Source organism: Desmodus rotundus, chromosome 5 (genome assembly GCF_022682495.2).
Source record: "Desmodus rotundus isolate HL8 chromosome 5, HLdesRot8A.1, whole genome shotgun sequence".
Lineage (NCBI taxonomy): Eukaryota > Metazoa > Chordata > Mammalia > Chiroptera > Phyllostomidae > Desmodus > Desmodus rotundus.
Window position 1 is genome coordinate 64,845,675 of NC_071391.1, and position 122,854 is coordinate 64,968,528.

Genomic DNA, 122,854 nt, shown 5'->3' on the forward strand with positions numbered 1-122,854 from the left:
AAGGTTATTCCCCATAGACAAGGTTACATAGTTCTTACCAGCAGACTGGCTCTGGCAGGGATGCTCTAAAACCTCTAGTCTCTGCCACGTCAGTATAAGCTCAGGACCAGAAGCACTGCCAGCTGATGGCAGGTGCTTGAAGGTACAGACGAAGTGTGCTCAAGGGAAGATGAAGACCTTAAAGATGTGTGTGAAGTTGTCGAATCTCAGATGGACCCCAGAGTGAAGTATGGAGTTTGTCTCCAGACATCTTAAGGAAAGGAGCTGGCTTATTGCAGGAAGTGGAGGAAGTGTTCCTATGAGCTCTAACCCCTCCTGGCTGGCCCTAAAAAGTCTTTCCAAAAGCTCTTTCTTTATCTCGTTGAGTCTTAAGGATTGAGATAAAAAGAGGACTAACAAGATAGGTAATATAAACAAATGGAAAATCTTTTTCTGAGTAACTAATTCTTTATGACTCTCAAGTGAGACTCTTACTATATGACACATGCATAAGATTGATTTCCACAAGCCATTTGAGAAAATATCAATTTTTAGAACATTTAAAACACAGTCACATACACAGCAAATACATACATGAGATTAATGCTTTCCCATTTAGGATATGATCCTAGGGAAGTCATTTAACCTCTTTGAGCCTCATTTATTAATGTTATATACTACCTGATTGATAGGACAGATGAGAGAATTTTAAAAGTACTTTATTTAAATAGTGAAGTATTATACAAGTGTAAGTATAGCACCATTTTAAAAGTTAATGCATCATATGATTCATTAGATAGACATTATTTTGATTTTGTAGTATGTGTACACGCATGCATGTATAATCACCAACCGACATATTTTTTTTGTTAATTTTTAAGAATTGTGAACTACACTCCAGATATGGCACGAGCTGATGTGGATGAGGCTATCCAAAAAGGCTTAGAAATGTGGAGCAAAGTTACTCCACTCACATTCACCAAGATTTCCAAGGGGATTGCCGACATTATGATTGCATTTAGGACCCGAGGTAAGGTTTACAATAGAGAAAAAAATGAGGTTACTTTCACCTCAAGGGCTTTGAAGAAGTTGACCTTTTCCCCCCTATGACTTGTGTCTCAGTCCATGGCCGGTGTCCTCGTTATTTTGATGGCCCACTGGGAGTCCTCGGCCATGCTTTTCCTCCTGGTCTGGGTCTGGGTGGAGATACTCACTTCGATGAGGATGAAAATTGGACCAAGGATGGAGCAGGTGAGCCCAATATTCTCTATGAACAAAATTACAATAGTCTAAAGAGTCCTTGAAAAAGATATCTTTGCCATTAGTTGCCTTTTACTGCCCAATTTTCTCATAATTTTCCATAATCTAAGATGACTGATGAAAGCGTTCAATATCTGTTCAGACAATTGCTTGTACAATTCAGAGTCTTATCCACACAACACCATCATAAAGTTGCTAATCTTGTTATGATCAGAACATTCTTCACTTCCTCATATTTGTTCATACATCCACAATGCCTGAAGGTGCACTATGTGCCTGGAATTATGCAAGGTGTTGTAGGAACCGTTGGGTTGTACTAGAGAAGTTCCAGTCCTTCAGAGGTTCGTGATCTTGTGTGTTATATAAGGCCTAGATGCATATACCACCATACAAGGCAGAACATGGTGTGTGCTATACCAATGGTAGAAGTCATCTGTGGGTGAGGATTGTAAGAGGCCTCTAGGTAGGTGGTAATTTTGAGTCAGTGATTGAATACAGAGAAACTGAAACTAAAGGTTATTCCCCATAGTCAAGGTTACACAGTTCTTTACAAGGTTACATAGTTACATAGGTTACTCACACCATTGTGTGTGAGTTCATGGCCTGTAGAAGCTCTATTTACAAGCATGAACTTCCTCTTCTAACTCTTACCCATATGCTAAGGAATTGAACCCTAATCTTTACATTTGATCCATTTCTTCAGACCAAGTGGTTCATTTTATTTCTCTTAAAGTGCCTCCTGGCACTAAAATAAGAGATATTTTATTGTTGTAATTTTTCAATAAAAAACAGAACCTTAATACATGAAAAGTATGTGCATCAAACAAAGGAGCTCAGTAGACGCTCAGGTTCTCCCCACTTCTTTTTTTTCTAACATTGACAACAGTCATCTTAGGTCTGGTATCTGGTGTCCAGAGTCCCAGGAAAGCAGAGGCTGTGGCTTTGCTGATGGCTGGTATTAAGGCCACCGTTCAGTCCTGAGCAAGTTTGTATGCCCATTTCACAGTTTCTGCAAAACTGAAAGCCAGTGACTCAATGTGGTTCATGGCCTCTCACTGTTAAGTCTGAACACGTGATGCAGTTGTTCTTCCAAGTGTTAGTGAACAAGGTGGGTACATAAGTCAGTACTTGGCTGAACTTCAGGAACCAGGGGAAGTCTGGAGTTGGTTGCTGCTGTCACCACATAGGTTAGCATCACAGACAAGAGGAAGAAGGAAGTAGGGTGTCACCATCAACCAAATGATGGAGGAGTTGAATAGATCATGTTTGTTATGTATCTTCTGCTGAGACGTGCCCCCATATTTCTTTGGATTTGGCTCAAAAGCAGTGTGGATATGTTCAATCGGGAAGTTATAGGAAATATTCTAGTACTTGCCAAAATCAAGATGCTTCCCTTTGCTTGGCCAGGATTTACTTTTTTATAACTAGAGGTAGAGATTAGTCAAAGATTTCACTATCCTTTCATCTCTATTAAATTTCATATTCAGTAGTAATTACATTACTGACACTGCTATAAGCCCTCTGCCAAGAGGGATGTGTGGGGTGGATTATTAAAAAGTCCAAAGAGTTCTGAGCACCAAGTTGGCAAAATTTGCTTGAGCAGGGGGATAAATAGAGCCCTTCACCAAGTTCTGGAGTATCACCAAGCAACAGTGCTCAAATGGGTTCTCTTCTGCTTTGTTACTTTCCTCAAGGTGTAAATTGTAGGCCCCAACAACACCCAATTGCATGACTTTTAGTTCACTGACATAAAAGGGAAAATGTCTTCCATTCTCTAATAAAAACAAACGGGCAAAATACCTCAAGCAAATGTGATCTCCAATCACACTGGGGTTTTTTTAATAGAAAATTTGACAATAATATATGATACATGATTACCTCCTTTATTGGAATACCCAGGTTCTCTCTCTCTGGAAAGGGCACAAAAGTCTTAGCGTAACTTACTTAAGAGCAGTAGATGATGGTCGTCGGCCAATCCCATTGCTTCCTAAAAAAGGTGCCAGTCATTGCATGGTGATGGCAGAAGGGTTTGAGCTCGTATAGAGATTTTCCCCAGATGTTCCCAAAGCGAGGCCCATATGTGAATGTATATGTGCTCTACACACACACACTCACACACACACGCACTGAACAACTGAAACAGTCCTTTGAGATGATACCAGTGCGCAGTGTTTGTGATGTGGAAAGAGCAACAGTCTGTTCTGGACAGTATAATCCAACCAACTGAAGTATTAGAACTGCAGTGAAAGAGAAGGCTAAAAGGTGAATAGGATTCAGATTATGGAGGATCTTGAAGGAAAGGATAAAGGTTTGGACTTCATTTAGATGACCTGAGTTTTAATTATTTTTTTCAGGGTCATTTGTCTCATCCCTTGTCCAAAAGCACATCCACTGATATTACCAGCCAGACAAAGGAAAGTCAAGAGCAGAAAAGTGTATAAGACCATGCAATAATCCTTTGCCATTCCGTGTTTGTTTTGTGCAAACATACTGGACAAGTCTCCATCATGAAAGGCTCAGCCTTCTCCCTGGGATCCATAGGCTCAGCTGCAAGTCCAAGAACAGTATCTAATATTTAGAACCTTAAGGACTAATGAGAGACAGAGAAATAAAAAGACAATTCCACCATGCATAGTGAGACTTCTGGTATGGGGAAGTACAGGGTACTACGGTCTTATATAAGAGGTGCATCTAACCATTCTGTCATCCAAACAAATACCTGGATATCTAGCAACCATTATTAAATGCCCACTATTGATAAGTCTAGCAGTCACTAAGAATAAAAGATGGTTAACACCTACTCACTTTACTGAAAGGTGCATAGCTTGGTAAAAGAAATAGACAATAGCAGTCCCTTAATGTTCTATGATACAACTAGGCAATGAGTCTATGGAAGTCAGAGAGGAGCATTTTACTCAAGCTGGATAGGAACTAGTCAAATAAGGGAAGTCTCATGAAGGAGATGACTCCAGAGGGAATTCTTGAAGAATAAGTAGGATAACTAGGAAAAAAGGGGGTATAAGAGGTGACATTCTAGGCAGAAGGGATGGAGATATTAAGACATTGAGATCAGAAAAAACATGGCATAAATGAGAAATGCAACTGATTGAGTATGGCTAGCTCATTGAATATGAAAATAAAATATGGGCCTAGAAAAAATGCAGGAACTAGGTCATGAAAGGCTATCTGAAGGTATTTGGACTTTATCCCACAGCCAGTGGAGAACCTGTGAAGAATATAAGTAGAAGAAACATCACATACTGCATAGCCTAGCAACAACCAAAGCTGGCAACTTCAACTTTTATTAATAGTATCCATTTCTGAGACTCTTGTTTTCCACCCTTTGCTTACTCTGGGTTATAGTTCTCCATGATATGACTAATGCCACTGATTAGTGTTGAAATATTTCCCATATAAATGATGATGCATATGTTACAACAGTTATCTGCTGCATGGCAAGCCTTTTCTTCTTTCCCTTTAGTTAATTCATAATCTCAGATGCAACCATTCTCCTGTTGAGTAACTCACGTGCACCTGTTCTCCCTGTTTTTGTTAAGGATTCAGCTTATTCCTTGTGGCTGCTCATGAATTTGGTCATGCACTGGGGCTCTCTCACTCCAATGATCAAACAGCTTTGATGTTCCCAAATTATGTCTCCCTGGATCCTAGCAAATTCTCACTTTCTCAGGATGATATCAATGGAATCCAGTCCATCTATGGTGAGCAACATCATAAATCTGAACATAGGTGAACTAAATAGGAAAGTTTCTAGACAGAAGTTGAGAAAATCACTTCTTGAAATATTAGCATGAAGAAAATATTCACTCAGGTAGGATCCTTCTGCAGGTATCTCCACAAGCCTTCTTAATTCACTGTGGTATTTCTTTTCTCACCAAAGGAGGTCTACCAAAGGCACCTGCTAAGCCAAAGGGACCCACCATACCCCATGCCTGTGACCCTGATTTGACTTTTGATGCTATCACCACTTTCCGCAGAGAAGTTATGTTCTTTAAAGGCAGGTAAACCCATTCCCTTAAATACCTTAACTTCCTTTGAAGACTTTTCCTTTCAAGAGCTTTAGGGATAAAGAGGGAGTCATGAGGATGGTGGGAATGTGTGCCTTTCACTTTTTATTGTATAACTACCCATGCTGTTCGAATGTTTTGCTGTGTGCATATCTCTTACTTATTCGATAAATTCATTTTTAAATGTCTTTAAGCAAATTTTTAAATTTCCACTGAAAGTCAACTTTCGGTGACTTTTTGGCCAAAATAATACACTAAACCAGTGGTGCGTTGGAGCTGACTTATACCATTTCAGGATCCAATTGTTAAATTTTGGGGAATTTTGTAAACCAGTTCACATCAATTTGGTAGCTTGAAAGCGGCCACAGTCAGAGTACACCCCGCAAATCATAAAATTATAAAAATTAGGCCTTTCTCCTACTGAGAGATCCTGATGTTAAACATGCATCAGAAGACTATTCCTTAATGTCACATCAGTAAAGTGTTAACTGGAGCAGGAAAGCTCTTCTTCCCCATGTATAATTTATTGGACTTAATTTGCAGCATGCTATGTCAGTTAAATATACCATGACCATGTTTTTATAACAAAGTATCAGGATGTACTCCATCTAACAAGTCATAGGGGCAAAAGGAAAGAATATTTGAAATCAGACTCCTTCCACCCATGAATACATAGCACTGTAATGGCATGGTCCCGAGAGCACAGGTGCGGGGCCGCTTGTCAGGGGAGGCTTGCCAGCATAGGAAAGGGAATAAAAAAGAAGGATTTTTCAAGTTTCATTCATAGACTCAGAATTTTGCAAAAGGGAAAATCTGTGGAAATATTTTGCCATGCTCATAATAATAGTTCTTTGCTCTAGCCAATATCGGCCCCAAAGAGTTCTTAGAGTGCTTGGTGTTGGCATAGAATGTTGGGTATTTCTGCTTTGGCAAAAATCAGGCCATTGAGCACTCCAAGTTAGGTAGTAGCTGAATTAAGATCCCCAAAATGTTGAGTACTATTTATGATATTTCCATGGATAGTTTGATACTCTAAGTACCCGAGAGAATGGAAACAAAGCATATCCTAATGTTGGTAGTCCAAAGGATGAAATTGAAGAATTGAATTCACAGTCACTTAAATTTACTGAGGGAAATTATGCTAATGCTCTAAATTATTTGAGGAAAATTACCCACTAGATAAATACAAGCCTCAGTTGACAATGTTTCCATTGACATTTATATATATTAACTGTCCAGAAAAAGTCCAACCATTGTTAATGTAATGAGAATGGATTGTGCAACATCAATGTAACCTGGCAGCCAAGGAGAGTGATCTGCAATGTGCATGTGTGAACAATGATGACATCACTGTACTAGTCGGCGGAGGTGGTACATACTGTTGAGTGAGCATGTGTACTGTGTGGCTGTCGCATTCAAACTGATTGAGCGAGTAGAGCAACAAATCTGCAACAAATTTTGCATCAAGCTTGAACATTCCTCCACGGAAACTATTGGATGATTCAGAAGGCCAAACCTATGGGAACTGGTGATTGGCAGCTTCATCCTGACAATGCACCCACTCATGCATCGCATCTCTTGCAGAGTTTTTTGGCAAAATATCAAATCACCCAGGTGACTCAGTTCCCCTATAGCCCAGATACGGTGCCCTGTGACTTCTGGCTTTTCTCAAAACTAACATCACCTTTGAAAGGGAAGAGATTTCAGACCATCGATGAGATTCAGGAAAATACAACAGGGCAGCTGATGGTGATTGGGAGAACTGTGTGAGACCCTAAGATGCCCACTTTGAAGGGGACTGAGACATCATTGTCTTATGTACAGTATTTCTTGTATCTTGTATCTTCTTCCATAGTCCATGGCTGGATGCTTTCTGGGAAGACCTCATATATATTCTGTTTATATTAAGTGTTTTTTTATTTAACACAGGCACATATGGAGGATCTATTGTGATATCAGTGATATTGAATTTGAATTAATCTCATCATTCTGGCCATCTCTGCCAGCTGACATTCAAGCTGCATATGAGAACCATAAAGATAAGATTCTGGTTTTTAAAGGTAACTTTTCCCATAGTGACTCCACCACCCCTTATGAATGCCTGAACTTAGGTTCCTGTCACAAAGAATAACTATCCAGGATTCTCTGTTGCTGTGGAGGTAAACACTATTGCAACTGCACAGGCGCTTTAAAAAAACCTGCATAAATCAGTATGACAGAAATTAAAATACAGTCTTTTTTCTGCCAAGTAAAGGTAATCCATGTCTTTTCTACATTCAATTTTTTCTAGGGTTGCCAAATTTGGCACACACACACAAAAAAACATAGGATACTTTGAATTTCAAATAAATAACAAATAATTTTAGTATAAGTATGTTTTGCAATATTTTTGGATATACTTATATCCCAAAGTTCATCATTGTTTATTTGAAATTCAAATTTAACTAGTGCCTTGAATTTAATCTAGCAACCTTATTTTTTACAAGGATTTCATCAGATTACTTGCCATTGAGAACACTTGAGTGCCGAGGTTTAAGAGATCATGTCCAAACACCCCGACTGTTTTGTTAGAGTTAGAAAGGCAACCAATAGAGTGAAACCAATTAACATGGGTATGCATTCCATTAACTGTGGGTATATTATTGGTGTAATATGAATGGTAAAAGCAGCTAAAGAAAGTGGTTAAAATAAATAGAGATGTAAGATGACTAAATTCTAAGCACTGAACGTGAAAGGAACTAGGCATCATAAGGTATCACCCTCTCTCCTCCTAGATGACAATTTCTGGATGATCAGAGGGTATGCTGTTTTAGCAGATTACCCCAAATCCATCTATACGCTTGGCTTTCCAAGATATGTGAAGAAAATTGATGCAGCTGTCTGTGACCACAGCACAAGAAAAACCTACTTCTTTGTGGGCATTTGGTGCTGGAGGTAAGGTTACAGACAATTGACCCCTTTGTTTTATTCTGGAGAAAAATATTCACAGAGCATCACTTTAGCACAGGCAAAAACAAAACTAACCAACAGTTTTCTTAAAGTGAATTATGTTGAAGGCAATTTCAGGTGGATGACATTCATCAAACAAAAGAATGTTTTGGTGAGTCCAAAGATCTTTCTCCCACTTAAAAAATAAAAATAACATAAAATCATAAAGCTGGTGGTGTCAACCAACTTGCTGGCAACACAAAAATATTGAATGAAAATCTATGAAAGCTCCAAGCTGAGACCTTATTTTAACATTTCCTCAAAATGCCATCACTCTGACAAATGATGTGGCATTTCTTCCCATTAATTCTTGTTTCAAGACTCTGTAAATGATTCAACCAACCATAATCTTTGCCACATGTTTTATTATTAATGCAATTTGTTTTTTCCACTAGGCTTCTTTTCTCCACACAGCTGCCTGACTTCAAGTTGGGCAGTAGATGAATTAAACCCCCCAAAACAAAGAACCTCCACAAATTTTCATATCCATGTGTCCAGGTATGATGAAGTGACTCAAACCATGGACAAAGGGTACCCTCGGAGGCTGGTAAAACACTTCCCAGGAATTAGTCTCCGAGTCGATGCTGCTTTCCAGCATAAAGGTAAGCATCAAGGCCTAAACTCTTAGGATACTCAGAAAACTGTATTGGCAGTTAAAGACAGCATGAAAGCTTAAAGGTTGCAATTTTAAAATAATTTTACTACTCTTGAGTACATATAATAATAAACTTTAATAAACTTTAACCCTGTAGGTATCATCACTCACTGAATCAATAAGTTCTGAATTATGTTTTCTGTTATACCATTTCAAGCCTATGTGAAAAGTACCAAAATTAATTTTACTTGTCATTGATCCAAGACACCCCCCAAAAGTTTTAAGCATGAAAAATGACTAAGCTCATAAACTGAACAGTGATTCTCAAACTATAAGATACATAGTTTAATATATGCAGCTTAGGGTTTGTGTGTGAAACTACAAGTTCTTCAGACTTTCTGAGGCAGTGGTACTGTGGCTGATATCCAGGAATCTACAGTCTTATTTAAGATATTAGCCCAATTTAACATATTAGCCCAGCTAATATTATCTTCAAAGACAATGACCTAGACCATGGAGTAAACAGAAGTCCAAAAATGTTTTTGAGTGACACAATCTTTTATTCCAATGATGTCTAACACAGAACCACAATCCCCCCCCCCCGAAAAAAGTAAAACAGATCTAAGGAAATGAGGATAAAAGCCCCAAGTCCATACCTACACAGGCCTTCTTCCTCCCTGAGACATTCTGTTAACACATAGTTTGAAAACCTCTAGCATAATCACAGTCTGGCTAGAAAGGCAGGTAGTAAGCCCTTTGAAATTCATGTTTCATACCTTAGCTTATTCCTCAAGGAAACAAAAATAATAATATTTCTTATGTGATAGTGATAAAGTAAAATATATGCAATTATATATTTCTTTTCTCTTTATAATGTTCAATTATTTTATTCTGCATTCATAAAATTAAAAAGGAACCACTGTATAGTTGTGCAAGATAACTGATCACGATTCTCTCTCTCTAGGATTCTTCTACTTCTTCCGTAGATCAAAGCAATTTGAATTTGATCCGAAGGCGAAGAACATTACCCGAGTCATGAAAATCAATACTTGGTTTCGATGTAAACAACCATTAAATTCATCATCTGATATTAATGCCAGGGAGGAAAAAGCATATTCAAGAGGAGTGGAGAAGTTTTATCACAAGAATTTAAAGTTGGTTATTTTCAGTATTGTTCATGTGCTGAAAGAAATCTATGGCTATTAATAAATTCATAGACCTAAAATAAAGCTCAAGAGGTTCTTTTAATCTAAACTCTGTTTCAAAGTAGATTAAAACAATTTTTTAACATCAGGTTGCCTGTCCTAGTAGTAAATATCTATTGGATAAAGATTTAATAGCCATTTTGAGTTGCCTGATGCTTTTTACAGGAAGTTACTATATGTAAACAAAATTTTCACTGTACTTTAAGCCTATTTTATACTTGTGGACTTGGAGAAATATGCCATATGTCTTACAATAATTAAACACTGAAGACCTTTATTAAACCGATCTTAAGTGTGTGCCCAGTTTCTACTCCCTAATTCACCAATCAAATAAATAATTCCACCTCCCAAAGCCAGAAGTGAAAGCCTACAGAGAGGCAGGAAGTGTTACACTAGAGGTGATCCCCCAACAATTAAGGAACTAGTAGGAGTAAGAAGGTAGCGTTCCCTCTAACCGCCCAAGCACAGACCAATGCCTTTAACCATTCCTTAGAGAGTTTGAAATCAGATTTTTGCCCACTTTTCTAATATACAATACAAGAAATGTAGAGATTTCCTCCCTGTGTTTGAGATATATGGGTCACCTAAACCTAAACTTATAGATAAAATTTCTTGCCCTCTTTGTAATACCATGTATTTGCTGAGTTTCTAAATTTTATGGTTAGGTTTTACCTTTACCCACTCAAAGCTACATGCTTAGCAAAGCTCTTCACAAATGTTCTGACCCAGAAGATGGGAGGTTGTCTGTTGAACCTGATTCTACACATAAAATTAGTGAATATTATTTTATGTTAATGCTACTTCAATATTGTTGATTTAAAAAGGTAGTGTGGCTTGGTGCTTAACATGCAGTAGGTTCTCAAATGTTGGTCAAACTTGTTTTGTTTCTTGTTCCTGTTTTCAGTTCTTTGGCATGAATACCTATGACGGTATAATTTGGAGAGCATCTGAAATTGCATTCAGATTTGCTTATAGGTGATTACTTTCTCCTTTATTTTCAACAAAAAAAATGATCCATAGGAGAAGGCAAGATACAACTATAAAACTAATCCCATTTTAAACCCAGTGTAATATCTAAACATAGTTTTCCATGGCATATGTGTTGAATATTAGAGATATGTTAAAGACTGGTAAGTATAACCCAGGGGTCAGGTGATATCACTCACCATTTGAATTTAAAAAGCTTGACTTCCAAAATCCTATGGGGATCCTGAGGCCCTCCACCAAGCAACTGGGGGAAAACATTCTTATTCTTAATATCCTTTTACCAACTCACCTCCCGAGTCACCTCCCCAGTCACTCATTAGACTCCAGCCTCCTGCTCCTCCATCTGACCCCCTCCCTGCTTTGCTCTCTATGAGAAACCCAATTTCTTATTTATGTTATTATTTGACATTATTTATTATGGCTGTTATGCAGTAACTTCGCTTTGTTGTCTCTTAAATATGTCATCAGGACCTCCCCTTTCTTGGAAAAGCAGCTTCAGAAGGTATTTTTTTCTCCCGGAGAAGAGCACCAAAATACACTTTCACCTTTCTTCATAAAGGAGACATTTTAATTCCTTTAGCTAGCTTGGAGGCTGGGTAAGAATATGGATTCTGGAGCCAGATGGCTTAGGCTTATGGCCAAGTTCCTCCACTGATTAGTTGTGAAAACTTGGGCAAGTTGCTGATTGCTTTGTGCCTGAGATTCTCCATATGTGAAATGAGGACAGTACAGTACAAGATCCAGGCTCAAAGAGTTCTTCAGAATCTGAACAACTGTGGTCACGTACAGCATGTAGGATCAGTACTTAAGACATAGTCAGTCCTCTCCATAAGTGCAAGCCATCATTATTGTAATTAGGTAAGTTAAGCAATTTATCCAAAAGTAAAACAACTGGAAAAACAGAATCTGATCTCAGATTTTCTAAAAATTATAATAAAATATGAACCAATTCTTCCCCTGGCATACCATACAATTACTAGGAACAAATTAACTAAAACAATAAACTTTGTTCCAGTTTGCTATGTCCTTCCTGGCTTTCTAAAGGGCCTGTGATTAAGTCTTGAAAGAAAGAAACAGGTTTAAAGACAAGAATGAACATGACTATGTTGACAAGAATTATTCATTTTAGAGATATGAGCAGCTGAGATGAAACAGAAATGAATTCACAGACAGAATGTATTTGAATGTCTTCTTGCCTGGGGACAAAGAGAAACTCATCACAACCTTTCTATTGTTCATCATGGGTAGACTTTCCTAAGACTCTCACCTGAATGAATCATTTGTCCCAGAGGAAATGGTATGATTTTTCTTGGGGGTGGGGGTCTTGAAGTTATTTTAAACACATGACATATCTTTGCCCAAAATTCAGTCCTACGTTTCTCTTCAAGGATAGAGAATCTTAAAAAGGAAGATCAGTAGCTAAAAATATCTTTAATGTGCTTAAACTGGTCACGGAATCATAAATGTTCAAGTGTGTATTTACTCACTATCCAGAAACCACTACTTATCCAGAGTTTCCACCAGAAAATAAAATTTTAGCTCTTCCTGATAGAAATCATTTAGAATTTGATTTCTAGGAGAAATCAATAAAATATGAACAAGATAATCAACACTGATTTTAAAACTTCCTTAAAGTGGAAAGTTTCCAGAACAGAGAAATGCTTCTCTCTGACCACTATCTATAATTTAATTCAGTGTCTATTGCTCAATTGACCTGTAGAAACAGATTTGGTTTTAATCATAAAGTTTAATTAATGATTTTCATCCATTTTTTCTGAAGTACAGTGTTCAATTGATTGAGTAATACATAGTACATGCATTTATTTTCCAGGCTTGTTTGTTAGTTTAACAAACTGAGTTCAGAGTTTTAGGTTTCCTGAACTAATGGTGTAGGGATTGCCTGATGGAGTGGCAGAGGGGGGCTAGGTGGAAGGGCAAAGAGAATGCAATTGGGACAACTGTAATAGCATAAACAATAAAATATTTTAAAAACAAAAAATGAAAAAATAAAATTAAAAAGAATTTTTAAAACTTTAGAAGCAAAAAGAATCAAATAGGGAGCATTTTAACTAGACAAATTTCATGAAGATGAAACAGAAATTAAATGAGTCAAAACCCCTCAGGCCCTGGCCAGTGTAGCTCAGTTGGTTGGAGTGTCATGCTGTAACCAAAAGGTTGCACATTCAATTGCCGGTCAAGGCATGTATTTAGGTTGCAAGTTCGATTCCCCCATCTGGGCGCATATGGGAAGCAACCAATCTATGCTTCTCTCTTACATCGATGCATCTTTTTCTCCTTTCCTCTGTCTCTAAAAGTAATGAAAAAATATGCCTGAATGAGGTTAAAAAAAAATCCCTCAGGAAACGTGATACCAGAGATTTTAAGGAAAGAATCACACTTGAAAATGCATCAGAAATTATACAACTTAAGACTTCTGATCAAGATGGCATTGTAGGTAAACACTGCTTGCCTCCTTGCACAACCACATCAAAATTACAACTAAACTATGAACTACCATCATGTAGAACCATCAGAAATTGAACTGAATGGAAGTCTTACAACTACAGAATTAAAGAAGAAACCACAGTGAGACTGGTAGGAGGGGTGGAGATGCATAAAAAGGTTAGTCCCATATCTATGTGTGGCAGATAAAAATCCGTAGAGATATCTCAGGAGCAAAGTATCCCAGCCCCATAGCAGGCCCCCCAACCCAGGGTTACAGTACCAGGAAGATAAGTCTCCATAACTTCTGGCTGTAAAAACCAGTGCAAATTGATTCTGTAGAAGACAGAAGCTGTTACAGTCCCAGGCAGTTCCTCTTAAAGGGCCCACACACCGACTTACTTGGACTTACTCCCTCTGAGCTCCAGCACAGGAGTAGCAATTGAAAGGCATCAGAAACAAATGGGGAGGAAGTGAATTTATGGCAACAGGACAAGAGCTAGGAGGAAGATTTCTCTCATAAAGAATTGCTGGCAGAGGCCACTGTTCTTTTTCTGAGCCCTCCCCCCACAGAGCCACAGAGCCAGCAGACAGGTACCATATGAAACTCCATTAACCTGGCTCACACCATTTGCCTAGTGATTTGCCTAGCACCAGGAACCCTGGCGATTCCCTGAGGCCTTGCCCAACAAAACTTTTGGGCCCACCTAAGCTGTTTCCCGGGCCTTTTCCATATGAATGGCTTGTCTTAACCCATGCTTCAGATTTTTCTAAATTCTTTCAAACAAGCAGCACCTGGAGTCGGTGAGCCATGTAACTCTTGTTAAGTTGTCTCAGGCACAACACTAGCAGCAGCTGGCCTAGCTTTACAACTTGGCCTGGCCTGGGAACCTCCAAGCCCAGCACAAGTACCAGCTATCTTCAGCTTGCTTTGTAGCTTATGCTTTGTGACCCCAAACAGAACACAGATGGTGGCTGATCTTGGATGTGCCAAAGCAATCAAGGCCCAACTACAACAGAAGAGTATACAGAGCCCGCGCAGTGGGTGCCTTGAGTACCTAGCTTTGGTGAGAGGGGAGGCTGTGCCACTGGACCCCACAGGACACCTACTATGTTAGGCCACTCTACCAAGCCTGGGAGATGTAGCAGCTCTGCCTAATACATAGAAACAAACACAGGGAGGCTGCCAAAATGAGGTGACAAAGAAACATGGCCCAAATGAAAGAACACAGCAAAACTCCAGGAAAAAAACCTACACAAAATGCAGAGAATCTGCAAGATACAGAGTTCAAAACACTGGTGGTTATAAGGATGCTCAAGGAACTTAGTGAGAACCTCAACAGCATAAAAGAAGATCTAGTCAGAAACAAAGGATACACTAATTAAAATAAAGAATGATTTATAGGGAATCCACAGTAGAGTGGATGAAGGTGTGAATCAAATCAATGAATTGGAATATAAAGAAGCAAAAAACAACCAATCAGAAGAAGAAGAAGAAAGAAGAGTGAGGGTAGCGTAAGGCGCCTCTGGGACAACTTCAAGCATACCAACATTTGTATCATGGGGATGCCAGAAGGAAAAGAGAGAGAACAAAAAATTGGGAGCCTGTTTGAAAAAATAATGAAAGAAAGTTTCCCTAATTTGGTGAAGGAAATAGACATACAAGTTCAGGAAGCACAAAGAATCCCAAACAAGATTAACTCAAAGAGGACCACACCAAGATACATCATAATTAAAATGCCAAAGTTTAAATTCAAAGAGAAAATCTTAAAAGAAGCAACAGAAAATCAGTTAGTTATCTACAAGGAAGCTCCCATAGCTGATTTCTCAAAAGAAACTTTGCAGGTTAGAAGGGATTGGCCAGAAATATTCAAAGTGATGAAAAGCAATTACCTACAACCAAGATTATTCTACTCAGCAAAGCTATCATTTAGAATTGAAGGACAGATAAAGAGCTTCCCACACAAGAAAAAGCTAAAGGAGCTCACCCCCACCAAACCAGTACTATGTGAAATGTTAAAGGGTCTTCTTTAAGAAAAAGAAGCTGTTCAAAAATATGAATAGTAAAATGGCAATAAATACAAACCTATCAGCAATTGAATCTAAAAAAACAAAATAAACAAAGAAGCAGAACAGAAACAGAATCACAGATACAGAGAAGGTTTCATGGTTGCCAGAAGGGAGGGGGGGGTCAAGGTTTCTAAGCAAGAAAGGGGAGGGAATTAAGAAGTACAAGTAGGTAGTTGCAGAATAGTCATGGGGATATAGAGTACAGCATAGGAAATAGAGTAGTCAAAGTACATGTATGAATGACCCATGAACATGAACAGTAGTATGCAGATTGCCTGAGGAAAGGGGATGGGCTTAGTGGAGGGGGCAAAGGGGGAAAATTAGAACAACTGTAATAGCATAAACAATAAAATATAATTTAAAAATTAGAAAACTCTTCAAATAAATGTAATTTATTCAGTAGTCTTGCGTTAAAAAATCTGTTAAGATGGGTTTCAACTAAGATGTCACCTTATTCTTTTTCACGTCACCCTTACCTTGGTATTGTAATTAATAATCAGTCTCATTTATTCAATATATATTTGTTCAGTGCCTGCTATAAGTCAGATGCACTGTCAGCTGAGGCATATTCTTTCATTTGAAAATTATTTATTGAGTACCTGCGTGTGTCAGGCCCTGTTTTAGGAGCCAGGGATATAGTAGTGAACAAAACACCAAAGTCCCTGCCTTCATGCACCCTGTATTCCAGTCAAGATAGAGAACCCACAAATAAAAGATTGTAAATATGTCAAGGATGATAAATGGTCTGAGGAAAAACAGAGCAGCTTGTGCCTGTGCTGGGCCCATCAAGCATCTGCTGAGAACAAGGTGGTCGGTGCTGCCCCCTGCAGGCTAAGCACTGGCCTCAGTGTTAGCTCATGACTGAGTTCATCCAATGAGAAACACTGAGGGAGACAGTGCAGGAGGAAGGGAGAAACCAGGATCTCTTTCCCTCTCCCTCCTGTAACAGCATCTGCAATGGGGGCTGTATCTTCACTGCTCCAGCTTCTGCCACAGCCACTGTGGTTCCTGCTTTGGCCAGGTGATGTGGGTGCCCTTCTCCTGCCTTCCTGCGAGGAGGGAGGCTAGTGGTTTCCTACTGTTTCTAACTTCTCGGTTGCTTCACTGTCCCCTCTGGCTTCTCAGCCTCTTCCATCACTCAGAACTAATTTCCTGCATGAAATCTCTCCTGTTTCAAATACTCAGAATGATTTCTGTTTTCCTGTTGATGCTTGACTAATACTTTTGGTAAGAAGGTAGAAAGTGACAGATGTGGGGTTTTGGGGAATGAATTACATAGAGCTATTAGCAAAGACCTGAGACCTAAATCTGAAGGAAGGAAGCAAGCAAACCGTATGGAGGAAAAAAGTTCCAGGAGAACAGTTCGGTGCAAAGGCCCTGAGGCTTAGTTGAAGAACAGTAAAGAGGCTCCTGTGACCAAGGAGAAACTGGGGCAGGGGGTAGAGTGAGGGGGAAGAAGACAAAGTCGGAGAAGTGGCAGGAAGACAGGTTTTGGAAGGTCTTATATATAGGTCATTACACAGAGTTTAGATGCAAGAGATAGTTCAGAAGAGAAACAACATTATTATTTGACTTATGTTTTAAAAGAATCACTCTGGCTATTTTGAGGACAATAAACTCTAAGAGAAAAAGAGCAGAAACAGTGGGAAGCTGCTGCAACAGCGCACAGTGGTGGTAGTGGTAAGAAATACTCTGAGGATGTATTTTGAAGGGAGGATGACAGAATTTGTGGATTGGTCGAATGTGTGCTGTGATATAAAGAGAGGACTCGGGTACCACCCAACTTTTTTTTTTCATTCACTGAGGTGACCAAGCCTGGGGGGAAAGCAACTTTGAGGAGAAACTCAACATGTCCAGTCAGCAGCTGGATACATGGATCTGAAGTTTAGAGGAGAGCTTGTGCATGTGGGTATAAACCAGGGAATTGTCACTGTGCAGAGGCACAAGATTGGGTTAGGTCACCTACGCAGCAATCCAGATAGAGGCAGAAAGAACTTGAGACTGGATCCCTCCCTAGTCATGAGTAGATTAAAGATAAACTTTGTTGTACATTTTATTTGATCCCCACAGCAATTCTTTTCATGCATACAGGCACATTCTCCACAGTGTATGCACTGAACTTGTTAATTTACCCTGCTCGACCCACCTCAGCTCTTAAGCTCTTCTAGGAGATTCTCCGAGCCAGAGTGTAGGCACATCTCACAGAATGGAGATGGAGGGGCAGGAGCGCACTAGCCCCTAACTTCCAGATTTAAACAAAGAAGAACTCTCAACATACATGAAATGAATCTATACCAACAATGTACATCATGGTTTTATACAATAAATATTTAAAAAGATAATACATTTTTTATTATTGGGGGGAATTTATAAAATGAGGAAACTTCCATCATGCCCTCTTGAGGAGAGACCTATTGTCTGTGATGCAGGAGAACTCGACCTCACCTCCTTGCTAAATGGTCTGCAAGCTGAGTTTCTGGTGTGGTGGGCTGTTGAGACTTTACTTTAACAAGCATTCCAAGTTTATTGACATTTTTTCTTTTTCTATAAAAGTGAACCTTATTTTAAGAAACGAAAAAAAGAATAAATCTTGAAGTGTTAGATTAGAGGCAACAGCCCTGGCTGATGTGGCTCAGTGGATTGAGCGCCGGGACTGTGAAGCAAAGGGTTGCTCGTTCAATTCCCAGTCGAGGCACACACCTGGGTTGCAGGTAAGGTCCCCAGTAGGGGGCGCGCAAGAGGTAACCACACACTGACGTTTCTCTCCCTCTCCTCCCTCCCTTCTCCTCTCTCTAAAAATAATAAATAAATAAAAATCTTTAAAATATTTTTTTTTAATTAGAGGCAACATTTCTTTTTAAAAAGTTATCTGTTGATCATTTTCTACCATAGGCATTGAATTCAAATTAGAAAAACATCCTGCTAACTCCCTGTGGCAAGATGAGTACATTATCAAAATGGAGTGTCTACCCTGTTGGGTCAGGCAAGGGGAAAATGAGTTCCTTTTTTTTAAGCCCTTATATTCACTATTAAAGATAGCTAGTTATATAAGGACACTAAATAATCACAATAATAGTGACCATTTACTAAACAATATCCCAGTTTTTGCTATCTCATTTATTCTCATAACAATCCTATATGGGTGGGTACTATTACATTTTATAAGTAAAGAAATGAAGTTTAGAGAGATTATTTTCCTTGCCCAAGGCCCAGGATAAATGTTAAGAGCCAAATCCTTTCTCATATATTCACATTTTCTATCTTATCATGAAATATGGATGTTGTAACACTATCACACCCTGTACTAAACCACCACTCAAAGCAAACAAACACGCAAAAAAACAAAACTTCCTTGTACACATTTATCACTTTGCCTATAAGAAGGCTGATTTCCCTGCTCACCCCCAAACTTGCAGCAGCACCCAGCAAGTTCCAATGCAATATGTTTCCTAGTTCTTCTGCAATATGTTTCACCAAAGTTCTGATTTCATGGTTGCTGTGGTATATTTTCTTAATGTGTGTAAAGGGAAAAGAAGGAACACAGTACATTCCCCATTAAGCAATCACACAACACACCAAGTGACAAAAGACAGTAACCTGGGTTATGCCAGACCCAATGGCGCCTGTACCCTTCCACAAAGACATTCCTGCTGAATGCAGTTGTCAAGGAGGCTCTGGGGGTGGGGTGGGGGGCTGTGTTTCAGCTCTCCAGCCCTTCATCCTGGAACTGTCTTACATCACATTAATAAACATAACGGAAAATAATGGCTTGCAAATTATTTGCATAAAACTACATAAGTAAAATATGACAAAGTGACAATTAGAAGTTTGTATTTCACTAATTGTTTTCACACCTATGATATTATTTGGTTCTCAAGATAACTCTGGGAGGTAAGAAAAAATGCTGATGGTGATAAATCTGATAAATCCATTTCCACATTAGAAAGCGAAGACACACAAGGAGCTGTTAACAAAAATGGACTTTGTATTTAGATGCCCTGGCTATGGGTCTGTGTTCTTTTTACTACAGCTCTTCACTATATGACATTCTTTGCCTGTCCAACTTCCTTTTTGTTGCTATTGTTAATGATGGTAATTAATTTTAGTATTAACTGACAGCCTCCCTAAATGTAAGAACTATGCCTTAGGCATATTTATATTCAGTATAGTGTCTAAGTCCTAGGAGGCCTCAAGGAACATGCATTAGACTGAAACAAATGACCTCACGGTCACACTGCCATGATCTTGTTTAGGCCTTCATGTTCCCTGCATTTATTCCGTCAGACACAAGCCGGGGGTACCAGTGGTGGTTTGGGAATATTAAAACCCAACTTACTGCCTTGCGTCATCCAAAGAAGAGGCACATTCAGTAAATTTAACACCCCAAAATATTTAACACCCAAAGACATAACTGCCAGTCACCTCAAGGATTATAAGACATTGAAGGCAGGCCTGAAGTGGGAGCAAATGGTCACAAAAACCACAGAGCTTCAGCATCCTTAAATATCACCTATCTACACAGTCTGTTTGTTAACTTGAACCACCAAGATGCTGATGAGTCCTGACCATCATCCAGTTGGTGGGGACAGTCCTGAAGCTCTCCCAACACTGCCTTTCCCTCTTCCCTGAGCAGGGTCTTTCTACCAGCTGACCTCAGCCCCCAGCCCTCGGGCAGAGCCCAGGCCGAGTCCCAACACCTCCCATGCTGAGAACTGCCCACTTTCTCCTTGGCTGCTGAACCTGGGTTGGGTTGGAGTTGAATACCAACTGCTAGTTCCTCATTTTCTTAATCCCCATTTTGGTTTCTCTTGGCCTCGACCTCACATTGGTGGTAGCTTGATCTTAGCTTTTTGCTTCATTTCCTTGAAGGAAACTGAAAGTAGCATTAGCTTATGTTGGGTCACTTATAACATGTGGCCCGATTCTCCCAGGCCATCTTCTACTGCTGAAACTCTGAAACCTACCTCACTTTTGAGAGATGTGTGATAGCTGAGCTCTTCTAACTGGGCTCCACTAAATCTACAAAGAAAAACTAAAGGGGGGGGGATGTGGGTGGGAGGGGGTGTAGAGGGCAGAGGGGAGTGAAGGGGGGGAATGGGACAACTGTAACAACATAATCAATAAAATATATTTTTTAAAAATCATGATATTCTTTAGTATCTTTGAAGAAGGGACCACCTCTTCTCCTTTGAGAAATAATTCTGAATCTTAGATGCTGCCTTAGTCAGTCCAGCTGCTATAACAGAATACCATGGATTGGGTAGTTTAGCAACAAACATTTATTTCTCACAGTTCTGGAGCCTGGGAGAGCAGGGTGCCAGCATGGTCAAGTTCTTGGTGAGGGTTCTCTTCCTGGTTATGTCTTCACATGGCCTTTTCTTGGTGTGTGCACTCAGGAGAGAGAGATCTCTTTTTATAAGGGAATAAATCTCATCATCAGAGTCCTACTCTCATATATGAACTTCGTACAAACTTGACCTAAGATAAACTTAATTATCTCCCAAAGGCCTGACCTCCAAATACCATAACATTGGGGTTAGAATTTCAACATATGAATTTAGGGGGACACAAACATTCAGTCCATAGCAGTGTATAATTCGAATCACTTGAGGAGCCTTTTAAACTACCAGTATCGGGCTCCCCTACAGCAGACAATTAAATTAGAATCTCAGGAGGGTGGGGCCCTGACACTCTCATTTCTAACTAGCTCCCAGATGGCCATGGCCCCCCGACTTTCTTTGTGTGGCAATGACTTTCTAAAAACAGTGGTTCCCAAATGTCAGTGTGCACAAAATTCCCTACAGGCTTGTTAAAGCATGATGGTTGGGCACCACCCCTAGACTTCCCGATGCAGTCGGTCTTCGCTGCGGCCTGACAATCTGCATTTCTAACAAGTTCCCAGGATATCTTGATGCCACTGGGCTGGAGACCACACTTTGAAAATCACTGTACTGTGTACTGTTACCCCTCCCGGGCCCTGCCTGCATCTATTAGAACAGCTGAAATGAAAAAATAGCGACAATACTAAATAGTGGAAATAGGGAGAAATTGACCTCTCATACATTTTTGGTGGGAATGTAAAATGCCATGCTTGAGAAATTAGTTTGGCAGTATTTTAAAAAAAGCTAAACAGACACTTATACAACCCAGAAGTTGCCCTCCTGGACATTTATACTATAGGAATGGAGAGTTATATCACATGAAGCAAGTAAATTATTGTTATGACAACTTTATTTGTAATAGCCCAAAACTGGAAGCAACCAAAAAGTTTCTCAACAACCAATGGCTGAACCAGCTGTAACACGCCCATACTGTGGAACTACTCAAGAATTACAAAGAATGAATTATTAATACAGACAACTTGGATAAATCTAAAAAAGACAGTATGCTAAGTGGAAAAAAACAATCTCAAAAGTCACATACTACAAAATTCCATTTATATGATAGTCTCTAAGTGACAAAATTATAGACATGGAGAAGAGATGACTTATTATCAGGGCTTACGGATGGAGGGAAGCAGAGAGGAAAAGAACAGGTGTAACTAACTACCAAAGGGTCCCAGTGGTGGTTACATAAGTCCCCACATGTGATAAAATCACATAGAACAATATACAAACAACATATCAATGTCAATTTATACCATAATTGTATAAGTGTAAACACTGGGGGAAACTGGGAGAAATGGACATGGGTCCTCTCTGCACTCTCTTTGCAACTTTCTGTGAGTCTATAATCAATTTTAAGTAACTTTTTAAAAACAATCATGTTAAATTAACATTTAACATTTGATTGTGTATTGCAAAAAAAAAAAAGAAAGAAAAGAAAAAAAGCCTTACAGACACTAAGTGAGAAAAAAAGCAAGGTCAAAAATGGTGTATAATATAATGTGCTCCTATTTATTTTTTTACCAAAACTATAGGCACACGTATATATGCTTATATACATACAGAAATTTCCTCAGTGATATTCGAGAAACTAGTAGGAGAGGCTGCTCTTGGGTAGGAGGGAGATTGGGAACCCTGATAGAGAAACACTTTTAAAGGTGAAATGAATTATTGCACAGGGACAGCAGGCATTATCAAAGACAAAACTGGGAAAACCAGAGCTTACGGTCACTGATAGTGCTCAGTAAATGTCAGTTACTGTTATCTTTTTTTCTTCCTTATATTTTTATCTCTCATGTACAAAAAGGTTTATTGGTAACTGGGGAACTAAGTTATTAGTATTGACCCTCTGACTAAAAACAAATTGATAAACCAGTAGAAAAATGTTAGCCCATCAAATATATGATAGGACATCTCTTAAAATACTTGCAAATTACTCAGCGATCAAGAACCCAAATGCCTATCAGGCCATGCAGGTAAGGCACATGTGTGAATTGTGCCACGAGTATTATTTAGCTGTTGAGACTATCACAAATTGGAAAAAGCACACAAAACATTCCAATGAAAATATTTACAAGCCACGATCAGAGTCAAACAAAACACATCTATGTCCCGCCAGCCCCCAGTAGCAACCCCATCCATGTCTGTTTGCTAAGGCATCCTATTCCACTATACAGAAGTGTAATCGCTAGAAAGTTCTTCCTACTGAGCTGACATTTACCTGTGGTGATTTCTCCCTCCTAAACCTAGTTCTGAGCATTTCCTTCATAATCAGATTTAGTTGACTTGGCTTCAGCCAGTCCAATTGGACTTGCTGGTGTCCAATTAAGAATTAGTTCCTTTCATGCCAGTCAAGATGGCAGCACAGACAAAATCCGGTCCTCGCCTCCTCCCACAACCACATCAAAATTACAGCTAAACTGAAGAACAACCATCACTTAGAACTGCCTGAAATCTAGCTGAACAGAAGTTCTATAACTAAGGACATAAAGAAGAAGCTACATGCGACTGGTCGGAGGGGTGGAGACACAGAAGGGGCTGGTCCTACACCGATGTGTGACAGATAAAAATCAGGACAAATATCTGGGCTCTTGGTGTCCCCCATAAAGACTGAGGAATCCCAGTCCCACACCAGGCCCCCTAGCCCAGGGTTCCAGCGCCAGGAAGAGAAATCCACATAACGTCTGCTGTGCAAACCAGTGGGGATTGTGGCTGAGTGAGATGGAGGGCTTCTGCAGTTCCAGGTGTTCCTCTTAAAGGGTGTGAGCACAAACTTAGACTCACAGACTCACTCAGACTCACTCACCATCATGAGCTCCAGCACTGAGGCAGAAGTTTGAAAGGTAAACAAGGTCATAGGGGGAAGGACTGAATTGTCTGGCTGCTTTCTCCCAGATAGAAGTGCTAGCAGAGGCCATTGTTTCTTTGCTTAGCTCTCCCTCAACATATATCTGTCTCCATCAACCTGGCTAACACTGTTCACCCCACTCTGGTGATTCCCTGAGACCCTGCCCGACCCAACTTGCCAGCCCACCCAAGCCATTTCTTGTGGCTTTTCCATCCAGAGGCCTGTCTTGGCTCAAGCTTCAGACTTTCCTAAAATCTCTCAAACAAGCAGCACCTGGCCTCAACATGCTCCATACTTCTTGCTAAGTGACCCCAGGCCTGGCACTAGCAGCAGCCAGCCTTGGTTCACAGCTTGGCTTCTCTGGGCACCTCCAAGTCCAGCACTGGTAGCTGCCATCTGCAGATTGCTTCGTAGCTCATTCCAGATCACCCCAGGCAGGGCACACAGACCTCCCCAGAGGTCCCAGAACCAGCACACCCGGTGGAAAACTTCATACCACACTGAAGTATTACCAACTACTTCCATTAATGACACACTCAAGAGGCAGACTCAGTGGGCACCAGATCCCAATGAAGTGAGTTCTGCTCTGTGGAGTTGGCCACGGCATAGCCATGGTGTCCTCCACAGTGGCCGTGATCAGTCCTTACGGCCAATTGACTTGTGGGGTAAATCCCTCCCATTGATGTTCCAGGTGACGGGGGAGGCTGTGCCACTGATCCCTATAGGAAACCTGCTAAACAAGGCCACTCTACCAAGACCAGGAGACACAGCAGCTCTACCTGATAGATAACAACAAACACAGGGAGCCATCCAAAATAGTAAACAAAGAAACGTGTCCCAAATGAAAGAACAGAACAATATTCCAAGGGAAAAAAAACTAAACTAAATGGAGACAAGCAATCTACCAGATGCAGAATTCAAAACACTGGATATAAGGATTCTCCATGATCTCAGGGGAAGAGGAGAGGAGCTTAGTGAGAATTTCAACAAAGAAATAAAAGACATAAAAATGGAAATAGAAAACATTTAAATATCAGAAAAGATTTTTAAATACAATAACCAAAATGAAGAACATATTACAAAGAATCAATAGTAGAGTAGGTGAAAGAGAAAATTAAATCAGTAATGGAAGATAAGAAAGCAGAAAACATCCCATCAGAACAGCAAAAAGAACAAAGAATGAAAAAAATGAAGATAGTATAAGGAGCCTCTGGGACAAATCCAAGTGTACCAACACTCACATCAAGGGGGTGCTGGAAGGAGAAGAGGGCATTGAATTGAGAGCCTATTTGAAAGAAAGAATGACAGAAAACTTCCCTAACCTTGTAAAGGAGATAGACATACAAGTCCAGGAAGTACAGAGAGTCCCAAACACGATGAACCCAGACAGGACCACACCAAGACACATCGTAATTAAAATGCCAAAAGTTAGAGACAATGAAAGAATCTTAAAAGAAGCAACAGAAAAGCAGTTAGTTACCTTCAGGGGAGCTCTCATGAGACTGTCAGCTGACTTCTCAACAGAAATGTTTCAGGCCAGAAAGGATTGGCATAAAATATTCAAAGTGATAAAAAGCAATGACCTACAACCAAGATTACCCAGCAAAGCTATTGTTTAGAATTGAAGGACAGATAAAGATCTTTCCAGACAAGAAAAACCTAAAGTTCATCATCACCAAACCAGTATGATATGAAATGTTAAAGGGCCTTCTTTAAGAAGAAGAAAAAAAAATACAGAAATATGAATAATAAAATGGCAATAAATACATATCTAGCAACAATCACTTTAAATGCAAATGGTTTAAATTCCCCAATCGAAAGGCATGTGGTGGCTGAATGGATAACAAACCAAGATCCTTACATGTGCTGTGTACAAGAGATTCACTGCAGAATGAAACACACGGACTAAAAGTAAAGGAATGAAAAAGATATTTCGTGATCATGGAAATTTTTTAAAAGCTGGAGTAGCAATACTTTGCTAGACAAAATAGACTTTTAAAAATAGGCTATAAAAAGAGACAAAGAAAGACCCAGCAGTTCCACTTTTGGGTTTTTATCCAAACAAACCCAAAACACTAAATTATAAAGACATATTCATCCATATGTTCATTGTAACACTATTTACAATATCCAAAATGTGAAAGCAATCTTATTGTCCATCAGTAGATGAATGGGTAAAGAAGTGGCGTATATATACAATGGAATATAATTCAGCCATGAAAAAGTAAAACCTTGCTATCTGCAACAACATGGATGGACCCGGAGGGTATTGTACTGAGTGAAACGTCATACAGAGAAAGACAAATGCCATATGATTTATGATTTCACTTATATGTGGAATCTAAAAAATAATCTAAACGAACAAGCAGAGCAAAAACAGACTCATAGACACAGAGAACATCTTGACAGTTGCCAGATTGGGAGGGTGGATGAAAAGGGTGAAGGATTAAGAAGTAGTCTTTGGTGGTTACAGAACAGTCACAGGAATGTAAAGTACAGCACGAGCAATACGGTCAATAATGTAACAACACTGCATGGTGTCAGATGGCACTAGATTTATCGGGGTGACCACTTTCTAAGTTATACAAATGCATAATCACTGGGTTGTAAACCTGAACCTAATGTAATATTGTATGTCACCTGTAATCGAAAAATAAAAATTATTTTTTAAAAAAGAACTAGTTCCTTTACTAAGTGCTCAGAGCTACCTACGGGCAATGTAAGTCAAGTCTGTCCTCAGAGAAATTAGGGCTAAATTCAAACTCTGTCACTTAAGCCAATTAAAAAGTATTAAGTAATTAAGACAATTAAAAAGTAATTCAACCTTTAGATATCTTTATATTCAAAATAAGAATAATAAAAATGCCCAGTCTGCAGAGTTGCTATCAAGATTAAACAAAGAAATGTGTACAATGTCAAGTAGATGTCAAAGTAGTGACATCATACATGAGAAAATAATTGTAATAGAAGTCATTTTGGAGTCGTTGCTCAACTTTGAATTTTGTGAGAGTGGGAAATCAGCAAATTTTCAGAGTAATCTCATAGCCCAGGATGGAAGGCTGAGCTTGCCCACTCCCCAGTGTACCAGGTGTGTTTCTTCATTTTGCCACTGGATGGCACTGGCCTCCCAGAGCATTTTTGCCAGGAAGGAAGTAAAATCCCCCAACCGTCTGCAAGGCTGGTTTTAATGTTACAAATCAGACCTAGACCTACACCAAGTAACAGGGTAGCCCATCATAGAGAATTTGTTCACTCAGTAACTAAGAGATTCGGGACTCCTTCCTGAAATTCAAGGATGGAGGGGCAATGGTCCCAGAAAACAATTTATGACTTCTTCCACAAAGGCCCTTACCCAACTAACCTGAGTTTGCTCACGCTACACAGCCTTTGCACTTGCTGGCTCATCTTCCTGGATCCTCTTCCCCCAAGCACTGTATAATCCACCCCTGTATGTATTTACTTACTAGCTCCCCCCCTCCACAATGTAAGTCTCAGAAGAACAGGGAGGTGCTTTATTCCCCAGCATTCCAACCTCATGTACTATGCCTACTACATAATAATAAATATTTATGCAATAAATACTTGTCAAGTGAAAGTTAAATGAATACCCAAGTTCTCAAAAGTTGCTCGGCCACTAGCTGAAACAGCACCCTTGCTCTTTTCCTCAAGAAAGCAAATCCATGTTCAAGTGAATGAGAGAGAGTCTATGTCCAACCCACCCGGGCTGGATGCTGCAATGATTCCCTGCCTTTCACCTGTGGAAATCACATTCCATCCCTTACATTCCTTGAATCTCCATCGACAACTGCAACACTAATAAGCTGTGTGACTTGAGAAAGTATTACCTTAACCTCTCTCTGCCTGGCTGCTGAGATAATGAGGGAAAGTCAGGAATGATCACTTTCTTTCCTTATCAGTAACATGACTTTTAATAGTCATTTCAGAGAAAAAGCTGTTGCCAAAACCCAACACCTTCTTCATGTAGTCTTTTGTCTACACCTCTGTGTCTTATAGGTGCTTCAAACTCAAATAAATTCATTATCATCTTCCATAAACTGTCCTTGCTAACAGCACCCCAGTTACGGGACTTCAGGTCATTGCTCTCCTTGGACCCCATATGTAATCATCACCCCCAAGAATCCCACCTCAAGCAAGGCTCTAGTACCTCTTCTCCATTCTTACCCCCACCCCCCAGGGTCAGGCTCTGACTTCCCTGGGCTGCTGCAACAGCCTGTTTGATGAAATGCACAGCCCTGCCCATGACCTTCTGTTCAAAACCACCCATGTGTTACCAAACTCAAGAGGTTCGCTGCTTGGGGTGCTGTAGTTAAAAATGAGACATGGCTGACAAAAGGTAGTTTGATTTACTTGTGGCAAGTAAAGGAGAAGGGATTTATATCCAAAGTTCTGTTTCCAGGAAGGGAGGCTTAGCCATTGTTTACACACACTATTGGTCGATTACATGTTGATTTCTTCTTTGCAGTTGGCTACATTTATCATTAGGTTGAATTCTTCTCAAGCTCCTCTTGTTTACAGTTGGTTTCCAAAATACTGGCTGCATTTTAACATTTAGCAAGAATAGCATTTAATTAAGAACGGCCCAGACCTTGAGGTTCTCGTCCCATCTCACATTCGGACCCTGTAAGGATCAGTTCAAGCCATCTCCTTTATGAAGCCTTCTCTCTCCCTGTCTCTCTGAGTAGCACTCGTAATGGGGGACCCCGCCTGCCCTGGAAATGGGAGAAGGGTTGGGGGGCGCCAGAGACGGCACAGGAGCGGCAGCCACACTGCGGTTCCCAAACCAGTATACGGCCACCCTGGCAAAGGGGGCACGCACGCTGGCTGCACAGGAGATTCTGGGGGAGACTTCAAAAGGAGAGCCCACGGAAACGCCGCCGCAGGAGGCTGGAGTTCCTGGGTGTGGCCTTGGGGACCCGGCGGTCTCGGAACGTTCCCGGGGCCCTTCCCTGAGCACTGCAGGGCCTGCCCGGAGCGCAGCAGCTATTGGTAAGAGGGGAGAGGAGGAGGCTCGGGTTAGGAGTTTGGGGAGCGTGGCTGGATGGCTGGACCAAGCCCTGCGCCTCTTCTCCACAGGGAAAGCTGTGGGAGCCGCTTGGGCATCGCCCACGTGCTGCTCCAGCATGGGCCCCACAAGGAAAGTTCCTGCCATCACTGTGGTTTGCCAGCTCCAGCCCAGGCAGGGCGTAGGGCCCACTAACCTGCAGGATGGGACTTAGCAGGCCTCTGGAGGAAGAGGACAGAGGACCACGAGTAGGACGCCTGGATGCCCAGACTCCGAGGGATGAAAAGGATGGTGGTAACTTTGGGTGGGAGGAGAGGTTCCTGGTGCAACCTTGAATTGAGCTGGCAGAGGGTGACAGGGTGATTTTCTTTGAGACCTTTTAAAGGAAACGGGCTTTGAGGCAGAAACCTGCCATTATTTCAAGCTGCATATCTTTTCAATAAGGGATTTCTTTTCCTTTCCCCTGGACTCTGTCTCCAGAGTTGTTTTTTTTGTTTGTTTTTTGTTTCAGGTTTTTGTTTTTGTTTTTGTTTTTGCCTATGGGAGGAAAGCGGCAGGACCTCCTCACTGGCTGTTCCGGAACAGCGCAAGGCTGTGGGTAGCAAACTGACCCTCTCCACCTTGTGTCTCCTGTGCGTTTCGTGCAGACTTCTCTCATTTCACCGGTTCGCCCTTATTGCTATGAGTTTTTAGCCAGCTGCTTCTCACTAGGTAGAATGTCTTTGAGGGTTGTTCGACATCTTATGTATTTTGGGTTTGTTTTTATGCTCAACACCTAAAAAATGGATCTGGGGCATGTTGATCCCCATAGTTGGTCCCTATTACCTGCCAAATAAAGTCCAGCCTCTGGTCCCATCCTTCAAAGTCATCAAGCATGTCCCTTAAGTACTTCCTTACATATCCCTCCCAGACAGGCAGAACCACTCCCCAACCCCCCCAACCCCCAGCGCACGCACTATCCCTACTAGCACACATCAGAGACTACCTGGTGCCCTGGAGAAAGGCCCCTGAGTGATAAACTTTAAGTATGTGATGATAAATTGTACTTAAAATGTTAGAATATTAGTTAACAGGAATGTTCCAAAGCCACAAGGCCCGGATTCAAATCTCACTTCTACTTACTGGCTGTGCCACTTGAGAAAATATTACCTTGACCTCTCTGTGCCTCAGATTTCTCATTGGCAAAATGTTGTTAATCATAGTGCTTTTCCTATACGGGTTTGGTTTGGTTTGGTTTTTGAGGATTAGATTAACATGTAAATCTCTGGAACAATCTTGAAACAAAGTAAGCATTCAATTAATTCTAATTATCGAGTGTCTGCTATATGTCAGCTGTGAAGCTTGAAACTTGGTGAATATTGTGTCTACTCCTTGCACAGGAAGGAGGCAGTGTGTTCCCACTTCAACTGGTAAGAGGCCTGAGGAGCACAGAGGTCAAGTATTTTCCCCAAAACGCCATGGTCAGGACATGCTGGAGAAAGGAAAACCCAAGCTGACTCTCCCCTCTTGCTCACTCTTTCCAGACTTTAGCCCACTGTATACCATTTATGTGACTTTCGCTACATGTGTACTATCGTTTACTAAATATCCTTTAACTTGGTTTTTTCCTTTAGATAAATATAGTATAAACGTAAACTTCATTTCACTTTTACAAGTGAGATGATGTGTTGGTCAATTATCCTAATTCACATGAAAATAAATGTATAATTCTTAAATATCTGTCCATCTCTCACCCTGGTCAACACAGTACTGCGGGTGTCGTGCTGCCGAGCCTGTTTGTCGACAGGAGCTTGAGAAGGGTGCAGCAGTTGATGTATGTACCACAATGTGCATGTCGTTAACATTACTGCACTGTCCACTTAAGAGTTTTTGAGAAGGTACATTGCATGTTGAGTTTTTTACTGCAATTCAAAAACAGAGAGTGAAAAGAAAGAGCGACAAAACAGAAAGCAGAAAAGAGCAAAAGAGAAATTAAGAGAAATCGTGAGTCAAAACCGCGAACTGTGTAGATCAAAGAAGGGCAGTCCCTAGGACCTCCCTTCTGCACATTGGTCTGCTGCTTAAATAGCTTCGGTACATTTGGCAATTCTTTCACCAGTTACTTTTTCTTATCTGTTACATCTAAAAAATGCCACATGTTATAGCTCTTCTCTGGACTATAGGAAGAATAAAATTATTAACTGATGGAATAATGTTGTGAGAAATGTAAAGGATAAATCAATATTTTAATTACTTGAGCAAATTATCAATAACTTGTATTCCTATCAGAATCAAATTATAATAACACAGGACCATTATGTAAGTTCTTGTCAGTACTCCGGTAGGAACTCTTAGTAGATTCGAACCCGATCAACCCTCTCAAGAGAAACTGTTTCCTCATAAAAAAGAAATTTCCCAGACAGGGTTTTTCTCCTGAGGCATAGTTTTATTTTTATAATGGGTATATACTACTGTGAAGACAAAGTCCAAAAAATTTTATTCTGCGAATAAAAGACTGAAAACATACTTACATTCAGCCTAGACAAAGTGAGAATGCAGCCACCACTTGCATATTACAAAGCCCCATATGCTGAGAATTGTGAGCATATTCCTGATACTCATCCTGGTCCCTCAGAAAGAACAATGCTCCGAGACACAAATTAACCAGGTCTTTACACAAGATCAATGTAATTTCTATACACAAATACAAACAATTCAATACTGCAGGTGAGAGTTATTTTTCCCATAAATTCAAGTCCTTACAGTACACCCTTGAAAAAATGTGGAGGTTAGGGGAGACCACCACCAGGGTGGGAAAAATCCTCTATAACTTTGAGTCTATAATTGGTCCTTCGCATCTGCAATTCAACTAACTACAGATTGAAAACAGTGCTTTCCACTTTTAATTGTTTTGAGGATACCACATACTGTTTTCCACAGTGGCTACAGGCTGAAATCCCACCAACAATGCACTACGGTTCCCCTTTTTCCACATCCTTGTCAACACTTGTTGTTTGTTGATTGTAGCCAGTCTGACAGGTATCACGTGATACCGAGTTGTGGTTTTAATTTGCATCTTTCTGATAATTAGTGATGTTGACTATTTTTTCATATGTCTGTGGGCCATCTGTATGTTTTCTTTGGAGAAGTATATATTCAAGTCCTCAGCCCATTTTTTAATTGGATTGTTTATCTTCCTGGTGTTGAGTTGTACTAGTTCTTTGTATATTTTAGAGAGTAAACCCTTATCAGATATCAGATGTATCATTGGCAAAAATGTTCTCCCATTCAGTAGGTATTTTTTTTATTTTGTTGATGGTTTCTTTAGCTGTGCAGAAGCCTTTTAATTTGATATAGTCCCATTGGTTTATTTTCTCCTTTGTTCCCACTTCTCTAAAAGATATATTGGCAAAAATATTGCTACGTGAAATATCTGAGATTTTACTGCCTATGTTTTCTTCTAGGATTTTTATGGTTTCACCACTTGCATTTATGTCTTTTATCCATTTTCAGTTTAAATGGAACTGCCTTTTGACCCAGCATTTCCACTTCTGGCAATAAGAATCCTGAAACAAGGATACAAAAAAATATATACACCTCTATGTTCACAGCAGTGCTGTTTATAATAGCCAAGATCTGGAAACAGCCTAAGTGTCTGTCAGTTGATGACTGGATAAAAATAGCTGTGGTACATTTACACAAACTGGAATATTATGCAGCAATAAAAAAGAAGGAACACTTACCTTTTGCAACAGCATGGATGGACCCAGAAAATATTATGGTAAGTGAAATTAGCCAGTCAGTGAAAAACAAATACCACATGATCTCACTCATACATAGAATCTAATAAACAGAATAAACTTACAAACAAAATAGAAACAGGAGCATAGATACATGGAACAGACTGACAGCTGCTTGAGGGGAAGAAGGGAGACTGGATGAAGGGATTAACCAAAGAACATCTATGCATGACCCCGGGACATGGACAACGATATGGGCATTGACTTAGGAAGGGGAGAGGGTGGGGCTGGGTGGAGGTGGGAAAAGGGAGAAAAATCGAGAACAACTGTAATACCATAAACAATAAAAATATTTTTAAAGAAAACAGTACTTTCCATATATGGTTGAGAATCTGCAGTTGGGAATGCAAAGATACTGTTTTCGATTCAGGTGATATGTTGAATCCTTGGATATGAAACCCGAGGTAATTATAGCTGACAGTATTTATTGAAAAAAAAATCCACAAATAGACCCAGCTGGTGCGGCTCTGTGGATTGAATGCCAGCCTGCAAACCAAACTGTTGCCTGTTCAATTCCCAGTACATATGGGACAGATGCCTGTGTTGCGGGCCAGGTCCCCAGTAGGGGGCGTGTGAGAGGCAACAACACATTGATGTTTCCCTCTCTTTCTCCTTCCCTTCCTCTAAAATAAATAAATAAAATCTTTTTTTAAAAATCCATGAATAAGTGGCCCCACACTGTTCAATCCTGTGTTGTTGAAGGTTAAGCTGTAGTCATTGTCTGTGGAGTCTTTTTTTCTAAAGAAAGATAAGGTACCTTTTCTATTTTACTGCGCTTTGCTTTTCACTTTGCTTAACAAAGATAATCTGGAAATATTCCAAATACAATTGAAATATAACTGCTAGTTGATTTCACAATCTGTCAAGCACATTAAAATTTTATTATGTTAAAGAAAAAAATAGTTACCTATTTTATGACTAAAAAGACCTTAAAAACTATTCCAGAAACAAGTAGGCTTCAATTTACATGTGAATTTTGAGGAATTGGCAGTGGCTGCCTGGAATGCTGTGTTGGACTCATAAAGAAAAAATGCCGTAATGCTCTCTGCCAAGGGCTCAGGAAGCTGGGATGAGGGGACTGGTCCCAATTGCCATTCTACATGTAGTTATTCAACTTTGCAGAGGGGATTCCTGAGTAACTCTTCTTTCTCCCACCACTATTCCCTTACTGGATAACCAACAGAGCCAGATTTTCCCAAGACACGCTAGCAAATAATAGAGAAGGAAACTATGGCAACTCTGTTGTTACTGGGGTGATGGTCCCTGAGAAGACACAGAGGACCCAGAGCCACCAAGAAGGCAATGAAAAGGGATGGGAGACATGTGCCAGATGGGGCATTCAGGAGAGGTGGGGGAGGAACCTTCAGGAGCTGCACCAGCCAGACACAATAGGATCCTGACAAGTAAACACTGTTTAATGTGATGACTGTATATTAAACCTGAAATCAGCATTTAGCCTCTGTCAGTAAGCCAGTAGGGTATCTCTAAGTGCTTACTGGGGTTTCTGCATGTGTATATTTTCCTGCTCCAACACATACTTAGGGCAGACACTGGATTGTGGTGAGGGATCTCTTTTATGGCTGTTTACCTGGGCCCAGCTGTGATGCCCACGTGGACGAGCCTCTACATATTTGGTCCCATGTGAGAAACATTTTTTAATCCTCCTACTGATTCTCCCTCTGTAAGTGTCCCTGTTCTTTATGGTTCAGAAAGAAGGGAAGTTTGTAGAGTGGTATACTCATTCCGAAAACTAAAAAAGAAGACCTAGAGGTCCAACCTTTTTTTTTTTTTTTTCAGTTTTTTTTTTTTAATTTTTTTTATTGTTATGCAATTACAGTTGTATGCCTTTTCTCCCCATCCCTCTACCCCACCCCAGGTGAACCCACCTCCCTCCCCCCTCTCCACCCTCCCCCTTGGTTTTGTCCATGTGTCCTTTATAGTAGTTCCTGTAATACCCTCTTCCCACTATCCCCGCCCCCACCCCCCCACCCCAGAGGTCCAACCTTTTATGGCAAGACTAGAACTTTTTCTCCCAAAATGTCTAAAGGGCCACTGTGCAGAAAAGAATTAACGTAGCAGGCCCAAACTGCTATCCTTAGAAAGCTCTGCTTGAAAGCTTGGCCTTTGGCTGGCTTCTGGAAACTTAAATTTTGGAAGAGTTCCCACCATTAATGGATAAGAATGGCTCATTGTGGCTAAGCTGTTTGTGCAAACAATGTGGTTTATGCTAAACATTTGCTTTCCTTCTGGGAGTTGGGAATTTGGCTGCCTGCCTGGCAGAGGCAGGCAGAGGGAGCATGTCGCCAGCACCCAATAAAACTCAGGGGCACTGAGTTTCTAATGAGCTTCTCTGGTTGACAACATGTCACACATGTTGTCATAATTTGTTTGTAGGAGACGTAAGCATGTTATGTGACGTTACTGGGAAAGGACCTTTGGAAATTTGCACCTCGCTTCCCCCAGCTTAGCCCCTTCCACCTTTTGCATGTGCTCGTTTTTCTCTGTATCCATTCGCCATGGTAAATCACAGTCATGAATGCGACTGCAAGTGGAGTCCCATCCACTCTCCTAGCAAATCGTGGAAGCTCGGGGTTGCTGTGGAGAATGCACAGACATGACCACTCTTGCTTGGCTGTGCTCCAAGGTTATATAAGAGGATGGATCTGGACAGAAAACCAAATAAATGTGAGCTAAGAATCGAAACTTAAATAGAAGATGCAAATTCCATAAAAATCAACTAGAGAGTTAATCTATGTCTTGGACCTGTGGGGAAACACATTGAACTCCTTGTAGCGAGTGCACAAGGGGTATTTTGCCCTTAAGCAGCATCTTTAAGACCACGTCCTGATCTTGCATGGAGGAAAAGAGAGTTGCTGCATAAGTAAATGCTAGCTGACATAAATGATCTTGATTTGATGTAGAATCACTTCAAAACCAGAAATCGAGGTTTCTTCCTTGCCTTTTTTAGACCCTGCCTGCCTTTTCAAAGGCATTTAGAAGACCTTGGACTGAAAAGAGACTCAGAGGTCACCATTCCTTCTCCTGTTAGTTTAGAAATCCTCTTTGGAACATTCTTCTCAGATAATGCTTGAGCATTTCTCTTACACTCAGGGCTTCCCAATTTTTTCCTCTAAGGTGCCCTAAGGAAATAGTTCTTTTTGTAGTACAGATGTAATTGGCAAATGTAAATATCTCTAAACATACCCATTTTAGCCTTAAAATTCACCTGAAGTTTGCTTTGCATATTTTTGTATATCTGTATTTGCTTAACATAAAAATATTATAGAATCAAGCGTAAGCTGGCACATGTGTATTTCTTGGAGATATTCATCACCACTTTAAAAAGCATGGTCTAAAATAAAAAATGTTTTTTTCAACTCTTTTACTAATTACAAAATAGATAAAAGGAAAAAGGACAAAATTTATACATAACCCCTCTGCTCCAAGATAATTGCTTTTAATATTTCAGTGCATATCTTAAAATGAATTTCTAAGAGAAAAGCTAATAGTTATAATATATTGTGATAGAGTCCACTTGCACACAAAAATGAGAAAGAGAAATAAAGAATTGGGTATTATAGTTTCAATAGAAGGAAGTGCCTGGAAATCTAACTTTGACTGGAAGATCGAGAGATGAGACAGACAGAAAATTAGATATAATAACCATGTTTCCATTTTAAAATATACCTTTCCAGTAAGGATCCAAATGCTTTAGATATAATATGGCAAAGACACAGCCCAAAACATTGAAAAGAGCTGTCTGCACATTTATTTACCTTGATTCTTTGTTAATGTGAGGTTAGGCATCTATAAACCCTTTAGTTATACTCACTAAGCTGCTGTCAGCAGTCATAGCACAGGTTTAGGGCAGTGTGGGGAATTTATTTTCCAGTTATATAAAAAGATCTTTCTAAGAGGTAGAGAACTTGTGTTGTAAGAAAAATAATTGTGCCTGCAAGACTAATGAACTCTTTGGTTGGCCCAATGGAAGACCTAGCAAGGTTTCAAGGGCCTAAAAGAAGTGGATATCACACACACACACAGAGGAAAAAGGAGGTACAGGTATGAGGAGGGGCAAAACTCCCACTGAACAGCAACATTCCCCAGGCAGCCGCTAAAGGACTAGAATTTACTCCAACGATTGGAAACCCAGAGTCAGCTACAGTGTTTTAAAAAGCAAAAACAAAAAAACTGAGAACTTGCCCTGCAAGAGGTCCACGTTCTACTCCTGCTTTTGTTGTTTACCAACTGGTCAGTTTTTGAAAACCATGTCGCTTCTTTGGGCCTACATTCCCATCAATAAAATGGGTATATCAGTACCCACCTAGAAGGATACAAGTTCATATACATTGTAGTGCTTGGCATGTAATAAACACTTAATACATGATAGCCCAGATGGCTGTTACACTGATAAAACGAAACCCTATATGTGAAAGTGGTTACTTTGTAATCTATATAGTTATCTGAGAGAGAGGAAGCCAAACCTACTGGAATGCTAACACCTAGAACTAAGGATTGATTATGTTTAATGAGGGCCTCATTGACTATGGAAGGCAAATAAGTACATTCCACCTAGAGGAACAACTCCATTTGGTGCGAAGCTGCTGTCTGGAATGCTGCATTTGGGGGTGGAGACATTGAAGCCATGTCCAGACTTGAAAGAGAGAGTTTTGTGAGACAGTAGTCATGTCTTCCATGAGTACAGAAGGAAAAAGACTTACAGCATTCTTACCTGGCACTGCGATCTCAGATCATCTAAAAGAGTATCCTAGACCTCAAGCCCACCTCCAGTACTTCTGGAAAGAAAACATGCCTTCACCCTGGCTCTGGTTCTGGGGCTGCTCCACTTAATGTTGCAGGAAAAGATTTCACAAACGGAACATGACAGTGTAAACATCAGACTTGTAAGGTGGATACGCTGGATGAGAAACCACAATATGCAACCTTTTCAAGTTCATCCAAGTGCATCATCTCAGATTGCTGGGCATGGTATGGGCAAAAAAGAACAGGGAATCTTCCCACCCACAATCCAAGGGCAATATTGGGCATTGGTTTTCACTAAACCTGAGGATAATTGCAGTACTACTTTCAGGAATTTTATGAAAATATAAGATAAAATACATAAAATGCCTAGAATTTGACCTGATGCATGACAAACCTTCAATAATATCTAGCTATTATTATGAGGATGAATAAATTCATATGAGTTGAGATTAGGTTATAAAATTAATGATTACTACAACTCAAGTAACATCAAAATTACTTTTCAATAATGTTTAAATTGTCAAAACCTGAAGATTTGCAAGCTCAAAGGCAAAGAATGTATGATTTTTACTTCTACTTGTTTTTCAGGTGAGAGCGCCCTTTATCTATAGCCGGGGGAGGTCCTGTCTAACTGTGAACGAGAGAGAGGAAGAAGGGAGTTGCTGCTGGGTGCATTTAAGTTAAAAGTGCGTGTGATGCAAATCTGTTTATAGTTTTCTGTAAGAACTCAGTTAAACAGTAGTAAAAGACTTCAGTCAAGCTGTCTTCTGCTATGCCCTCGTCTGAAAAACTCAGAGACAATCACTGCAATAGATTAAATTGTGCCTCTTAGCACTCAACTTTATTACCCTCAATAATAAGCTCATTTATTTATTTCTCGATTTATCTATTTTACACGTTATCTACTGACTTCTGTTGAAACATGATTTAGCTCTATCGAACTCTCAATCTTCTATCCTTTTTCCTCCTTACACCTCCTCTTTACTCATATAACTTTTTTTTTACTAAATCAGTACTTTACATTTTTGATTATGTAAATGTTGTTTACTTCTAAGTCAAAATAGTTACTATGATTAAATTTCCATTTACATATAACTTTCCGTTGTTCCTAAAAAAGGTATCTTCTCCTAAATGTTAGCTATCGTTTATTCCTCACTGCTGAGTTTTCTGTGTGCCCTTCCAAGTTTTCTCAGATGCTCCAGCTGATTTGATGTGTGCCTGTCAATAATTGTCCAACTCGAATACTACCCAACCATTTAATTTAGTTTCATGTTCCCTCCCTGAGGATAAAGCTGTCCATCTTAACCCACTAAGTCTCTAGCCTCGATGCTTCCCTTTATTTCTCTTCTGCAGTGGCTCCCCTGATTCCTGGGTACCGTGTCTTTCTCTTCATTCTTTTATCCTGTCAATTTACTGTTCTAGAATCTCCAGTAACTTCCTGAGACAGGATACATGGAAAATTGGTTTTTGACTTCTTGATTTATATCTTGATTGATAAATTGGTTGAGTATAAAAACCTAAGTTAAAGTTGTTTTTCTTTAGAATGTTGTAAACCTTTCTCCACCACCTTCTAAAGTCCAGTATTCCAGCCATTTGAATTCCATCTTTTGATTGTGATTTGTTTCTTCTACCTTTATGTGTTTTTCTGAATTTTGAGGCAACTTGCCTTGATGTGGACCTTTTCGCATTTGTTGATCTGGGTAACTGGTTGACTCTTTCAGTCTAGAAATCCACAACTATTAAAGGAGGGAAATTTCCCTGTATTATTTCTTTAATAATTTCTTACTCTCTATCAGTTCTCTCTGGAATGCTTTTGGGCTGGCTGTTAGTTCTCCTGGTTTGATCTCCAATTTTAAAAATTTTTTCTCCAATTTTTTACCTTTTCATATATTTATTCTGTTTCCTGGACAATATCCTTCACTTCGTCTATCACTTAATCTATTGCTGTATTTTTAATAAAACTAGCCAATTTGTTTGTATCAGTCAGGGTACTTAGTTGCAAGCATGAGAAGCCAACTCTGGCTAATTAAATAGAAAGGGAATGTACTTAAAACACTTGGGTAGCTTATAGCATAGATGTGAGACTAAAGGTCAAATTTAGAGGCTACAACCAAGAAACCTAATTACCTTATAAGAACTTGTTCTGTAAAGATGCTACCTCACCATTGCTAGGCACAGTCACCACTGTTTGCACTGCCCATGCCACCAACACTGGATGCTGTCACCAGAATATTTTCCAATACACCCCTGAAAGCTGGAAGTAGCTGCCACCCCACCTTCCAGACTCACCAGAATGGGTCTGTGTGGTACCTGAGTCTTCCTGTCACTAGACGCTAATTTCAAGTGTGGAGAAGCTGCCCATGCCCTAATTGCAAGCAAATGCTTGGCATTTTCAGTTTCAGTATTGGAGGGCGATTCACCCTCACAAGCAGGGACATTGGTATAGACAAAGATTATTACTGATTTTCAGTGAATCCTGATACATATTGGAAAGCCTCACTCCAAGATAAGCTTATAAAGATCCAGACAGAAAGAAAATATGGTGACAACTCAAGATGATAATACAGGAAGCATTTGCAATATTCAACGTATATCTATGAATCACTTACGATGCATAATGCAAGGGCAATATATCTACTATTCTACTTTGTGCAAGGTCCATCAGTAGGAGAAGGAATGGAGGAAAAACAGAAGTATTTTCAAAACTGAAGTGACACAAAGTTGGAAGGTACTTTTAAGGTCCAAGCCTGGACTGCTGAACATTTACATCGGCAAGTCACACACCGCCTCCATTTTCCAGCCAGATGCACAACTTAGATCTTAGGGTGAGTGTTATCTCCCCCCTGGGAACTGTGTCCCTCCACCAATTCCAGTTCACTCTGAGGTCACACAGAACAAGTTTAAGAACCCTGCAGGTATTCCAATGGAGCTATTATGTGCCTTCACCTGAAACTTCTCCTTTTAAATAAGTTTGCATTCCTATTAATGTGGTTTGAGCACCTCCTACCTCTTAATTCCTCTCTGTAGAGGTTCTAGTTATTACCATTTTAAAATATGAAGTCTAAAACTGGTCACAGTGGTTCAGGTGTGTTCTGATCAGTGCTGAGATCGATGATTCATCTGGACCAACACTCCAGCTCCTATAGGATAGTTGTCCAATCCAAGAACACGGGGAAGGCAGGAGTTTCTTGTTGCATAAAAATGGCCAGTCTAACTCTAGAGAGTGCTTGTTTGGAAGGAAGTTATCAATCACAGAAACCAGAGAACTCCTGCGCTTCAGTGTGCCTCACCCAAGAGCTTCCTGCGGCCCTCCATCCCATTGGATAGGATTAAATCTTGTATAATTTTAATTGCAAATATGATGGGAGCCTCAGGGCATTCTATCTCATTTGTTCGTTTTACCTTATTTATATTTTCTAAATTCTTCTAATTTTTTCCCTCATCAGTTCCAGACACCAGAATCTCCCTAGTGGATTATTGCTCCATCCAGCTACTGGAGTTCCAATGCCTCCAGTTTTTCACCCGAAGTAAGAAGCCATAGTAAGCCCTCTAAAATACAATTGATAATGTTATTCCTTTTCTTAAGACCTTTGAGTGGTTCTCCACCATTCTTAATCTTCTTAACATGACTTACAAGGCCCAACATGACAAAAGCCCATACCCTGCTTCATCTTCATCTTCTACCCACCCAGCCTTGTGTCTAACACTTAAGACGTGCTGAACTTTCACAAGTTTGCCCAAACATGGCCATGTTCTCTTTTAGCTTTGGGCCTTTGCTGTTCTATTTTCCTGGAACTCTCTCCACCTGCCATCCTGTCCTCTTCAACTGTGTTTCTCCTTCTCAGGCTTTAGGACACGAGAGAGTTCCCCTCCTCTGGGAAGCCTTCCTGACTCCCCACATCTAAAGGTTCCCTTCCCATGCTGCTCTCTCAGCAAACTGCATGGTACGCCTATCATCATATTTATCAAAAGTCTTTCTCCAGACAACAGGCCAGGAAGTCCATGACCAAATGAATACACTATTTTAGCCCTTAGAATCCTTGGGCTTTGAAGAGCAGAGAAAAAGGAACAGCCCTACTCTATAAGGCTGAGAATAAAATGAGTATGGTGGAAAACCTAGAAATCTGATGGAAAACAGATGAAGATTAAAATAACAATGACAAAACATAGTTTGCATTGAAAATGGTGGTGGTATTCGGCAAATCCCAGGAACTGACTCACCAACTTTCACCCACCCATGAATGCTGCCCTCTGGAGCGGTCTGGCCTTTTTTAGCACCCCGTAATTAGTTCTGAGCCTAAACCTACATGATGGGTGTTGACCTGAGCAGAGAGGATCCAAAAGAGAGGAAACAAGGTTATAGTATATGTTTGAAGAGGAAGCAGCAGTATGGTGAAAGAATAAAGGAATGGAGTCATTTATGCAGAAGAAGAATACACAAGATGAAGAATAATCTCAGTCACTGAAATCCCTAGTAGGGAAAGCACTGTTTTTGTCCTGAAACAAGTGTCTTATGAGCCACCACCGATGAAAGGCGAGAATCCTGTAGGCACATGCTCAAGGAAGAAGAATTGATCGCTAAGCTGTTCTGTGTAGAGGTGAAGTGGTGAATTTAAAGTTCTATGTGAAAAAAGAAAAAGAGATCAGAGACAGAAAACTCCTGGATGTGGCAAGAAAAGAGACAAATAAAACATTATTTATTCAAAAAAATGTTTGGGCCTCTATGTGTCCTTTTCTGGATATTTTAAAACTATAGGTAAGCAAATGTTTGCAGAAGTTTAAACTCATGTCTCCTTAGAGACAGAGACTTAAAGACCTTTTGAGACCATCTCAGTCCTGTGATTCTATGACATTTCATGGAATCAAGAGCATGATTAAACCTGAAGAACTATAATAAAAACAAACTTTAGGTGTAATTATAATACCCGAAAGTACCTGCTTCGTCTCTTTTGTTGCTGCTTCTTGTGTTTTTCCCCTAAACAGCTTCAAACTGCAAATTAGCACTTTAAAAAAGATCCTGAGTTCTCAAAGGAAAAGGAAAAAGTAAATACTTCTGAATTTAAAACATGACTCTGGTTCCATGTCAACATTTCTGCTGCTGCTATAATTTATTCGATACAACGGATGTTTGCTAAACTGCTTTTGGCAGTTTGTGTTAGATGGCATGGGGACGCCCTCAAAGAGGAGTGGAATATGATCTCTGCTTTAAGGAACTCACAATCTAGAGTGAGGGACAGCTTAATAACAGCTTATTTGTGTTATTTAAATAACACAAATAAAAGGAGATAAGTACAAAAGAGAGTTATATGAATACACTGTCTAATAAGACATTATTATTTAAGACATGGAAAAATGCATCCCCTGCAAATCTTAAGCCTTGTCCTTTATGATACTATTATATCCTGTTATCCTTCTTATTAAAACATGTCAACTGTATCAACTTAGCCTTGTGGAGCAAACAACAAAACTGTAACAATGCCAAATGAGAGAAGGAATAAGGTACCGAACCAGAAGTTGAAGAAGAACTCCATCCTGGTGGTCAGAGTAATCTGCCATAAGCCAAAGTGTGACTTCACCTTTCAAGTGGTCAAATACAGTTAGAAGAGACAAAATTGCCCAGAATGAGTCAACCTGAGGAGACATATAGCTCACTGCAACTATTTCATTCGGATGAACATCAGGGAGAGGAGAAGAGACCATGAAAAGGCAATTTGCCTCTTTCCCAGGCTGGTGTGGGGGAGCATAGAATAACTCTGGTGTGACGATGGTCTTGGAGAGCAGCAAATGCTATTACTTCACATCGTTTTAGCCCTGCCAGCTAAGTCATGGTGTCATGCCCAGCACTGTCAGCTTCACGGTCAGCTGTACCTCGGGCTATCTCAGAGGCAGCAAGGACCTGGGGTGTCTTGGAACATCCCAGGTAGCTGATTCTAATTGAAAAACCAGACTCACTTGAACCTTCCACCCAGCTTGCATTGTTTGTAGCAGAACCTGTGTCACCCCTTTATTTTTAGCCTTCCCTTGGGTCTTGAGTATCCCAGAACTTTACTGTGCACATTGGATTTTGTTGGGAACCGCCCTGCCTGGTTTCAGAGGCTGTAACCCCCCATGATTAAGGCTGAGTCAGAGTTGGGACCATAAGCCACTAAGGAGACAAAGCTTGTCTCCCTGGCAGAAGTGCCACCTCTGCCCACTTCACCCTGCTTGGCCCTGAGCTTGGCCAGTTAGCCAATGACGGGTAAGAATCCTCAAGGGAGGATCAACCTAAGACAGGCTCTGGTCACGGAAGAGGCCCGCAGGGAAGGACTCGGGGGGCTGTGGAAAAAGGGGGTGATGGACCCTCGCCCCTTGGCTTTGAAATAGCCTGAGTCCTCATTCTGTCTGCAAAAAGTCTCCTAATCTCTTGGCTGCCTTACTTCCCTTGCCTGACTTAAGCCTGAAGCAATAACAGAGGGCAGTGCAGTCCTGTGCTGGGAGGGGTGGATTCCCTGGGGAATCAGGCCTAACAAAAATACATACATTCCTGTGAAAACTACTTAATTTGTACCCTCAGTTTAAAAGATAAGGGTCCAGACCTGAGATGAGTCTGGCGCCTAAAGTTTTATGGCCCTCTAGCTGATTGGCTGTAACTCAGAATAAGCCCTCAAAGTTCTCTGTAAATCATGTATTGTTTAACCCTTACTGGCTGACAATGATTGATGAGCTTTATCCATATTCCTATGCGAATGAGCCTAATAAAAGCCCCTGGAGAGAGAGGCTCTGGGCCCTTCCCCTTTGAGAGAAGCGGCCACCTCTCCTCCCCAAGCAGATCATGTCTTGGTAGTCTTTTTCTTCATCCATGGCGGACGCGGGGGGCTGCGTTAAAGCCCCCCAACAGGATTTACCACTGTGGCTGTGGAAAAGCAGCAAGATGCTGCGGCACATTGACTATAGCATGAGGTGTATCCTGCAAGACAGTCAGAACTTCATTGATGCCTTAAGGCTTTTTGACAAATATATGAACTTGATCCTTTCTGACTGTGATGAGTTCAGGAAGATCAAGCCAAAGAATGAGAAGCAGCCAGACCATGAAGAAAAGCAGATTTGGGGGCTGGCGTTGCTGCATGCAGGGAGAACTGGTGTCCATGACTGTGCAGGGATCTCCCCCACAAAGATACTGGCCTTGCTTGTGTACCACTTCTGGGAGCTGCAGGAGACACTGGGGTTGGGAGGGCCACTGGCAGATGAGTACCAGCTAGTGCTCCAATTCTCCAGGCTCCTGCTGCTAGTGCTGTCTGAGAGGTTGGGGGACCATCCCAGCAGGTAATGACTCCAAGGAAAAGAGGCACTGAAGCAGCTGCTGCAGTTGTGGCCACTGCCAGCATTACTGGAGCCCCAACTCAGTACCCACCAGGTTGGGGGACTCCTCCCATACTTGTGGGCTGAGCAATCCCACCACCAGGCATTAGGGCTCCTCCACCTGGTATGAGACTATTCGTGGGACCACCAACTGGGTTTCCCCTGTTCCAGAGGCACCAGAAGGCATACCCCCTCCAGGAATGAGACTCCCTCCATCATGAGTTAGAGGTCCACCTCCCCAGGAATGTGTCCACCAAGACTCTAGCATACTATTGATCCTTAGTCACTTTTTTCCTGCAGTGCATCCTGTGAAACTATATAGAGTATTTGTGAGCTTTTGTTCCCATTTTGCTGCATTAATAGTCAGTACTAAATGCATAGAGCAATTAAACTGTAAAAAAAAAAAGAATCTACATCCCTTCACTCAAAATTAATCATTAATCATATCTGAGGGACTTTCTGAAAGAAAAAATAATAATCATCTGAAAAGAGAGCTGAGTTTGCTTTCCTAATTAAAACTGTGCATTATAATTAGTGTGTGACAACACTACCCAGAAATCGCTCCTGGAGCCCTTTCTTTCTCATTTCATTTTCTACTTACTCCTCTTTACTGAAAACTAGGGGTGGGGGAGGGAGGACTCTGAATTTTAAATGACACATGCTAGACACTTAAAAAATGTATTGCTCCAAAGAATCAGGAACACCTATTTTAAGAAATAAAAGAATCAAAACTATGAAAGAAGAAATGACAAAGGCTGTAACATAGAAATATACGACAAAAGAACAACCAGTTTTGAGGGACACAAAGCCAACAGCCATGACGACATGAAAACTAAAAGTATTAACTAAAATTTCTCTTGAATTCAACCTCCAAAAAGAAAGAAAGGGAGAATTAATTGAATAAGTGTGTATAACTTCCACTAAAACCCAAGTAGTCATTGTTTCTGAAGTGACTGTTGAAGAGAAGACCTATCTTACAATAAGTACATTTGTCTTTGGGTGATTGCTTTTCTCATTATTATAGTACTGGAGTAATCATACTGAAGGTCAGAAATTTTTTTAAAAAACAGCAATAAGGGAAATGAGACCTGAGAGTAAACTCTAGAAACTTCTTACTTGATGAGAGCAAAAATAAGGTAACAAGTGGTTTTTCAAAAAGTAAAGAAAGGCCCCAATGACCCAAAAGAAACCAGCAGCTGCCTGGGAGAAGCCAGCAGTGCCCTGTAAACTCAGAGCTGGAGGCAGAAGGTGATGCAAACATGCCCACAGCTTCTCGTGGCTCCTGTGGGCTCCAGTTTCTCGGGAATTCACACTTTTTATCAGAGCCAAGATTCTATTCTTGATACTACTGTCAATAGAAGAAGGTAAATGTAAAAAGGGAAAGTTAAAGTTGAAAGTGCTGACAGGGTCAAAACCCTTCAGTGTTCATCCCTCGATCCCACAAGATAAAGCCCAGGCACTTCATGGGATGCAGAAGACTCACCTGCCTTCTTCTGCCTCACGTCTTGCCACTCTGCTTGCCATTCAGGCTTTAGGAACACTGGGTTGTCATGTTCTTGCACAAACCAGGCCATCCCCAATGTATTGTCCCACTTCCTAAAGCACTACTGTTCTTTCTTGGCCCACTTCACCACTGCCTATCCCATCAGGCTCAGGAAGCCATCCCTGACCCCTTCAATAACCCCGTAACAATGACATGCTATACCTGCCCTTGACCCCTGTTTATAATTGTTGTTTTGTATGATCATCCTACAGGACAGAGCTGAGTCATGTTTACTACGATATCACTGGTGCCAGGCACGTGGCCATTTGTTAAGTGAATGAGTAACTGGGACATTTGTAAACTTTAATCAACTATTCTTTCAACTTTTACTGGAAAAACTTCCTAAGCAATGTTTAGAGACTGTGGGCTTAACCAGGGGGAGAAAAAAACGGAAATCCACAGTGAGCCTTATGTTCTCAAAGAGAATGCATTTTAATTGTGGAGTGGTTGTGTGGGGGTAGGGGAGATAAATTTAGGATATGTTTAAAAAATTGAGATGGAGAAAAGTATGAAAGAAGAAAAACAGAGTACTCTTATAACCACTCATTAAGCTGTACACATTTACTTAGTAGTTCTAAGCACGTTTGAAGGCATTCAAGTCAAAAGGGGGTGATGTTGAGAGGCTTTGCAGATAAATTGTAGCTTATGATTATAAAATTACTATGTATGACATTAAATTATAGGTCCATGTTATATGCATGTACATAATATATAATACTATGTAATAAATATAATATATAATTCTATATGATAATAATAAACATTATCTAGCAATATCTCCCTTCCAGGAAGATGGGCCTTGAAGAAGTTTCTTTCAAAGTACACATTTGGAAGGATGTCTTCCCAGGGGACCAGTATGGCTGTTCTCAGTGCACAGTTCAGTAGATGCCCACTACATAGGGCCTATGGGGACAGAGTCAAGTAGAGATTCCAGGAGACCATTGGATATATCTTAAAAGAAAAACCTTGCTTAAAAATAAAAATTTAGGTTTCATCAGCATATATGGGGATCTTGAACAACAGTAATTGATGATGTTACCCAAAGAGAATACATAGAAGATGAGAATACGTAGAGGAGAACACTCAAATAAGATGATTAAAGATGGACCCTGAAGAGAATCAACATTTAAAGGACTGGATAAGGCAACAGAAGAAGGAGACTAAGGAACTCAGGGACATGGGTAGTGTAGTGTAAGATGGCTAACATGTTGGGGTGAGGCTGCATTAACCGATCATGATAATGGCATATCTCTATATAAAATGTTGTCATAATTTTCTTGTTTTTATTATCTAACTTAGTAAAATTTCTGAGATACTTGTAACCTCAGAGAACAAATAAATTCATTTTTTAAATTTGCCAACTTGAGAAGACTTATGTGGTCAAGATGGTGGCAAAGGCAGACATGGCTTGCCTCTTCAGAGGCCATTGTCCTTATTCTGAACCCTCTCCCCACAAAGCCACAAAGCCAGCAAGCTGGTGCCATATCTGAGACTCCATCTCCTGGCTAGCACTGTTTTGCCCTGCCTTGGAGATCCACAGAGACTCTGCCCGACCCAAGCTGGTTTTCCACAAGGATGGCTGGTCTTGGCTCATGCTTCACAACTTCCTAAATCCTATCAAATAAGCAGCAGCTGACATCAGTGAGCCCCAGGTCCAGCACTAGCAGCAGCCAGCTTAGATTCACATTTTGGCTATGCCCAGGAATCTCCAAGCCCAGCATAAGTAGCGGCCATCTCAGATTGCTTTATACTTAAGGCAGAGCACCCCGGGCAAAACACAGGTGGGGGCTGACCTTGCTCTGCACCACCAGGGAAACCCCAGAGCCTGTGCACCCAGTGGACAGCTACCACCCTGCCTCTGCACTGCTGATCCTCCACAGAGGTCAGAGGTTGGTGTTCAGTAGTCACAGCCAATCCTTGCAGCTGAATGGCCTGGGTAATACTCCCATTGACCTGCCAACAGCATCAAAGGCTCAACTACAAAACGAGGATTCACTCAGCTCACACAAAGGGTGCATCTCAGGTACCCAGCTTGGGTGATAGGGGAAGCTGTGCCACTGGACCCTACAGGACACCTGCTACATTAGGCCACACTACCAAGACACAGGGTCGAAGAAGCTCTACAAAATTCATAGAAACAAACACAGGGAGGCTGCCAAAACAAGGAGACAAAGAAACATGGCCCAAATGAAAGAATAGATCAAAATTCCAGAAAAAGCGCTAAACAAAATGAAGATGAGCAATCTAACAGATGCAGAGTTCAAAACATTGGTTATAAATAAGCATGCTCAAGGAACTTAGTGAGGACCTCAACGGCATAAAAAAACCCAGTCAGAAACGAAGGATACACTAATTGAAATAAAAAACAGTTTACAGGGAAACAATAGTAGAGTGAATGAAGCCAAGAATCAAATCAATGTTTTGGAACATAAGCAAAAAACATCCAAACAAGAAAAAAGAATTTTAAAGAATGAAGATAGTACAAGCAACCTCTGGTACAACTTCAAGCATTCCAACATTCGCATCATAGGGGTGCCAGAAGGAGAAGAGAAAGAGCAATAAATTGGAAATCTATTTGAAAAAAATAATGAAAGAAAATTTCCTTAATTTGGTGAAGGAAATAGACATACAAGTCCAGCAAGAACAGAGAATCCCAAACAAGATGCAGCAAAGAGACCCACTCTAGGACACATCATAATTAAAATACAAAGGGTTAAAATAAAGAGAGAATTTTAAAAGCAGCAAGAGAAAATCAGTTAGTTACCTACAGGGGAGGTTCCATAAGACTGTCAGCTGATTTCTCAAAGGAAATTTTGCGGGCTAAAAAGTATTGGCTAGAAATACAGGGTCCAGCAGAAGTAATGCCTGCTTGAGTGTGGTTTGTAGGGTAATAATATGGGTATAATAATTTATAGTTTTAATTTGTACATTTCCCCTAAAATGTCATATGGTGTGCTTGAGTATGATATTGTTATATTACAGAATTACATGCTTATGATTTTGTAATAAAAGATTTGTAATAAAAAACTGGCGTTATTTGTGCTGGACTCAGTATTCAAAGTCATGAAACACAGGGACCTACAGCCAAGATTGCTCTACTCAGCAAAGCTGTCATTTAGAATCAAAGGGCAGATAAAGAGCTTCTCAGACAAGAGAAAAGTAAAGGAGTTCATCATCACCTAACCATTATATTATGAAAGTTTAAAGGTACCTATTTAATAAAAAGAAGATGGTCAAAACTATGAACAATAAAATGGCAATAAATACATATCTATCAACAGCTGAATCTAAAAAATAAACTAAGCAAACAAGAAGAACAGAGACAGAATCATGGATATGGAGAACATTTTGATGGTTGCCAGATAGGAGATGGGTGTGGGGGAAATGGGTGAAGAAGTGAGAGCATTAAGAAGTATAAATAGATATTTACAGAATATAAAGTACAGCATAGAAAATGAAGTAGCCAAAGAACCTATACATATGACCCATGGACATGAACAATGGTGGGGGGGATTGCCAGAGTGAGTGGAGGGTGCTGGGTAGAGGGGGGCAAAGGGGAAAAAACCAGGGCATCCATAATAGCATAATCAATAAAAGGTAATTTTTTAAAAATGCCAATTTGAAATTACTTCTTCCAGGTTCATTTAAAATTAGATCACAGTTCTGGCCATTGTCATTTTTACTGGGAATTTTAGAGGTTATACATATAACTCTCCTTTCCCGATCTGAGCTAGACTAAGGATAAACCAACATTTAGCCTGAAAATCTGGCACCCTTTCAAATCTATAATCTTTGAATAGACCTTCAATACTTATTTAAAGGAGATCTGAAAAAACATGTTTTCTGTGAATAAAGATTGTATCTTTCATGTGTAAAAGATTCATCATAGCACTTAATGAATCACAAAATTTTAACTTATTTGGACTCATCTTTTATTTCAGTTTTTCCCCTACATAATGAAGCAAAGCTCGAGTTAATTTGCATGGATGTGGTTTTATAGATTGTTTATAATATTTTTAATTCTTTTTCTGGCTTGAGTGTTGTCAAAATAGTTCCTATTTTTCTACAGTGTTTATTCTTCTCCTTAGTTGGTACAACACTTTAAGTTACAACTAACTTTCATGTTCTTTCACTAGCTCCTCAGAGCAACACTGGGAAGGAGGTCCTATTGTGTGAGTCTGAGTCCTATTTTCCAGCATAGTAAGGGGATCCTGAATTATTTAGATGATCATTTTTAAATGCTTCTTTTTTATATATTGAATTTTGAAGCAGTTTTAAACCTACAGAGAAGTTGTAAGAATACTAAAAAGAACTCTCACCCAAAGACTTCATTAGGTTTTGCCAATTGTGCCAGTAATGTCCTTCAAAGACCCCGTGTGGCACCTGCTTGTCACGTCCCCCTAGTTTCCTTCAACCTGGAACAGCTCGTCAGTCTTTGCTTTGCTTTCACGACCTTAACGTTTTTAAAAATTATAGGTGGTTATTTTATAGAATGTCCTCCAATTTGGGTTTCTGTGATGCAGTCTCATAAATAGGCTCAGGTTATGAATTTTGGGGTGAGAATATTACAGAAGCTTTGTTCTTTTCTTTGCATCCTATTTGGGTGGCACATGATGCTTATTTATTCCATTGTATGTGGTGGTAACATTTTCCCTTGGTAATAATTCATATTTGGTGGGATAATACTTTGTCACCATGTAAAAGTCCCTTTCTTCACCCCACTTCCAACCAGCAGATTTAGCACCCGTTGTTGTTTCTTACCTGGATCAATTACCACAAAAATTGTCCCCAAATGGTTAGTTTCCAAAGCCATCGTTCTTTTTGCACTTACTTATTAGCCGGCTTTCTACTAGAAGCAAGAGCTTTCTCTTCTCTCTATTGTTCGTTCGTTTGTTTGTTTATATCAGTATAGACTCGTGGGTTCCCATTTTATCCAGTGCACTACAACCCAATACTATCATGATGTATTTTGAAGCTCAGTGTCCCAGATTAAACCTGAGGAGGCTCCAACAGTTGGCCTGTGTCCTTTTGACGCGCCTCCATCATTATTTGAGCAATTCCGTACTGCCTGGCACCACAAGGTATTCCAGGTATATCTTTTAATTTCAACTCCCCCAGCTCTACAAACTGCCATTTCCAAGGAGCTGGGTTCCTTTTAGTCGTGGTAGCTGGAAACCAAAATCGGGTGCAAGGCGTGCATACTGGGTCCCTGTGGCCAGGCCCTTCCCCCATTTCGGTGGACACTGGTAGGAAATATATATATATGCAAATACACACTCATGCACATTTGGCTCCATATTTATAATATTTCTGTGTGTATGGCTGTACACCAATATCCTCGTTCCCATTCTCTCGAGCTTCATTGTAGCTTTGGTCCTGTCCAAATCGGGACCCCTCTTTTCCGATGGTGAGAAACCTGGCTCCTATGAACTTCATCCTCCCTGTGGAGCCAGTCTCTTGATCCTGCCACGCTGCTGCCTCTCCCTGCCCCTCATGCCTGTGAGCTGACCCCTGCTAGGGGCTGCCCACCCCCAGTTATCATCCTCATTTGACCTTTCTTAGTGCCTTTTTGAGAAGGAAGAAAGGAGGGGAGGGAGAAAGAGAGAGGAGGGAGGAAAGAAAAAACTCTAGAGGAGAAAATGGAGATTCAAAAGACACTTCTGGGCAAACTATCAACTTCCCGAAATTGCTGATTCATACACTGAAATAAGTCTGTAATTTAGTGAATTGACTCACTAAACCAATTAGGCAAGTGGAATGTGATCTAATGAGACTTTTGACATCCCGCCCTTACACAGGCAGTTGTAAACACATTTACTGTCCAACCTCAAAAGCTCACATTGGTGATCATTGCATTATAGGCCTGAGATTTTACAAGAATAAACAAAATGCTAACTATATTGGCACTGTGCTTGTCTTTCACAGTTCGTCATCTAAGATAAACATAGCTGTTAGCCCTCTGGCCCGCAACCTCCTACACCCCACCCCTCGGTGACCCCCTGGCCTCCATCCTCACTCTCCTCCAGTCTATACAGCACACCCCTTTCAGGCAGTCTTTTCATAAATGCAAACCCAATCATGTCGTTCCTGGGAAGAAACCCTGCAGTGGTTTCCCATCTCAAACCGTTAATGTCTAGATGCCTTAGCCTGGCACACAAGGCTCCCATGACGTTGCCTAGTCCACTCCTCTCTGGGCCCTTTAAATAAACTCAGCAAGCCCTCAATAGCCCTTCCTGCATCTGTGGCTGCTCCAGACTTGTCCTGTGCTATTCTGCTCACCTTCTGCCTTCTTTGTTTTTCCAACTGTATTCCAGCTCTGTGCCCCAGAACCTCATTTCAGTCCTGCCCCTTGGATCTGCAACTTGGGATAGAACTTTCTTGTCTCCTGGCTTTCACCATTAGCCATGGCTCACCCAGAGATGACTCCTGGCCTCTACGTTTCCATTCCAGTCGTCAGAACTGTGGGTGAGTGGTGCCCTCCCACAGACAGGTCTATGCCCACCTTTTCTGTCCCATCTCCTAGAGCTGCCCCCAAGTCGCCTTGTGCCTAAAAATACTTTCAATTTCTTAATAATAGATTCTCTTTGACATTTTCCCACTCCATAGTCTGCTCTGCTTGGAATTCCTCCCTCCTAATTTCCCTTCACCATGCCCCCTTCTCGCCTCCCCCATCTTGGTGAACTGGAAGAACTCTCCTTTAGCAATCAACACTCTGCTAAAGCCCCACCCTCTGGAAAGCCCACCCTTCTTCTCACTGTCATTCTCAGCAGCCCAGGCAGAAATAGGCTCTCCCTCTTCTGCCCTCACTTGGGCCTTTAAATACCTTTATTATCCACTAATTACATTGTAAGATATTTTTAGTTAACATTCAAGTGTCTCCCTGGACACTCTAAGACCGTAGGAGGCAGAAACAGGTTTTTATTTACCTTTTGTACCTAGAACATTAAGCCTAGTACCAGCACATGGAATAAATGTAAACGATTTAGACTGAGTAAACAGATGAAACATGGGCCAAGAAATGAATTAGTAACATAGGCCACGAGTCCATCATGCAAATCTTCTGTTTTCTCAAATACAAACTAAACCAAAAGGATACATTGATACAGTCTTTCAAAATTTCACTTACTGTTGTTAAACGTATGTTAGCATCAAAGGAAAATTTACAAGTTTTGGTATAAGGTCTTACCACCTTAACACTACTGTTCTCAGTTCTCTAAGTCCCCTTCCAAATTTTTTGCCTATATGCACGTACTTTGCTTTAGCAGACATAAAACCTAATTTGTCTAATTTTGTATTTTGATTATTTTTATTACATGTGTTCTCTTAGTGCTTGATGCATTGCTATTTCATTTCTCATGACTAAATTATGTAACATGGAGTTGCCATAACTTATGTAACCACTTCCTGATTTTTTAGACATTTAGATTGTTCCCAAGCTTTTTGCTGTTTTAACTAAGCATAAAATAAACATTTTTGCTTTTACACTTTTAAGTGATTTTTTAAAATCATTCTTTAAAAAATTTTAGGAAGTGAATGTGGCTCAAAAAGTAAGAACCCTTTTACGTTTCTTGGTATGTATTGTATAATTGCTTTTTAGAAGGTTTCTACCAATTTGCAATGTAAAGGCACATTTTTTGTCACAAAGAGTCAGTCCATTTTCATCAAAGATCTTACTCCAAGTTCTCAATCTTATTTCAGTAGTAAATTTTGAGCTCCTAGAGTATAAAAACAGCGTTGCATATCTTTGTATTTCCAGTGTCTAAAAAGTAATTGATGCTCAATAAATATTTATTGAATATATGAATGTATATAGGTATATTAATATAGAAAGATATATTATATATATATAGAGAGAGAGAGAGAGGGAGAGAGAGAGATGGATAAAATTTGAGAGAACCATCTAATCTAACTTCTCCACACACACCCTGAACCCAGGCAGAAGGCAGAGCCCCACATAATTCAATCCTTCTAAACGCATGGTCTTCTGTTCTATGATCAGAGGCGTTCAGAGGCTGATTTACAAGCTTTTTTAATAGCCCATTTTAATGCTAACGGTTGCTAGATCAAATGGTTATTTGTTTTCTTCTCTCTAACAAAATTCATCCAGGATACAGGGTAAGTCTGTTCTCCTCTCCTCTCCTCTCTCCAGTCTTCCCATCTACTCTCCTCTCTTTCTTTTCCTGTGCTTGGTGAAGATAACAAGTAAGTCAGCTTCTGAATAAGAGCTTGCCAGGCCCTCCCTGAGCTTCTAATTCTTGTTTTCTGCATGAGATTCTGAGAGTAGTCTTTGCTTTCAAATATAATATTTCTTTCTTCCATTTTTACCCCATCGGATTCTAGCATATTTGTTTACCTAGAAATTCAGAATGTCAGTTAATGTTATTCTCTAGTCTTAATAAAAATGTTAAACTTTCAAAAATAATATCATTACAAAATAGAGTATGGTATGATTTACAAGTTACATAAACGAACATTTTCTAAAGGTTGGGAATTCAAAGTGGGGTATGTGTCCTGGAGGAGTGTGAAAGAGAGACTGCGGTGGGCCGGGTGTGGGCCAGAAGGTCAGCTGGTGGCTGACTGCTAGCAGCCTGCCTCCCTGGGAGGCATTCTTCCAGACTGTGAGTAAACTCCTTGTAAATCCAGAAGTGTAATCACTTGTGAAAGTTAATTCGCTAGAGATCAAAATATAGAAAGCAGAGTAACAACTGGATCATTAGCAATAAGAAACATCAACATCAGTCAGGGAGTTTGGGCAGCCTGGTTGGCTCCCCTGCATTGAAGGCGAGGCTCACAGGAGTGCCTGAGAGCTGCTTGGCAGGTGGAGTCAGCCAAGTGGCCCGTCTGCCTGCCAGCCACCTAGAGCTCAGTGTCCCCGAGGACACTGCTTGCCATAGGCACCAATGTGTGTGTGTTTCCTGTGATGGTCAAGAACATAGGCTTTGAACTCTAACAGATCCGTGTTAAAATCTTGGAGCAACCACTTAATATCTATGTGTATGTCAACAAGTCTTTACCTCCCTAAGCCCAAGTTTCTTCACTCGAAAAATGAGATGTTTCAAAGTTGTGTGAAAAATGTACAATGGCTGGTATATAATAAGGGTTTAGTAAAATTTTGACACTTAAGGATAATGCTGCACACCTTTGAATCATTATATGAATTGAATCATTATATGTAACACTTATCCCTCTGAGGACAATCTCGTGTTCCTTATTCCTAGGTTTAATCACTCACTCATTTATGCATTTGCATAGTCAACAACACTTGATTGAATACTTATTTTGTGCCAGACACTGTCCTATGCGCTAAGGATACTGCTGTGAAAACAGAATAGAGTCTTTATCCTTATGGAGCTTAGTAGTAAAAGACAGACAACTAACACATAAGTAATATATAGTATGTCAATGTGTATGTTTAATGATGTAATGCTTTATTTTTTCCCCAGAACTGTTATTTTGATCAATGGTCAATTAATAAGCAATGATATCTTAGAAGAAAATGCCATATATTCATTTTCATTATTCCATCACAATATTTCTGGGAATAAATCATGAAAAACCATTGTGAAGTCTCTTTCATTTGTTAACTGAACTGAACATTAAGCACCATTAGCCATTTTAATCCTCTCAACAGCCTTCTGAGATAGACTCTCTCTTAAGATATCGTGAGATTATACCCCACGTTACAAAGCAGGAGATAGCTGAGGAGGTTCCACAGATCGTGGTGGACATTTTCTAGGTTTGGTTTTAATTTGTCCATTGGCCGCCCTGCAGCCAAATGTCTCCCACAGAGGAAATTGGGGGTCTCTATGGAATCTCTCCTGCCTCCTAGAATGGAGGCCAGGTTTGGAGGCCCTTCTGCTTTTTGCCTCTGGACACCCAGTGAGGGCACTTGACACAGACCCAACCAATAGACTTTCCCACTGACATCAGCGAAAGCTGAGGGAGTGAAACAAAGACGATTTGAAACAACAGCGTAGTCGCAGTGGCCTGGCCTGGCCTGGCCAGCCGCAGCATTACCCAGTGGTACTATAACTGTGGGGGGTGGTACCCCACCCCAGCATTCCCTCGACTTTGTTTCTGTAAACTCCTCACAGCCATTGACTTGCTTTGATATGATTTTTTAGGTTGGAATGATTTAGATTTCAATTTCATACAAGAATAATAGAAAGAAAGCAGACTCTGCTCCCCTGTGAAGAGAAAAGTATTAGGAAAAGGAAATACCTAGTGAGAAATCACCAGCTTGAGTTTGTCATTGTTTTGGGGAAAGTTCCAGATGCTGCCTAGCACCGACCTTGAGCTAAAATGTATTCATACTAATTTTGAAGTGGTTTATGAACACAAATTGCTATTATTCTTCACTTTTTGCATTTAACCATTGCAGTGTCACGCTTGGGAATGTTGGGGTTGATTACATTCGTGCACTAGAAGAGTGGACACCGGAACCTGGTGGGGGTATCCATACCACACATTGCAGGCAGTTATTTCCCTCAATCTGCTTCTAAAAGTGGGAGTTAGCACACTCTTTGGAGTTCCAGAGGTGAGGATGTCTTCTCTCTGTTGGTCCCCGTGTCCCTTACTGTCGTTCCTTTCACTCAAATGCTACTTTCTCTGTCTGCTTCCCACTGTGGTTGTTATCGTGAATTGGAACAGTAGTTTGGGGAGAAAACAAAGGAACAAGATGACCAAGTAGAGGAAAGTTTCAAGGATTCAGTCCTTCTTCTTCAATTTTGGCAGCTGCTATAAAGGTATATTTAGCACTGCAGAGGACAGGAAAGCATATAAATGCAAATTTAGAAAGATCATTGTAACTTTCTTTCCTTACACCAAAAAGTGACCATGAGGATGTATTTATACATTTATTCAGTCACTTATAAAACAAACTTGATTGTGACTTTTCTATCAGTTTTCAAAGAAGCTTACAATTTAGCGACTACAATGAGTCTACTAGATTTGTGCTTTTCTTTCTCTTTTTTCTCCTGAGAATCATGCGTTGTGTGTCTCAGAGTATGTGACAGAGATGATGTTCACATGGGCAACAAAATTGTTGAGTAACTGGGGTTATTCACTAGACCCTATACATCATCTGTGACTCCACCATTTTCCCTTTCACACGAGAAAATATATCAGAATGCAACAATGAGAGCAAGAGAGAGACAGAGAGAGAGAAATCACTATGGAATAACCTTGAATTTAGTCTAAATGTGAAGGTCATTCACATACTTTTGTTAGCAGCGAGAAACAGCTACAGGTATTAACCTTGGTTCAGCAACCTCAGTTCTTCAGTTCTGGCTAGGAAAGAATTCAGAGACTCAAACTATAAGAGAAAGTTTGTTTAGAAAGTCATCGAGGTAGAAGAAGTGAATCATAGAAGAAATGGGCTCAGGAAACAAGTTACAGCAAAAGAAGGGCCTGGAACTTAGGGGGGCGAGAGAGAGAGGCTGATGCACCGTGAGAGATGACAGAGGAGGAGGAGGTGCAGGCATGCTCCAGAGTGAGCCCTGGGTAAAGAGGGGGCTGGGGAAAGGCACAGTTGTGCTCCCTAGAGAGAGCTGCACTGAGTCCTCCATTCTGAGGGCTTTTATCTGAGGCCTTAGGAGGGAATCCTCATAGAACATTCACAAGCTTTCCAGGTGTACCCCCTCATGGTCTCCAATGATTGGCTGGGGCCAGAGGGTCATCCGTCAGTGCAGCTGGTCCTGATGTCAGCCATGGTGTGATTCTGTCTGATGTTGCATCTTCTTTGAACCTGGACCTGAAACACAGCAGAAGCCTAGATGTCATCTTCCAGGGTTCCTGCTGAAGGGAGTGGTCAGGCAAGGGCTTATCATTTTGCCCGTTGCTAGTCACCTGGGGCTCTTGACCCTGTTAACCTTCTGCACCTAGCCCATCATTCCCGCTCTGCTCATGCCTCTCTTGCCACTTACTACTCTTTCATGGCTTAACAAGTATTAGTAATAAATTATTTGCAACGGACTTCACAAATGACTTTTAAACACCAGGTATGTCACCATTAAAAAAAATACTGCTCTGGATGGTAAGGGCCTCTGTGACTGGAATGTTCTTGGCACTTTGAATACAATATTTCATTTCATCCCAGACCCCACAATCTTATTTACTCAACTAATCCAGTGGTTTTCCAACTTTAGCATGCACCAGAATTGCCTGCCTGCAGGGCTTGTTAAAATATAGACTGCTGGGCCCAATTCCTAGAGTTTCTGATTCATTAAGTCTGGGTGGGGACTGAGAATTTGCATTTCCAACAAGTTCCCAGGAAATAGTGATGCTGCTGGTCCAGGATCCACACTTTGAGAACCATATGGAGTCATCCATTCATCTATTCAAAAAATATTTATTAAAAGCCTACCAGGTGTCTGGCACCAAAGTAAAAAGATAAATTGAATATTATTTCATAAGAGCTAATGTCTAATGAGCACTCTGCTAAGGGCTTTCCTATGACCTGATTTACTACTTTATGACAATTCTACAAAGTAGGCATTTTTCCCCCTTTTTACAGAAGAGAATACCACATCTGTAAGAGAATAAGTAACCAGTTCAGAGCCATGTGAACAGGGTTGTGAACTGGGATTTGAACACATGCCTGTTGAAGGCCGAGTCCTGCCGATAACACGGCGCTACACGCTGTGCTACCCCTGTGACACTGAGACGCTTTCACACAGTACGATCGTCAGTGTTTTGCAGATTAAAAAACCAAAAGAAAAAGATGTTCAGAGAGATTAAATCACTTGCCCAAAGTTACACAGCCCAGAAGTATCTTAAACAAAATGTAACATCAGTTTGGCTGATGCCAAAGTGCTTTCCCACCGGAACACTCTAGATCACGATCAGTCTTAGTCATAGCCAGGAAAAAGAGCATGATCCCCAGCTAACCAGAGTGAGCAGAAAACAAGTAGTTCTGTCTAATGTCTTGATTAACTAAGATATATCTGTTGTGTTAACTTTCTCCTAACAGTTCATCAGTTCACTTCCCACCCTAAGTCAGCGTACAAAGTAACCCTTCCCCCAGGATTCAGTACCGTCACATCCCACAACCATCATTACGGACAGCATTCCTTACTGAGAAATACCCACGTGGGTGCAGAAGACACAGAAGATTGGACTGAGTGAGTAGGGAGCCCAGAATCACTGAGGACAAATTAAATTACATTCCTATCATTTACTTTTTTGATAATCAGAATAGAAAAAGGCCCTCAAACTGAGACTAATCAAATGATTCAGTTTAGATGGGTTTTAATTAATCAAGTTTACCCCAACTTGTGTAAGCAGTTGACAAAATCCATTAAAAGTGACTGCGTATCTCCTTTTACGACTTGGTAAAGTGCAAAGAATGAAGCTTTCCCTGACTCCTGTGCACTGCTGTGTTACCCCATCATCAGGGAGAGAAATGAGCTGTATAATTACCTTTTGAGACATGAATCATCCTTGCTCTGAGGGTCCAGACCTGTTTGACTCTATAAAAGCAGCTCGAGGTCGAAGTGCAAATGTGTACTGTCTGCCGTCCCAAGGCTGATATAATTACCAAGCTACTTTGAGGAGATGAAGGTGCTCCCTGCATCTGGCCTCGCTCTCCTCCTCATCACGGCTTTGAACTTTTCCACTGCAGCCCCCTCCCTATTTGCAGCCACCCCCAGGACCTCGAAGAACAACTACCGCCTCGCACAGGTTTGTGAATCTTTGCAGAATCCCCTCTTCCTTCCCCTACCCCGGAACACTAAAAGGGGGTAACGAGAAAATAAGGAAAAAAATCTGTTGTGTTAAAATCATCTTATAAGTCCGTTGAAGTCTAATAGATACTATCTCCTGTGCAACTAAGAGTGATGTCTGGTGCACATTAGGTGTGCAGGTTGCGTGACTAAATAAATAAATGAATAATGGGTTACCTAGCTACTTTGCTCTATAGAACTTGAGGTGGCTTGCAAAAAATATAGATATGCAATACAAAAAATCAAAGGAATTATTTGCAGGAATAATTATTTGAGGAATAATGCAAGAGGAAAATAAAGGCAGAAAAATAAAAATTGAGGTGGAAGATTCGCACGTAGTGCTAAGCTTGTACTCTGGGAAAACTTAGTCAAAATCTAAAGCGAACCAAGTTTTTCCTGCTTCTCATTTAAGGGTCTTTCCTCTCTCAATCATATACCTCAAGTAGCTTATTTACTTACCTTTTCTGTATTTCTTTTTAAAAAGTCCTTTCCAACTGACTGTTAGAAGGGATCTAATACCAATAGTTCATGTTAGAATTTTTGCAAAGGCTACATGTGACTCAAAGTAATTCAGTGTATATATATTTGCTTCTAAGAGTTTTTTGCATTTAATAGGAAGGTGGCGATCTTTAACCTAGAGAAACAAGTCTCTAATGATGGAACTTCCAACATTAGTGAAAGGCGTGTGGGGAGATGTTTTTGCAGCAGGGCCTCCATTCAGGAGTCGGTCAAAGTGATAGCACATCTGTGATTGCCAACTCTGCCTCCAGATGCTTTCCTACCTGCCAGGCTACACCTGTGTACTGCTTCCGTGGTTGCACTGCAGAGCTGACTTTCACCTATATAAACATCAGCTTGGGCCTGCCGACTGTTTACACCACTTGTCCATTCTAATTGGTCAGTCCCCCTGCCACACCGTCATTAAACATTTTGAATATCAATCAGCCCTGCACATAAACAGTACAGTGAATGCCAAAGTACAGGCCTGTTGAATTAAACTTCCTTCAACTTGAGCCCACTTTGAAATGCATTAAATTCAAAATAGCATATCTCAGATACCAGGGTCTGTTTCAAATTGTCTTTCACTGGTGCACCGAGCTGTGGGTCCCTCTTCCCCAACTGCAGTTTTCCCTCACCCAGCCTCATGCCTCTGTGATTCAGAAACTGCAGACACTTTGGGACCTCCGGAAGGAGGATGATGCTGTGGCCAGAACTGATCTGAGGTGGATGAAAAGCATGATTCTGGTGCAGGTGCAGACAAACTACGGTCACCAGCAATATCAGCCACGCCTATCCACTTGCATATCATCTATTACTGCTTTTGTACCAAAATGGAGTGTGCAGAACCAAAAACATTAACTTTCAGCCCCGTACAGAAAAAATTAGCTGAACCCTGAGCCTTCTACACAGGAATAAGGCTAGAAAGTTTTGTGAAAAGCTATCCTCGCTAGGACCATTCGGAGAGAATTAGGCAGCCTTGGAACGTTGGGGATCTTTAGTGATCCCTTACTTCCTTTCCTCCAAAATTAGTCAGCTCTCATCAGTTTTCCTTATGACACACCCTCAGAAAGACCTTCGCCTAAGGACCTAGAAAACTTGTCAATACCTTGTCACCTGGCAAACAGCACCTGCTCCTGCCTTCAACAGCCCCAGCCATCAGCTCTGGAGAAAAGCAGGTGCCACTCTTCAGGAGACTAGAATGATCTGGGCAAGCTTCTAATGTGGGTCCCGGTGACTGAAACAAAATTAATGTCCCACCTTAGAGTTTATTGAAGCATATAACAACTTTGGTAGCCTTAAAACACAACAAATAAAACAACATGGAAACAGGCAGGTTAAGTTCATTCATTCAACAATTATGTATTGACTGTTTTTTTTGTGCCAGTGTTGATTCTAAGTTTGGGATAACAGTCAGTGAGCAACACAAGTAGCGTCCTTGTACTTAGTGTTTACTTGGGGATGTCAGAGGGGGTGGGGAGGTGCTGGAAGGAGATAAACAAGTAGCCAGTCAACAAATGTCCAAGGTTATTTCAGAAAGTAATAGGTGATGCTGAAAAAAATTAATCAGGTTGCTAGAGAGTGGCTGGGACAGTGTGGGACATTTTCACTGGGTAGTTCAGGAAGGCTTCTCTGAGGAAGTGACGTTTGAGGTGAACCTGAACTACATGAAACAGCCAGTCATGTGAAGCTCTGGAGACAGAGCAGTCGAGGCAGAGGAAGCAGCAAATGAAGCCACCTGGAGGCGGGTGGGGGAGCAGGAGGGAGTGAAGGAACAGCAGGTTAGTGTGGCAGGAGCTGAGAGACCACAGGAAGCAGGTGCAGGATGAGTCCCAGAGACAGGCAAGGCCAGCAGGCCTGGGAGCTCTCATCAGGATAAGCGGCGTCCACACTGTTCACTTCTTTCTAGACCACTCACCAAGAGAGAACAAATGGTTTTCGTGCCTGGAAACATAAGACAGGCAACATTTCCAACCACCATGCGCTTCTTCTCAAAGCCACAAACACAATAATCTATACTTGTAAAAGATGAACAGGTTTTTAGTTGATCTGTTTAATGTCTGCTTATGCCCTTTAAATTCTAATTTGCTGATGAACATGAAGGCTTCAGAATGATGGATGATAAGATGCTTATTTAGTCTTAACTCAGGGTTTTATTCTACTTTTTGTTGTTTTTTTTTTAATTAGTGATATCAATACAACATTTAAAGCAGGTTGTTAAATTGTCCTTGAAAATAATATAAACTGCCCTGGCTGAGTGTGTCATTTGGAGCATCACCATTTAGACCAAAAGACTGCAGGTTTGATCACCAGTCAGGGCACTTCCTAGGCTGCAGGTTCAATCCCCACTCAGGGCGCATACAGGAAGCAACAGATAGGTGTCTCTCTCACACTGGTCACACTGACCCCCCTAGGCTTCCTCTCTCTCTAAAATCAATAAACAAATCCTCAGGTAAGGATTAATAGTAATAATAATAATAATAGTTTATTATAACATTATTATGAACTCATAATTAAAGAAAATAAAAAATAAAAATATAAACCGTCCAAATACCAATTGTTAAATTCAGGGTTTTCTTTTTAAGATTTGATCTATTTATAGAGAGAGAGAGGAAGGGAGAAAAAAAGGGAGAGAAACATCAATCCGTTGCCTCTCATATGCACCCTGACTGGGAACCAAACCTGCAGCACAGGCATGTGCTCTGACTGGGAATGGAACCAGTGACCTTTCATTTTGCAGGATGACACCCAACCAACTGAGCCTGGTCAGGGCAAATTCAGTTGTCTTTACTATCATTTTAATTTCTGCGCATGAAGACATTTTTAATTATTATTATATTTGGTTCCTACCTTTCTCAGTGATTATTATGCCATAAGAAAGTGTTTATTTTTATACTATTTTCATGAACATCATTTTGAATAGTTACAAATATTCTAGAATATAAGTGAGTTTTAATTTAATGATTTCTTTTGTTGGACACATAAGTTATTTCCACATGAATAAGGTTTCTCTGGCAGTTTTGTACATCAACCTCATCGAAAGGATTATTTTTTCAGAATAGATTTCCAGAAGTGGAATTAATGAATAAAACAGTATACATTTCAAAACCTTTTGATACATTCAAAAGCATTTTCACAGTGAGGATCTCATGGGATCCTCACACTGCTGTGCTCAGTAGGACAGATAACAACCCTATTTTATAGACGAGAAAGCTGAAATCAAAAGAATTTAAAGGAATTTCCTAAAACTTCTTAGACCTTGGGATTTATCACACAGCACCAAAAGTTCTCACAACTCCCTTTCTGTGACTTAGGCAAAGTAGAAAGAAATGTTGAAGAAACCGTATCTTGAACTTGACCTTGTGTTAAAGCACCCTTAACCCCTGAGTTCTAAACCCTTAATTCTCAAGAAGGACACTAGGAAAGTGCAGTGAAGGAGGAGTTAAGGGGGATATCTGGCCCTCTGGCTTGCTTGGACAGACCCTCTAAGACTCTATTATTTCTATCAAATGTTGAAAGAGAAGTTGAGAGAGTTATCACCTGGAACCTAAAACCCTGTGATTTTAACATTGGGGGAGGAGAACGGAGGGGAGCAAGTGGGACAATTCTGAAGAGTCTTGAAACCTTTGACCCAGTGTCACAATCAGGTGTTGAGCCAACAGCAGGCAAGTGTTAGAATCAACACAAACGCAACTCTAAGTGCACATCTATTTGCCTCATTGAACATTTGACCCTGAAAAGTATGCCAAAACCTTGTCAGTAATTCACCAAGAAAGTTCCCGGAATGATTTAGGCTCTCAGAACATCTGATAATTACCACACAGGACTACCTCAAGACATAAGAAAAATTCCAAATAAGCAATCTAACTTTAAACCTAAAGGAATTAGAAAAAGAAGAACAAACAAAACCCAAAGGAAACAGAAGGAAGGAAACAATTAAGGTCAGAGCAGAAATAGAAATTAAAAAAAAAAAAGTAAAGATCAATGAAACCGAGAGCTGTTTCTTTGAAAATATAAACAAAATTAACAAACCCTTAGCCAAACTCATCAAGAAAAAAAGAAAAAGAGCCCAAAGAAGTAAAATCCTAAATGAAAGAGAAGTAATAACTGGCACCACAGAAATACAAGGAACCGTCAGAGAATACTACAATTATATGCCAACAAATTGGACAATCTAAAAAAAAGATAAATTTCTAGAAGCATATAACCTTCCAACACTGAGCCATAGAATATCTAAGAAGACATAGAATATCTAAACAGACCAATTACCAGCAATGAAATTGAAGCAGTAATCACACTCCCAACAAACAAGGACCAGATTGCTTCAAAGGTGAATGCTACCAAACATTTAAAGAAGGATTAATACCTATCCTTCTTAAACTATTTCAAAACATCAAAGAGGAAAAAATACTTCCAAACTCATTCTACAAAGAAAACAGCATTACCCTAGGTCTAGTATTACTTCATATGAATAGATTAAAATATATCTAACAAATCTCCTATTGTTAGACATTGAAATTGCTGCCAATGTTTTATTATTTACATATATAAATATATATAACATAAACAAAAGTATACATAATTTATGTATAATATAAATGTAGTTAATGTGATATATAAATACTATTCATATACAATAAAATATATATAATATATTATTATATATTATATATAATAAAAATGTATATATAAACCTTTATCTGCTCTTTATTTGTCTGAAATGAGTTGGGTGGGTGCCATTCCTGGGTCAACAGCAGGCTCTGACCCCGCATTTCATGACTCTGCTTCACTCACTTCACCTAAACAGCCATGGGAAAGGGTGTCGAACGATGCATGAAGGGTCTAAGCCCTTATGTGCAAATGAAAACTGTAGAAGGCACGTTTAATTTCACTTGTCTTGAGGGACAAAGAGCCCGTCCCAGGAAACCTGCTCCCTGGAAACAAGTCCGCCCCCACACACTGAACACACAGGAACTGACGAAAAGCCTCAGTAGGAACCAGACTGATCCTCTCTTTTTGTATAAGATAAGAAGCTGAATATAAAGCCTCTGAGTTAAAAACACTGATGTATACAGATAATGTGATACTAATAACTGCTTATCAGAGAAGTGGGATAGTCTGTTTTGCAAATTGGGCACAGATGTCAAATACAAATAAATGATTCATGGGGAAAAAAATGTTCATTTCCCTTCCACTATCTTTCTCCCTTACAATCCTATTCATTGTAGGAAAATTATAAGATGCAGGTGAGCAAAAAGTAAATAAACAAACTAAATTTGTCACTGCCAAAAGACAACCATCATTAATAATTTGGCAGACTATATCTTTCTAAGCTTTATCTACAAAAATATAGCTAAATTTTTTCAAAAATGGAAATATACTCTACACAGTATTTTTCATACATCCAGAAGACATTGCTGGAGTGTGAGTGCTTCCCAAAGACTGTGCTGTAGGTGTGTCAGCCTGCCTCTCCCTTTCAGGTGTATCTCCACAAGTATTACACAAGGAAAGGAGGGCACCAGGTTGGTGAGATGGTTGCACGAGGAAGCAACTCCATAGTGAAGAAGATTAAGGAGCTGCAAGCATTCTTTGGCCTCCAAGTCACCGGGAAGTTGGACCGCTCCACGATGGACATGATCAAGAAGCCTCGCTGTGGAGTTCCGGACGTGGCAAACTACCGCCTGTTCCCAGGCGAACCCAAGTGGAAAAAAAATACTTTGACATACAGGTAACGAGATCTGAGTCTTTCCAAATTCATAGAGAAACACCCTCTCTCTCTTTCCTTTAAAAAAAAACCTTTTGATCTGTATAAATATCATGACTCATCATAACTACAAGAAAGAATAAGAACCTTTAGGTCCAATCTTTACACAATGACAATGGAGATTCCCAGGAAATGTGATCTCAGGATTGTTGGAATGGCTGGCCATCTCAGGTATTACAATTTTAGCAGTTAGAGACAACACATTTATCTTTAAAGAAAAAAATCTAGTCTAGGGTTAATAACCTGGCGACCACCATTCACCAGCATCAACCAGCATTTTTAAAACAACCTGTTCACTCATAAGGGTATGATAAAACTCAGTTATCATTACATTGTTTTTGTGGATTTAAAAAGTCATTTATCGATCAATGACTATTAAGTATCTGCTATAGGCATTCATTCAATTTTGGAGATAATTTGTCCTTTGTCTGTCGGCCCTTAGCCCCAGGCTCCTCCCTGTTGCTCCACTTCATGCTCCCCTCCACCTCCACACTTCCTGGTCATCCTCCGGCCTCCTGCCCGGAGCAAGGACTCTGTGTAGTCCCAGGGGACATGCCCGGTCATAACCTCATCACATAGGAATTCCTTCCCAACAGCCTGGTCCCATTTCTGGGGCCAGCACAAGCCTCCTCACAGGTCCGGCTGAGTTGGACCATCCACGCTGCCCGTCCCTCCGTCTGAGAGCGGGGTTGGAAGCAGACAGAGCTCGCTTGGACCTGTGGGCCTTTTGCATGCTAGACAGAGGTGGCGTTGGAAAAAGGAGGGCAGCCCCCATTTCTATTTGTTTGCCCCAGGCTTCGCAAATTTGGGATTTTCTTTCCAGGTAGAAAAGCAGACCAAGTAAACAGCCGCAGGGAGTGGAATGGCTGGGTGTGGGGGCGTCAGGGCCTTGGGCAGTGCAGGTGGTGGACCGCAGCCCCGAGGGCAGCTTGAACTTGGGGCAAAGCAGTTTGGAATTTAATCCCGGGCCAAGGAGAACAGCCCAGGGTCAGGATCAGATTTCGCTGTCTGGATGAGCACATCCGGTGGAGATCTGGGCATGGAGAAAGAATGGGCTGTTAGTGGTGTGCTGGAGCTGGCTACTGACAGCTCACAAGAGCCAATCCTTAAGTGTTCTGTATAGTTGGTAAGTTTCCAAGAATTTTGTGAGCTGGTTAGTAAACAAAGCCATTATGAAAAATGACACGACATAAACTTACAATTAAATAAATTATATAAAAACAAAGGTAATCAAAACATTGCTTTTTAATTATTCTACATTTATCTATGTTCTCGAAGTTATTTACATATATTTTATTTGGTATCACGAAAATGATGTGCCCTTGCCCAATTCTGCCCAATTTTGTGTTCCGTGTGGCAAGCTGGCAGCTTGAAATTAGCTATAATGAGTGTTTACCGTGTGAAAATCTGCAAACCCTACAAATCAAGAATTTTCGTCATAGAGCTGGTTGTTAAACTCTACCAGTAAAACCGTTAGTCCCTGGGATCAAATTAGGGCCCAAACTAGGCCACTTGTTAGCTGCTATTTGCTTATGAGTCCATGAGGTGGCGCTCTGAACACGATTATATGTTGGCTTCAGCTTAGAAACACAAAAAGCGTTTGTTCCCCTCGTGGAAAAACAATGTATACGGAGTTGAACACACAGTGATTATGAGATGTTTAAGGGTAAGACAGAAAAAATTTATATAAACCCATGGAATCTTTTTCATCACATTGAAATAAGCTGTGTCATAGAATTTTAGTGTATGAATATGCACAGCAACAACAGAAGGCATAGATCCGAATAATTTGGGACTTGGAAAAGTGTAATACATTCTTGTGATAAGTTGGCAGCCCCCAAACCCCCTCTACACCCTCCCACTGCCCGTCTACTCTTGCTCTGCCTGGTCACAAGAGGCTTAGACTCTGTCTACATAGCTACTGGATTCCAGAATAACTTCTTATAACAGAAGATTTAAAAAGACAAAACATATCATAGTGCTTATGTGCATAGCCTTTGGAGTCAGATAGAACTGGGCTCAAATCCTGACAAGTCATAAAATGTAGATTATTATTGTTAACTCTTAAGGTTTGAGAATTAGATGGGATATCATGTTAAAAAGTACTTGGAACTGTCTAACCTTCAGTCTGTGTTCAGAGAATATTAGCTATTATCACTATTGCTTTACTGATCTCTTGACCTTGGGTCGGGACTCCTCTGCGTCCTCTTCTGGGGCTCTTCCTGTCTCTGTCCCTGCCTTCTCCAGCCCAACACACAGTCAGCTCAAAGATACAGCTGCCTTGTCAATAAAGTAAGGGAAATTCAAGGTACTAACTGCACAGAACTATGATAAATCACAGATTCTTTTTATGCAGTGGGCTTGGCATATTTTGAAACATTAAATGGTCCCTGTAAGGGTCCATCTGGTATCCCCTCTTCAACTTGCAGTGTTTGGCCCCAACCCCTGGAGTTAAAGATCGGGTTTCTTCTCTCCCGGATGCAGAGTTGCTGAGTTGAGCTATTTACCATCCTCTCTGTGAGACATGGTCCTTTTAGGAGAGGGGGCAGGATTACCTCTGCTGGATTCTGGTTGCAGTTGTATCATCTGCATCAGAATAACCTAGGATACTTGCAAAAATGCAGATCTCTGGGTCACACCTGTACATTTAAAAGTCTTTCTAGGTAGTTATCATGGGTCCTAAAATTTGAAAACCACTGAGGAGTCCCTACAAACTACTAGATTTTACCCATGAATTCATTCATTCATCAAGTGTATTTGCTAAATACCTACTATGTACAAGGTGCTGGACTAGGAGCTGGAGAAAGAGAGAAAGTAGGCTCTGTCCTCCTCTCCAGGCTGGCTCTCGCAGACCTGGCTTCTCATTCTTTACCCACTATTCTATCCCCACCCAGGTCCCCGGGGAGGGGGGGGGGGGCGGGGAAGGGCCTGCCTCCAGCACCTCTTTGCATGCTGCCAGTACCCATCCCCCACCCTACCCCACCACACCCCAGGCACCAGAGCAGCAGGTGTTAGGGCACCACCAACTGTCTCTCTGTACAACCTTTTGTCCCCCCCACCCAAAATATTTCTATAGTTTTCTACCTGCAGATGTCATCGTCACACCAGGGTTTGATGAAAGACTCAAGCCTTTTTCAGTTCAAGTGAGCACTTCCTCTTTTAAAATGCATTATTTTAAGAAAACAAATATTCCCCCACGACCCTGGGGAAATCCTGATGGCCCTTGAATAAGAGCTTGCAAAACCTCCAAACTCCACATCTTTATTTTTTACAATTGAAAAATTTCAGACCCTTATGGGGAAAAAGAAATCTCTTCTCAATTAAAACCACACTAGGGAAAATGGACTTATTGGTACTTGTGAAGTTCTAGAGGTATTATTCTTCAAAATTAGTTATAATATAGTAACAATGAAAGGCAAATGGTTTCAGCACCAGATTATCGTAACTCCTTCTTCACTTTATTTTTCTTATTGTTTAACATGGTTCAGTAATTGAACAAACATGAAAGCAAAATAAGAATTAATGTTTTGAAGGGGAAAATCTCATCATAGATTTATGTTTAATATTTAATTTTTTAATGCAAACTATAATGCTTGGCTTCTTCACTTACCGTTTACTAAAAGAAAAACGTGTTCTTTCTGTTTTCACAGAATAGCCAAATACACACCCTCCATGACTTCTGCGGATGTAGACAAGGCAATAGAGATGGCCTTGCAGGCCTGGAGTAGCGCTGTTCCTCTGAACTTTGTGAAAATAAATTCCGGAGTAGCAGATATTATGATATCTTTTGAAACAGGAGGTACTGTGGTGCTTCTTGGATTTTGTCTATTAATCCAGAGGAGAAATGTTCTAATACATTCCTTCTACAATACTTAATCCAAGTGATCAACACAATCCTTCTGCACGGAGTAGTGTGATGGGCAGAGGTCAAGATCATGGCAACGTCATGACCTTCATCTGGACAGAAAATAGAACCAGAGGCATTCTCAGCATTTCTTGTCGTCATTACGCTGAGCTGTAGAATGGACTCGGTATCGCCAGTTTTCATCGTGGTTTTGTCCCTTTAGCAATAGATTGTCCAATTTCGCTTTCCCATTGGTTGGGGGGCCGTATGACCTCATGCCATTCCCATAATGATGTTCATTGCTTCATATCCCCTTCCATGTTAGCCAAGAATCTCCCATCTTGAATCCTCACTGAAGGAAACAAATTTTACTATGGCCCTGGCAGCTTTGCCCCTGCAGCAGTGGGCAGGAGAGTGGCATTGCTGTCTTGCCCCCACTTGCAGCCTACTTTGAGAATCACCGGGCCTGCCTCCAACTGGCCCCCTTCTCCATCCTCCACTCACCCTGGTAAGGGGTAGAGGCATAACTTTGCACAAAGACTGGTAGAGCTCTTTTTGGAGAGATCTTGTCTAGTTAGTAGACAATGGAAAGGAAAAGCCATGAAATTACCTTCTCTTTTTAGCTTCTAATAGGCCCACTAAGCAAGTGCCACTGTCTCTTACCCTTCATGGATAACATTTCTAAGTGTCCCCCTGATTTCAAGTCTTGATCTTAATTTTACTCTGATGTCACTGGGGAAAACCATGCTTAGAAGCTAGGAGAGAGAAGATCAAGCAAATCCTGAGCATAAACCCTGCAGAGATGGCCCATGGTGGGGCCTGTTCCTCTCAGAGGACAAAGGACACCCCCAGTAAAGTGGCAGGACCATGTGGCCCAGGGCAGCTTTGGGGGCCTTGGAGTTAACATATTTCACGCTTGTGCCCTGTCCCCTAAATTGAAATACAAGCTGACTAGGGACTGTGCTGCATTTCACTAGGTGCCTCAGTGCATGCAACCTGGCTAAACTGCACTGCTTCCAAACCCGGGAAATGACACACCAGAACTTTGTTCTGTTGGTTTTTAATAAAACAGTGTATTGTCACAAAAATCCTGAAAAACTATGACATGGAGCTTCAACACCATCCCTTAATTTATTCTTCCTCCTTTTCACTTAAGTTTGTAATGAACTGTTAATTAAATATAGACAATAAAACAAAAATATATGAACTTTAAAAGTTAGGAATTTTTAAACACCTAATTTATTACTTTCATGATTTTTACACATGCAAGTATATCAGAATGGCAGAGAAATTTTTGACACTTCTTTAAGTTGTATTGTATTATACTGTGCTGTACAAACAGAAAGCACACACGTGTTCAGTTTGCGGGTACTGTCTTAGCTCAATCTCATGTCCAAAGTGCTCTCCACCAATGCGTTCGAGGTCCTATCAGCGGAGGAGGTGGCTATGGAATGACCGGCTGTGCCGTCTCCTTGTGTAATCTATGGCACGGGCACAGTTCCCAGTGTGTCACACGCTAGTTAACACACACCACAATAAAAACAATAACAGAACATTTTTTATTTTTAATGCTTACTATCTTTGAAATATAAAATAGCCTTTAAATTTTTCAGTTGACATTGAACTTCTTATCAAAAATGAATACTGAAAGTTTATTTGTATGAGAAGTATCAGTGCTACTCAGAAAGTCGTCCATTCCCTGTAACGTTATGTGCTCCTCAAACTGCTGGAAGGACTAAGTGCTGTTGGCATTTCTCCCACTTGTTTAGATCATGGGGATTCCTACCCATTCGATGGGCCTCGAGGGACGCTAGCCCATGCGTTTGCTCCTGGAGAAGGCCTGGGAGGAGATACGCATTTCGACAATGCTGAGAAGTGGACTATGGGAACGAATGGTATATATGCACAATTCACCATAACCTGGAAAATAGTGTACCTTCTTCTGGGCCTCCATCATGAAACCTTGAGGTTCAACGTCCCAAGCCACCCTTTAACTAAGGGGGCTGGCTAGGAAAAACAAGTAAGCCAAAAACCCAAAAGGGAACACCGTAGGCGAAAGACCCTCCCCCAGTCGTGCTCTAGGCCTGTCTGATCTCTGGTTCATAGCATCTAATCTGAAGAAGCAGCAATCCCCTCCTCAATGCACAGCTCTGTTGCTTCACCTCCACAGTATTCGCTGTTTCTTACTTGCACTTGGAAATAGGCTACATTCGGAAATGACTTGAGGGAATTAGTACTCTCCTGAGAAGCGCGGGGGGGATGGGTATAAAAGTTCCAGAACATCTTGCATGTCATCTGGAAATCTCCAGTGTGAAATGTGTGTGGATAGAAAGGAGTAGGCTGTAATAGCAGGGAACTAGTAAAGCATTTGTGACCTAAGTCTACATATTATTGCCACTATTATCATTTTGCCACTATTGGCTTTAATTAGACCCTTCTTATCAACCTAATGAGCATAATGACAATGAACAAAATTGATTGATTTACATTTCCCACTTCCTCCACCTCCAAGCCTCTCCTAGCCAATGGGGAAAGAACTACATTAAGCAAAACTAAGTGCCAGAATAACCTACCAACCATTGAATAATCCAGTTGTGGAAAAAAAATAAGTTAACTGTGTTTCGTGTGTAAAGTCTGCTGTAAGATAGAAGATACTGAAGATAAAACCCTGTGTTGATGCTGTCTTCTCCTCTCTCATATTGTCTAGGTTTCAATTTATTCACAGTAGCTGCGCACGAATTTGGCCATGCACTGGGCCTGGCCCACTCCGCAGACCCGTCGGCACTGATGTACCCAACTTATAAGTACCGGCATCCCTACGGATTTCACCTTCCCAAGGATGACGTGAAGGGGATCCAGGCGTTGTACGGTACAATCACGACACTTCTTTGACTACTAACCCTGAAAGTAACCAGCCTGTAGTCTCCAACGTAGAGAGAGTATACTTTGCCAGGAGTTGCCTGCAGAGGTAAACATTAAGTTAGAGAACACAGCCCCTGCTGTGCCCTCTTGTGAATAGCTTCTTTGCCAGATATGCATATTGCTTTATTCGAAGATGTATAATTACATTTTACATTTTTTCTCCAGAGCATATTGCTCCAACAGTAACTACAGAAAATACAATCATTTGTGGGTGTTTTTGTTTGTTTGTTGAGTATAGATCAGGATTTAGACTTTGGGAAAAGATGGATATAGTTTAGCATTCGCAAATATGGTGCTTACCCATTTTCAGATAAGTGACCTTTTCTTTCTAAAAACAGCAATTATGATGATAATAAGTACATCACTCAGTTGCATAGACAATCTGCAGTTTACAAAAAGAAAAAACATATCCTGAGTCATCCTACACCATCCTCATAACCAGCCTTTGGGGTGTGAAGGGTTTTCCTCATTTTATAGCTGAGAAAGCTGAGACTCCATGACAGTAACTATCCAAGACACTCAAAACTATCTCAAGTGTTAAATTCTTTCAACCGTAATAAAGGATTACTAGAAACTCTATATCCACTTCCTTAGCAGAAAGACAAACCATTAATCCATGAGAAGGAATCTTAATACACTGTTAGAACTTAACCCTTTTTCTTTCCTGGATAAAAGGCAGAAAAATCTAGAAACTGACTTCTTTAAGCCTTGGAGTCCTTGCTTTACAAGAGGATCCACCAGAAGATGCCTTCCCGCTCCGCGCGCCCCTCCACCATTTATTCTCTTGTGTATAAGCCAGGGGATGCAGAGAAGGTGAAGTAGTAAGAACAATCCACCTTGGCTGCTGAAATAAACATCCCCAGGATCTCGGTGGCTTAGCATAATGCACAGTAAAACGTATCTCCTGCTCGTGCAAAGACCAATTCCGATAGCGTGACTGTTGGACCGCCCTGCCCACGCAGTGACGCAAAGGCACTGGCCCCTTCCAGTTTCTATATCCTTCCCCTCACGGTGCTCCGCTTCTACCCACAACGGCTCCAAGGCTTGGGGACGTCATCCTCACTAACACAGTTTCTTGGACTGCGAGTTACTCATATCACAGACGATGGCTTTAAATACCAAGCACCTTCAGTGCACTTCAGCCCCACAGAATTCTGTCTTCCCTGCATGCCTCAGGAAACGCTGTGCACAGTGCAGGGCACCCAGGAATGGGTGAAAACACACGAGGAAGTTACCGTCTTATTGAGAACAAAGTACTTAATTACAGAGAAACAATCAGTGGCAACCTTTAAACTCCATCTCTAACTTGGAACACCTGTAGCTATCAAAGAAGTCATTGTCTAATAATAAAATAATAGCTACCATTCTCTGAACATTTACTATGCGCCAAGCATTCTGCCAGGTCCTTGCAGGCACCGTTGAATTCTCACAAAAACCTGAGGTGGGTACTCCTCTTGCCCCCTCCCATTTTACAAATGAGGGGACTGAGGCTTTGAGAGATTACATTGTTTGCCCATTTATCACAAACTCAGTACCTAGCGAAGCTGGATCTGTCACCTTGTCAAACACAGTGAAAGGGGGTCTCTGGGGTGGAAGTGTCCAGACCCCAGTCTCCTGGTGCCATTTGACCAAGTCACTTTGAATCCTAGGACCTCGGAAAATGTTCCCAGGAAAGCCCACCGTGCCAAATGTCCCCCCTCATAATCCGACCATCCCTGACCTCTGTGACTCCAGCTCATCCTTTGACGCAGTGACGACGCTGGGCAAGGAGCTGCTACTCTTCAAGGACCGGTAAGCCTAAAACCTGCTTAAGACTATGAAGTGGTTCCAGAAGTGCGAAGAAAAATAATGTATAAACTTTTCCACACAACAGCATCTCATTCTCCTATGTCAATTAATTTTGATTTTCATCTTTATTTGATGTAGGTATACAGGGTGAGGCAAAAGTAGCTGTACAGTTGTGAGTATGTCAAACAGTTTATTCTCGTGTTATTATTTATTCATTATTGCACTCTTTTCCCTATGAACAACTGGAAACCTACTTTTGCCCCACACTGTATATTATTCCAATGAATAGATATAATATTACTTATTTAACCAATCCATACTTATGAACATCTAGATTATTCTTAATTCTTAAAAATTATGAACAGCTTAAACTAAATCTTTAAAAATGGATGGGCATCTACTTTTCAAAGGCAAATTGGAGCAAGAGCTCAGGAATCCAGGCTTTGGCATCAGGCTAAGTTGGTTTAAATTCAAAACCAGTTTACCTGCTTCTTACTGATCAGGTGATGCTGAGCAAGTAATGCACCACACACAGGGATTACTCAATAAATATCGCGGAGTGAGAATCAAAAATTACGTACAATGGATTGAGGCTTGGAAACTTGAGGTATTTTTATTATTATTAATTTTACTGATTTTTTACTAAGGCATTGATTATTGACTTTTCTATTGACTATTAATGAAAGTAAACCTAAACAGAATTGGTAGGCATTGATTCAGGAGTGATTGGCACAAGAGACCCGGCAGAAGGAGCCTGAACACCCCACTAAGTTGGCTCTGTCTGAGGGATAAAGTTGTCAAATTTTACATCCTGTTGCCCACACAGGTGCATGTAGTGCTCATTCAGTGATAAAGAAATGTGATGCTAGCCACGGTGTAGCATGTAGCTTATTCTTTTGACAAATATCAGTGGCTGAGGTAGAGACACAGGCAACCGTGAAGTTAAAGATATTACACCTTTCCATGCAATTATAATTGCTTTCTTAAAAAGCAAAAAGAAAACGTAAAACCCTCTATCAAATTATGAGCATTTAGCAATTACTAGTGACTATTTGAAGTAGATACATCTTTTGACAGTCTTGCCTGTACGTACCGAGAGTGGTAACTGAATAGAAAGAGATGCATGGACGAAAGACACTTAGAAATGAGTGGTCAGGGAGGGATTATGAGCAGTCCCCTTGTAGCACTGGATTTGCCACTAACTCTCCATGGGGCCTTGGAAGGTTGGTCATGTCCATGTTAAAATGAGGTGTTATCTGATATTAATAGTGACTTGAGTGTGTTCAGTACTTACTTTCTAAACACTTGTCATCAAATCCTTACAACGGCCCTGTGAGGTATGAATCATTATTCTCTTCTTATAAGACACAGAAAGGATAAGCAACATGCTCAAGAACACATTGCCAGTGAGGGGTAGAACAGGGACCCACATCTACACTGTCCTATGGCAGGACCTGTGCTCCTAACCACCCTGCTCTACTGCCTCCTACTATGTCGTAGAGAAAGAATCCCATGACTATAGCTCTTATCCCCTATCAGCTGTCACCAAAAGTCCCAAAGTGCAGGCTAAGCCTGGACAAAGAACAAAGAATTCTTTCAAGTCACAGCTACAGTGGCAACCTGGGGCCATTATGAAAGAGCTCCCAGTCTGTTCTCTCCCACCCACAAGCCTGGAATTCCCCACCACCAACACTAATCTGTTGATGAGACATTTCGAACTGTGGATGTAATAACCACATTGTTTGTTTCCAAAGCAAGATGGAATGCGGTACCTTTTGAAGTCCCTGTGAGACTGTTACATATTGTCCATAGTGTATAAAGATACATGGGTGCATTCAAATGTTCTGTTTGAAGAGAAATAAACTTCACGTATAATAAGTTGAAAGCCATACATATTTAATTTACATATGTGTATTCTTTATAATAGATGACAAAATACTAAGACTTCCCAGATTTCCTCAGGCACTTTGGAAAGAGTAGAGGTAAACGACCGAATTACAGCCATACCAAAATTATATTTGCCAAAATAAGGTTATTCTGAGTTTTACACAATATCATTTTAAGAATAAAATAAAGAATATCACAATCAGCTATAGGCCTTAGAAGAATAATAGCATTTTACAAATAGAATAAATATAAAGGTCAGTCACATCCGAATTCTTTGTTTCAGAGATAAGAAAGCTAGACCAGGCGTCCTGGCTGAGCAGACCCTCCATTGCCACCCTGGTCTTCTGACTCCCAGTCTTGAGTCAGTCCTATCACTTGCATAGAAAACCTTCTGATTATGCAGTGGAGCCATCAATAGAAGCACCAAATGACGTGGATGCCCCTTGACTGGGTCCACGTGAGTCAGTAGGAAAGCACTCGGGGCTGCTCCTGGCCTCCTGGGCTCTGGCCTGCCTGTCAGCCAAACAGCCATAGGAGGAGGATGTTCTTACACCACCTGAGTTTCCCAAACATGATTGATAGGCTTCTCCTCATTGTTTTATTCTCAAAATAGGATTCTTTATTTAAAAACATCTGTATTTTAAGTTAGAATGCAAAGAAAGACATTTCTAAGGGTATGCAAGTCCCCAAGGGAATCAACAAGAAGGATCAACGGAAAAGGCACTCAGGGAGGCACCGGCAGGACTCGGACTGTCCTTTGGTGAGGAGAGTCGTGGGGCAAATCACCAAAAGTAGCAGCATAATTCCCGTAAACAGGAAAATCGAGATTCGTGGGGCACATGTAGAAAAGCCCAATGTAAGATATGTTGAATTTCAGGTTTTGACGATTCTAGTGGGGTTTTATAGAAATCAGCTGGTGCTCACAGGAGAGTCAAAGGCTTCACAGGTTATGGAATCTCCCACATGGAGGAGATGGTTAAAGGTGTGAAAATCAACTCCGATAATAATAATGATAACGAAAACGGATATCTTATGATCATTTACAGTGCGCTGATCACTTTACAGACATTTACTTGTTTAATCCACACTGTTATTATCACCAGCAGGAATTTTAACCTACATCTACTTGACATCAGAGACAGAATTCCTGTAGTGGTGCCCCAAATAAATCAGATAAAAGAGACTTTTTTTAAGTGAATAACAGTGGAAATGCCTCCCAAGTTCTCCCAGAACTTGAAGACAAGGGAGGGCTGGCCAGTATAATGAAGGAGTGTCATTTCGTGGAGTGGTGAGGGAGGAAACCAGATGATGTGGAGTGACAGAACATTGGTGAGGAGCTAACAGAGGTCATTCATTTGAGATCTTGATAACCAGGGAAGGTAAGTCCAGAGCTGGAAGAGGTAGCAGGGTCAAATGAGGATTTTTCAAGATAGGAAATACCTGGGCATATTTGAAGACATGAAAAGGAACCAGCAGAAAAAAGAAATGCATAGCGCTGTGCAAAGGAAGGGCAATAAACTCAGTAACCACTGCTATTAGATAGTATGTTGGGGATCTAGCACTTCCCAGGGTTCCATGGGCTTGAGGAAAGTCGGCACAACTGAAGAGGAAGTGTTCCTTTCTCACAGTCTCCCTGGAGGAGTGTCTTTTCTGTAAAGTTGCATCACTGAAAGTCAATGAACGGCATTGTATTGACTTAGACTGATTCTCTGTTATGTATTAAAAATTCAAAGAGGCAGAAGGTGTACTAAGATTCCAGGCTCACTATTTCTTCTGACCTCCCCACTTCTGGCTAAGAAGGGGATCCTTTACATCTTCACAGCTTCTGGTTGATAAATATGGTCCCCCATCATTTTCTCAGATGGTTATAAACAGGTAATTTAAGGGAACTAAGCACAGCTTTAACCCACACCACTCTCTCAGCATGGGTTTTCATTCATAAGCTGTATTTTGCTTGGGTTCAATGAGGTGGATGGTGCATGGTTGATTTCTTGTCCTCTAAAGTACTCTGATGAAGCAAACCTGGTTAGTGAACCCCTCAAAATCAATGGCTTCTCAGCCAGCAGTGTGACAGTTTGTACTTCAAAGTTTCCAGTGACAGAAATATCTCATAGCAGGGAGATAAATTTAGAAAGAAACTGGATTCTATTGATAAACTCTAAGTTTAAGTTCATATATCACCAATTAATACATGTGTAGAGTAAAAATGTGTCTTTTTAAAGTGTCTACAAATAATTGTAAGTGTAGTCCAGAGTTTATAAAACACCTTCATATGCATCATCTCAATTGATCCTTTAAAGCATTAGCACACATATTATTATTATTTTCACTCTTACTTGACAGAACGTACTTGAGTCTCAGAAAAACCTAGTGACTCACATGAGGTCATGTATCCAATGATAAATCGAAGTTCCCAGCATCCCTTGCTTCTATCACTGCAGCACCGTCTCAGGGCAGAGGAGCGGCAGTTCAGAAAGACAGAAAGAAGAATTCCCTAGTTTCTTCCCCCTGAAACTAGGGAATAGGATGACAGAGAAAAACAGAGTCAGGGAAGTAAAGAGTTGAAGAGGATGGAAAATCAAGGCACCCACTCAGCTCGTGCTGGATTTCCTCCACAGCCCAGCAAACAGGAGAGGAAAGCATCGAGTGAACATGAAAGATGGATGAACTCAGCTTAGAAAGGTGGGAGTGAAGATGGTTGGGTAGAATGAGAAAAGAACAGAGGTTTGACAAACATGGATCAAGTCCCTAGGTGTGCCAGGCACTCTGCTAAACCAAAGTTTAAAAGATGACTAATAGGACTCCTGGCCAAGATGGAGGCATACGTTGACACACTGTGCCTCCTCACACAACCAAAACAAGGACAACAACCAATTTAAAAACAAAAAACAACCAGAATTGACAGAAATCAAACTGAATGGAAGTCTGACAACCAAGGAGTTAAAGAAGAAACATTCATCCAGACCGGTAGGAGGGGCAGAGACAGGCAGCCAGGTAGAGAGGACTCACAGCAAGGCAGTGACTGGAGGACCAGGCAAGGCGGTGGCTTGGGGCGGGGCAGTCCCACATTCATGTGCAGATAAACTGAGAGGAACAACTAGGGAGTGAGACACACCACACAACCCAGAGTTTCAGAGCGGAGAAATAAAGCCTCAAAGCCTCTGACTGAAAACTTCTGTGGGGGTTGAGGTGGCAGCAGGAGAAACTCCCAGTCTCACAGGAGAGTTCGTTGGAGAGACTCACAGGGTCCTAGAATGTACACATACCCACCCACCGGGAATCAGCACCCAATTTACTTGTGGGTAGCAGGGGAAGTGACTGAAAACCAACAGAGGGTGGAGCAAGCGGCATTGTTCCCTCTCGGACCCTCCTCCACATACAGTGTCACAATGCAGCGATGTGAGTTGCCCCGCCCTGGTAAACACCTGAGGCTCCGCGCCTACAATGTAACAGGAGTGCCGAGACAAAAAAAAAAAAAAAGGCCCAAATTAAGAACAGATCAAAGCTCCAGAAAAAATACAACCAAGCAACAAAGAGATAGCCAACCTATTAGATACACAGTTCAAAACACTGGTTATCAGGATGCTCCAGGAACTCACTGGGTATTTCAACAGCATAAAAAAGACCGAGGCAGCAATGAAGGTCCCATTATGTGAAATAAAGAAACATCTACAGGGAACCAACAGCAACAGGAAGGAAACTGGGACTCAAATCAACGGTTTAGAGCAGAAGGATGAAAGAAACATTCAACCAGAACAGAATGAAGAAACAAGAATTCAAAACATGAGGAGAGGCTTAGGAACTTCCAGGACAACTTTAAACATTCCAACATCCAAATCATAGGGGCACCAGAAGAAGAAGAGGAAGAGAAAGAAATTGAAAACTTATTTTAAAAAATAATGAAGGAAAACTTCCCCAATCTGGCAAAGAAAATAGACTTTCAGGAAGTCCAGGAAGCTCAGAGACTCCCAAAGAAGTTGGACCCAAGGAGGCACACACCAAGGCTCATCATAATTACATTAGCCGAGATTAAAGATAAGGAGAGGATCCAGGATCTTAAAAGCAGCAAGAGAAAAGGAGACAGTTACCTTCAAAAGAGTTCCCATTAGACTATCAGCTGATTTCTCCAAAGAAACCTTGCAGGCAAGAAGGGGCTGGAAAGAAGTATTCAAAATCATGAAAAGCAAGGACCTACATCCAAGATTACTCTAGCCAGCAAAGCTATCATTTAGAATGGAAGGGAAGATAAAGTGCTTGCCAGATAAGGTCAAGTTAAAGGAGTTCATCATCACCAAGCCCTTATTATATGAAATGTTAAAGGAACTTATCTAAGGAAAAGAAGTTCAAAAATATGAACACTAAAATGACAACAAACTCACAGCTATTAACAACCTAACCTAAAAAAAAAAAAAAAAAAACGAAGCAAACAACTAAAACAGGAACAGAATAACAGAAATGGAGATCACATGGAGGGTTATCAGTGGAGGAGGGGAAGGGGGAGAGAAAGGGAAAAGGTACAGAGAATAAGTAGCATAAATGATAGGTAGAAAATAGACAGGGGGAGGTTAAGAATAGTGTAGGAAATGTAGAAGTCAAAGAATTTATATGTATGACCCAGGGACATGAACTAAGGGGGGCGGAATGCAGGTGGGAGGGGGTAAGCAGGGCAAAGGGGAATAAAAGGAAAATGGGACAACTGTAATAGCATAATCAATAAATATATTTTTAAAATAAAGTAAAATAAATAAAAGATGACTAATACATGACCCTGCCCCCCAGGATCTCATAGGGCTGGCTGAGAGCTGCAAAGGGCCAGGAGAAGTTTACCAGTGACCTAATCTCCAACTTGATGAAATAGTTGTTATTCTTTAGTAAAAGGGAGTGAAACTCGCAGAGAATATAAAAATCAATGATCAAATAAATTCTGTTCAACCCTCTGGCACCCATTTATTTCACCAACAAATATTTATTGAGCCCGGACTATGTGCCAGGCACAGCGCTGGCTCCAGGCAGAGAAAAATAAACAGTGCACCTGAATATCCAATCTGCAGGTCCATAATATCAGTGAGTTCCATTGTTTTGGCTTCTTTATCAAAAATCAGATTACAGATTGTTGATATGATCTCGCCATCTGTCCTCATCACCAGTTTTAATGTATCCTGCAGCTGTTCTTTTCCAACAAGTTCATAGATCTGGGGGCAGAGGAGCAGTTACTATTTTAAATCCATTTACAGGTGTATTAGGAGGTTACTATACTCACTTTTGTCAATTTTAATTTATTTATTATTGTAATCTATAGCTCTAAGATTGTAAATCCTCTAAATATGCGTGCTGCTGCTTTATTACCAACCAGATACAATTTTTTTCATTAGCATAATGAAAATTTTCATGACTGTAGATTCCTTTCGGAATTTGTCATACTTAATGGCTAGAGTTTATTTCTATCTTATGCATACAGTGTATGCATTATATGTCATAACACTGCTTCAACCAGGGTGTGTCAACTTTGACACTACTGATATTTTGTGCCAGACAAGTTTTCATTGTGCTGGGCTGTCCTGTGCATTTTAGGATGTTTAGCAGCCACCATTAGACTCCAGTAGCTCTGCCCAGGCCCACCCGTGACACCAAAATCGTCGCCAGACATTGCCAAATGTCCCCCAGGGCACAGAATCACACTTGGCTTAGAAGAAATACTCTATCTCAATTTAGTCCTCACAATACCCATAATACCTAAATCCAAGGTTATGTAGAAAGGAATTTAAGATTCTACCACTGGTAAAAAGTTCCAAAAGTACCTTTGTAGTTTGCCTGCACTCAATCCCTACATTTTACTACCTCTCACATTGAGTTACTTGGGAGATCAGTGTCCTGTAGCTTCAAATAAAAGACGGGGTTTCAATTTTGCCTAGAGTCCCTTATTGATTTTAAAATGAGAAATGAAAGGGAATGCATCCCAGCTTCAAGGTGGCCAGGGAGAAAGTCAGCTGTACCTCATTAGAGACAAAATTCAGATTGAGCCTGTTTATCAGAGGATGTGTCTGTCCTCTCCCTGCCTGCTTCCCCACTTCCCACTCCCCACTTTATAATCCCCTGAAATGCACATGTCACACCTAGTAGGCATCTGGCACAGCGACTTGAACAGAATCAGCACTTCAGGACTATTGAATTAATTGGAAAACATTTGCTTTTCAGGTTCCTGATCAATTTCTCAATTAATCCATGGTTTTGGCCTTCTTATCAAAGATCAGATTATGGACTATCGACATGATCTGTTTATCTATTCGCACCACCCACTTCTTCGGGATACCCGAGTCTGTGCTCATTTTGTGGTGGTGAAGAAAAGGAAGAGAAAGCAGTCCAGTCCCTCTTGCCTTCAGAAAAAGCTAGGCCTGGTTGGACAAGGGGCCAAGTTATAAACAAAGAAAAACCAAGGATCACAGGCCGAGAATGAGCAAGTAGATGAGATAGGGGGTGTGATGAAATCAGGACCGCTGTAGTCTAATTTGGGTTTGTCTCCCCCTATCCGCCAGATGAACTTGGGGCCCATCAGCCATTCTGGGTCTCGGTTTTCCATCTGGTAATACCGTGTTCCAGGTGAGGCTGTGATGTGTAGGGCCTGAGGCAAGGCCGTATACCCTAAATGGACTCCTGCCACCTGTGTATGGCCTGTGGTAGGTGCACAGTTAGTGGGTGGTTAAGACCTAAGCAAATAATAATTTTATAATTATAATATATAATATGTTTATAATGCATTTTCACAGGCATAATCTCATTTGATCCTCATCATGACCTTAGGAGTTAGGGCAGGTGTTGTCTGCATTTAAGAGATGATGAAACCGAGGCTTGGAGACACTGGTAAGCTGGAACTCTAGCCTATATCCTCTAAAACACGATGTGCTTTTCCTTCGGCACCATGATGCAGCTCAGGAAACACAAAGAAATATTTCTCTCTTCCAGCACAGCTCTCTTTTAGATTTCATCATCAGCTTAAATTGCCTCATCTGGGGTGCTTTCACCAACCCCCTAAATGTACTACGTGTCCCTTCTGTGCATTCCCAGGGCATCCAGGACTTACCTCTTAATTCCGATACCTCTGAATTAGAATGTCCCAATTACTTATCTGTCTCTACTACTAGACTGACTACAAGCTGCTTGAGGGCAAGGCCTGGGTCTTGTTCAATGTTTCATCCTTGATGTTCCATAAATATTGTTAAATTAATTGAATAGGAAACGCAACATGAGATTTGAGGAGTTCCTTAAGTCACTATATGGAAAGTTAAATGTCAAAACTTTATTACAATTTCCTTGTCCAGAAATAGTTTTCTGTATTGACTCTAGATTCTGTGGAGTCAACTATTTGTAATTTACAAAAATAATTTTTGTCTGAAAAACCAAAATGGACCATATTTACACTGCAAGTTTTAACCAACAGCCCTCACATATACTGCCATAGTTTTATGGAAATAATATTGGGTAAGTGGATGCTGCTAAACCTAAACTTAATCTGTGTGCTACAATGTTTTCTGTTAATTAGAAGTCAGGTTCAAAGTTGCAAACACTTTCAATAGATAAGTACAGAAACAACATGATAATCTACAATTAACATTTTTGCTGTTTTTACTAGGAATAATTGGCACCTTCCAACCACACAATTTGGGTTCATTTTTATAATGTTTATAATGCTTACCTGGATAACATTTATCTTTGTGAGATTTTAATTTTTAAAAGATCAGGATAGGAAAAGAAAATTTATACCAAATAATATTTTCAATAGGAAGGTGCATGGCTCACATGTGTAAATCACTGATGTCATTTCTTCGCTATGTCTTTCAGTATTTTGACCATCCTTGAAGGAAGGGGGATTGTAGACAGCTAAGAGAATGAAAGGAGAGAAGAAACTGTTTACTAAGGTCAAAACATGTATGTTCTCCTTGAAAACAAGACAAGGGCAAGAGGCATTTAGCAGTGGTCTCGGAAGTGTGGTGTGCAGTACATTTCAGTTCAACTGAAGATCTAAATTAACCCTTGATCTTGATTTCTTTTGGATTGCCCAACAGGATTTTCTGGCGTCGACAGGTTCACTTGATGGCAGGGATCCGGCCCAGCACCATTACTAGCTCCTTTCCCCAGCTTATGTCCAACGTGGATGCAGCTTATGAAGTGGCTGAGAGGGGCACTGCTTACTTCTTTAAAGGTACCCTACCACAGTGGTCCTTAACCTTTGGGGCACCAGGGACCAGTTTTCTGGAAGACAATTTTTCCAAAGACTGGGGTGTAGGATGGCTTCAGGATGATTCAAGCACACTACATTCGAGGTCACCTCCTGCTATGCTGCCTGGTTCCTAACAGTCCCAGACCGGTACCAGTCTGCAGCCCTGAGGTTGGGGACCCCTGCCCTACATGGCAGGGTGCACTTCCTGGTGTGTTTGGAATATCTAGCACTGTCTGCATTTGGTCAGAGATCATGGAACATGTTTTGGTTACTCCTTCTCCTCAGGTGGAGTAGGAAATGCCACCTCCTTGTACTGTGACAATGACAGAATTGACAGTGACTATCAAACTGTTCTCAGAGTAAAGCCTTTACCTGAATGAGGCTGTATGCTAAGGGACAGTGCCCAGGGAGCTAGAAACTTGATTCCTGTCCCCATGACCTCTGCTCAGAGTGGCATAGCATACCCTCCTGAGAGCCTCTAATAACCAAAGCCAACATGGATCCCAGTGTGAGAACAATACCAATGCCAAGGTATTGTATTTTGCCTTTGTTTATTCGTGGTTGGGAGATGCCTCCAGGGCAAATTTTAACTGGCCCCATTTATGATCCTGCATGGAAGTCCTCGTGAGTGAGGTACACCACTAAGTGGTGCAGGGTTTTTGTAAACTTTAATTTCTGTTTTCAGGCCCTCACTACTGGATAACAAGAGGATTCCAAATGCAGGGTCCTCCTCGGACTATTTATGACTTTGGGTTTCCAAGGTACGTGCAGCGAATAGACGCTGCCGTCTATCTCAAGGATGCGCAGAAGACCCTTTTCTTTGTGGGAGATGAATACTACAGGTATGACTGTTATCCATTTGATTGTCCAGCTGTATTTAATGGGAAGAAAGAAAAGCCTTGAGCAGAAATGAATGCAGGGCAAGTTTGCAACAGGCCCATTGACTCTTCTTGGCCACTGGGGTGCCATTTACTGATGGTTGACGCTGTCTTCAAGATACGGAGCCATCCAAATGATAAGCGAAACATTGATTCAATAATACCGTTCTTTGGTCTCTAGGACACCAAGTATCCTGATCTGTCAGTGCACTCATTAACTGGACCCCCAGTGACCTAAAAGTGTGGTTGCAGCACCCCCAAGTACATAACCACCCACTGGGAATGGCTGAGGGGAGAACTGGTTTCCTGTTACGTGAGCACCAATGCATTTCAGAAGGCTCCGTGATTTGTGCAACATGGGCATGACCATGACTGTGGGGCTCTTTGAAGAAAAGTTCTGTTAAAAGGAAAAGGCCTTCTTCCTAATTCCTTTTATCCAACCTAGAACAGGAAGATTCTTTTTATCCAAAAGAAATTATTAGTCATTTCCATGTCGGTCCCTGAGGAGGTTCTTATAAGCAGATCTGAATATGTCATCCAAGCACAGCACACAGGGTCATACCTCATTTCTCCTGCTGGGTTTCTCTCCTTCACTGACTCCTGTTAAAGGATGGGTTACAGCTCTTTGCCAGGCGCTGCCTCTGCACACCTCCCCTCTATTCCCAGTTCAGTTCTCACTTGGGCATTGCTTTTTCTCTCAACTTCCAACGAGAAAAGCAAAAATATATTCTAAGTGGGTGATTACGCTAAACATTTTTAGGGTTTGGTTGGAAGTAGGAGGGCACACTTTGGTCCAAGCATTTTATTTTATATCACCTGCTTTTTTATTAGTATTGTCATTCTATTACAGTTGTTCTAATTTTCCCCCCTTTGCCCTCCTCTGCCCAGCCCACTCTCTGCTCCCACAGTCAGTCCCCACACCTATGTCCATGTCCATGGTCATTCATACATGTTTTTTGACTGATTCCTTCCCCTTCTTTCTACCATTATCCCCTCCCCCCCAGCCTTCTGGCAGCTGTCAATCTGTTCCACGTTTCCACGTCTCTGGCTCTATTTTGTGTGTTAGTTTATTTTGTTCATTAGATTCCTCTTATGAGTGAGATCATATGGCATTTGTATTTCACCAACTGGCCTATTTCACTTAGCATAATAGTCTCCAGTTCCAACTATGTTGTCACAAAAGGTAGGAATTCCTTGTATATTCTGCTGCATAGTATTCCATTGTGTGTAAATGTACCACAGTCTTTTGAGCCACTCATCTACAGATGGGCACTTAGGCTGTTTCCAGCACTTGGCTATTAGAAATTGTGTTGCTATGAACATAGGACTGAATAACTTCTTTTTAATTGGTGTGTCAGGATTTTTAGGGTATATTCCCAGCAGTGGAATCACTGGGTCAAAAGGCAGTTCCATTTTTAGTTTTTTGAGGAAATTCTATACTGTTTTCTGCAGTGGCTGCAGCAGTCTGCCTTCCCACTAACGGTGCACCAGGGTTCCCTTTTCTCCACATCCTTGCCAGCACTTGTTGTTTGTTGATTTATTAATGATGGCCCTCCTGACTGGAGTGAGGTGATATCTCATCGTGGTTTTAACTTCCATCTTACTGATGGCTAGTGATGCTGAGCATTTTTTCATATGCCTATGGGCCATCTGTATGTCCTCCTTGGAGAAGTGTCTATTCAGGTTCCTCGCCCTTTTTAAAATTGTATTGTTTCTCTTCTTGGTGTTGAGTTTTATGAGTTCTTTGTATATTTTGGAGATTAAACCCTTGTTTGATATGTCATTGGAAAAATATGTTCTCCCAAACAGTCTGTTCCCTTTTCATTTTCATGATGGTTTCTTTAGCCATGCAGAAGCTTTTTAATTTGATATAGCTCCATTTCTTTATTTTTTCCTTTATTTTCCTTGCGTTAGGAGATATATCAGCAAAAAATATTGCTCTGTAGGATTAACCTATTGCTCTTCTCCATTAACCACCTGGTCTTTGGAGTGATCCACCACCCACCAGAACCCACAGTAAAGCATACACCTCCAGCCAGGCAGGATTGAGGCTTACCAGCCAACACAAGAGCTTGATGAAAGATTTAAAATTCCTGTAAATTTAAGGCTATGGAGGGGGGGGTCTCTGAGTTTAATTATGCCTGATGCCCCCCCATGAAACAATACTGCACCTTTCCAACTGGACTTCTGCAAGTGTCAATTAAGGAAAAATCTTTAGTAATAGAGATAGAACAAATTCATTAAAAAGTCAGTCTATGGCATTAACTCATATGTTAAAGAGCACGTTTTGCTGTAAGAGAAGGAAACAACAGTAGACACTTTAACATTAACCTTCCAAGAGTATTGAAAGTATGAAGTGATATAATGCATACAGACACCAAGTACAGTGCCTGGCACATAGTAGGTGCCCAAACTGTTCAGTAGTAGTAGGAACTTATATGGTGATTATAAATAATTGCTTTAAAAGTTGTGATGACTAACCAATGATTGTTTAAACCTCAGTGTTTCTCTGAGGGACAATGCAGCCAAAGAGGTTATCAAAGGGAATTTTCTTTTTAAAGAGAGAAAGGCCCTGGCATTGCACTGAAGTTACTGCTTTTGGCAAAGCATAGGTAACCCTTTCAACAAGGAGAGTCTTCTACTTCACACACTCCAACACACACACTGGTTTATGCATTAAGAAAGAAGACAAACACCCCTGACTTACAGCTCAAAAGTTCAGAAAAAGCTGTCGCATCAGCTCTATTCATACCCCACTGCCTGAACTCTACACATTGTGTTTAGCAGGGCCTCACATGTATGACTTCGTATTGTCATGGAAAGCCCTGTGTCACTTAGAAACTTCACTCAGCTGCTAGTAACAGAGACCCCAAAATATTGTGGCTTGAACAAAAAAGGTTTTGTTTTTCTAATATATGTAACATGTCTGAAGTTTAACAGATTTAGGGCTGGTAAGGTGGATCCATGGTCATTAGGGGCCCAAGTCTTTTCTAACATTTTACTCTGCTCTTCTTAACACGTGGCTTGCACTCTCATGGTTGCCATGAGACTCAAGGTGGCCAGTGGAGCTTCAGTCATTACATCTCTGTTCTAAGCAGAAAGAAGGAGGAAGCCGGGGGGAGGGGGAGGAGGCAAAGGAGACAAATGAGGCTCAATAGGTAAAGCACATGGCCACACTCAGAAATACAGAAGGCCACAGCCTCAAGTTATATCTACTGTATTGACATCCACTGACAGTGAGTTTAAGACTTACCTCCCTTAGTCATTCCTTAGGTTTTTCTTTGATCCTCATGCTAGTTCAGTCTGTGGCACAGATAACGTGCCAAGGAAAGAAAAGTTTCTGGATATGCCTGTTGTCAGGGAAATTCACCATGAACTTCTAGGGCTTGGGACCAGTTTCAGTGAATGCAGTGCCATGAGAAAGCTACTGAGGAACTTCCTCCACTGAAGACTGAGGGTTGGCTTTGGGCCAGGTTGGCTTAAACTCTAAGAATGAGAACACACATATCAGCATACTAGTAACTCACAAGGAAGCAGCCTCCAGAGTAGTACAAAGTGAAATCCAAAAGGGGGCTCCACCATGCTGATGCCAGTACATGCTGCATCATACAATGACATGCTGGTTCAACTTTACCAACTAGGGCTACTTCCCCACAAGTTCATATACTTTTACTCCTTCCTTTCCTCTTTCTAGCAGGCCCCAATGATCCAGCCATTTTTTGTCTTTACATCACTTCCTCCACCTATGGCTAATTTCTCCTGTAGATGTTCTCCCTTGCTTGCCAATAGCAGAGCAAAGGCCACACCAAGGAGTTTCTGGGGGCGTATCCATTCCATCATTCTTTGAGATGGTCCCTGTAAAGTATAATTGATTCAATATAGGACACAGTCTTCCACATTCTCTCCTCCTGAATGCCCCTAGAATACTGGAAATGGATCTGTTTCTTTAAGGATTTTATTGTTAGTCACCATAGAGATATAAATGACAAAAATAAGAAATATGCATAGTGGTCAAAGTCTTGTCTTTCAATCCTAAATTTTAAAAAATGCATTACTAGATGGCCACATTCAACCTACATATACGGGGCATAATTACACATCAGGCCTTGTACTAGGAACGGACACCAGGAAAGGCACAGAGTTTGCCGTTGAAGAGTGTGGGCAGGAGTCAGAGAGTCGTAATCTCAGTGCTAACAGCAATCATCTGGCAGCCTGGGTCGTGTTTGTCTCTGTTTCATCATCTTCAACATGGAGATAGAAACAATATCTACTTCTTACGGTTGTGGGAATGAATTTAAAAAATATGAAATGTCTGTCCCATAATAAGTTCTGAATTCGTGTTGGCTGCTATTAATGCCCTCATCAAGTCTTACGGGTTGAGAGTAAATATATGGATAAATAATTAACTGCAATTCATAAAAGCCCTGATAGAAGACTACACAGGGATCCGTGGGGCGAAACAAAGAGGAAGTAGCCATGAAAGAATTCTTAGAGGAAGCAATGACTGAGTTTCATCTTGAGAGCTGAGTAGGAGTTTCCCAGCCAGGAGGCAGGAGGGGTGGGGTGGCTTCCAGGCAGAGAGAGCAGTTAAAGCAACGGCACCAAAGCATGAAACCCGTGTACATGGGAAAGACCTGAAGAAGCCCACTGTGACAAAAACATGGGCTGCAATGAGAGATGTGGCCTGAGGATAAGCCGGGTACAGATCACGCAGGACCGATGCTTGTATAGGAAGCACATAGGTCTCATGCTCTAAAGATGAGGGATATCATTAAATGTTTTAAATAGAGGAAGGAGCCAATAAGATTTGTGTTATAAAAATGTTATTCTGACAGCAGTGTGACTATATTTGAGTGGACAAGACTGAAAGTCAGTTAAACCAGTTAGGCCAGAAGGTAGTGGAAAACAAATTCAAAGTGTTCAAAGAAAAACTGTTTTTCAAAAGTGAAGGCAAAATAAAGACATTCCCACATAAACAAAACTGAAAGAATTTATTGCTAGTACACGTGTCTTACGAGAAATAGTACAGGAAGTTCTTCAGGCTGGACATGAATGTCACCGGGCAGTAATTTAAATGCACATTAAAAAAAAAGTACGAGTAAATGTAATTATTTAATTATAGAAAGATAGTGTAAATGTATGTATCTTCTCCTTTCTTCTCTTAACTGATTTAAAATTAACTGTATAAAACAATATGTATATCATTATATCATTAGGCCTATCGGATACAGAAACAGCACAAAGAAGTTGGGTGGGAGAAAAACTGTGCTAGGCTCAGGAAGTAGCACCAGATGGTAACTCAGATTCACACAAACAAAAGAGGAGAACCAGAAATGATAAGTAAGAGGTTGATATAACAAATGCTGTAAGCATATATTTGCTCCTCTTTCTTCTCTCAGCTTATTTAAAAGACATATAAAATAGTAATTATAACAATATATTTGGGGGGTTGTAACACATGCAGATGTAATATGTATAACAATAATACTACAAAGAGAGGGGTAGAATATAGAATTATATAGGAGTTATGTTTCAATATCTCTCTCTCTGGAATTAAGTTAGTAGAAGTAGATTATGGTAAATTTAGATGTATATGGTTTTCCATGTAGTAACCACTCAGGAAATAACTTTTTTAAATGTAGTGAAAAATTACTAAAAAAATTAAAATGGTACATTAAAGTTTTTTTCACTAATGCAAAATAAGCACTAAGGAGCAATAGAGGAACCAAAAGACATGAGACATGTAGAAAACAAAAAGTAAGATGGCAAATATAAGTCCAGTTATATCAATGATATTAAATGTGAGTGGATCAAACAATCTAATCAAATGCAGAGATTATCACACTAGATAAGAAAAATATCCAACTAACTATAGGCTATCTATGAGAGACACACCTCAGATTTAAAGATAAAATAGATTGAAAATAAAGGGGTGGAATTATTTTATGCCATTGATTTCAAAAATCAATACCAGAAGAAAAACTGGAAATTTTACAGATATGTGGAAATTAAATAACATACTCTTAAACAACCAATAGGTCAAAGAAGAAATCACAAGGGACAGAAAACACAATGAATGAAAATAGAAACACAACATATAAGAATTTGTAGATGCAGTGAAGGCAGCACTCAAAGAGAAATTCATAGCTATAAAAATACTTATATTAAAAAAGAAAAAAGATCCCAAACTAATAACTTAAACTTCCACCTTCAGACCAGAAGAGAAAAGAACAAATTCAACCTGAAGCAAGCAGAAAAAAGGAAACAATAAAAATTGCAGTGGAAGTAAATGAAGTAGGTAATATATAAGCAATTTGAGAAAATCAACAAAACGAAAAAGTTGGTTCTTTGAAATCAGCAAAATTAACAAACTTCTCAGTAAATTAACCTTTTGAAACAAAGAAAACTCAAATTATTAGAATCAGAGATGAAAGAGGGGACATTACTACCAATCTTATAATGGAATACTATAAACAATTGTATGCCAATAAATTAGATAACATGAAATGGACAAATTTTTAGAAAGACACAAAATGATGAAACTTAGTAGTCAAGAAGAAAGAGTCTGAATAGACCTCTAACATGTGAAGACATTGAACTCATAATAAAAAATGCACCCACAAAGAAAGGCCCAGGCCTAGAGGGCTTCACTAGTAAATTCTGCCAAAACATTTAAAGGACAATTAATACCAATTTTTGCAAAAGCTTCAAAAAATAGAAGAGAACGAAATACTTCCCAACTCATTGTGTAAGGCCAGCATTACCCTGATACCAAGGCCAGACTGAGACACCACAAGAAAATAAAACCTCAGACCAAAATCTATTGTGAACGTGGGTGCAAAAATCCTCCAAAAATACTAGCAAACCAAGTTAGCAGCATATATAAAGAATTGCATAACATGTGCAAGTGGCATTTCCCCTGGGAATCAAGGTGGGTTTAACATCTGAAAATAATATCATATACCATATCAATAGATTTAAAAAATAATTATCTCAATAGATGCAGAAAAAGCATTTTAAAAGATCTAACACTGTTGTGTGATAAAAGCAGCAAACTAGGAATAGAAGAAAACTTTCTCAGCCTGATAAAACACATTAATGAAAAGCCCACAGCTGATACCGTACTCAGTGGTGAAATATTGTATGCTTTCCCCTAAAATCAAGAAAAAGACAAAAGTTTCCACTCTCACCACTTCCATTCAAGATTATACTGGGTATCGTATCTAGGGCCATTAAGCAACAGTTAATGAAGTAGAGGGATCCAGATTGGAAAGGAAGTAAAACCATATTTATTTTCATATCAGATGATTTTTTTTACATAGAAAAGCCTGAGTAATCCTTTAAAAATAACTATTGGAACTAATAAATGAGTTCAGCAAGTTTGCAGAATATGTATTCAATGTGCAAAAACCAGTTATATTTCTCTCCACCTCAATGAAGAATATGAAAATTAAATTACAGAAACAATTCCACTTACAATAGCATCAAAAAGAAATTACTTAGATATAAATTTAACAAAAGAAGTTGAAAACATAATCTGAAAATCACAAAACATGTCTAAAGAAGTTAAACAAAATCTAAATGGAAAAATATCTCATGTTTATGGATCGGAAGCCTTAATATTTTTAAGATGGACGTATTCCCCAAATTGTTTTACAAATTTAGCACAATCCCTTTAAAAATGCCACTGACTTCTAAGAACTGTCAGGCTGACCTTAAAATTCATGTGGAAATTCATAGAACCCAGAAAAGCCAAAATATCTTGACAACAAAGTTGGAGGACTCAGACTTCCCAATGTCAAAACTTGCTACAAAGCAACGTAATCAAGACAATGTGATACTAATGTATATAGATCAGTGGAATGAAATTGACAGCCCAGAAATAAACCCGTATGTCTATGGTTAGTTGATTTTTGATAAGAATGCTATGGCCATTCAATGGGGAAAGAATAAAATTAAGAATTAAAGCAGAATTAAAGGAATAAATGGGCGTTCCATTTTGTACATGTGGAATTGGATGTGTAGGTGAGACCCAAGAAAGGAAATGTCCAGAAGAGAGTTGAACATACAGGTCTTAAACTCAGAGAACTCAGGCTGGAGAGATAAACTCGGATTCATCCCACAATCAGGTGGTAATTGAGGGCATCCCTATTTTTCCAAGTTGCTACTAATTCTTTGTTCCAAATCTTCTGCCTTCGTGGGGTCGTGGTTCCCGGACTCTCGTCTAGGATAGCACATGGCAGCTTCTCACTCCTCTCCCCTGCTTCCACTCTGGCCACTCCCCCTCTGTCCTTCTCTGGTGTGGACTACAAAGGCCCCTTCCTCCATGAAAGCAGTGTGATTCCTGGCTAGAAGTGGATTGTTCACTTCAAAGGAGATTCCAGTTTTCCATTTCACTAGAAAAATCTCCTTGAAGAAACTTCCTGAAAACACATATCTTAGATACCTTATCATAAATTCCCCTTCTTGCCTTCTTTCCTCACATTTGTTTAAAGCATCTGTTAACAGACATGGCTCCTCATTCAGCACTTTACAGGAGGCAGAATGGAGTCAGTTTTGCCACTGTCTTGTGATAGAGATCATCACCATCAAAACTCTAACAAATCTGAGTTCTGAGCATAAAATTAAACACGCAGGCACTTTACCAAAATAATCTCAAATTCTTGTGTTACAATGATTGAGAGCAAGATAATATATCTCAAAAAACCACATCATACACCTATGGCACCATGATATTGCCAGTGAAGTCTAGCTGACCATAATGATTTATTTACTATCGATACCCATTAATCAATATTAAATGATGAAACAAATGCCCATAAAGGAAATAAACTTTGTTATAGGTCAATTAATTCTAGTTGTTATTTAGGTATTTCAGTTGATATTTCTCGAGACAAGACCTCAGTGATAAGAAAATATATACAATTGATTTCAGTAGGTAGCTAATATATAGTAAATTCACAACAAAAAATTCATTTCTTTTTTAATGAATTTAAAATTAAAATTGAACTAATACTTATTTATCTTTTTTATTATGTTAAGAATCTAACACAGATTCAATGCTGAGATTCAATGCTAATACATAAACAATGCTGAGTATTTTCTCAATTATCTCATTTTCCCGTCTGCTTCCTAAACAATCTTGAGAAATAGGTACTGCGATCCCCACTTAACAGTTAAAATCATCACATCAGAGAGACTAAGTGATTAGATCGAGGTCGCGCAGCTAATTATGGTCCACCCAAGGCTCTATTTCATGTCTTCTGAATCCAAACTCAGAGGTCCTTCCCATTCACCGCATACAGTCATTCTTCATTCACTTTACCATTTATTTATTTTCTGTCAATTAAAATATTCACACCCATGATTCTTACTCCATCATATCATTTCTTTTTTTTTTTACCCTCAGGAAAATCCTCAACATACCAGTAGACCTTCTCAATCTTAACCCCTTCTTTGCTAAATTCCCTGGACTACCTCCAATATTCTCCAGCCCTTCTTTCTCCACCTCTTTGCAACCTTGCCTACCACTGCAAAATGTTATCCTGATGAAGTGTGTTTGAAGATGAGGTCAAGAATAAACTCACTGATGACTTAAAATCCCAGACTGAATCACAAAGTTCATTTAACCTCATGCTAGCCAGTCAGAGTGAATGGTTCTCGGTGACAAAATAAACTACAAAGTCTTATGGTTTGAGCCTGCCCTGTGTGTTTCCGTGTGTGTGTGTAAATTGTCTCTCCTCCTAGTGACTACTGGTACCCAGATGAGGAAGCCAGGGTTCGCAGCTCTGAGCGCTCTCCCCGGATCAGAGAGCCAGCAAATAACAGAGTCGGAGTTCAGACGCAGAGCCTTCTGACTGCACATGTGCTCTTTGCTCTATAACAGAAATCCTCAAATATTTGTCCACAAACCAAGGGCCAGCTCTTCACGAGGTTTTTATAAGTCCACAGCACGACAAGAACAGCATGTTACACTCATCTGGGGTCTGTGTCTGTATTAAGACACGTTATTGGCAAGAACCATCTTTTGTTCTGCAATTATGTTCTTTCTGCCTTTTTGGTGCTAAAGTTTCTTTTCTTTGTGAAATTGTAATGAAAATAAGTGGTGACTTTTTCGGTGTGATGGTAATGTTCTTACTTGGTAAAATGAAAAGTAGGTAACATTATGTCAGTTATGTAGGCCCTGTCTCCATAATGCCTACATAAAAGGTTCAAATGAAATATTAACATGTTCCCGTTTAATCTCAAAGGGGTGATTGTGTGTCAGGCTGATAGTTTTAAATAGCGTTTGTTGAGAATGATACTCTTTGAAAGCAGTTACAGGCCAGGAGGCAGGAGGGCAGAAAGGAAGGGAGACTGTTAAGTACATAAGTGGTAGAAGACACAGGGGAAAGAAATATAATTTCACAGGTCTGCCAAGGACTTTGCCTAGGTTTTGATAAATATGACTGACAATTAAAATATGCAATTGGGCATTGCTTCTCTAAAATTTCTTCTGAAATTTTATCTATATATTTATTTACTTATTACCCCTGTTAACCTCTGATTAGATATACCTCTGATAAGATTTTAGTTGTTAGCACCACTCATTACAGAAAACTAAGCAGACAGGTAAAAAGAGAAAATTTTCTTTTTCAGATATTTCTATTGAATAGTCATTATATTCTCTTTAAAATGTGTTTCTGTATTATTTAAACTGTGTCTCTATTCTCAAGCAAGAGTTTTGCTGTGTCCTTTCTTACTTTCCAGACTTCTCCTTCCAATTTAAATATCATACACACAGATCCCAACTTGTAATATTCTCTAGTCAGTCTCTTGTTTGGAACTGAGAATACATTTTGCCATAAAACAATACAAGTGGTAATTAAGTTCTCAAAATCACTCATAAATGGCTGTTAAATGTACACAAAGGTAAGGGGCTATAATTATAATTGTTCAGTTTTGAGTCCTCTATTCCGAGCAGACAAAAGAGGATACAGGTATGAAGGGCATTCCGCCATTGTTCTTGAGCACAGGTCAATATTAGGCAAAGAATTCAAAATGCGGTATGTTCTCTGTTATCCTCCCATTGTGATTATCCCTCTGTATATGCAGACCTGCCAAATGCATCTCAGTGGCTTTGTTTTCTTTGCATCCCACGCCCCAAATATTTTAAGCTTAACAATTATCTTCCTCACTTCCCCCAATCAAAGCTTCCATTGCCTCAATACAATTGTCTCAGGGAAGCAAGAAAAACAACCTAGAGAACAAAGATTAACATATGAACAACCTGACGTCCATTTTCAGTAAAGAACTCAATTTCAGATTCTAGAACAAAGTGAACAAAAACGTCTAGGTCCTGAGGGAGCCAAAGTGCCTGGGCTGTTCCTTTTTTTCCCTCCAGTTCTTCTGACTCCACTTCTTTTACCTTGCAGTCATTTCTTCTAATGGTGCACAGGTGCCTGCCCCACACAGTGTGCTGGCACATCTGAAGGTGATGAAATACAATAAATGGTTTCCATTTTTATTTGTGCTACAGTGAAAGTCTTGATGGCTCTCCCGGAAAGGGAGTTTGGGGAGGTTAGTGTCCACTCCTATCCTCAAAACCCCACAGAGCAGCTCAGTCCTCAAGTTGGTTTCCGTCTGGCTAGTTTCAGCTTCACCACTCTCCCAAAGCTTAACTTCTGCTCAGTATCCTAAGAGATCTGTCCCCAGGCTGGTATTCATAGACACATGACAAGCACATTTCAAGAGAAGGTGGGTATGATTTGTTGCCACAGGAAACTGCCCAGTGGCTCAGACACCAGGGGAAATTGCCTAACCTTCTGGTGGGAAAAGAGTTGGGTGTCCACCCTGGGAATGTCACCACTGGGCACTCTGTGCCGAAAAAGAAGGGACTTTCTTTTACTTTAAATGAAGTCTTCTTAAAGAGGTGAGAGAGACTCTGCCCACATGGTGAACTCATATGAGTCATGATGAGTCATTGAGGTCAGTCTGTTTTACAAGGCGGATAATTCTGATCACAAAGAGATATATTAACCAATCTTCAGAGTTATTGCTGAATGGTGGTTACTGATCCAGAAAAAGATACCTAATCTATTCAGTCAGTCATTTAATCTTTCCAGCCAAAAGCAATTTAGTTCAGTTAAATTGATTTAGAAGGCAAAAGCTCAGATATTCCAGGTTTTCTTCTTTCTTATCTTTGCCTAGTGACCTTTCAAACATTTGTTCATTCATTGTACATTATTTTTTCAATCTCACCTCTATAGGTGCATAACAAGAAGCTCATGAACAAAAGCCCCTATGAAGGACTCTCACCTGTTTAGTGAGCCAAGAAATTCATACATGGAGGGGTGGAGGGGAGAGAGAGAGAGAGAAAGAGAGAGAGAATAATTAAAATAGTAAATAAAGTGTGAAAAATATAGAGTTTTTGAAAGGCAATATTTTTTAAATTATGGGAACATGTTGCTATAATATATAGAATAACTAATTCTATAGTTAGAAGAAACATATCTGACAATTTTTTAAAGAGACTCTTTTGAGAAGCTAGTGGTCCCAGAATCTCAGGAACCTAGGGGAGAGAGAGAGAGAGAGAGAGAGTGTGTGTGTGTGTGTGAGAGAGAGAGAGAGAGAGTGAGAGAGAGAGAGAGAGAGAGAGAGAGAAAGAGAGAGAGAGAGAATTTAAAGTAAGTTGTAAGAAGCCTGGGCTAAATACGCTCGCTGGACCAGCACAATGTCATCCACAATCAATAAAAACCTCTTTTATGAAATGATACTTCTTCCAGCTATGATGAACGAAAAATGAAAATGGAAAAAGACTATCCAAAGAATACAGAAGAGGAATTTTCAGGAGTAAATGGACAAATAGATGCTGCTGTGGAATTAAATGGTGAGTGTTTTCACCAAAAACTTTCTTTGTGGAAATTGTAACAAGAAATCTGGGCTCTGCTTTAACATAACAGAAAATGGGTTTCCAAATGGGAGTCCTTCGTTCTTACCTTTGACTCCGAGTTACTTGTAAATTCAGCTAACCAGATTAACCACTGGAATGAATAACTATAAAAGGCCTGCTATTGTGCTTCTCTCTGAGAAAGGAAAGTTTTACAAGTATAGCTTCAATTCAGTAGTCAGCTACATTATAAAGTTTACCTGATCAAAATTACCATTTTTATCTTTAAAATGCACATAATCTCAACTTTCCCAGTGCCCTTCTCCACTCCAACACTTAACTCTTGAAATTAACACGCAGTTAGGAAAGGTGAGTTGAATTGAATCGAGCTGAAGAAATTTAATTGAATCTTTTGAACCAGTCAACATGTTCTTTTTGAGAATCCAGCACAAACTGAACACTTCAGAAATGTAAAGGCAGTTCCAGATATGGTCTCTGCCCTTTCAGGACAGTTAATGTCTTTGGGAAATGCCCCTTCACTGAACACAGATGAAATTACTAAAAAACAACCAAGACAATCTCTATTTTAGTATTGAATTGTGCAGTACCCTTCACAATAAGAACTAGAGATGATCTAAGAAAGAAAAGATCAGGACCAGCATTTGTAGTTGGAGATTTCATGGTGGGACTTCAGCTGGATTTTAAAGAATGGCTAGAGGTTTGATTGACTAGGGAAAGGAAAGGGCAGGGGACTTCCTGGAGGGGAACAGTCAGAGCAGAAGCACCAAGCACAACTGAGCTTGACTCACTGGATAACCCCAAGGAGAAGGCTGCACCCTGGCTGGAAGAGAGACAAAGAAGAGAGGTGACCGAGAAGTTAGAGGTGTCAGGTTCTAGGGCTCAGTGACAACTGTGCAGAGGACTTGCTAACTGCCACCTGACACATTCCCAATTCCCTTTTGGTACCACCTGGAGAAAATTACCATTACAAATCCTCCCACTCAGAAACCTGCCAGTCATTTTCAGTAACCACGACTTCAACTTTGTCTCTTTTAGGCTACATTTACTTCTTTTCAGGACCCAAAACATACAAGTATGATATAGAGAAGGAAGATGTGGTTAGTGTGCTGAAATCGGGCTCCTGGATTGGTTGCTAAATATTCTAGAAAGGTCTCGTCTTTCCTAAGGAATGAAGACGACTGCAAGCAGCTGGTCCCTGGATCTAAGGACTGAAGCAGAGATTAGGGTAGGGATTCTTCCCATGGACTTCGATTCCAAGGACAATTTAGAGTTCACTGAAAGTAACTATGATTCTAAATTTTTTTATAGTTGTGGATTCATCATTTTAATCCAAATGAGAAATTCCTCCTATGTGGCCAACTTCACACAAAATCAGAATCAACACAGTGTACTCCTCAGTTAGATGCCCATTATTTTTCTCTTACCTAATATCCTGAAGCAAACTGATAACTTCGGGGTTTTTTTTTCCCAAGAAGGACCTACTTGTGGATTCCCTAACATGTATTATAGTTTTTAATAGGAAATGTAATTACCATACAATTATAATTATTCTTCGCACGTAGTGGCTTTTGTGGCCTTAACATTTGTTATGATGAATATAAATTTATCCGTCTGTACTTTAAACATATCACAAACAAAATACTGTACAAGTTTTGTTTCTCATTGTTTGTTTGTTTGTTTGTTTGTTTAACTATGTGTACTCACTGGTCTTTGAAGTAGGTTGTGGCAGGAAAACCTATTCAAATGAATTTCCATACTAGGCAAGAGGCACTTTGCAAGGAAAACTTTTAACAAAAGCCAATTAAAATGTTGTATAAGAACATTTGTCATTTCTCTTTTCAGTTAATATTTACTAGCTTCTATCACATTTTACTTGGCAACAAATTCTGTATCCTTATAAAAAACTCAAACCTTAAAATAGTATTTCAGCACACAGACCCAGAATAAATAATAGTAATTCACTTTATTTCCTGCTTCCTGACAATAAAATACCCTCAGTGAAACCCATTAAATGAGGTTCTTATGAACACTTTTTTATTTAAGGGAGTTCGTCTTTTGTTTCAGTTTTTCTCACTTCAAGCTAAGCCTTCTTTTTCCATACCTACTCATTGATACAGATAAAATACAGCTGTCATTCTTATGATATTTTTAAAATCTTACCTTTTAGAATGTAAGGATTCTAAGACATGGTATAGTTCTAAAATTAGATGATAAAATACATTTAACATATTTCATAGACTGTCTGGAATATCTGCGGTGTTCAAGAGATGTTAGCCATTATCATTATCATTATTTATTAACTTTGTTTCAAATACTCACTAACACACTCAGTATTCTTAGTATTACGAAGGTATGGAGCAGTTACTCAAGGTTACTCTAAACTTTCCACTTGGTTTCCATTATTGAAAGTGGCTATTTACAGTCCACATATTGAAAGATATCTTCTAACTATTGAAGAAAAGCCAGTATGCTTGTTTTCCAGTGTCAACTACTGTTCATAGAGCTAGAAAAGTCACCTTTGCCAAATCAGTCAGCTGAGGAGAACTCCTTAATACCAATAAACAAGGAGAGAAAATTGTCTGACAACTCCCCAAAAGGCTAAACGTAGAGTTACCACATACACAACCCAGCAATTCAACTCCTAAGTGTAAATACCTGTGAGAAACAAAGACCTACGTCCACACAAAACGTGCCCACAGATACTCATAGCACCATCACCCAAAGTAGCCAAAAAGTAGAAACATGTCCATCAAATGATGAACAGATTTTTTAAGGTGGTAACTTCATACAACGGAACATTCTTCAGCAATAAAAAAGGATTAATACATACTACGATATGGACCAATCCTGAGAACATTACACTAAATGAAAGAAGCCAGACACAAAAGCTCACATATTGTATGATTCTATTTCTATGAAATAGAAAAGTCCGCAGAGACTGAAAGCTGACTAGAACTTGTTAGGAGCTGGGAGAGAGGGAATGGGAGGTGACTACCAACGGGTATGGGATTTCTTTGTGGGATGGTGAAATTGTTCTAGAAGTAATGGTGATGGTTACACAACTTTGAGTATACTAAAAGCCATTAAATTGTACACTTTAAATGGATGAATTATATGGTATATGAATCATATCTCAATAAACCTGTTATATTAAAAACATAAAAATAAGCAAGGGGATCAAGGAGCCGTGATGGTCCCTGCCGGTTGAGCAACCGGCCTGCTGTGACGGGGCCTCTCAGCGAGGGGCCAACCGGAGGCCTCTGCTGCCGGGCACTGCCCGCCAGATGTCTTCCTTGTGTTCAGTGCTGGCCCAAGAACATGCACATGTAGACACTTCACGAAACAAATTAATGTTCCTTAGAACAAAAAAGCATGTTCTCTGAGGTCTGACTGACTGGATTCAAACCCCAGATCTGCAGTTTTTAGCTGTGTGATGTTGGTCAAGGTCCCTGATCTTTGTCTCAATTTCCCCTTTGTGAAACTAGAATACAAACAGTTCTTACCTCCTAGGGAGGCTTAAGTGCAGGGATGGGCACAAGCGGGTTTATAGTTGTTCATGTGGAAAATAATACAATAATTAATAAGCAATAAAAGAATAAACTGTGTGCTCCAGGTACTCACCACTGGAAACCTGCTTTTGCCCCACTGCGTATCTGAGTCAAAACACGCAAAGCTCTCAAATAGCCGGTGCCCTATCGGGGGCTTTAGGACTGTAGTGTCTGCAGCAGCTACAATTAACTTTGTTTTGAGATAATTTGGAGGATTTGAATATAGCCCTTGAGATAGCTGAAGATGTGAAGAGCTGTAGAACCACAAGGATAACCAGTGACCCGAATTATTTTCCAAATTTTAAATTAAATCAATAATCAAATAATATACTGACTGTGGCTAACCCCCATCCCCCCCAAAACAATTCTTACAAATCATTATTTCTTTGTTGAGTAAGAGAACTGGCTCCCAGGTATAGTTGCAATAATCTTTCTGATACATAGGAAATTGTACATACTTTGGAAAGATATAGTCTTTCTAATGCATTGGAAATAGTGATTGTGCTTGTGTCAAAAACAATCACAACATTTGCACACTGGTTTGAAACAAGAATTTGGTGCAGAAATGGTTTACAACATAGACTACTCATTTGGTTTTGATGTAACAGAGTCCAGAAATATTTTGTTAAGTAACAGTTTTGAACAAAACGTGGTTCAACTGCTCCTCTGGGGATCAGGGTTTACAGTGTGGTGACCTCTACATAGTGTCCTATTAACCTAGTTGTTACTATTTATGGGTGGCCCAGAAGCCCTTGGAAAGCACCAGGAAGGTTACTAAAGGATGACGGAGTTCACCTGGGTGGAGAACTTCCCGGAAAGCTCCACGTTAAATTTTCTGTGGCTGGAAACGAGTCCACTTCCATCTCTCCTGGTGTGAATGGCAGAGCCAGCTTTGTCTGTTGGGCCCTCTGTTGTGTCCTCAGATGTTTACTCCGAAACACTGTAGATGTGTGTTTCACACGGCAGATGGCAACACACTATGCAGGGTTTTGTCTGGAATACTGTGTGATGAATTTTTAAATTAGCACACAATCTTCAAGCACTTTCATTTATATATCACCCAGGTGTTTTCTCTTTATTTCAGTTTTTAGTCATTTCCGTCTGCAGGCAATGATACTGAAGGCTCTTTGTGAATATCACAGCTAAACCTACCCGGTGAAGTGCCATTTGAGAAGAAATACGTAATGCTGGTCAACAGGTTGTAGTTTTGGACTCCCATTAGGAAGCATAGGAAAGTCTAAGCTAAAAATGTTCTGCTTTTCTTCCATATAGGCCTGAGTAAAAGGGAGAAATGGCATCTTCTGATAATCTGTCATCTCCTGAGTCTGTCTTTGGTCCCATTACCATCGCCAGCATGGCCAGACTAAAGTGCGTCCTGTTACACTCGAACCTCAGGTCCCTGCTTTGCTCCCACCACCCAGACTCAGAACTTAAATAGAAGCAGAACTGGAAAACTTGCTGGTAAATAAACTATAGTAGGAACTTAGTGAATGACTTTGGGGTCCAAAAGAGGACTCTTTTTTTAATGCACATCTACTCATTTAATCTCTTCTCCATTAATCTTAATCCAACATCCTTTCTTTTAATTCAGTATATCCTTTTAAATGGTTAAGGGTGGAATTAAACTTTTGTTGCACAATGCAGCATGTTCTTCTGAGAAGAGCAGGAATGATCAGAAAAGGCCTGGAGGAAGTCAATGAAAAAACAATTGCAAAAGACCAGTTGAGAAACGTAATATTTAGATCCATTTTAGATGATCTGCAGTGGAGGAAAAAACATGTCTGTATAAATAGTCAGTGATTTGTTTATTCTTGGAAAATCCCAGGCCTTTAATGCAATGATAAATAACGTGAGCTTTTGAGGTTGGGTAGTAAGTGTGTTTACAGCTGCCTCTGTAAAGGCAGGGATATCGAAAGTCCTATTAGAGCACATTTTGCGTGAGTTGCCGACTGCCAGTGATTGTAGTGTGTCACTACCAAATTTTACATGTATATCCATGAAAGAATTGGCAATTTCTGGAAGCCGATATATTGAAAGACTTCATTTCTTCCCTAAAATAGTTTTATCTTCACAAATAATTCAATCTTTCTGAAGGATCTAGGTACCCCAACGTATTCACTCTCAGTATTCATTTTTAATTCATTAAAAATACTTATTAAGTGTTTACCTATGGTGGCACCAACCTCGGTCAGCTACTCTCTAGTGTGAACTTCTGTCCTCAAGGAGCTTACAATCTAATGGAAGAGGTTCACCATCTGAACAAATAGATGTAGATGCATTGAAAGACACTAAAAATACTTTGAAACAAATAAAGCAGGGAAGAGAATAAAGGGTTTTAAAGCGTCATTTTATAAAAGCACATTTGGAGAAAAACATACTGAGTCGGAGATATTTATGCAGAGATGTGGTTAAAGGGAAGGAAGGTGTCTCTAGGTTTCAGGTAGAGGAAGCAGTAAGTGTGAGGCCTTAAGGTAGAAAGGGGTTGGGCATATTTGAGACACAGCAGGAAGGCCAGGGTGGCTGGAGGCAGTGAGGGAAAAGTAGAAAGAGGTGCGGTCAGAGAAGAAGCCAGCCAAACTGTGAAGAGCCTTGTGGGCCCCCTAAAGAGATCAGATTTCATGCTAATGGGATAAGTGTTTCAAGCAGGTGGATGGCTTGGTCTCCGTTATGTTTCAAGGGGTCGCACTGGCTGCTGGGTGGCATGCCGCTTAAAATATCGTGAGTGGATGCTGAGACACCAGGCCTGAGGGGGGCTAGAGGAAGAGCAGCTTTATGACAGCAGGAAATCAGGAGTGCAGTTCTGAATTTGCTGGGTTTGAGTTGTCCACTAGACATCCAAGGAGAGATGTCCAACTAGGTGGATAAATATAGACACTTGAGTTCAAGGAAGAATTGGAGCTGCAGATAGAAATTCTGGGGTCATATTCCTTATATTATTATTTGCAACCCTTTGAGCTCTCCCTCCCCCCACAGACTACCATGGAAATCGGGGCAAAAATGGATTATAAAAGAATAAGAAAGCAAATAAAAATGATCTCAAGTTTTTAAATCACTATTCAGCACTCAATCTCCTAATCCACTTCTTATCCTCTTCAAGAATATGGTTTAATTTTCAACAAGAGTTTTTGAGGTTTTGAGGGATTCTTTTTCTTGGTTTTTCATTTAGTCTTGGTACAAAAATCAAACAGCAAATCACAAAGGAAAATACAAAATCTCTTCTACAAGAAATTTGTTGGTAGCCTTCGAACTTATTAAGGTAAAAGAACTTTCAAGATTTTTTTAAAATCCATTTTGTTCTTGCAGTGAAAACACCTGTGTAATCTTACCATGCCTTAGAGAGAAAGTGACTAGTAAGATCTCTACCATGTTCTTCCATGTTGGCCTGAAAACCAGAGTCTTTGTGCCTTTACCTGAAGGTCAAGTCCTTCCCCAATACCAAAATCAATCTTCGGGACACAGTTATCCCTGGAACCTCAGTCCAGCCATTCACTGGAGCTTGTTTATCAAAAGGGCCAGTCTTGCTCTCCAGGGGGCCGGGATACAAAGGGCAAGGATGAATTCCAGATATGTACACCCTTTCCTGCCTGGCCCAATGTGGGCAACCAGGACTCTGCCTCAGATTCCTTTCCCAGTAGACAGATTTCTAACCCTGCTATGAACCCTAGATCACTTGTCTGCTGTCCCAGAATTAAATATAGCACCACAATGATATTTCAATCATCATTGCATACCTTATTTGCTTTGTGACTCACAAGAACCCTGAGAAGTATTATTATTGTTTCCACGGTTACACAGAGAAGACTAAAAATTTACATGAACATGTACAGAGAAGAAAATCAATGCAAATTAATTGCCAAATGAATGGCATGGACCACACATGCTATAGGGACACAAAAAAGGGAAAATGTGGCAAGAGAGAGGAAAAGAGGAAAGGAATCTTGGACCTTCCTTCCTGCAAATGAACATGAAGTTGAATTCTGTTACTTTCATAACATTAATTCTCTAGGTGGTTAGGTTGAACTTCCTGCCTTTCCATAAACACAACCAGATAATCTCTCTCTTCTCCTCCCACTTTTTCTTTTTGTTAATTACAAGTTAGTCACAAAAACATTTCCCTATGGTTCAGCCAACTCAAATTTAGTTTGAAAGCCTGGAACCTAACTGGATCACATGCATATGAATGGAAGTTTTACTGAATTGGAAGCAGGCTTCAAACTATTACACAAAGTAAAGGCAGTTCTGAACAAATATATCACCTGAAAAACTCCAACAATCTCTTTCTGGGTTTTTTGGTATTTCCATATGTCCTCAACACATCAGCCCAGGGCTCTGTCTTTATCAACATAGGAATGAGACTAGGGAATGATTTATTAATTTGTTTCTTCATTCATCCAGATATCTATTTATTTACAAGAAAAAAAAACAATATCCATAATTAAAGCCTTTCCAGAAACCAAAAACACTGGCTCTGGATACTTTTACAATCTAGGAAAGTCGGTCTAGGTTTATGGCCTTTGTTTACATATACTGTGTTTCCTAGGTTGCACTAGCGTGGGGATGAGCTACTCTCTCTTATCTCAGGGAAATCTAGCCTAACTCAAATGTCTCATAACGAGTTCTGGGAGTTCTTAGAGGGTCTCCCATGTATGATCAGAATTTATTGCTCGGCTATTTTTTCATCAGATAATTTCTGGAGATATCCCCTATTGCTGTCAACACTGATGGCAAAGCCACCACAGTGCATCTGCCCCCATTCCAGATCCCATAGCCTGTGCAGGCCTTGATCCCATCCCATGCTACCTCAGGTCTCCTGAGGGGCAAAGCCACCTCCAGCTACCTGAATTCCTCCCCACAGTGTTTGTAGTTGCCAGCGTCCAGGTCTTGAACATATTCTATGAAATTTTTCACTATTTCTTACATATGATCCTGCTGCAAATTGCATTCTATTTTCAAGTATTCACTGTTAGTATATAGAAATGCAACTAATTTTTGTATATTGATTTGGATTCCATGACATTGCAAGATTTACTTATTACTAATGGTAGCATTTTTATAAATTTCTTCAGGTTTTCTACATAATAGACAATTATGTCTATGTAGAGATAACTTCACTTTTTTCTTTCTAATCTTGATGCCTTGGAGCAACACTACAATGCTGATTAAAAGTGAGGAGAGCAAACTTCCTTGCCTTGTTCCCATTCTTAGGGGCAGGCGTTTAGTCTTCACCATGAAGTGTGATGTTAACTGCACATTAATTATAAAGGCTGTTTGTCAAACTGAGGGATTTGTCTTCTACTATCATGAATGGGTATTGAATTCTGTCAAATGATTGTCTACGTATGTAAATGACGAAAGGTTTTAAATTCTTTTATTTGTTCTTTTACTTACTTTTATCATAAATTAAATAACATAATTTTCAAATCCTAAACTGACCATGCACTCATTCCTGGAATAAACCCCACTAAGTCATGACGCATTAGTTTCTTTATATATCGTAGGGTTAATTCGGCTATTTTGCTTCAAATACTAGCATCTTGTGTACATAAGGGATCTCAGCCTGAGATTTTCCTTTCTTGTGTTTGTCTGGTTTTGATATCAGGTTAATGCTGATCTCAGAAAATGAGCTGGGAAGTACATCCTTCTCCTTTGTTACCTGAAAGAGTTTGTCTATGGTCAGGATTGTTTTTCTTTAAATGTTTAATGGAGTTTACCAGTGAAGCAACCTGGGCCTAGACTTTCCTTTGTGGAAAGGTTTTAATTACAAATTCAAATGATTCACATAAGGCTATTCAGATTTTCTATTTTCCCTGTGTCTGTTTTAGAAAGTATATCTTTCAAAGAAACTGTCCATTTCCAAAAGGTATTGAATCCTTTGGTATAAAGTTTTTAAATAATATTCTTTATGATCCATTTAATGTATATAATAAATATATAAGATCTTCTCTTTCATCCCAGAAATTGCTGAATTGTATTTTTACTTCTTTTTTCTTAATCAGTTGCTAATTATTTGGTTTTCTTATTTATAGTTCAAAGAACTTATTTTTATGGATTTTCTCAACTCTATGTCCATTTCTTGTATTATTGATTTCTCACTCTTACCTTGATTATTTTCATATTTCTACTTACTTTGGATTTAGTTTACTTTTCTATTTCAAGCTTGTATCTTAATCATGCCCCTTTTCCCACCTTCACATTGCTTATCTGATCCCTTCTCATTTTCTCTGTCTCTCTTTTATTTTTATCCTCACCTGAGGACATTTTTTTTTCATTGCTTTTTAGAGAAAAAGGGAGGGGGAGAGAGAGTGAGAGAGAAAGAGAGGAGAAAGACAGAGAGAGAGAGAAGAAGAGAGAGAGAGAGAGAGAGAGAGGAGGAAGAAACATCAATAGGTTGCCTTCTCATTCGTGCCCCAACCAGGAATCAAACACACAACCTGGGTATGTGCCCTACCCGGAAATCGAATCTGCAACCTTTCCATCTACAGGACATTGCTCCAACCAGCTGAGACCCAGAAGAGGGATTACTGGGTCATATGGTAACTCTATTCTTAATTTTATGAGGAGCCACCATACTGTTTTCCATAGCAGCTGTACCAGTTTACATTCCCACCAGCAGTGAAAGAAAGTTCCTTTTTCTCCACAACCTCTCCAACACTTGGTATTACCTGTCTTGTTGATAATAGCCATTCTAAGAGGTGTGAGGTGGTATTTCATTATAGTTTGGGTTTGCCTTTCCCTAATAGGTAGTGAAGTGTATGTCTTCTTGGGAGAGGTGTCTGTTCAGGTCCTCTGCTCATATTTTAATTGGGTTGTTTGTTTGGTGTTCAGTTGTATGAGTTATTTATATATTTTGGGTATTAACCCCTTGTTGGAGCTATTGTTTGCAAATATCAGCTCCCATTTGGTTGCTTGCCTTTTTGTGTGTTGTTGTTTTTTTTGTCCGTTTCTTTTGCTGTGCAGAAGCTTTTTAGTTTGATATAGCCCCATTAATTGATTTTCGCCTTTACTTCCTTTGCTCTTATAGTCAAATTCATAAATGTTCTCTGTGACCAAGTTCCATAAGTTTAGTACCTGTGTTTTCTTCTATGTAATTTATCGTTTCAGGCTTTATATTTAGGTCGTTGATCCATTATGAATTAACTTTTGTACATGGGGACAAACTGTAATCAAGTTTCATTCTTTTGCATGTGACTTTCCAATTTTCCCAGCACCATTTAGTGAAGAGGTTTTCTTTTCTCCATTGTGTGTTTGTGGCTCCCTTGTCAAAAAGTATTTGTCCATATGTGGTTTTATTTCTGGGCACTCAATTCTGTTCCATTCGTCTGTGTGTCTGTTTTCCTGCAAATACCATGCTATTTTGATCATCCTAGCTCTATAGTATAATTTGAAGTCAGCTGGTGTGATACCTCCAATTTTGTTCCTTTTTCTCAGGATTGCTTTGGCTATTTAGGGTCTTTTGTGGTTCCATACAAATCTGATAAATTTTTGTTCTATTTCTTTAAAAAATGACATTGGGTTTTGATGAGGATTGCGTTGTTGTATATTGCTTTGGGTAATAGGTCCATTTTAATTTTAACTACATCGATTCTTCCAACTCACGAACATGGAATCTCTTTCCATTTCATTGTATCTTTTTCAATCTCTTGTAATAATGCTTGGTGGTTTTCAGTATACAGGTCTTTCACATCCTTTGTTAATTTTATTCCTAGGTATTTTATTCTTTTGATTGCAATTGCAAAAGGAGTTGTTGTTTTTTTATTTCTTGTTCTGGGGTTTCATTATTACTATATAGGAAAGCAATATTTTCAATGAAATGTTTTGTTACTGACTTCTACCTTAATTGCATTGTAGTCTGAGAATGCAGTCTTAATTATATACATTTTTAAAAATTTGCTGAGACTTTTTAACTTATCTTTTGACTTATTATATGATCACATTTTGGTAAATGCTCTCTTTGTATTCAGATTTGGTTTTTAGTACGTGAACTTTCTTTTGAACATCTTGCTCTCCCCAGATGTCTTACTAATTTTCTCTGAGTTCTTCACATTATCCGTTTCCCCGGCTGGGGAAGGATAGAGACCCACAACTTCGTACTATGTTGCTAGTTTAGGCACTGGGAAGGAATCGAAGCGCCTCAGGGCAGGGTGCTTGCTGATGAGTTCAGGTCTCAACCACTATCATTTCTCATCCTCACCAGTGGCTCCTCCTTTCAGGGGCACCTCAAAAACTCAGGCTCTGAACTTCCCCGGGGGCTTCTGCTAGTCTGTAATTGTCTAGTGTCTAGTCTAGGGAGGAGTGAGAGAAAGGATCTTTCAGGAGCTGGTCAAGCTCACTACTTATCTTCTTATTGACTTCCCATCTTTGCTGGCATCCAGCATCAACTCTACATTAATTTAGTCAAAAATATTACTGAGCAATGACTTGATCCTTGAATTATATCAGCAAACAAAAGAAAAGCCCTTGCCTTAATGGGGTTTCCCATGTACCCAAGGAATACAGACAATAAGCAGTAGACATAAAAAGTGATTAAGTTGTATAGTGTGTGAAAAGATAATGAGTTGTGTGGGGAAAAAACTGTTGAGCAGTGGAGGACAGTGGCAATTAGGGGTTGGGGTATAGTTTGTAGTTTTAAGTATGGTAAGTCAGGGAAGGCCTTACTGAGAATATAACATATTAATATCTTCATTAGAAAACAAACCCATTTCTGATTTTAAAATAAAATGTGTCCTTGTATCATACTTAACACTGATAAATTAGAGAAAAGACTTAGCTTTTTTTCCTAAAACCAGAACTGTTAAAGCATTCTGATTTGCCAGAGACTTACTGATTATTATGTGAACTTAAATTCTTAAGATGTTTCTGAGTTAAGTCTCTGTAAAAAAGAATTTGAGAAAAATTAATATATTTACCATATTAAAACTTCACTTTTCTTGTTTTCTGTGAATTTAGGGAGTATTAGAATTACATAAGTGCTTATTTACCTCTATAAAAAATCAGAACAGGCCTCTTTAATTTGAGACTATGATCTAATTTATTAATCCTCCCCAGTATTCATATTTTCCAGAAGTTGGAGAGCATTTCTCACCCTCACAGTTAAAGGATAAGGCTTTTTCAGTTAGAACCACTAACACACACGGACACACAGACACAAAGAGAGCTCACGGCTTCTGTCTCACCATAAGTCAGCCATATGTCAGGAATAAACACGGAAACACAAACACTAACTGGTCTACATCTTCAAGAGCTTTTTTTTTTCTGACTGGGCACAAAATCCTGCATTGATTTGAGCCACAAATAGATGGACAGACAGACAAACAAACAAAAAGACTAACCAACCAGATTCTCTTGGTTTTTTCTCACCCAGTAGAGAATTCATCTCCATCATCTAGAGAGATCACAAAATCATCACTCCATAAAACCAATCTCCCAATCATTGGTGCAACCAATTTGTGAATAAATATTGACTATGGGCAAACCAGAATGAAAAACAAAACCCAAAAGTGGTAGACAGAGAGACAGAGGGAAAACTAGAAGGGAGCAGAGACTAGGCAAAGCTAACATTTTATTGTTACTTGGAACTTATTCTGAAAGCCAGGAAAGGACGTGCCCAGGTTGAGCACCCATCAGTGATCTTCCCCTGAAACCCCATTTATGTGATACGTTGTCAGGTGAGCCCACTCCTGGCTTCCCACTGGAACCTTCGAAACTGCTAAACCATACTTTTCTAAAAGGTAAAATTATCACTCTCAAACAAACAAAATAAACACATGTCAACAAATTTGTGTGTTCAGTTAATTAATGGGGTATTAGGAAGAGATTTTGGATAATGTAAATATGCAATTAGGAATGCTGAATTGATTTTTCTAATAAATGCAAAACACATTAATATCCTATGTGTCCATAAAATATAAATTTTACATTTTAAAAATTTATAGGGCAACATGCCTCTGCATTTCTATGAAAAAAGATTGTATTACTGTGGATAAAAAAATAAGTGTACTGTTACCAGTTTTCTGCAACTTATTTTCTATCCTCATAGAGCAATAAAATAGCTCAGTCAGTTAGAAACAGTCAGATAATTAAACAGAATCAAATCTTTGAGGATCAGCCAGACACCACTCAGGACCATGCCACTGAAAGAACGCTCTATGCTCTCTTTTTTACCCTTTTCAAGTCTGATCATTTTTCTTGAAATTTAAAATAAATTTAAACAAGAAAACTTCCCACATCAATGTACTCAGTCCTATATAATTAACTCTTCACTGAGCTGGATCATGGGCCGGCAGTCTGCCTACATACATATACCCATACTCGTGTGGCCTAAGAAAAACCCGCCCTGGGTACTGGTAATCATAGGCGTTCAAATAGACTTAGCCATTATTTGAAAACTTATTCTAATATTAGTTTCTGATATTCTGGTGGGACTTTGGCTGTAATTTTTATTTCCTTTGGAAGTAATTTCAAAATAAAATAATTTCAACATATTTAAAGTTAAAATTCAGTAAAAGACAGACTTCTAAGTCAAAACACTGCTTTCTCCTCCCATTTTGCCAGACACTACTCTTCAGAAAGTTTATTACTAGGTAGAACATCTACTGAGAAATGGGACATTTGAGAGAAAGGAAACTTCTTGGACAGAGACAGCTGACGTGGCCCCTGAAAGTTCACTGGAGCACCCGAACATGGTACCCAGTAGGTGGTAGCTTTGCTCCTTCCCCTCTGAGAAAATGCGGGCAGGTGCAGAGCCTCCACACAGGACTAGCAGTGTTCCCGTGTCCGCATTCACCCGGAAACCAGCCTTCAAACCCACACCTAACAAGTGCCCAGATATGTCTATTGCTGAGGCATTGCGATGCCAGAATAACTGACTACATAAAACTTTTTCATCAAATGTTTTCAGGTACAACCGAAGTTTTATCAAAAGCATGAGAAATTCTTGAAATTTGACATTTTTTACCCTTGATGGGTAAATAAATTAATAAGCAAATGAGAAGAGAAGACATTCTGGGAAGAGAAATGGTTCACATAGACAATAAGGAGACAATAAAAAATGATATGACTTTTTAAGAAAATTATAAGGAGTTTGGACTGTTATATTGGACTTACATTATGAAAGATCCTAAAATATCAAACTGAAGAACTGTACTTTGTTTTAAAAAAAAATCCAGGTTATAAAATAAATTTTTTTAAAGGGCCTAACAGAATAAAAGAGGTGTTTTAAATAATGTTGGGTGGTCCGCAACCTCAGGAGTTCCCCGGGTGAAATTTGAAACTGGCTCCCTTAGGCGGAGGGCCAGGAGAGACTGAAGAGAGAGGCAGGCCACTCCACAGAGGCAGGTGGCAGATTTAATAAGCAAGAGAACTGGGGCCTATCCTGGCAGCAACAAGACAGGTAGATCTCCACACATGCCCGCCAGAATCTTACAGTTTCTACACAGACCTTAACTGACTTCAGTTACATACTAAGTCCAGAAGGCCTCAAAAACACCTTACTTTCTCAATGCTGCATCCTTGAAATGGCTCCCAGCTCAGGGTGGGTAGGCAGCAAGTATATATTCCAAGGACTGGGGAGGGGGTGGGTCCAGCTCCAGGGTCAACCAGTGGTCAATTCTTCTAGATGACTTCCTTGGTTTAAACTAAGTCACCATTGGTTAACTGAGAGGAACAATTGGTTAGGAACCTTATGGGAATATAGTGGACTTTTGTATCTGGAGGAGGAGAAATGATAGCATGTGATGAACCCCTTGCTTCTCTTCAGAAAATATTATAACACACATATTCAACAGTTATAAAATTACTCTAAGAAAGTGCAATAAAAGTTTATAAGTGCTTACTCTAAAGTTCTAGTAGATATGTCATCACAGGCTGATGGCAAGCAGTTTGCAGACAGGCATTGGTGGACCACATTTTAGGTAGCCCAGGTCCATAGGACATAGCCGTTCAGGATGGTGTGCCTTAAATTCAAACTTTATCTTATCAACAATATCGTTCACCAAGTTTGGAAACAGAGTGCCATCACTAAGAGTCATCTGTAAAGTGTGCTTATATTATATATATTTATATTTATTAATTATTTAAAAACAGATTACGGAGGAGATATAAAGAGAGAAGAGAGGGAAGGAAGAAGAGAGGAAGAAGTAGCACTGACTGACAATTTCATATTTTCATCCAAAGTTATTTCAGTAAGGCCTTATTCATAAAACATTACAGCCAAGTATAAAAATTCTATTGAGGAGAGAATAAAAGAACATTAAGTTAAGTTTCACTAAATAAGAATTTAATGGGAGTTAATTCTTAAACAATTAAAAATGCTCTGAACAGTGAAAACTGTAACTGTTTTTCAATGTGATACCTGTCATACCAAGAAACCCTGCCCAGTGGCCTGGCATCGTGGGACTTACCCCTGTCTCTTTGGGGAAGTCAGCCAATTCCTGTCCCAGATTTAATCATTCTTCTCGTAACAGAGCCCAAAATTCCCAAACACGACCACGTGACTAACCGTAGTGTGCCAAAAACTTCAGGCCAGTGAAGCTCAGGAATTTAAGTATCAAAGAGCACCAAACCACATAACTATTAATAAAATATAGTACAGAAAGTTCCCAAGTTATAATTGGGTTTTATTTGAAAACTTTGCTAGTTAATTCTTTAGAACTCAGAACATATTGCTTACGATAACGATCTCATAACCTAACAAAAGACTAGGGCTGTATTACCTACCAGGAAAATTGTTGGGTCACAGTCTGTACTTAACTATGTTCAGCTTTAATATATGCCAAACTGCCCTCAAAAGTGGTTGTATTAATGTCACTCTGCCCAACAGTGTGTGAGTTCCAGTGAATGGTCATTTTTATTGAGCATTTGTTATGTGCCAGGCACTGGGTAAGTGCTTTACATGTGTTACTTCACTTAATCTTCACAGCAGCTCAGTGAGGTAGGAATTAGGGTGGTCAGTGATGCGGGCTGTGAAAGAACTCACAAAGAGAAGAAGGTGCAGAAAGTGAAGTTTTTATTCACTCTCCAAGAGAGGAGAAGGGCATGGTGTGGAGAGATACGCCAGCATGGAGGGGTGGGGGCTTTGAGCTCTTACTGGATTATAATTGGATTAAAAAGGGGTTGGGGGGGTTGCTATTTCAAGGCCCCTGGGCTGTTGGGGACCATTGCAACCCAGCAGGTTTGGGGTGGTTTTGCACAAGCTGCAGTTTGCTCCAATGTTATCTTTTGCCTGTGGCAGGGGGGCAGTTAGTCGTGTTCTGCTCTTGCTTCCCAGTAATTTCCAGTCCTGCGGACATAAGCTCAGAAGAGTAAAATGGCAGACATGTTTAACCAGGTCATAGGCCTGCTTGGCAAATGGCGCCACGATAGCAAAAGGTGCCGGCTCTATGCTTTCGGTGGATATTACTGTTTTCTCCATTTTGGGGAACTTGCCCCAGTTATGCAGCCAAAAAAAGGCAGAGTCAGGATTGGAACCCATGTCCGGTGCTCTTGGCCATTCAGCCTTCCCTGAGAAGGACTCCAGTGCACACAGAGCAATCACATATGGAAAATACCCTATGCAGTGTTGCCAGATTGGGGGCAGCGGGGGGAAGGCTGGGTGAAAAGGGGATGAGATTAAGAAATACAAATTGGTAGTTACAAAAGAGCCACGGGAATGTCAAGTACAGCATAGGAAATATAGTCAATAGTACTGTAATAACTGTATGTTGCCCGGTGAGTACTAACTAGACTTATTGAGAGATCATAGTTTACATAAATGTCTAATCACTGAGTCATACACCTGAAACTAATATAAAATATTATTGAATGTCAACCGTTAAACTTTTAACAGTTAAGCTTTAAAAAAAAGGAAAATACACCTCATAATACACAAAAGGAAGAGCTGCATTTAGTCCTGTGCATGAACCAACTGTCAGCTCTGCACGGATGCGCCTGAGGGCTGACAGGAGCAGACTGGAGGCTCCCAGGTGGAGTCTGCCTGGGAAGAAGATTCGGAGATTTGGGAGCAGGGAAGGGTGGCTTACACAAGGCTGTGAGGTCAGAGCTCTGTGATTTGGCTTTCTCTGCCTTCAGCATTTGCAGCTTCCTGCATAGCCCACATTGTTAGCAGTGAGTTTTCTGATTTTCCCGGAGCTCTCTCCAAAATGATAGACTCCAGGGCTCTACGTGAAAGAATAGTTTTCACCCACATTTCACCTTTCCCCAGAGAGCAAATTACTGTTATCTCTTCCTGGAACTACACCCTTTGTTCTTCGGTTCTGTTTGTTGTTTCTGAGTGCAATTTTCTTCCTCTCTTCCTCATTCCACTAGTGCAGGTCTATTCCCACCACCCTGATAGGAATTCCTCTGAAAATGCCGCACTCTCTTTGATGAGCGGAGTCTGGCAGACTTTCAATCCTGGGACCTGCGCTCTGAGCCTCTGGCTGTCTGCCCACCTTCCCACAGCCCACATGTGTCTGCACACATCATCGGTTTTTGCCTCCTCAAACTCTTGGACTCCTTTGAAGGAGGGAAACTCTGGGAAACTCAGTCTGCCTCTTTGAGATCCAAGTCTCCTAGTCTCTGGGCGGACACTTCCCTGAGCCAGCTTAGAGTGCTTTATTTTAGCTCCAATGTCTCCAGATTCCCACCTTTGAGGTCACACTTTTCTCTAATATGCAAATACAATAATGAAAGCCCTCATTCTGTGTTAGGTCTCAAAAGTCATCACCCCCACCCTTGGCCCTCACCAAACACCACCACCACTCAAATCCTCTGAGAACTTCCATGTTAGGGGGGATGCTTACATTTCCATTTCTTATCATCTCTTATTTGTCCCCATCAGCTCTTCTCCAAGCTCCTTCTCTGAGCATCACATGTCCATTTGTGCCTTGTCACCCGTCCTGGGCCCACTGTCCTCTTCAACGTGGACACGGGCCCTCTTCCCCATGCCGCAGGTCATCACATGCCCAATGTTGACCTGAGCACCAGACTTATTGCAGGTTTAAGGGGGAGCTTAGAGCACAGAAGAGGAAACAACTTACAGGTGAATATCAAAGCTCTCTGGTAACATTCCTGACCATTCTCGTCCCAGTATCTATTCCTGGTTGAATCTCAGCTTTAATCTCGCAGGGGCTGCAGCCTCTTCTCTCTCCTCTTGCCTGTGTTCTCCCTTTTTCTACTCCCTCAAATTCACACACCCTTGAAAACTTCCTTGGGACCACCAGGAGAAATAGGAAATTCCTATTATTTTATCACACAGATCAGTTTAGTTTCTATTGCCTCCACTTCCCAATTCCTGGATCTGGGCTTGCATAATCAAAATGCCATAAATGATATTCTCAAAACTGTCCACTCTAGGCTTCCAACTTCAGCAGTGGCCCAGATCTCAGCATTTATTTTTAATGACTTCAAAGTTTCCAGTTCTGGTTTTATCAGTTTCACGGTGAAAGCACCTGTGCTTTTCTCTCCCAGGAGTCTAGAGGTCGAAGGAAAGCACCTAACAATGGAGCCTCTCTCCCAACCTGGTCAAAAACCAGGGCCAGGGCTCTTTTCCTTATCTTTCACAGACAAAAATGCTTCTCAAGGACATAGTCTCCTAGAGGGGAATCATGTTTCCAATACTAGCCAAAGCTTAAGGATTGTTGTCATCAAAGAATGCAAAAATTCTTCTTCCCTTCACTATTCCTCTGGGAAGGTAAAGCACCTCTGGAATATGGAGGCAACACAGAGAAGCAGCAAAGATACGGAGTCAAACAATAGTAAACTCTAGTCATGAAACCAGAAAAGTTGTCATTCGTTGCCCTTGTCACTACCAGAACCAGTGAGCAGAAGCAAGGATTGAATCTTTATGGGAACTTTATTCAGATGCCAGTGATCTGGGAAGATGGTGGGTTATGTACCCTAAAAAACCGTATTAACATCTCATCTCAAGCCAAGCTTTTTATAAGGAGAAGGATCAGTAATGCTTTATCTGATGTTCCTTCCCTGGAACACAATGGCTACTCAGATACCTTCCGCAATATCTTGCAGACCCCCTGGGGCACAAAGGCTGGATTGTTTGTTGACCCCCTGGAGTCACATAGGTCAAGTGTTCCTGGAAAAACAACTTTCTACAGGCACTAATCACTTAAGCCTATCAACTATAGCAAAAGCTAAAATCTTTAACTCTTGAGTTCCCCTATCAGTCACACACTTTGGACTAAAAAAGGCCACATATTAAACCTGACATGCTCCGGAGGAAGCCTACACAGCAGCCTTACACACACAGACACCTAAAGGAACCATACAGGATGGTGTGAAATTAAAACTTTCTAACTAAAAGCAGTACAGGACAGGTAGTCATATCCTAGGGCAGTATTTTTCCTTTAACAAAAGTCACTCTTCACTTTAACTAAGCCTGTCTACTGCGTGTGTTTTCATCTGTGATATTACTTTGGAATATCAAAGTAATTTCCTTTTCTACTGACCCCTCAAAGCACAACCACCACACCAGAGCAGACACCACAAATCATCTCATTGTTACTAAGTTAATTGTTGACTGATTACTACCCTATACCCACAAATGTAAAAGAAGTATGTGGCTATTCATTTTATTTTTTATCCAATCCCTGCTTTGCTTTTTCCCACCTCCCTAATCTATCACCAGTGAATTTCATGTAACCCCCCACCTTTTTTTTAAGATTTTATTTATTTTTAGACAGAGGAAGGAAGAGAGAAAGAGAGGGAGAGAAACATCAATATGTGGTTGCCTCTTGTGCGCTCCCTACTGGAGACCTGGCCTGCAACCCGAGCATGTGCCTTGACCAGGAATCGAACCAGCAACCTTTTGGTTCATAGGCCAGCATTCAATCCACTGAGTCACACCAGCCAGCGCTCATGTAACCCCTTTATGCCTCCTCCTTTGGTTGTAATAAATAAAATAAGTTGCGTAGCTGCCATTCTGTGGATCATTTTCTCAATCCATTGAGAACAATTGTCAGTTTGGTTCAAATAAACTCATAAAAATTATTAGAGGTTTTGATGTTTATGTTGATGATACAAAACAATATTCCAGAGATCTGAAACAAACACTATTGTTACTTCAAGAAGCATGTATCTCCTTATGAGATACTTAGGTTTTATTTCCATGGTCCCTGTGAAAGAACTTTCTGTTCCTCTCCTATATGCCAAGAGTTTATTTCTCAGAAGGGTCTTGCAAGGTGGGGTCGTTACTCTCACCTAACAAGTGCTGTAATTGAGGCACACAAATGTTAAGAATTTTGCTTAATCTAACATAAATAATTCCCAGGAGAATGCTTAAAACCTTGTTCTTCAAATTCCAAGTCCTTAGAAAATTGATTCTCCAAAATACAAAAGATAGTAAGTCAAACATCCAAGTGGTAATTGATTTCTTTGCATTTGCCTCACACCCCATGTCTTCCAAAAACTACATCAGATGAGGGGACATGGAGGCTATGGGACAATGAAGTATGAAGATAGGTTTCCAAGGCAGGAGAGAAGGAGATGAAAAACAAATGCAGCATTAAATATGTCAGCCTATGTTTATTAAATATATTTGTAGCTTGTTTGTTCATAAAGGTATTGAACTATTAACTTTTCTTTGCAGAAATCTATTTGTACTGCTCTGCCCCTCCAGGGTAGGGAAAACAGATATTTAAATAGATAATAACAAAATGCTGAAAAGTACTGGCTTCAAGAAACCTATGAAGGAAGGGCAGGATTTCCGGCCCACCTGTCGTGGCCATGGGTGAGGAGAATGCCATGTAAAAAAGGAGAAGTCAGCCCAAGGCACATCGATTGTGGGTCTACATTATGCTGGTCATGTTGACCTGAGACAAGCAGCTTCAAAGTCTCCCCAACAATGTGTGAAAGATCCAGACACAAACAGCATCTTTGCAGCTGGAGACATCTGCCCACATGCTACTGTCATCAACATGCTCACGTTGTAAGGGGTTCATGCTTCACTGTTGGGGGGGCTCTGGATGACCTTCTATTCCACCCTCTCATGTTATTTACCAAGCAATGCAGTTTAAATAATATGCCTAAAAACTCACAGGGTGTCAAAGTAGAAACCAGAACTCAGAGCCAGGCTGCATTCCTGGAACCCTAAAATGGAAGGGTGAATTGCTGGGCGGCTGGAGGTTGGAAGGCAGGGAGCAGTGGCTGCAGCAGGAGTGAACAGCTTCAGGCCGTCCTGTCGTCAGCGTGCTTTCTCCCGTCTGTGCCTTTTTGATGGCACACTTATCACGAGTCTGTTTTTTCATCTGTAGAATGGGAAGAACAATTACAGAACTATAGTGAAAATGAAATGAGATAATCGACATAAAGCACTAGCACAATGGCTAGTTCATAATAAACAATACATTAATAATTGATATAGTATTAAAATAATTAATGACTACTTTTAGTTTCCTTTTAGAGTCTTGCTGGTCTAATAATCAAATAGACAGGAGACCATTAGCAAGAGAAAATGATCAAATTTAACACACACATATGTATGGGAACCCTGCATAGGTGAGAGAGGTTTAGAGGCCCCGCATACATGAGAAGTTCAGAGCTGGAAAGGGGGATTGAGGTATATCAGACATTCTGAGCTGGGTTTGAGGTAATGCACCCTGGGGGCTTCATTGCAGAATTATAGTAAAACAGATGGTTAGTACAAAGAAGTTTTGTTCTGCCCCAAAAATAAGTCAAAAGAAGTTAGCTCTGATAATCTCTTATTATAGGCAAGGCCTCTGATTCACGTTCTTCCCAGGGAGTTAAGGGAGGGGCAGAGTTTCTCTTGAGCCTGAAACTAAAATTGCCTTTAGCTCAAAACAATCCACATACCCCAAAAGCTCATTCAGGGTGACTTGTTCTGATCCCACTCAGTACCCACTCCTAGATAATAAGAAATCTGAGTTCCAGTTCTGGTCTTCTGCTAATGAGCTCTGTGTTCTTGGGTGATTTGCTTCATCTTTCCAGACTGACTAAATCTCAGTCTGCTTTTTATTTCTCACCATGTGTTAACAACTCTAAATAGTATCATTGATGAACTATTCCTCCTCCAAAAATCTTGTATTAGTCTATGTTCTAAACAAATGCTCAAATTACTGTTGAATTTTAATTATATATGTATAAAAGACCTGTCCAGAAAGTATCGGCTGTGTACTACAAAAAATAGAGACAGTTATTGAAGAAGATACAAGAAACATTGTACATTGGACAATGACACCTCAGTCCCCTTCAAAGTAGGCACCTAACACAGTTCTTTCAATTGCCATCAGCTGCCCTGCCATATTTTCCCAAATGTCATCAATGGTCTGAAATCTCTTCCCTTTCAAAGGTGATTTTAGTTTTGGGAAAAGCCAGAAGTCTCAGGGCACCAAATCTGGTCTTTAGAGGGGCTGAGTCACCTGGGTAATTTCATGTTTTGCAAAAAGACTCTGCACGAGACGTGATGCATGAGCAGGCGCATTATCATGATGAAGCTGCCAACCACCAGTTGTCCATAGCTGAGGCCTGCTGAATTATCCAAATAGTTTCCCTGGAGGAATATGATACAGATTCGTGGTCCTACTTGCTCAGTCATTTTGAATGCAACAGTCACACAGTACACATGCTCACTCAATGGTGTCTACTGCTCCCACTGACTAGTACAGCGAAGTTGTCATTGTTCACACATGCCCATTCCAGTCCACTCTCCTTGGCTGCCAAGTTACATCAATGTTGTCCAAACCGTTCTCATTATGTTAACAACGGTTGTACTTTTTCCGGACAGACCTCATATGTATACTTCAAATTAGTACATTTTTATTCTTTATTTTAATAGACATTGTGTCCCACATAGAAATTAATTCAGAGAACCTTTAGCTAAACAGTTAACCTTGGAAAAATGAGGATTCAACTCTACACATATATTTGAAAGAAAGTTAGTAAAGGTTCACGCTCACCCCGGCACAATTTGTTTCTCCAATCTCTGTAGTATATCGCATTCCAGGATTTAAACAGCAGGTTCAGAATAAATGTAAGATTATAAAAAGAGAAAGCAGAATTTGAATTTCATCAATTCTATCATTTCCTGTGACCACATGGAGTTTTAATTTGCATTTTAAATTTTTTATCGGTAGAGACATATGAAAGATGTTAAATCCCAATGAAACAGACATGGATAACATTGTGATTTCTGGAATTGATATAGAATGAGCTTCTTTTTTTATGACACTGACAAGCATATATTCTCAAGTTTAAGACTTTTCCTGACTATTTGTATATTGGTTGCTCCATGTGAAAGAAAGTTTTCAAAAGTAAAATTAACAAAAATATTCTTCAGTTAACTATGAGTAAAGGTAGATTGACAAATTAACATAAATATACTAAGATCAATGAAGGAGGTCTGAACAAAAAAAAAAAAACCGTAATGTTGTTCACTATTATGATAGATTTGTATGGGAATAAGTTTTTTTTTCTCTTTTCAACATTACTGCAATATTCCCTTTTGTACGCAAATATTTGTTTATTTTTTATGTGTTTTCCTGACATCATCATATATAGAATATTCAGTAAGTGAAAGTTTTGCTTTCTGCATTTCTTTTCCCGTCAGTATTCTTATTCATTTTATTTCCTGATTATGACTGAAAAGAGAAAGGGTATGAAAAAAATGACTCAGTCCCTGGGCCACATACCCTGGGTTTGCTCCTGCCTCTGTCACTCAGAGGT

The 122,854-nt window shown here is 40.2% G+C and overlaps 2 protein-coding genes and 1 pseudogene across 2 annotated transcripts in view; all 3 read left to right on the forward strand.

Moving 5' to 3' along the window:
• Positions 1–10,053, forward strand: part of MMP27 (matrix metallopeptidase 27) — an 11,435-nt gene extending 1,382 nt beyond the window's left edge. Inside the window, exons 3-10 of the mRNA XM_024574637.2 lie at positions 861–1,009; positions 1,102–1,230; positions 4,797–4,958; positions 5,138–5,258; positions 7,194–7,324; positions 8,039–8,198; positions 8,751–8,854; positions 9,812–10,053. Of these exons, the coding sequence (XP_024430405.2) occupies positions 861–1,009; positions 1,102–1,230; positions 4,797–4,958; positions 5,138–5,258; positions 7,194–7,324; positions 8,039–8,198; positions 8,751–8,854; positions 9,812–10,053 (1,198 nt within the window). The remainder of the gene's footprint in view (positions 1–860; positions 1,010–1,101; positions 1,231–4,796; positions 4,959–5,137; positions 5,259–7,193; positions 7,325–8,038; positions 8,199–8,750; positions 8,855–9,811) is intronic.
• Positions 10,054–44,241: 34,188 nt separating this feature from the next.
• On the forward strand, positions 44,242–51,738 carry LOC112317528 (small nuclear ribonucleoprotein-associated protein N pseudogene; annotated as a pseudogene).
• Positions 51,739–59,777: 8,039 nt separating this feature from the next.
• Positions 59,778–100,092, forward strand: MMP20 (matrix metallopeptidase 20). The gene is made up of 10 exons (XM_024574641.3): positions 59,778–59,910; positions 65,930–66,177; positions 69,864–70,012; positions 71,827–71,952; positions 72,765–72,926; positions 74,629–74,770; positions 84,715–84,851; positions 85,555–85,711; positions 98,512–98,615; positions 99,672–100,092. The coding sequence occupies exons 1-10, from the start codon at positions 59,785–59,787 to the stop codon at positions 99,770–99,772; spliced, it is 1,452 nt and encodes a 483-aa protein (XP_024430409.1). The 5' UTR covers positions 59,778–59,784; the 3' UTR covers positions 99,773–100,092.
• Positions 100,093–122,854: the final 22,762 nt, after the last annotated feature.

Coding starts and splice junctions, on each gene's coding strand:
- MMP20 (XM_024574641.3), top strand. CDS start 59,785: ATGAAGGTGCTCCCTGCATCTGGCCTCGCTCTCCTCCTCATCACGGCT. Junction 66,178..69,863: donor AAAAATACTTTGACATACAG/GTAACGAGATCT, acceptor CTGTTTTCACAG/AATAGCCAAATACACACCCT. Junction 70,013..71,826: donor GATATCTTTTGAAACAGGAG/GTACTGTGGTGC, acceptor CCACTTGTTTAG/ATCATGGGGATTCCTACCCA.